This window comes from Podarcis pityusensis (assembly GCF_964106645.2).
Source record: "Podarcis pityusensis genome assembly, chromosome: 6".
Classification (NCBI taxonomy): Eukaryota; Metazoa; Chordata; class Lepidosauria; order Squamata; family Lacertidae; genus Podarcis; species Podarcis pityusensis.
Genome location: NC_138030.1, coordinates 21,707,907 through 21,816,797, shown reverse-complemented (window position 1 = coordinate 21,816,797; position 108,891 = coordinate 21,707,907). Strand labels below are relative to the sequence as shown.

The window sequence follows — 108,891 nt, the reverse complement described above, 5'->3', positions numbered from 1 at the left end:
ATGCCTTCAGATAAAGGGCTGTTATCTGACAGTTCCTCAAACAAAGGCATATCATCTGTAAAACAGAGGTGACGCCAACCGTAATACAGGACTTGTACGCTCTGCAACAGACTAATAAGGCTTCCCTTCTAGATCCACTCCCCCCCAGCAATTGTGACATCAACAAAAACAAAAATGCCAATGTGTTCAATACAAAATTGGATAAATGTGTGTATTTTTATAACTATTTTTGTTATTATTTATTATTAAAGCACTGACATCCTTGTGAGCCTGAAACACCATCCAAAACCATTAACGAAGGAAATAATTCAAAATACAGACTAGGCTAGATGAGAAATGTGTAACCAAATTTCTTTAGTTTTTGAACTTCTTGTTAAAATGGCAGATGCTAATTTTTATTCATTTAATTTTTTTAAAAAAAATGCTTAGTCTGTCCCTCAAAGCAAGGCTAGATACACTAACTCAATTTAAAAATAACACCAGTCAGCATTATAATATAAAACAATAGCAGATAAACGCAAAACAAAAATAACATCTTAAAACTATAGCTCTATTACTTCCTGCTACTCAATATCAAGTTAAAACCCTGCCCAAGTCTACACTGAGCTCTGTGCAAGGCTGCCTTTGAAAGAACTGGAAAATTTATGCTGGTACAAAATGCAGCAGCAAAAGTGCCGGCTAGAATCTGGTACAGCAATCACATAACACTAATGTTGCATCAGTTTCATTGGCTGGCTCCCTATTTGCTTTTGGGCCCAATTCAAATGGTAATGATTTTTTTAAAGCCTAGGACCAAACCACCATCTTCAATTGAAGCCAGCCTCCTATCTCAGATCTTCACAGTGGTAATCCTGTTATAAATTCTTAATGTTAGAGATCGAATGGGCAGGTATGCTTTTGACCCTTTCCCCCTCTCTTCTATCTCCCTGCTTTTACCCCTTATCCATGGCTTCCCCAAACAATTTTGTTTCCAAAGTACACACCTTTGCTCAGTGGGGTCACTTTGAAAAGGGGCCTCGAAATAAGTCAGATGTAAGTACTGTACAATCAGTAGCGTAGTGGGGGGGGGGGGAGGACAAGGGCAGTTGCCCTGGGTGCAAAATTGTTAGGGGCGCAAAGTTTCAACACCCGGTGCTGCCTCAATACAGCTGTGCACTTTCACCACTGCGTTCCGTTGAAAACCATTTCTCCATGTGAACCAGGAAATAACCTCTCCAGACAATAGAACTTTCCTTTTCTCATCTCTGCAGCTGCGATTCCCTGGGTGACACAGATGCCATTAGGCAGTTGAATGTGCATGCAGGCTCCAGGAATGGCTGTAGTTGCTGAGCAAGTCATAGTTGGTAAAAGACACTTATAGCCACTGAGGCTACCTGAGCCTCCAGTGACAGAGCTGGATTCAGAAGAATCCCCAAACTGCAAACCCGCTCCTTCACAGGGTGTGCAACCCCATCCAATTACACGAAACTCATCCTTAGATCTAACTGCTCTTTGCAATTCTGGTTTGTAAACTACCGGCATGCTCAATCCAAAGTTCCATCATTCAGAAACTGTAATTAAACTGTAGTTTAACAAATCTGAAAGTCTGAAGTTTATCTGAGTTTACAAGGGAAGAAAGGAAAGGAAACATAGGGAGTATACTGCATGTGATACATTCCTGATCATAATTTGCTGGACCAAGGATGCGATGTATGAACACGGTCTTTGTATTATTTGTCTAATTTGTATTCCTGACATTTGCGGGGAGTGGGGATCTCATCTTAATTCTTGAAAACGAGGAACAAATCTAGAAAATTGGATATTTACATTTAGCAGAGAAAACTCAGAAAAAGCTTTTAATAATTTGAACTAATCTGAAGTTTAGTTTTATTCAAATGCCCTATGTTAAACATCAGAAACAAACTACTATGTGGGTAATAATAATAATAATAATATTTTTTTTTATTTATACTCTGCCCTCCCCATCCAAGACTGGGCTCAGGGCAGCTAACACCGAATATAAATACAGTAAAAACATTAAAAACAAAACAAAAAATAAAACAGTTGATTAAAATATAAATTAGAATACAGTTTAAAATGCAGTCTCGTTTTAGTGGTAGCCCATAGATCAAAGCCGTAAGGGGAGAAAAAGTCAAATATTCACAGGGGCCAACTATCCATGCTGGTCCTACATGGGCCAGCAAGAAGAGCCAAGGAAAATTTTATATACAAAATCCCATTTAAGGGGTTCCATCAAAAAATAAATAAATCAAGAATTAATCAAGCTTGACATTTTTAGCGCTCACTTAAATTGTAACTACTACTTTTTGTGTTGTTGAATGTGCAGCATCAAACCTAAGTCAAATACCTCTTTGTACATTTGTGTACACAGATTAGTTCAAACCTGTTCATCTAGTATCATGGCAGGTGATATTTGTAGAATGTTGTCAGTGCCATCAGTATCTTACAGTCTTTTCTTCTATATGAACTCATGTAAAACTTGTTTTGGATCTAAGACAGTATTAACACAGTTATAGGAGTTCCGTTTTAAGCTTCCTTACCTATTGCAGAAAGGAATGCCACCTGTTTTTCAGACAGGGGTCATGTGGCTCATTTAAATTGGAACCATTGATGGTGATGAATGCCCTATGTAATTGTTTAGAGGTGACTGGAGGGTGGATGGCAGTTAATGGATTGAGGTTGAATCCTGACAAGACAGAAGTACTGTTTTGGGGGAAGAGGGCGGGCAGGTGGGGGGGACTCCCTGGTCTTGAATGGGGTAACTGTGCCCCTAAAGGGCCAGGTGCACAGCCTGGGGGTCATTTTGGACTCACAGCTGTCCATGGAGGTGCAGGTCAATTCTGTGTCCAGGGCAGCTGTCTACCAGCTCCATCTGGTACGCAGGCTGAGACCCTATCTGCCCGCGGACTGTCTCACCAGAGTGGTGCATGCTCTAGTTATCTCCTGCTTGGACTACTGCAATGTGCTCTGTGTGGGGCTACCTTTGAAGGTGACCCGGAAACTACAATTAATCCAGAAAGCAGCTGCTAGACTGGTGACTTGGAGTGGCAGCCGGGACAGCATAACACCAGTCCTGAAAGACCTACATTGACTCCTAGTAAATTTCCGAGCACAATTCAAAGTGCTGGTGCTGACCTTTAAAGCCCTAAACGGCTTCACCCTGTATACATTGTGGAGGAGCGTCTCCATGCCATTGTTCAGCCTAGACACTGAGGCCATTCTTCTGGCGGTTCCCTCACTGCAAGACGTTAGAGAACCAGGCAGAGGGCCTTCTAGCAGTACTTCCCAAGAGGTCAAAGAGATAGACTTATTATTATGAGTCTCTTGCTCTGCCAGCTGAGCTATCCCAATTTTACAAATTACAGTTGTAAATTTATTAGGGATAGTTTTAGCTTTTTTTGTAAACTTCTTTGGGGTTTTTTTTCCTGCAATCAAGCAATACAGTCATACCTTGGGTTTCAGGTTGTTTTTTCAGGTTACAGATGCACCAAAACCTGGAAGTACCGGAACGGGTTACTTCCATGTTACGGCAGATGCGCCAAATCGCAACGCGCACGTGCGCAGACGTGCCACTGCGGGTTGCGAACGTGCATCCCGCAAGGATCACGTTCGCAACCCGAGCATCCACTGTATATGTATAACAATCAATCAACCAATCAGTCAAGTCTGTTCCAGATGAGGCTAGGGGAGACCCCCGACCCCGACAAGCTACTGCTGCCAGTCAGTGCAGACAATCCTGAGCTAAGGCCTTAAAGCAGGCTTGTATGTTCCTAACTGAACTCCGCACATGCTCAAGGGTGGCGGGAGCATTAACCTGATTTTGTGCGCCTCTCTGGCAGGGCCTGCGCACTCTTGCAAAGGCAAGGTGAGGAGACCGCCTCAGGCGCCAGGACCTGCAGGGGCAGGAGATGCCTGATGTAGATCCTTAGACCCTCCTGGTCGCTGGTGTAGCTGTTCTTCATTCACCCTTTCTTGCCTGGTAGGATGGGGGCGCCATTTTGTGGCGCCAAAATGCCTTGGGCCGGCCCTGCTGTCTGGCATTCATAACCTGCACTGAACCCTAGAGGTGTGGTTGGTGAGGAAAAAACTCTGTATGTGAGTCAGAGATGAGCCGGCTTCGTAACCCTCGAAGCCCTGACAGCCCTGGCCGCGACCGGCAGCGTCTGTTACTGGCAGGGAAGGGTTGTTGTTTTTTCCCCGTCGCCTCAGCCGCCCTTCTCGCTGCCTCACACACCGGGCGGGCCGGTCCCAGAAGAGACCGCTGGGCGGAGCCAGCCCTGCAGGAGAGCAACAGGCCGGGCCGGCGGCCACTGAAGCCCGGACTGGCGGAGGAGCAGGAGGAGGCAGCAGCATGGAGAACAGCCCGCGGGTTTTCGACAAGCCCAAGGTGAGAGAGCTGGGCGTCCCAGAGCTCGCCGTCAGCTCAGACGGCTTTCCCGGGCCGCTGAGGGGGCGACCGACCGCCGCCGGGCTCGCCCTGCCTATGCACCTCTGCGGACCTGCCGGCTTCGCGCTTGCTCGGCAGGAAGCCCCGCGGTGCCTCCGCGGGACTTACTCCTAGGGAAGCGCGCCTGGCGGGAAGATCCCTCCGCTTGCTTCCCTCTCCTGCCCTTCTCGCTCTGCCCGAGCAACTCCTCCCCACCTTCATTTCCCCCTCAACGTTATTTCTGTTTTTCTTGCCTCTTTAACGCCTCAGGGAGGTGCCCACTTCACCTCTCCCTCAGACACCCGTTCCCAGAAACGGGGTCTCAGAAACAGATGACCCAACTCCCCCCCCCAAAAAAAAACAAACCCCGGTGGTATTTTGTTGTTTCGTTACTATTTGCTGCTTTATAAAGGTAGGTGGGCTTCCCCGCTCTGCCTTATATGGGGAAACCCCAGCCAGATGGGCGGGGTATAAATAATAAAATTATTATTATTATTATCATCATTATCATCATCATCATTATTATTATCTGCCCCCTTCGCTTACCTCTGTATAACCACCTCTTTTTATTTCGGCTTTCCCCACTTTATTTGCACCCCACTCCCAAGACCCCAGTTCCCTTTCAATTCCTGCCTCTCCCTCCCATCACCCTATTACCTTTAATGTTACCTGCCTTACTGCTCCTTCCTGATATACCTAGGCTCCCCTGGGAAAACGATGGAATAGAAGTTTAATACATATATATATATACATATATACATATATATATATATATATATATATATATATATATATATGTATGTATATACACACACACATACATACTCACACATACAGTATAGCAAACTGCCTATTCTCCCCCACTTTCTTCCTATCTCTTGCATTTTATCTACCGTTGCACATGTTCCTGCTGCACCTTGCCTGTTCCTGGCCTAAGTGTCCTCTTGCCTTATCCATCAAATGATAACATTAGCATTGCTACTCCTATGACCTTTAGCCCCGCTTTGGGCATCCTGTTTGTAGGTCTGCCCAGTTTCTATCACCGAGCGTTACACAGAAAACAAGATTTTGCTTATCGGTTACAGCATTTATTTTCCACCAAGGAGCTCAAGGATGCATGGGGTTGTCTTCCCTCCTCATTTTAACATTCCAACAACCCTGTGGGGTAGTTTAGAATGAGAGATAGTGACTGGCCCAATAACACCCAGTGAAACTTGTGGCTGAGTTACTCATCATTCAGAGCTTCCTGATACTGTACTTCTGTCTTGCTCATAGATAAGTGCTGTTTTGGCCACGTCAGGATACGCACTCAGATTTAAGTACTGATACAGAGAGTGAGCAAACAGTATCTGGTTCATCAAAGTGTTTTTATTGTGCGACTTCTGCTTTTGTCAGTAATTCAACGAATGCAATCTGAATCTGATTGCAAGCTAGACAAGTGCGACCTAACTCTTTTTTTTCTTTTTTCTTTACTACCCTTTGGGTAGTAACATGATCTGAATGTATGTTAAGACATTCATGAGTACTGTCTCCACGTGGATGCATACATCCACATTTTATAAAGGGAAGTCAATGGGTGAAAATTTTGCTAAATTGCAGTATGCTTTTTTTTGGTGTATTTTAGCAGCTCCTGCAACCTGAACTGCACACACCAACTTCAAGCATATAACTTTGCATGAACCATTTAGTAAAACAGCACTTTATTCTTTATTTACCGTATATCCCACCTTTTTTCTTCAAGAAGCTCAAGGTGGTAGACATGGTTCTCCCTCTCCTCATTTGATCACCACAACAACCCTCTGAGGTAGGTTAGATTGAGAGGCACTGACTGGCCCAAGATCACCCAGTGAGCGTCATGGCAGAGCAGGGATTTGAACCCTGGCCTCTGAGCTCGTAGTCCAACAGTCTTAACGACTAATAATATATAGATCTAATCCATTCAGCACTGATGAACTTGCATCCATTGCTGATGGCACTGATGGCTCTCAGGGCAGTTCACAAGATAAAAACACAGATTAAAAACAGAAATACAGGGTTAAAATAAAAACTTTTTGCTGGAACCATCTTATTTATCTTCAACAAGGCTCAGCAGAAACAAGTAGGAGTGTTTAACAAACAAAAAACCCTGGAAACTACTTCAGTCTATGCAGTAATCATATGGGTTGTATCTCTGACACTCGCCTTTGTTTAACATTCAGTGACAGCACATTCTGCTAGTCAGTAAAGTTCCAATCAGCAGGGAAGTTCCAAATGATGAGGAAGTTAAATATGCAATGCTGAATTGCAAGAATAAGACATGAAGTCAGTTTAAAAATAGCTTTTCTTTTATGATTCATTGCCGTTTTGGGACACAATATCTTCACATTTTTGCAGAAATCTGATAAAACAAGATTTTATGTATTTACGAAATAAGTGGTGCCATTAGTCATTACTCAGTGGGAGTAGTTAAACTTAGATCCCGATATTAGGGTTAAAATGACTTGGGGTAGTTCTGTGTTGTGCCAACTCATTTCATCCCTTTGTGGGTTTCTTCACTGCTCAAACTCAACTTAATTCATTAAATAATAAAGTTCACACAAATTCAGTGAAACACAACCTCTTAAAAAAATATATTGGTAGCAGCGATATTACTCCATCCCTAAAAACAACATTTATTTAATTTAATTTATTAGATTTATATACCGCCCTTCATCACAAGATCTCAGGGCAGTTCACAAGATAAAAACACAGGTTAAAAACAGAAATACAGGGTTAAAATAAAAACTACAAAACAATAACCCCCTCCCACAAACACATGTCAAATACTAGAATATTAATCAGCCAAAGGCCTGGTTGAGGAGAAAGGTTTTCGCCTGGTGCCTAAAGCTATATAATGAACGTGCCAGGTGAACATCCCACAAACGGAGCCACTACAGAAAAGGCCCATTTTTGTGTTGCCACCCTCCAGACCTCCTGTGAAGGAGGCACATGAACATCTGGCAATCTTTTGTAACACTTTTGAAATAAGCTGAAACGTTGGCAACCCTTAGGAAACTGACTTTTACTGCTATGGTGCAATTGTCTGGACTGCCTTTCTCTGATGCTTCAGACTCCAGATAATATAGTAATGATGACACACATGATTGATATTTACAAATTTCAGTAGGATATGTGGAAGAGGACAGTGCCATAGGTTTGTCAGCTCTGGTTATAAATCATAAGATAAACCTTATTGTATGAGATCAAAGGTCCATGTAGTTCAGCATCTTGGTTTATGTTAGCAACCAGCCAGATGCCTTTGGGAAATCCAGATGCAGGGACTACAGTATTCTCTAAGCAGTTTATTATAATAAAAATGTTGACCCTAGTTTCTTAAGAGCTCTTTGCCCTCCCTAAGTAGTCTCATTGACGTCACAGACTGAGGAGGAGTCATCTGCTTTTTTCTGATAAGTGGCATCAGCTGGAAGACTTTTGGTAGTTAAGTTCAGTATGCATACTGAAGAATTTGCAGTATCAGGCTTCAGCGCTCCTTGTTTTATTTATATATAACATCTAAGTGAGTTCTTGGTCTTTGGCTCTGAATTTGTTTATGAAAAGATAAACAACAGAGGCATAATAATCATATGGTGAGGCTTTCAGACTTGTACTGAAGATAGACAATTGTTTGGTTACAGCTAGGAGAATTTCAACAATACTGCTTTTGACCATCTTGATCCTTAACAATATTGCTCTTGATCCTATTCAGAATTGGATACGTTCAATGGAACACAGTTTGTGAAATTTTATTTCAGGAATGCATCATCTAGAAACAAGCAAAAGTTTATTCTTGCTTCAGGAGCATTGTTTTTACCCATAAATAAATTTAATTCGTGGATTAATTAACTACCCAGCTGCATTTCTAACCCCATTTACCAGCAGAATTCTGTATGACTTATTCTGAGTTGCCATGGTTAGGATTACACTGCAAGATTTCTTTAATTGGATGACAGCCATCTATCATGCTTACATTTTTATTGTTAGAAAATACAGCTTGTGATAGATTTGCAGTGCAATGAGCCAAATTTTATTAATGAAATAATTTTAAAAGCAAAGCAATGTAATTAGAATAATTCCACTAAATATGTTTAGTCTGAAAAAGTTATGAAACAACATTTTGGGATCAAACCTAAAATCATATGCATGTTTCCAAGTATCTGATAAGAATAATTTATTAAAATTTAATGTAGCAAATTAGATTGTAAATAATAAACATGTAATTAATAAATTAGATAAAATAATAAACTGAGCTGTACTGCATTTCTCTCCCAATTTTGAACCATCGATTTATTCCAGAGAGATATGTGGTAGCTGGGACAGGGCAGTTCATTTGCCATTTTCTCCCTGCTGAGATGTGTTAATAGTGGTTCCAGAAAGTAATGTCTGAACAGGCTCCATTTCATTGGGTGGAGGGCATTTTTTTTCAAGCTTTGCTGTGCTCCTTTATACCATTGAGACACCCAGTCATTGTATCAATGTAAGTATGTGGTACAATGAGTTAGTGAGCCTGGCTGTTAACCAGAAGATAGTTGGTTTGAGCCTGTACAGGGACAGCTGTGAGCAGGATTCCTGCATTGCAGGGTGTTGGAATAGATGACCCTCAGGGTCCCCTCCAGCTCTACAATTTTAAGATTCTACCAGGTCATTTACAATGCACTGCTCTTCCCAGTATAAAAGGTTTGAAAAGAAGTCTGTATGTATTTGTCAAGCTGTAATTAATGAAACTGGTTGAGTGGGAAGAAGTATTCTAGAGTAATGATAGTGTTGTGGACTTACTGTGAACTTATTCATCTACTAAAACCCTTGAGGCGTTGCAACAGCTTGTTGAACACTAGCATTGCTATGATTTCACTTGGTTGCATGAATGTGTCTTGAGATCACTTTGATCCTTTCCCAGGGAGTGTAGTACAATTTTATCCATGCCATATAAATACCATACCTCAGCTTGTACCAGTTTCTTTTGTTAGGAAGGGAAATGAGAGTAATGACTATGTTTACGTCTCATAAATTAGAGGCTTTCTTTGCTACTAATATGAAAATACACTTATTAGTGAGGGGCAATTCAGTACAATAGATGTCAAGGAATCAGAGTAGTCCCCCATTGGGCAGAAACATATTAGAGAAGTCAAGAATTGGTTTAACCTGCTTTATATAATTAGGTTTTAGTAATAAAGTTACTAGTAATAAAACAATTTAATAATATGAAATTGAAATGCATCTAAAATTTGTATAAATTTTTACAAGGAACTATAAGAAAATAAATTCTTAATGTAACATAGAGATCTTATGTACTGCGCAATCCTAATGGTTTGTCAGAACTCTCACAATGTGCAGCTTGGTTTGTATGAGGTTTGAGCAGTTTTCTTTTTCGTGTACAGCAGTTGAAACATTGCACTGTGGACTTATCAGATCTAGACCAGATCAGGCAGCCTGATAGATCTCTAGCAGCTTTTGCTATGTCAGAGGAAGGCATTGGAATTTTGAATACAGTATATCTTAATATGAGCCTTCTGCAGACTCACTGACTTACAGACAGGGTTATTGTCATGTACATAAGGAGCCACTCTGGGTTCTTTTGGGAGGAAGGGTGGGATAGAAATTTCAGAAATAATATGTTGGAAACAAAGTCTGCTACTTGTTGCTGAAGTGTACCACTATTCTTAAACTAGCTGAATACATTCTATTTTCAACTCACAACCCTGTGCTGCCTGGATTGGGCATATTATAGTGAATAGTGTTCTGTTCTCTCCACTTCTCTGAGTGGTGAGAAGTTCAGCATATACTAGGTTTAGTTTTCTTTGGAAAGGGGTCACTGGAAGTGTATGGTGTTCTGTAATATTTTGAGTGTATTTACAAATATATAGGTTGGGTGTAAGGGAAGGCAGGGCTTAAGCATTCCAAGATCAACTGCTCTCACATCAGATCTCCAGAGGGAGAATGTCAGCACTCCAAAATGCTGTTAGCTTGCAAAACCCAAAACTCACAGACATCTCTTTACCACAAAAGGAAATTACTAGTGCACTCATGATGAGCTATGCTGCTTTTTACAAACAGGTTCAAAAGAGCGTCCATAATAGGCGTTTTCATTGGGAGCAGGCAAATGAAGCAAATCTTGGAATCTGATATGTCTGTGGCTTCGTCCTTCATAAGAAGCTGCTACGCAACCATCAGCCAACTTACTATCCTCATTTTATTTGTTTAGATTGTGTTGTGTAAGCAGGCATTATGCAGAGATCAGAGAGTAAGACTATTTGGTTCTCTTTTTACATCTGAAATTTTGACACTGAGAAGTTGTCGTAATTGCAAAAGAAACCAGAGGCTTTGGCTAGTAAGTTTCTTTTACGAAAGCTTATCATTTCCCTATGCTGCTCTAGAAGCTGGTTTTAAATGCTACCAACTTTCAAGTTGCTTGTATTTTGCAGGATGGCGGGAGAGAGCTGCTGTGCTAAACTAAAAACTACGACTGCATGCACATATCTGTCAGAAATGTCATTTTCCACTCTTAGGTCACAAGGGCTTTAATGTATATTACTATTCACATTCTTTCAACTGTTTTGCAGGTAGAACTTCATGTCCACCTAGATGGAGCCATTAAACCAGAAACCATTTTATACTTTGGCAAGTGAGTGAGTGGGTTTGGGTGGTGTTTTTCCTTTTTATTTTTTCAGAAGCTCATGCTTAGTCTGAATTGTTTGCAAAATGTTCCTTGGTCATTAATGTCTCCAGGATAAAAGCAAATGAAATATCAAAATCTTTGATCAGGCTTCATTACTTGCATTTTGTTAGTTTAATGCAATTTTAGAGAGTAAGATTCCACCTAATTGTTATAGAACAACTAGTGTGCTTTGGTAAGGGAAATACATCAAAAGCACAGTTTTGTGCATGTGTATGTCCCACTGTGTTCAATGGAGCTTATCCCCAGGTAAGGGTGCATAGGATTTCCCCCTCAAAGTTTGCAAGCTGCAGTAGTGGCATGTTTCTCATCAACTATCCCTCTGCAACTATTTCAAAATCCATCCCCAGCCAGGAAGGTGGGGGAATCTGGGAGTCAGAGACAGAAAAGAATCAAGCAAGGTAAGAAGTGTGAAAGAGCCTGATTCTCTGCAGAGAACTAAAAGAGTCTATTCAGAATCAAGACTATCACTGATTGGTATTGTTGTTTTAAAACTTTTTCCAGATGTGAAAATCTATTTAAAAGTTCAAAGATTTTCGCAAATAATAAACTATTATAAATATACTTCAGCCCTAACTATTACAGCAAAATGGGAAGGTCATATAAGGTTACTGCGTTAGGAATTCAGATTTGCAAAGGGGACTGCTTAAGGCCGAAGTCAGATGCTTTTGTTTACAGAGATACCAGTTTCTATGAAAAAAGGAAATTTGACAGAAGAACCAGAAGTAAGAGCCATGAAACATCTGGAGTACAAGAATATAGCTTACCAGCAATTGTACTCCGAAAAGGGAATTTGCTATTTCATTCGCCAGCACTCAGTTTAGTTTGGCTTTTAGCTGGGGATGGAGATTCTACACAAACATTTCCTGATTTATTTAATCAGAAAGCCAAGATTCTACAAATGTGTGCTTCATTTACATTCTTTGTTCAATTGGTTTAAGAGAATTGTCCTCAGGCTGTCAACTTTGCCTCCTTCAACATAAGAACAAGAAATTTTATAATATAAAAATAAAGACATAATTCCATTAATCACATAGAGTCACTTTGTATGTTGTTACATATGTTACAATGTATATTTTTATAGTCTTCCAGAGCATAAGAGAGGAATTATAGACACAGAAAGTGCCATGAGATTAATCAGTGACTACATGAAAAATATCTAGGGCTTTCTGACCATCAGTTTTCTTCACTGATGTACTAAAAGAATTTAGTTCAGAACTTACCCAAGTAAGCCTACAGCAGTTGATACATGTATTTTGTTTAACATCTAGGAAAAGGGGAAAACATCTTCCTGCAGATACAGTAGAAGGCCTTCTACAATATGTTAGCTACAGCGAACCTATCAGTCTCACAGAGTTCCTAGAAAAATTTTCTGTCTACATGCCAGCAATTGCGTGAGTAAAGTAACTTGCTCCATCTTTACTGTTGTCAAACCTCCCTTCTATCCCTTTGAGTCGCTGTTGATGCATGTTGCATAGTATATGACCACCAAGCAAAACTTGCTTTGGTTTTGCCCTGATTATGTTTTCTTGCCATTAAAGCATTAGACCAAAATAGTACAAACCTTTAATTTGTGAGATTGCTTAGAGATCAGTGCCGTTATTCCCGCTGAGAAAGAAACAGCCTGGTGTATGTGACTTGCTGGTGCATGGTGACCCTGTACCCTATCAGTAGTTAATGAGTGGAACAGGTTCATAATCTATCTTCGTCCTTGAAGCCCTGTGTGGGCAGTTCTAAAACTGCTGTCAGCAGGATTGGATTCATTGGGACCAGCACAATATGCTTTCAGCATAGCAAAATGATCACCAGACTACTGAACTGGTTGCAGAGCTTACTGATTTTGACACATTGGAGAAATCTCTTCCAGTACATAGATTTTTTGCATTCTGATTCTTGGAATAAATTCTGGTCCACATTGACCATCTAGATCTTAACTGAACACTGGCTTAATCGTATTGCTGACAGGCCATATTTAGGAAAAGCACAACTACTGCTAACTTGAGAAATATGGCTTTTGGGGGATTTTGATTTGCTCTGTACTCTAATAGCAAAAAGGGGAGCCTTTACTTCCCTTCCAACTAGGATCCTAATTTGCAGGGTCGGGGGGAGGGAAATACAGGACCAAGGTCACAGATGACAACAAATATGACATTCCTTTTCCTCGAACCCTTTAAACTTTTAGTGGGTCACTTAGGGATGATTCAAAATAGAGAGCATACTACTTCCTGAAATCCAAATTAACATCCATTCAGTTGTGAAAGTAGCAACACTCTTAAATCCTTAAATAATCATTGATTAGTATGGCATTGGCAGATTTAGAGAAGCGCAACCCATTTGCCCACACTAGGTGCTGAGCAATGACAAACAGTGGAAGGCCAGAAATGGGAAGGCACCAAATTTTGGTGTTGCACAGGGTGCTGCTGAAATTTTAAAGTCTGCCACTGTTATGTGCCACGAGGTACACATTTTGGATGAAAAGGCAAACTGTGCTTTGCCAATAGTGGCGATTAAGAAATCAAGAGGAGACAGAGAGATAGTGTGTGAATTTGAATCTCATGCAACCTCAAACAGTAGTTTGTATTACATCTGAACTATCATGGTGTGTGAATGCTAGTAACTGTCTAGGCAAGCCACAGTGTCTAAAAACTGGGAAGAACTGGGATGTTTCTTTTGGAACCTACAGACTTCTTTGGCATCCTTGAAATTTGGCTGCTTAGGAAATGACAGTGTTGGCTCATATTGTTGTTTTTTCAGATTGTGTATTAGAACTGACTCATAGCTTATGGACACTACTTTTAAATTTAGGCACTCATAAATAACAGAAATGTCACATTTTGATGACTGGTAGGAGGACATTGGCAAGTAGAGAAAGTGCTGATTCCAAAACAGAATAAGTACACAGCCCATATCCAATCCAAAGTACACTTTGCTTTTTATCTGACTTGCACACTTAGAACTACAACCACTTTCTTCAGCTCCTTATCTGCAACTCTGTATGAGAGTTAAACTGAGTGCCTTGCCACTTGGATTGCAAAAAGGATCGAAAAGATTCATTGCTGCAGCTAATTGGCTACTTAAGTATCCTGAATTTTTCCATTAGCCTATGTAGCTCATGCTCAAATAGGAAAAATGTTTTTCCTGCATTAATGTGGCAAACATAGCTTAGCTGCTTCATAATATTTTGGGTTTAAGAATTGGATGAGACCATATAGGCTCCTTTTATTTGATTTTAATTATCGTGAGCCATTTTAAATTCCTTTGGGGAAACAGGATATAAATGTACCAAATAAAATTTTATTAATCTGTGGTCATATCAGTCTTGCAAATTCACAAGGGTTTGAACAGTGTGTTGCTGAGGTGTAGAATTTTGGTCTGCTGAGAAGCATTAACTCCCACAGCACCGCATATCCATGTTTTGTAGAGTTTAGATTGTTGATTGACTGCAGCAATTATAGAAATCAACATTTTTTACATTCACAGGGGGGACCGTGAGGCTGTGGAAAGAATTGCTTATGAATTTGTAGAAATGAAAGCAAAGGAAGGTGTAATCTATGTTGAAGCCCGGTACAGCCCTCACCTCCTAGCCAACTGCAAAGTGCATCCTATCCCTTGGAACCAAGAAGAGTGAGTACCTTCTTAAAGGTGTAAGATAACACAATATAAAGTAACCTTCTTAAGAGAGGTAAATAGCTGGTGGCATACTACTAACTGACAGCATGCAGTTCAAGAAAATATGTTGAAAATAAGTACATCTTCAAGGGCAATGTGAAATTCCTTCACATGGCTCACTGCACTCCACCCTACACCAGGGATCAGTGCAGTATGCCCAACCAGCATTCTAGAGTCTAAATAATAAAACGTACCAGTCTCTTTGTTTAAAGCAGCCTTTCTCAACCTGTGGGTCCCCAGATGTTGTTGAACTACAACACCCATCACCCCTAGCTAGCAAGGCCAGAGCTCAGGGATGATGGGAGTTGTAGTCCAACAACATCTGGGGACCCACAGGTTGAGAACCGCTGGCTTAAAGGATGCTGCCCATGCATTTCTGATAGATATGGTTCAACAATGGATATCTGATTGACTTTCTTTGCATATACTGTTGTTATATTTTCCCCAGAGAATGAGAGAAAAGTATGAAAGTGCACTGTTGTTAAAGTTAGCATTTTAGGCTATGTTCACTTTCCTGGGAGTAAAACCTGTTGAACTCAGTGTGGATTAGTTCCACGTAAGCATGCATAAGCTTGTAGCATTAAAGTCCAATTGGTGTCATAGACAGGGATTAGGAACTGTTTAACTTTCCCTTAGAAATCAGTGATACTCCAAAATTTCATTCCCTAGTTAAAATACTTCCATGTTTTTGGATCATCCTCACAAGCACTCACTCTCTTAATGGAGCAGCATATTTAGATTCTTTAAATTACATAAAACTCTTTACTGTGCACAATAGAAAAATAACTAAACTTTCAACTATAAAACAGAAAAGGGATATTTAGAAAATTAGCCGTTGCTTGAGGTAGACAGTGAACAGATAGTAAAATCCTGCACCTAAAATATGACATAACAGAGTTGAATATCAGGTTACTGTAATTAGTCAGGAGACAAAGATCTCTAGCTACCCTTATGTAGTTGCCATGATTTGCATGCCCCCACACACCCAAATTTAAAATAGGTTACAATAGGTCTATGTTACAACAGGTTGCAAATAAATGGCAGCAAATGTGTAGGATAAATAAAATAAGTATTTGTGATGTGCCCACAATTAACAGAATTGTTGAGGCTTGCCTTGTGTTTCTACTTTTTGACAAGAAAATAATCTTAGTTTTAGAATATGAAATCCACAGCTTTTGTATTTACAGAGCACATGAAGTCCATCTGCCTTTAGCTTTCCATTTTAGAAAGCAGAGCTGGTGATTTATCAAGCCTGTCATGTTTTTTCCTCCATCCCTCCTTTTCTCTGAGAATGCTGCCACGTTAGTGAGACCTCCTGCCCCGAGTACTTCATCCATCTTGCCTGTGTGAAGCAGCTGTAAGAGTTCTTGGCAGAAGTTACTCTTAGCTGAAGAAAAGAACCAGAGCTCAAACACAAGCATTTTTCTTCCCCAGCTCTTATTTAAGAATTAAAAAATCCTTGCAGTTTTGACTGTTACAGCTACTGGTTTGAAACCCTGCAGGTGATCTTTCTAGCTCTTAATTTGTTTAGAAGAAACCAGAGCTTTGTTTGACAATACATTGCTAATTTGTATAAGGGAGTTTCGGGAGTGAGAATAGAGAAGGGAGGAAAGTTTGCTGCTATTGCCTGCAATTCCTGCCAGGGAAGACTGAAGCTGTGCATGTTAATAAAGAACAGGGAGGATGCTATTCCAGCTGGAAAAACCCATTTCCTTATAGAAATACTCAATGATCTACCATGGACATTACCAATACAGATGTAAAATTCATTTGACTTAATACCAAGAATAGCACCTAGACCTTTTCTGGTATGTTTATAGTGCTTAGAAAATGTTTTGGGAACTGCTGGATCTGAATAGAGGAGACATCCTTAGCCTGATTTGGACCACTGATCCCTTGAGGACCAATATTGTCTGCTGTTGCCAACTCTGCTATCTGAGGGCTCATCCACACTTCCGCTTGCCCTGTCACTTTCTCCCTGGGAAAACCCACTCTTTACCACTGAATTGGAGCTGACATCAGTCAGGTTTTCTGTGAATTGATGTTTGTTCCAATTCAGCGCTAAAGAGCGGGTTTTCTCGGGGAAAGTGGCAGGGCAAATTGAAAACTGCTCAGACCAAACAGAAAACCTCTCATACTTTGCAAGTGTGGATGAGCCCTGAGATCCTTTCAAATGGAGATGCTGGGGACTGAACCTGGATCTTCTGCATTCCTGTCATCTGTTCTACCACTGAACTAGGTTTTATCTGGCAGACTTGTTTGCTGGTTGTACCCAGATGTTGGTTGTACTGAGTCCTTTGTAATTCAGCCTGAGATGCAAGCAGCTTGGTGATAGGATTATGAGCACTTCCTTGAGCACTGATAATTGGAAACAACGATGCCCTAACTGATCTCTTCGTATTTTGCTTTGTATAGGGGAGACCTAACTCCAGATGAAGTGGTTAGCCTTGTTAATCGAGGGTTAAAAGCTGGAGAGAAGGCTTTCAACATCAAAGCCAGGTCTATTCTATGCTGCATGCGTCACATGCCAAGTAATGTATTACAGGTCATCTGTGGCTCTGATTCTTACTTTATCAAATCTGTCTTGCTCACCTCTCTGCCTCCCCACCCCTTCCCCATACACTGAGGTCAAATCCTTTTGCAAATATATCAGTAAGTAATTCATTGTGTTTAGATGCTCAATCACAACATAACCTCGTTAACTATTCTCACTTAAGTGTAGGCCCAGGGATAGAAACAGAGGAACAAATAGAGGCAGGAGGAAGATAACTTCATATAACAATAGCCAAGAAAACTTGAACAGGTTGCTAACTATTCAGGCATGAGAGAGTGGGCTAATTTTGTAGTAATTAGTTGGGAACTTTTGACAAGTATGAATTAACAGTGCAATTGTTGTGGTTGGTGTTGGTAATCTTAGACTTCTTCCACAGTTGTTCTTTTCTCTCTATTTGCCATCCTTCATTCATTCACTTTCTGTGCATGGTTCTAATGACGCAATTAACAAATTATTACATCCTAGTATTTTCTACGTTGGCCTTCTATTTTTCCCCTCAGATATTAATTTCACCTATATGCTATTTATACAGCTACCTCTCTGCAATCTATTGACCCAGACCTACTGCTTATGTACATATGTTAACTTAACCTAGCCTACCCCACAGCGCTGTTGCAAAAATAAAAGGGGAGAGGGGAGGAAAACCTACACAATCTTGAGTTCCTGGGTAGAAAAGAAAGATACAAATGTATGCATAATTCAGCTATGGAATGCACTCCCATGGGAAGCGGTGATGACCTCCAACTTGGATGGCTTTAAAAAGAGGATTGGACAAATTCATGAAGGGTAAGGCTATCAGTGGCTACTAGTGACAATGGCTATGCTCTGCCTTCATGGTTAGAGGCAGTCTGTTTCTGAATACTAGTTGCTTGGAACAGGTCCACAGGTCCTGCCTGCTGGCATCTTCTCAGCCACTGAGAACAATATGCTGATCTAATTCTTAACAATATCCCTAAGGCAAATAATATGCAAGCCCCCCCCCCTTTTAACATTTATTTTATCCATGCAAGAAGTCTCAGTCATACTTTAATGCTTGTGTGTTCATTTGAGTAGACAGTCATTTTAATGATTGCTTTGTATTGCTTTTAAAAGTTGTCACCAGCCTGATGTTTTGCAAGATAGAATGTAAATACTTATATGTATTTATGTAAGTGCAGGCTGTAAATAAATAAATTTCTGAATAAACATCTAAAACTTCATCTTCTGGGGCTATTAAATTGTGGGCATATGGACGTATAATACAGAAATGCTTCTGCGCTATTTTAGGCAGATGTGGTTCTTCGAGTTCGTAAAAAGGTAAAGGGACCACTGACCAATAGGTCCAGTCGTGACCGACTCTGGGGTTGCGGCGCTCATCTCACTTTATTGGCCATGGGAGCCGGCGTACAGCTTCCGGGTCATGTGGCCAGCATGACTAAGCCGCTTCTGGCGAACCAGAGCAGCGCACGGAAACGCCGTTTGCCTTCCCACCGGAGTGGTACCTATTTATCTACTTGCACTTTGATATGCTTTCGAACTGCTAGGTTGGCAGGAGCGGGGACCGAGCAACGGGAGCTCACCACGTCGCGGGGATTCAAACCGCCGACCTGATCGGCAAGTCCTAGGCTCTGTGGTTTAACCCACAGCGCCACCCGCGTTAATTTCAAATAGAGTTTATAGTTCACAAGCTAGCAGCAGTGGAACATGTGGCATGTAGAGTGGCAGCTGTGCCCTCCCAGTGATGGCAGAGCTGTGTTCACCAGGAAGGGCCAGGTGAGGCAGTGCTGGATCATAGAGTTGTAGAGTTGGAAGAGACCTCAGTGTCATCTGGTCCAACCACCTGCAATACAGGAATCTTGCCCACAACTGTCCCTGGGTGGACTGGGCTCATGTTCTGCTTTCTGGACTAAAAATATTTTGATCTTAGAAGATGTTTGTTGCCAGAATTTTTGGAGAAAATGGCAGGTTGGATATTAATGTCTGCTAAATGTAGCTGAAGTGTCTGAAATGATTACAGTGAGGTTTGATCTTTATTAAATGACAAAACAAATTGCCTTAATGTGTCGGAGCACTACACAGTAGGTAGTTAATTGTTAACAACATGCTAACTTATCTCTGCTCTTTGCTGAAGTATGGTTATGTAATAAATTAAGAGTCCACATACCATCTTAATCACAGATTGCCAAGCTAATGAGAATTTTCTGTCTTGAGTTTTGTGAAAGCAGCAGTCAGTTAAAGTTAGTGTCAGTGAAGCTTTGTCTATGCCTTGAAACTTTGGCAGGTATTAAAGATCTTGCTGAGCTAATTTCAAAATATTGCCTGGAACTTAGAACAGCCTTTTTACAGCCCAGTCTTATATATTTAGGTGCACCTAAGTCCATTTATTTGAGTGGACTATGGCATACCTTACTTTGCATTGAACTGGATTGCAAGTTGAAAGGAAGCTGCAAACAGGCAGAAGTTCAGATCGGTCAAGCCTCTTGGTATAAGCTGTTGTTTGTACTATCATCTTTAGCAAACACCTGTTTTATAAAATAATATTGCAATTGGAACACCTAAAAACAGGTGCTTTGCTGTGTGCAGTACAAACAGCTGTTCTTAATAAAGAGCGGTCATTATATCTTTTTAGGCACCAGGCAAAAACATTCCTCTATAACCAAGCCTTTGGGCTTTAACTACCTGTGGCTTTTTAGAAGTGGGTGGGATGTTTTTAAAGTCTTTCTCTTTCTTCTTGGTTTCAATGTATCTATGTGGAGTTACTGTCTGTCTGGTTGTAAGATGCTTTGGGCAAGATAAAGTGACTGCAACTTTAATAAATTAATAAAAAATGTGAAGTGCCATATTTTTCCATGTATAAGACGCCCCCATGTATAAGGCAACCCCTATTTTTCAGCCCAAAATTAAGAAATAAATTTATTTATATATTTAGTTGCAACATTCTGTGTATAAGATGACCCCCAATTTTAAACTTAAAAAAATTGGGGGGAAATATAGTCTTATACACAGAAAAATACAGTAAGTGGAGTGTACCTTAGTACCCACTCTGTTTCAGTTTTCTACAACCTGGTCCCCTCCTAATGTTACGCTACAGCTCCCATTATCCTTGAAACACTGGCCCTGTTGGCTGGTGCTGATGGGAGTTGTAGTCTAACAACATCAGGAGGGCGCAAGAATGGGTAGGGCTGCCCTATTTCTCCCTTTCATTTGAACCAGGTGCAACCTCCGTAATGGGTGATGGATGGCTGTGGATGAATAAATAGGAAGCTCAGTTTAGACAAGGCAAATATGACGATGGAAGATTCCGTTGATGAGATATTTGTGGAATTGGCTGTTCCTGATAGCAGGATTGTTTTACATGGCAGAGCCAGCCAGAAACCCAGGTAACCTCCTCAGGATCACTGGCAGGGCTGGATCTGCTGGAGGGTGATCATCCCTCTGCTCTTCCACATCTGAACCTCAGGTATGGGCAGGATTGAACCCTGAAGTGCTTTGGCTGCTTCTTCTTTGGTGATCACTTGCAGCCAAGTAGGATAGTCTTCCATGAATATGGTCTTAACAGTGTGTCCATAAGCGACTGTTGAGGCCAATTCTGGATCCGCACATCCTTCCATAGTCAGGACATAGGTTTCCAGTGAGGATTTGCCAAACGTGCCTTCCTCTTAGCTCACAGCTGGAAGTCACAGAATTGACTGCTATGGTTATTGTTTAAGTGATTTCCATATTAAGCTTCTGAAAATGTATTGGCATTTATACTGAGACTTGTCAAGACAGAGTTAATCCACTGCTTTATAAGGAAAGGGTCACACTTTCCTGTTAGTGTGTGGAAATCTGACAGCTCTGATATTATGAATGGCATTGTGGTTGGAATGACTCAAGTTCAGGGCCAAGATAATCTGCAATACTGATATAGTCACTTGCATAACTAACTCCATTGTGACTTCTGTGCTAACCCTGTGCTTACTCAGAACTGTAGTTGAGCAATGAGCAATAATACAGCTTTCAAACCAGCTATGGAATTATGTAGTAACAAGCATGTCTAGAGGAAATTGACTAACAAATGTAAAAATAATAATAATAGGAAACAGTTGTGAGTATCTCCTGAAAATATCTTCTTGAGGAGGTCTTCTCCAATAAAGTCTAACCTAAATAGTCAAATCTGAATTATAAGTTAACTATTGCCTGAAGAAAATATTTGAACTCACTGCTCCTTTATTTTCCTTGCGGTTGGCCCAGGGCAATAATGAAAAGAACCTTTGCAATTACAGATTAGATAATGAGATATCCTTCCCCTTGTTCTTTCAAACACTCTGATATACATGACCTTAATGCAGGGATAGCGCTTCAGCGTAAGAAAGCATGGAAGCTGTTTAGATTAGACAACAGCAGACATATTTCGCTGTATGGACCTTTGAAGTTGATGTTTAAGATAGAAGACCAACTGTCCTCTATGCCTACGTTAAATAACATGCAAAGAGGTGTTCTTGTTGGGTTAAAAGGCTGTAAACCTCCCGTTGCCTTAAAGTCTGTCTAAGCGTGAACGATTCAATACCTACCTGTTTCAGCTGGTATTCAATAACCAAATAATAAAGGCGGAAAAGATCTAGAGTGACTGTATACTGTTTTTTTAATTAGCTGATTAGTTTTGATGGTTTGCTTTCCTTGAACAGTTGCCTACCCAGAGCACTTAGGAAGTGGTACAATAAACTACATTTGATTCACTAATATAGCAATTACTTGGACGTCTTCAGTTGTAAAAAAGAAAGAAAGAAAGTTTGTTGGTGTTGCTTTTGAAGTTGGGTGTGTGCGTGAGAGAGAGAATGCAGTACTGTATACCTGTAAACAGTGCTTGAAAACAGCTTCTGTCAGAACACTTCCCATTAATTGGCTTTTAGGGAAACCAGTTATATTTTTATTTCTTAAAAATTGTCTGCGTTGCATTCAAACAAACTCAGCTAACACCCTGGGTGCACCCTGTTTATTGTATTTCAGTTTGAATTCCATAGAATAATACAAGAAAATACAATATATAAGAAATAAAAGACACAATAAATATAGAGCTAAAAATCAGTGTGAAATTTTAATGTGATGGGTGTGCCATCTCCCATCTTCAACTGTCTTCAACCACAAATCCAGACATGTCATGGACTATCTGAATGAAGTTTGGACTACTGGTGGTCCACAGACCACAGTTTGGGAACCCTTGGCTTGGATCAATGAAATACAGTGTGTCATTTTTCTCCGACTTGTAACCATGCATAAATTATAGTGGTCCATGCACGAAGGAGTGAGTAGAGTAATGCAATAATTGATGGGATTCTAGATTTTTTAAAAAATCATGGTGCATCCAGAGTGTTTGCTGAGTTTGGTTGCATGCCAAACTTACAGTTTTCTATGAAATCATAACTAGAGTTGCTGAAAACCAAGAAATGGAAAGGGTTCTGGCAGAAACTGCTTTCCAGCAATGTTTGCAATTATAACGCAAATCTTCCTCCCCATCCTCTCATACACACACTATTAAGATGTCCTCAGTATTTTAGAAGAGGCTTATATTTATCTTCCCATCTGCTTTCTATTTTGTCTGGCAGCTGACCCAATTAAATCACACCTAACAAGATGCTTGGCATTCTCTGAACTCCTGACCTCTGGACTTCACAGCTTTTGTAAAAATAGCTATTGTTGCAAGTTTACTTTTTTCACAGGAGACCATTTTAGGATTTGTATTTTTCTCTGATTCTGGATAGCTTAGTGGCCTGCATAATGTGCTTTCTATAGAACCATGGTGTGTGTTTTTTTAATTGTTCTCTATCAAAGCAAGGTGGGCATTTCCATGCGCTCTGGCTTCCATCACGGTGTTCCATTGTGCCAAAAGCGGTTTAGTCATGCTGGTCACATGACCTGGAAAGCTGTCTGTGGACAAATGCCGGCTCCCTTGGCCTGAAAGCAAGATGAGCGCTGCAACCCCATAGTCACCTTTGACTGGACTTAACCGTCCAGGGGTCCTTTACCTTTTTACCTTACCAAAAATTGCCTGATCTTCTCAGAAGGCCTTGTCAAAGGAGGGAAACTCTAGAAAACAAAGTGATGTTTTTGTATGACAAATATTTTCCTATACATGGTGTGTGTGTGTGTGTGTGTGTGTGTGTGTGTGTGTGTGTGTTTGTATGTATATGTCATTGGCAGCTGCAGAAACTCAGCTGCATCCTTACAATATTGTTGTGCTTTTCTTTCCAGGCTGGTCACTGGAAGTGGTGGAACTGTGTAAGAAGTATAAGAATGATACAGTGGTTGCTATAGACTTAGCTGGCGATGAGTTGATAAATGCTGAGACCTACCCAGATCATCGGAAGGCTTATGAGGTTTGTTCAGATGATATGAGTAAGGAGCCAAAAGAACAGGGTTGGGGGGAGCTGGGTAGTTCAAAACCCTCAGTGCCTGCCTTACATGCAATCTGAGAAGAACAACATATAAGACTCCCATTCCAGGGTTTTATTATCATGCACTCATGTAAAACTTGCTACATCTTTTTATTAAAACGGGACTGGTCTACAGGTACGAGAACCTAATCCCAACTGCTAGCAAACCTTCAGTCACAGACTGAGACTAGAGATAAGAAATGTTTGGCTAAAGCTTTCCAAACAGAAGATTGGTGTAGTTACTCCTCTCTGTAAATTCACTCAGGTATAAATCAATATGCTTTTGCTGGATTTTTTTAATCAACCATGTGAACAGTTATACATAGGGTTAGAGGGTATACAGGTGCTCCACCAGTTTTAGCCAAGGACTCTTGGGTGCCACCGACTGATGCTAGGCTCTTCTGTGAAAGACTTAAGACTCTTGGGGGTGCGAGAAATACATTTTCCTCCAGACTAAAAGCTTGTCCACGCTTACCTTTTGCCCTAGTCTTTCTAGGCACAGATCCAAGCTTAAAACCTCTTTGTCTGAGCATTTCCCACTGCCCTGCAACCTGCACAGCTTCCTCTGTTTTCCATGTTTTGCCGTTTCCTCCCATTAAGATTTAAAGAGTGGGTTTCTGCAGGGAAAACTCGGAGGGTGTGCGTGTGCTCAGACACGAAGATTTAAAGCACAGACCATGCCTGGAAAGAGTGGAGGAATGGTGCCATAACATGTAAAAGTGGGAAGGAGATAGGGAAGGAAATGTACTTCTGCTAGGCTTATTGAAAAATCTTGGTATCATTGTTACCTTCGGTTACAATAAAGTTATTCCACCAGCATTTGAAGACGTGCCCAAGAACTTTCAAGCAGTCTCCTGTTTTAATCTCCAAGGAGCTTTTTTGCATAGTTTAATTCCACATGTTTATGTTTTAATGGAATGGTTTTATTGTGTATTTTAACAATGCTGTAATTGTGTTTTTTATTGTGTTTTTTATATTTTGTAAACCACTTTGAGCCTATTTTGGCATTAAGTGGTATTTTGCTACACATTTTATCATGATTGTTGTGAAGCAAAAAGTGACAATCTTTAGTTTTACATGTATTTTAATAAAATAACAAATTTTCCTCTTCGGGAGAAATACCAATTTTAAGCAGATTTTTCTATTGTGCATATTCCAGTTTTTAGCAGCTCTGCTTAGACTACAGCCAAAGAAAGATAAGGTAGCAAATGCTACCTTGAGAAATTCTATGGATCTCTAGCATTTGCCAGTCAGTTTTTATTCTCTTCCTTGTGTTTCCTTTTATTCAGGAAGCTGAAAGATATGGCATTCATCGAACTGTTCATGCTGGTGAGGTTGGGCCACCCAAGGTTGTCAAGGAGGTAAGAAGTTGTACTGCAGAACAAACAAACAAAAAAAGGATGTTGTGTCATTGGAAAAGCTGACAATTGACACTGAATATACAGCAAACTGTAGAATGTACAATCTGAACAATGGGGGAGAGGGAGAAAGGAGAGCTCTGCTGTGACTGATAGGTCAAGTTTGTAATCAGAGGGAAAAATTTTACCTAGACTCTCCATTTCCAGCGTCTTGAGGGTGGAAAGTGAATCCTATTTAGTTCTTTCTCCCTTCCATTCAACTTTAAAGGTGCCTGGTTCAAAAATTGCTAGACCGATTTGTGTGCAATTTTGAGCCACCTCTCATATCTGCAATTTTCAGACCACAGGATGCTAAGGGAGACTAAATGATTCCTCTCTTTTTTGTTACACACACCCCAAACTGTAAGAGCTGCCCTTGCAAGAAGACTTCTGCAGCTACCCTTCTGAGATTTGGTGGGATTCGTCTCCTCACAAGGGGCAAACATGCATGTATGTTTCATCTAATTCTTACAAAAAATCAAAACAGTTATAAACTGTTCCTTTTTTTAAAAAAAAGCCACCATTGTGTGGTGTAATTTCACAGGAGTAATCCACTCAGGAGAGGCAAACAGAGCTGCACCCACTTCTGTAAAAAGACAAAAAAAGTTATACCAGGTGTTTAATTTCTGTCTTCCACCCATCTCTCGAATTTGATTGTGATTTGAGTGCAAGCTACATAGCTTAATCTTTCAGGTAAGAAAACTATTGCTATTTGCAAAAGACAGTGCATTGGAGATCATAAAGAGAGGAAGGAATGTGTGAGCCCAATGCTTGTTCATGTAATGACAAACTAAACCATACTCTCCCACTTTTTTTAAATATTACAATCCAAGGATTTTGGGGGGTCTCCAGAAGGCCTGTGCCATACATAGTATGGCTGTGTTTCTAAATAAGCTTTTAGCAGATTGTGATAAGTATACCTTATATAATAGGAGTAATAGCTCAAGACAATTTATAGAGCTGCTCTCACTTTAATGCTGTGGGCTGTATAGTTATCGTGAACTGTGCAATCGAGAGTAACCTAATTAGCAAAAAGTTGATTCTACATTCCCACCACCCCCTGTCTTTCATTATAGGCAGTCAACATCCTAAAGGCAGAGCGAATTGGCCATGGCTACCATGTCTTGGAAGATGAAAGTCTATATAAACGGCTGTTGAAAGAAAATATGCATTTCGAGGTAATGGAATGTCTTTCAAGTCTCCAACTCTGTTACGTGAACCAGATAATAGCTGCAGTTGATATTAACAGAGGAAGCTGCCTTGTATCAAGGCAGACCATTAGTCCATCCAGCTCAGTATATTCTCCCTTCACTGGCAGCCACTGCCCAGCATTTCTGAGTTATGAACATAGGCATTTTAAAGGGGATGTGTACTGATTCTGTTTTGTTTTTTATATAAATATACAGATCTGCCCTTGGTCTAGTCACCTCACTAGTGCATGCCCAACCAGCTTCAATAAGCATCCATTAGTAAGGTAAGGATTTGGGTTGGGGTTTTTTTTTTATTTAATTATTCTGACATTGCTTCTCACTTATTGGATCAAAATCACTACCCAGTTATCAGCTCAAATCCTAATACTGAGGCGAGCCATGAGGTTTAAGCCTCCCAGTTTACTATCTAATAATAATAATAATTTTATTATTTATACACTGCCCATCTGGCTGGGTTTTCCCAGCTGCTCTGGGTGGCTTACAGCATATATAGCAACATAATAAAACATCAAGCATTTAAAACTTCCTGATACAGGGCTACTTTCAGAAGTCTTCTAAAAGTTGTGTAGTTCTTTATCTCCTTGGCATCTGAAGGAAGGCTGTTCCACAGGGAGGGTGCCACTTCTGAGAAAGCCGTCTGCCTGCTAGAGCATTCAGTTAGCACTTTATCTAATTTGTCTTTTCTATAACAAAGAAAAGTAACACAGTATGGCAAGAAAATATACATTGGATCTTATATTATTCTTAAGATCTGAGAAAACTTAATATGATTTGATGTATGATAAAACATTTATTAGTGATTTCTCCCCCTGTGATATTTTCTGCGGATTACTTGAAATGTGTTGTATCATGTCACATTATTGTACAGTGGACGCTCGGGTTGCGAATGTGATCTGTGCGGAAAGCACGTTCACAACCCGCAGCACCGCATCTGTGCATGCGCAGGTCGCGATTTAGCACTTCTGCGCAAGCGCCGAAACCCGGAAGTAACCCGTTCCGGTACTTCTGGGTTCGGTGCGATGCGCAACCTGAAATCGCGCAACCCAATGCGTCTGTAACCCAAGGTATGACTGTACAGTGAAAAATAAATAAAAAGTATATTTGGTGTTTGGACTGTAGTTTAATGGAAATTGTCTAGGAGGTTCAATACAAGTGGGATAGAAAACAGGCTTCACTATATTTTTCCCCATGAGGAAAATGCAAATTATACTCTTAAAAAAAACCTGATGTTCTTTCAATTCTGCTTTTTTCAGGTTTATGAAAGATGAAGCAAATTATTCCTTGAACACGGATGATCCACTCATTTTCAACTCCACAGTTAACACGGATTACAAAATAGCTCGTGATTGCATGGGCTTCACTGAGGAAGAATTCAAGAGGCTGGTAAATTGGTTTCGGTTTTTTGCATTGGTTGTGCTTGATCCTAAACATCTTTGCTTTGAAAGAATAGCTTACTTCCAAGTAAGCTGTGCTTCGATCTGCAGCCAAAGTACCGTATTTTTCGCCCTATAGGATGCACCGTCCCCATAAGGCGCACCTAGCTTTTTTGGGGGGAAATAAAGGGGGGAAAATTATTTTCCCCCCCAGGTGCGGGGCTGGGGCGGGGGAAGCCCGAGCTTCCCCTGACCCCAGCCCCCAAACAGGCAGCTCTCTGCAAGCCGTGGGAGCCCAGCATGCAGCTTCAGCATGCAGGCAACTCTCTGCAAGCAGCGGGAGCGCTCCCGCTGCTTGCGGAGAGGTCCGCGAAGCCTGGACGCGCTGAGCTCAGCGCGTGTGGGCTTCAGCATGCAGGCAACTCTCCGCAAGCAGCGGGAGCGCTCCCGCTGCTTGCGGAGAGGTCCGCGAAGCCTGCATTCGCCCCATAGGACGCACACACATTTCCCCTTCATTTTTGGAGGGGGAAAAGTGTGTCCTATAGGGCGAAAAATACGGTAAATCTTCTCAAAGTTACTTCTCCAAAACAGAAATGGCCTTATAGGAGCTCACCATAACGGGCATAGAGCCACATCTGCAGCCTGTCCATTTCCGTGAATTGTACCCCACACCTGCACCAAATCACAACTCTAGATTGTAGAGGTATGGTGAGATTCTTAACGCCATATAGACAGGCGCAGTAGTCAGTCAGCTCACCACATAATCATAAGACCATTGCAGAAAGGTTACTGCTTTGTAAATGGACATCTTAATTCACAATCTGTATCTGCATATGTTCATAAACTTTGTCATTGTGTAAAGCACTGATGCACTTCAACCCATGCTCTGACTGATAGATTTAGCTCCTTACTTCAGATAATAAAATAACCAGGAAATGGAGTGCTTCTTAGCTCATTAAGGAGTTGTTGAGAAGAGTAATTCTATATAAACTCATTCAAGTGCTTATTACAGGACACAGTGTCCTTTATTGCAGCCATTGTCCTCCTCCCCACTTCATAGCTGGAGTGTTTCCTCACCCATTCTTGAAACAATTTTTAGCTGAATTTCTACTTACCCACCCATTCAGCCCTTCTTCCTTCTTTTCCAGAACTGTCAGTTCTTTGCTTAGTCATTTTTTAAAAAATGGGCACATATCTGCCCATTCACCCCAAGAGCCTTGTTGACTTGGTATGTGGGAGCCTGGATATAATTGTTTATTTTAAATACATTGCCCATAAAAAGGAAAAACCAAGTAGGAAGAAACCATGTGGGTATGCAGAAAATATATTAGGGTTTGACTTATGAAAACAAAGGCACAAGGCATACAAATGGAGACAAGTGCTCAGTTTCACTACAAGCCAGGAAAAACAATCTCCATTTACAATCTCTCTGGAGAAATGTTGACTCATCTTGGCAGGCACATTACATGTCAGGAGGAAAGAGAGTGCTGAGTCACCACACCGTTTAGCCAACAAGCCAGCATATGACATATTATTTATGTAGCAGCACTACCAACATATCTGGCACTTTACAAAAAATGAGGTGATAGGTTCTTGCTTCCAGAGATCAGCAGTTAAACTGCTTCTGGAAGTCAAAACACGGAACCATCTATTGCTTGCATTGCTGCGCTCTCAGAGCAGTATTTTAGTTTTGAACAATAAGCCCACAAGGCTCCAACTTTTGTGCATCACCATGGTTTGCTGCCAGTGGTTCACACCAGCCTGGCAGGTAAGGAGTTTGGGGGGAAGAAGGCCACTAACATAGGGCAGCTCATAGTCTGCTTCTCTCACCTACGGAGACTAACCAGGAGATGTGGCAGGTACCACCCAGCCGTTTAAAGAGGTTGAAATGTGAGCCCTTACCGCTAAGGGTCACCCCATGAGGACAGGTTGGGAGTCCACTTGTTCCTGTCTATGATCCCTGCATAATGCCCCAGACCTGAAGTCATTTTGACACAGACAGTAATATGAGAACAAAAGAGAAGTATAAACCTTTGTACAGTGGTACCTCGGGTTACATATGCTTCAGGTTACATACTCTTCAGGTTACAGACTCCGCTAACCCAGAAATATTTCCTTGGGTTAAGAACTTTGCTTCAGGATGAGAACAGAAATCGTGCTCCAGCGGCAGCAGGAGGCCCCATTAGCTAAAGTGGTGCTTCAGGTTAAGAACAGTTTCAGGTTAAGTACGGACCTCCGGAACGAATTAAGTACGTAACCAGAGGTACCACTGTAGCTGTAATGAGGAAGGTATTAAAAACTCAGAACCCTAACACTGGCAACTTGGACATGTCCCATAGCATAGGAATGACCAGCAAAGGCATAAAATTGGTCAGGCAAGGAAAACATTTGTTTGACTTTTAATGGGTCCTTAATTTATAAGCCAATGCATATCCCCCATCCCATCAGAGAGCAGGGCTGTACTGCTTTGTCGCACAGCTTTCCCCTGCTGCAGCCCCGACATCTGTATATTAGGCATGGACAACTGAAAGGAGAGAACCATGTGCATTTCTGCACACTTAGGTTTCCCTGGGAGCTGGTGGCAGTGATGGTGGGCCGCTGGAATGAGAAGTGGGCCAAGTGATTGAAACTTTGATTTTCCCAGCAGGAACCTCTCTGATTTCTAATACTCCATTCCTTGAGTGTGATCGTGATTACAGAAGCTTTGTAGTAGTGGTAGAAAAATCTGGTAATACTAATTTGCATGCTGGAGGTCCCAGCTTTAATCCCTGGAATCTCTACTTAAAAGTTCTGTGGTAGGAGCAGCGCTGGGGAAATGCTACCTTTGATTCCATAGAGCCCTCACTAGTCCTGATAGATAGATGGATCATTGCTCTCACTTGGCATAACACAGTGTTGCATCAACTGATTACTAGATCTCTGGAATATGACTGTGTGTGCTTCTTAAAGTGCTCCACTTTGCATGTCTAATCAGGAGTAGCGGGACTTAATCCCAGCTAAGTGATCAAAGCCTAAAGACTGTTTTTAAAAGGCTGTCATTTTCCCACTTAACGAAAAGCTGAAAATGTAGGGTTGGAAACTGCATCCATTACTTTCACTTAGACTTGGCTAGTAATGCATACTAAGACACAAGCAGAATATTCTACTTGCTGAGCTTCACTTCTGTGTTTGTTCCAATTTTCGCAGAACATAAATGCTGCCAAGTCTAGCTTCTTGCCAGAGAAAGAAAAAAAGGAGCTTCTCTACAAGCTGTATGAAGCCTATGGGATGGTACAAAGCACAGAGTTCTGATCCATATGATGCCATCTACTCGTGACCTCTTTTCCTGACAACTTCATGGTAGTCAGAGACCTCCATTTTGTTTCTTTGAAGACAACGCACAAACTTAGTACTGTGTTACTATCTTGTTTACTATTACCATCCACAGAGTGGGGCATACAGTATATATAAAGAACAGTATTCCTACAATGTTTGTGTTATATTTGCCTAGAGCACCCAGATCCCATAAATAAGATGGGTGCTATGAGTTTACATGTTTGGTTTTTTTTAGGCTAAAGACAATAATCTTTTCAGAGACTGGAAAGTTTGGAGGAGGGGTTGCTTCTTGTAATGGCTGAATTTACCTCTGTTTGCCAAAGTAGAAGCAGGTTTTAGAGACTGGATTATTTCAAGAACCTAGTTGACCAGAAGCGACAGAGAGACAAAAGAATGTGTATATACAGCGGGGAAGCAAAGCATCTCTCAAACCATTTCCCTCTCTCTCTTGAAAGCTATAACTTATCTCTGGCCTTACTGAGATTTCTCTGTAATTTGTCTTCTGTATGCCCATACACTTGAAACAGAGAGAATCACAACTGAGTTTTTTCAGATGTTTAACATCTTTTAGTGGGGAATCTCTGATAGAAATGAGTATTTCACTTTATCCCTGGTTGTCTGATTGTTTGACACAGTCATAGGCTGGGTTTATTCCTTCCTTGATTCTGCTTGGCCTTAATACCAACTAAAACTTATTTAAATGTCATCAAATTCTTTGGAGCTAATACTTAAAGAATAGTGGTTCTGATCCAAGGATTGTTGAGTGCACCTGGAAGATAACAGTTCCTACCTGTATTTCAAGAATGCTGGGAGCGTGCATCACTATCCAGAAGAGAGTGTCAATGGTGATCACCTTGAATGACTCTTCTGAGTCACATGCATCTGATCTGTTCATATAGGTCCCAATATAGCAAGGGATCGCTGCCGAATTGGGGCAAATTACTGTAGTCCAGATTCAGCATCTTGCCTTTCCCCAAATCAGATTTGTCCAAGATGTCTTAAGCTGTGTATGTTCAAAGAACAACACAGCACTTTAAAATTGATTGATTTGCAAAAGAAGCAAGCTCCTTTATTCCAGTACACTTGCTTTGTCTGCTGCCTACGCTATTGGAACTGCTGCCCTTTTTAACTAGCATTTTTGACTAAGCTCTGTTTTATATAGCATAATGTTTTTTTCTTGTCTGTTACCAACAGTATGGTAAATTTAGCTAATGGTGCTAAGTTATCTGGTAGGTTTTCAACTGCCTGGTACACAAACCAGTTAGGCCGAATTTCTGGAATTGAACTTCATGGTCTTTTGATGCACACTCCCCCCCCCCCCCCGATCCATGGAACTGATTTGACTTATGCAAATACTTTGGTTTAACCAAGTTATGGTCAGTCTGTAAGTAAATACCTTAAAAACCACATGTCAGTGGTCTTTTGCAGAAATATAAAATATAGTATCCAAATCAAAGTAATACTTCATCACTATGCCAGGAGGCCTCATCTCGCATACATTTGTGGGATTTCTTCTAGTGATTATAATATTCTATTTTGCATCTTTTAGAAATACGTACTCATTTGTTGGAGAATCTTTTAAAAATATCCACAAAGTCTCCATGTATCTGAGCAGATCCTTTTGTCCTTGTATTTCATTATAAGGAACCTGGAAGTCCTGTACTTGCAAGGATAAGACGAATGTACTACAGAATTTGTCTCCTAGACTCACGGAAATCTTCCACTCTGGAACTTGAAACTCCCAAATACATGTGCTTTGATCTGAACTTCAATTCTTTCCGTGAACAGAACAGAGTTGATAGAACAGGGATTTCTTGATTCTCCCTTCCCTTTGCATATCTGCTTCTAGGGACTGGGGAGCCTTGGATGTGTTGTGAGATACGTTGTGGGGCTGCAGATGGAGGAAGGAGTTGGCAATATTTGCTCCCCTCTTACATGAACAGAGCAGCATTTAAAGTGGATCTTTTAAATTATGTAATTTTATCAGATTTCTAGAAAAGTGAACAGCATTTGTGCACCTCTAAAGATGCCTCAAGGTGCTTTCAGTAGTAGAGCATGAATAGTTTGTGCAGTGGCTCAGCATATGTTAAAATACCCAGGTTTTATTTATTTTACCTTTGTGCTTCATTCATAAGGAATAGTTGTTGAGGGCACAAACAGATAATCTAGCAAAAGTGCATCTGCTGCAACCACATGTTTAGCTCCCCTTCCATAATGTTTAATAGAACTTACTGATTTGATCACAACACACCGTTTCTGCCCACTTCCAAGTGGCAGCCAACAACATGAAGTGGCGTTGTGACATCAGAATGCAGTTGAGTTCTTCTAGATGTCATGGACAGGAGGGTGGTGCCTAAAACCTCAGTTACCATTTTCAGTAACAGCTGTGCACTTGATATAAATCTGGCTTGGTCCAGAGACACATGTCTTCAGCCACACAAAAGTGAATTCACACAATTGTGTGTTTTTTCTATCGACAGAGCAGGATTTCTTATCTTAGTTTAACATTTCTGGACTGACGTACTTGTGAACATGGCTGGCGCACAATCTGAATGTGTATTAAACTGTTCACAACAAATGGAGGCTTATTGTAGGCTTCTACCCTGAGCTGAAAATGAGACTGAGGCCCTTTATAAAACGAACATATCTTTATGCTTTTTTAAAAAATGAAAAGCATCTATATCAAGGAGCTGGACTTGCTTTAAACACTGTTTTTTTGTGAAAGGAAAGCTCTTCACAGAGCCCTTTGTCTGTTCGAGCTTATCACCAAGTAGCTCTTGACATTGCTGGGACTAGTGGTCCCTTTTTTGTCTTAAGTGTGGCCATGAAGTGTTAGTTTTGTAGGACATAGGAATGACACACATCTTTGCTTTCATCACAATGCAAGCAGGGCTTATTGCTATCAGAGATAACAAGTGGTACATGCGAACCTAAGTCTGCATGACCCAGAGCCTGTCTATCACTGTATTTCTGATGCTGTACTACTAATTATTCTATATAATAGTGATATAGGCTTAGGTTTACAATGTTTTTAAAAGTTCATAAACGCAGCTGAGGAAATCATACAATGCCATATTTCGGTGGTTATATAGGCTGGTATTACAAAGCTTCAGACACCAAAAATATGCCTCTGATGAATGGCTTTGATGTCACTGGGTCGCATGTGAAAGAGAGACTGAGCCTTGCATAGTGCTTGTCTCCAAAAATAAGTTCTGAATGTAAACTATAATGTCTTATGTATAACCAAGAATATATATATAGGAATTATTTTGTTATTTTTATAATGTCAATGAAAAGTTATCCTTATAAATTTTTCTTATGTTGTTCACATCCTGAAGAACAAAGGAGAATTTTTATTTTGGTTTAATGAAATAAATTCCATTTTAACTATATGCATATGTCACTGTTGTTGTTGATTTCAAGCCCAAGTCTGCAAGATGTGATTCAATTAAAAAACAAAACTAGAAATGTTGTGATTTTATCTCAAAGGCAGGTACTGTCACTTGGTGGAACAAGGGGATGGAGGGATGTCCAGTTGGATTCCACCTGGACTGCAGTAGCTATGAAACCTGTTAAGGCAGTTGGATGGGCAAAATTAACTGTAATGAAGGAACTGTGGGCTAGACATCCACTTAAGAGTGCCAATGCGTGGCTACATAACACAGAAGAAACAAGAACTTGTGCTACTCTTCTTCATGCTTCTCAAGGCCAAATTACATGTGACACCCAATTGCATGCCTCTTCCCCAGCAGCTGGCTGTTGCAGCTGCTTCTTTTTAAAAAATAGAAATTAAAAGCTGTGAGTTTGAGTACAGGAAAGCAACTGGGGGAGGGAAGAAAGAAAAGGGTTAAACAGCGCTGCACACATTGTTTCCATGTCATTATTCCACAACTACAGACTCTCGGGGATTCTTTTTACTTAGAAAGAAGCCATAGGTGGATAGCCCTGGCATTTCCAGTGAAAAAGGGGGTAATGAGGAAGATCCTTCATTGCCTGAGGTCCTAATGAGAGCTGCCATTTCTCTCCCCACACCCCAAAAGAATGATCCTGGGAAGATGCTATATCATGATGTATCATTTCCCTGGGGCATAAACCCCCAACAGAAAGGCCAGACTGCTAAGCCACTGCTTGAAGCAACGGTGCAACTTTGCTTTTTGTTTCTTAAAAATAAATAAATGGGCCACCTCATCTTTAAAGTAAGCTCAGTCCTGCCTTAAGTTTTGTTTAGTTTTTTTGCCTGCCCCACTCCCCAATCACTTATACCATCTAACTTTCACCAGGGAACGAAGGGTCCTATGAAAGATGAGTGGGATATTTGGTCCAGCTGTCGTATAAGGCAACTTCCTTTGTTCTTATCTAGATTGGCCTGAAATAATCCAATCAGTTTTGGAATTTGCTTTGAATCTTTTGTCCAAAAAGGACATCAGTCAAAGGGAAACATCTTACAAGGGGGACCAAGTGGTTGTCAATAGATAGAGCAGATAAAACTTAGAAGAGTTTGAATGGTCACTGCATCACCAAATATTCCAGCAGGTAACATGGTGCTTTGGGAGGCCAATGTAAACCAACAGACAAGTTACAGGACTGCCTTGGAAGGTGGTGGATTCTCCACTGGAGGCTTTTAAGCAGAGGTTGGGTGGTCATCCTTCATGTATGCTTTAGTCGAGATTCCTGCATTGCAGGGAATTGGACTAGATAACCCTCGAGGACCCTTCCCGCTCTACAGTTGTATGATTCTATGAAGTCTGAAACTGAATATTCGCATCTTTATATACAGCTACATATGCAAGATCCATCAACTTTTGGTTGACAACTTATATAGTAAGGAACTAGGAAATACTATATAACCCGGATATAATAAATGGCTGCATGTCATTCAGTGCCTTTGGAAAACAGGATGTTACATGACTTAAAAGAGCATGATATTTCAGTACCATTGGCAAATGTTCTTCATATGTTAACTCCTCACTGAAACTTCATGCTGAAGTAGCTTGGAACCAGCTCACAGGGGATTTGGCTAAATATAATACTTAACCCAGGCATACTTAACAGGCTAGAAGCACTATGTTTAGCATGTCTCCTGTGATATCACAGTTACTAGTGAATGACCTACTGTCCCTCTTTTCCCTCAATGTGGGTTTGCATAGGAGACTGAAACAGGAAAACTCATTTTGCTGAACAGGGTAATTGCTGTTGGTTATGTCCCAGAAAGCTCTTCCTTATTGACACCACCCTCTAAATCTTCACCCCAATTAAAGGGCAAGGAGAAAGGGCAGAGGCTGGTTTCTTATTGAAAGAGGTAACACAAAGCCTCTTGGCTTTCTGGAAGGAGGAGTAGTGACTGGCATGTTACTGAGAGAGATTGGATTGAGTAGGCAGTTGTATTAGATGATCTAATAGTCCCACTCCAACTCTTGAGTCAGATTTAACCATGGAAGAATTGAGGTAGATCAGGTATAGGCAAACACGGCCCTCCAAATGCTTTGGGACTACAACTCCCATGATCCCTAGCTAACAGGACCAGTGGTCAGGGATGATGGGAACTGTAGTCCCAAAACATCTGGAGGGCCGAGTTTGCCTACACCTGAGGTAGATAGCCTGATCTGACTTCTTCAGGAAGTAGGTCTGAAGAGCTGACACAAATAGTGTTAGCAATAGATGAAGTTAAATGAATTACTGGTCAGTTAAAAATTAACACATCGCTGGTATCCACCCAAGTGTTTTAAAAGCATATGTGGATTGCTAATCTAACAGAAATGTGTCATTTGGCCTAATGTACTAGAGGACTGGACAGCTGCCAATGTAACACCAATTTTACAGTGGATCTGGAGGGTGGTGTGTGTGTGTGTGTGTGTGTGTGTGTGTGTGTGTAAAACATTACATACCCAGTAGCCTAATGTCTAAATTACTGGAAGATATGAAAGACAAAAATTATCAAGCATTTAGGAGAACGTGCCTTGCTGAAGAAGAATCAGCAAGGCTTCCGCAATGGTAAGTCCAGCCAGTCTCAGTAAACCTTTAGAATTATTTTGAGTGAGTTCATATGGATAGGAGTGAGCCAGTAGACTGTGTGTATTTGACACTGTGTACAGTTTGGGTCTTATCTCAAAATAATGTAGAAATAATTTCTTAAATTCATAACTGTAAACATCTCCTTTTATCCCATCCCATCCCTTAACAACAGCCATATTTGTCAGATTTTCTGTGTTTTCTTTTTTGTGAGAATGAATGTTGTCCTGTTGACCCCCCCTTTTCCATTTTTTCTCTTCTGCTCCCTTTCCTCCTTTTATCTTCACCCCAACCCTGTTCCTGTGTTACATATGGCAATGGTGTTTTCTTTGAGAACTGTAAATTTGAAAACTTAATATATATTTTTAGAAAGAAAGAATGTAGAACTGGAACAGAGCAGCCAAAATGATCAGCAACTCTCTTATGAGGAAATATTACAATGTCCAGAGCTGCTTAGTTTAGAAGTGTATGGACAGACATGACAGACAGTTGTATAAAATTAATGCATAGTATGGAAAAAATATAGAAATTTTTTGTATGCTCTCCCTGATAATAACCAGAATCCAGGATTATCCAGTGAAGCTGAATGGGGATAGATTCAGGACACACAAAGGGAAGAACTTCCTACAGCTCAGAGTTAATCTGTGGTATTCACTTCTATATGGACCATAAAGAAGGCTGATCGCCGAAGAATTGATGCTTTTGTATTATGGTGCTGGAGGAGACTCTTGAGAGTCCCATGGACTGCAAGAAGATCAAACCTATCCATTCTTAAGGAAATCAGCCCTGTGTGCTCACTGGAAGGACAGATCCTGAAGCTGAGGCTCCAATACTTTGGCCACCTCATGAGAAGAGAAGACTCCCTGGAAAAGACCCTGATGTTGGGAAAGATGGAGGGCACAAGGAGAAGGGGACGACAGAGGACAAGATGGTTGGACAGTGTTCTCGAAGCTACCAGCATGAGTTTGACCAAACTGTGGGAGGCAGTGGAAGACAGGAGTGCCTGGCGGACACGACTAAACAACAACATTCACTTCTATAGACTGTGGTGGAGATGGCCAACAATTTAAGATGGCTTTAAAATGAGATTAGACAAATGGATGGAGAACAAGATATTCAATGGCTAGTACTAGTATATAATCAAGGCAGTATGTCTCTGAATACCAGCAGCAGGAGAGGGCTATGGCTATCATGTGGTGCTCATTTTCTGCTGGGCAAAACAATGCTGGGCTATAGCCTTGGGTTTGATCCAACAAAGTTCTTTTGTTCTTAGATTGCCACACTCACACAGCTAAAATCCTCTTGCTGTGAGGGGGCAGCCAGCTGCCATTTCCACCCCACCCTGCTTGAGGTGTGCACACATAGACCAGTGCTTTAATGCCCCCCAGAGGCCAGTTTGAGAATCCTGCCATATTCCATGGATAGACATGGCTGTCTGTACTCCGATCCAAAGAATTGATGCTTTTGTATTATGGTGCTGGAGGAGACTCTTGAGAGTCCCATGGACTGCAAGAAAATCAAACCTATCCATTCTTAAGGAAATCAGCCCTGAGTGCTCACTGGAAGGACAGATCCTGAAGCTGAGGCTCCAATACTTTGGCCACCTCATGAGAAGAGAAGGCTCCCTGGAAAAGACCCTGATGCTGGGAAAGATGGGGGGCACAAGGAGAAGGGGAAGACAGAGGACGAGATGGTTGGATAGTGTTCTTGAGGCTACCAGCATGAGTTTGACCAAACTGCGGGAGGCAGTGGAAGACAGGAGTGCCTGGCGTGCTCTGGTCCATGGGGTCACGAAGAGTCGGACACAACTAAATGACTAAACAACAACAACTCCGATCGTAAATATCTGTCCCTGCAGCACTGCAGCAGTAACTTATACTGGCACAGGAATTGGGGTGCTCCAATTAACGCAAACGTTTTCTGGCACACTCATAGTTAAGACTGGGTTAAAAGCGGTGCTTTTTTCTGGGGGTATGCAGGGGGTACGCATGCCCCTAAACATTTTGTGATTCTAAGTTTGGCCTCATTGAGGGGCAGTATTTCAATATGAGTAGGAAAATGAGAGTACCCCTAAATATTTATTTAAGAAAAAAAGCACTGGTTATAAGACCAAATGAAAACCCTGCAATTCTGGGGCATAAAGTGCTAGAAAAGAGCAAAACACATGAACGAAGAACTCATTTAGTTTTAATTGCTGGGGTGGGGGGACAACAGGTTTATGGATCTGCATACAAGTTTCACCACAAGATACAACTCTTAACAGAGGATGCAACAATTTACCAGGGGCATTGGAACTCTAGAACTTGCTTATGAGTTAGCTTGAAGTAGTGCTGCCTTCTCTTTTTAGCACGCACAATTAAACCAATTTTTGAATCCACTGGTTTGTGCCTCTGAAATCCTATTTTCTGCATGCCAGAAAGAAGCAGCGACGTAAGCAGAAGTGGTATGTCACTGGTGCCTCTTTCATGGAGAACACTTCCTGGGGAATTGCCACTGAATTGAATTAGTGTTGTGCAAGGCTGCACCTGCCCTTATGCCACAAAAGAACCAAACTTCATTGGTTTCAATGGCGTTCATGTTGGAGAAGTGGCTGGCGGATTATGTCCCATACTTCTCTTCACCAATGTTCACAGCCCAAAAAATATCAGTGCTTCTGAGATGCAACATGTGCACAAGTGAGATAGATACCACAAGTCACCTAACAATCTACAGGGAGATAGGAATAAATAATAGTTTATTGTGTGAGCAAAATGTACCTTATACGATAAAATCTGAAGTCTATATATTATTACTGAAATTGTGTTTTTCCTATACAGGAAGATAGTTGCCAAAAGGCTCTCTGAGTGGCTCAAGTCACTAAACATCTCTTGGTGTGTAGTGTTGCAGAGTGAGAGAGAGACAGTTCTCTGAAGGTACCAGCGGCCACAGAAAGTGACTGTAAGAGCCAGATGGCCATGGCAGAAACCTTTAAGTGGGGACTCCTTATTGCAATTTGGTTTCTTAACAGATGGAAGAGCCGCAGTTGTTGTCGTCCAGCCTTCCGCAGCCTAAATCAGAGCTCTCACAAGGCCGGGCTGCCGTCTTCGCTCTTAGGAGTCAGTCCAGATTCCTTCTCGGGAGCATCGGCCGAATCTTGGTTTTCTGTAAAAATAAAGGATCAAACAGAGAGTTGTGTGAATTGGATCCGATGGAAATTGATTTATTTAGCAAATAAAGCTAGTGTGGCTATTGCCAATGGTTCAGTGGTACCAGCAGAATGCTAGCTCTTCAGCAACGTGTTAAGAAGTGTGAGAAGTTGGATGTTAGTAGCATATACCTATGTCCCATCTGCATTACATGATGCAACTGGTATACATTGTGCAGTGATTTAGATAAGCCCTGTGTATTTTGCAGAGAACATGTTCATCCGAGCTTCCTGATTAGATCAGCTGCCTGAGAAGCAGCTCAGGTTGGACTTGGGCAAAGAGGGACTCACCATCCCCTGCAATAGCGATATCCTCCATGGTGCTTGCCAGTTTCTCCAGTTTAAGAGCAGCTGCGTCTCCTTGAAGGTCGGGTATTGCGTTTCTCCGGCCGCTCCGGTCACAGCTGATGAAGTCAGAATAGGCAGGCTCGGTCTCCATCGTCTCATTCACATTGTATGAGGCAGGATCCCTGTGTAACGGAGATGTGTGCAGTTGAGAAAACGTCAAGGGGCACGAGGTCCGTTTTCACTGAACAATTCATAAGCATCATATGAAACCACTGTCACTAGCCAATGTAATCAAGGAGCCATTTTGAAATTATGCCTTTTCACTTTCTCCATATAGCTCAGGAGTTGCAAGGCAGACCCACTGCCTTAAGAGGAAATTCCTATTGGCAGACCACGTGTCCATCTAGCTCGGTAGGAAGGTGCCAGATACAATTTGGAAAACAGAAAGCCTCTTAGGATGCCAGTAGAGTAAATCCAGTTCTGTATATTGGGGCCAGGGGTTGGGCACTGCATTGCTATGATTCTTCCTCCTACCTTTTTTTCTTTTTTTCTTTTTTTTTTCTTTTTTTGTATGAAAAGTACCCACAGAAGGCTAAAAGCAGGGGTGGAGGGCTGGCAGGGGAAGAGATTACTTTCACTTCCATTTTCACAAAAATGGGAAGTAGGAATGGGTGACTCAATGTTGGTTTCTCGTTTTTCTATTCTTAAGCTGAGTTCTCCACATATCCACAACAGGTGGCAATTTTTAAAAGTCCTCATGAAACTTCTTCAATTTAGTACAAATCTCTCCTAATATGCACATTTCTTAAGAAATATGCAACTTTGCCTAATATACACATATTTGCAAAGCAATGTTCCCTAATGCAGTGCATTTTTGTATGCTGTTTTCACCAACACGTGCATATTCTTGGCTGGAGAACTGTACTGCAAAATTCAGAGAAGTGCGGCTTTCAAAAGACGGCAATGCTTTGCTTCATGTATTGTTTCAAAAGGCATAAATTAGGTAGATTCACCTTTAAAGGTGAACTGAACCAAATTTCTCTCCTAGTCCTGCACATCACCTGCTTTTGGGAAAGGAAGGTAACAATTTAAACAGCCCGTCTCTGCACTCCAGCCGGGCTGCCATTTCTGATTTCATTCTCCCATGGCTGAATTTTTAAAAGCAGAGAGAGGGAGAATCGTGAAAGTGCCTGGCTCTTTCGATGTACTTTGGTGCCCTGCTTCCAGCAGCCCCATAAATTAGGGCACAGGGCTGGGCTGGCACGGTGGCATCACCATCGTACCTCGCACCTATGAGAACATGTAACACCGAAACTAAAAAAGCTGGCCACCGTTGGGATGACTGTTCAGTACACAGGTTATCGGGAGGGGCCCCACCACCCTACTAAGCTTAGAAGGTTTGGTACCAAAATACTGCCAGGCATAACATCCTTTCTCCCCTGCCCTTCCGCCCTCCCAAGCTCAGCTGTAAAGTCCATGATTGATGAGGAGCTAAAGGAACACAGAGCTAAAAACTGATTACCCTTGAGAAATGTATTCACCTTCAGCATTACAAAGATGCCCTTTCTCCAACCGGGGCATTCTGCCACCTCAAGAAATATTATCTGTCTGAAGTCCAAAATGGAAAGACCTGAACTGAACTCCTGAAGTCCATAGAATTCACACTGTCTTTCCTCTTGTCCAGATCTGGATTTCTTTTTTCAGGATCTGAGAATACATGCCTACATTCTGAGTTGTGGTGTTGTCCTTTTGGAGCTATTTCCTGGAACAAGCATGCTATAAATTGTGGCAAACCAACTGATCAGGTTGCTACATTGGTATGAGAAGGTGACACAGAGTTGACCTAACAGCTGTATTCAAGAACAGCAATCAGGGACCAGTGAGATGGAAGCTTTCAGAAAAGGGCAGTGCACATGTACCTAGCATCAAAAGACACCCTCAGGACCCAAATTAAAAAGAAATAACTGTCAAAGCTGCAACAATCCCACATAAAGCCTACGATGAATTGCAAAAATGAGGGAAGTTGTGAGGAGAGGACTAAAGAGAACATGTGTTTCCTCTCTTATTTCACAGCAGCTACTATAGATACTAGTCATTTGCTGGTTATATTTCTGGCAACATATATTGAGAATGCCGAGTTGGTGCCAATAACTTAGAAATGCACCATGAAGCAGCTTTTCCCCATCATCATCATCATCATCATCATCATATATTATTTATACCCCGCCCATCTGGCTGGGCTTCCTCAGCCATTCTGGGCAGCTTCCAACAAAATATTAAAATACCACAATATATCAAACATTAAAAGCTTCCCTAAACAGGGCTGCCTTCAGATGTCTTCTAAAAGTCTGGTAGTTGTTGTTCTCTTTGACATCTGATGGGAGGGCGTTCCACAGGGCGGGTGCCACTACCGAGAAGGCCCTCTGCCTGGTTCCCTGTAACTATATGACAAGCTGCACTTTCTCTCTTCTTATGGTCATTTAAAGATGTCCTTTCTTTGCATCTAGACACCCTACTGCCTCAGTTCTCAAACTATTCTTTTATCAGAGCACTGGAAAAATGCTGGAGGTCTCAACAAACCACTTACTAAACTTTTGTTTTGTTTTGCACACCAACCACACACACTCTTCATATGACACTCTGGGTGCCTCCATACACAGCAGCTCACTGTGGTCTTGGTGCTGCTCATGCAAACATGTTTTGCACCATGTTTTGCACATGACAATGTCCTCATCAAAGTCAGGCCCCGTATTATTTTCCTGTTTAATCTGGATTCATCATATCCATGGTAAATACATGTGGATGTGGTAAGTCTGGGTTGTGGGGGGTATGGGTGTGTGTGTGGCATTTTGATGAGGACAACATTGTGTGCACAGTGTGAAAGACATGCAGCACTGGGCCCACAATAAACTGTGATAAGCTTCTCTGACTCCTTCCATTTTTAACTAGATTATCCTCTACCCACCGTGGCTTTCACAAAGAAGTAGCTAATGAAGCTATTCCGCCTCCCAGAATTCATGCACCATTTTCTATCATTGGTTTTTGTTTAGTATTTGATACATGTTAAATAACCTTGATTTTAATAAGAAAAAAGGCATGGTAAATAACTTATAAATAGATTTGTTGGAAAATGTAAAAGTCCTCTCAGGAGATTACTATTTTAAGTAGTTCCAGAGGAACAGAGCCCAATGGCACCTTATAGAATGATAAATTTCTTGTAAGACACACTTTTGTGGGCTGCATCCTATTTTGCTAGATAGATTTTGACAGGACTCATTGCTCATGGAATATCTTTGGGGTTGAAATATTAGAGTTATAGTTAGGAAATACTGGGGCTCCTGTTAAGACAGAGAAGAGACAAGTCTGGTGTGCTGGACTGAGTACATTGTATGGCCAGCAGATGGAGTCTTTGGGTTATGTTTAACTCCCATTACAGTAAAACATGGGATCTTGTCAAGGTTCACATGTTCTGCAGCAGGTTGTGATTGCTCTCAACAAGCAGCATGGCGATTGGCTCAGCTCTCTGGGAAGCTGCTTTAAACAAACAGGTTCTCACATGAAATGGTGCTTATTTGTTTTTGTTTTCAAGCAGCAAGACTGAAGTCCAAAGGCATGGTCCAAAGATACATGATGCATCCATCTTGCTGCAGCTAAGCCTGAGAGTGAGGCCATCAGAATCTGATGGAAGAAATGTAGGACACCAACTAGAAAGAAAAGGGGTTTTTTTGTAATGTGAGGAGGGAAAGTGGCAATGTATCCCACTCTAATTTATCTGATGTTTCAGTTGATGATCTCCAAAAGCTCTGGAGTGATAGCTATAACTGAGTTTTGCTTTGTTTTTCCCTGAGTCCAAAGGTGGTATTAGAATGGAGATCAAGGTGTGGGGGTTTCTTCCCAGGAAGGATTCACATGCTGGCAAATTAAAGTTGATTTGGAGCTCTTGGACAACAAACCTACTTCCTCAAGAGATCTAACTTTTTGTGATATGGAAAGTTAGGAGCAAATGCAATGGAAAGGGTAGGATAGCACTTGCTTCGATGCAACATCATCTAGCCTCCCTGTGAGCAAATCAGGATCAATGCACAATAAACATATCATCTGGAAGCACCCCTAATGCTAAGTTGGTCCTAGAGAATAAGAGGTGTGAAGCAAGCACAAGGAGGTCTTTCATTGGCTTCACTTCTGAAATTTCAAAATTTGTCAATAGAAGCAGGTGCATATAAGAAGAAAATTGCCCACACAGGTGTACTAGATCTGATCTGATCAGTTTTGCAATGTCATTTCACCTACTTGGTAGTATCTTGGTAACACGAGCCCAGAACTTTATCTGCAGGATATAAAGGTGTGATCAGTTCCTGCGTGCATATTTCACTGAGTGCAAAGTCACAGCCCCGGTCATTTGAAACTGAGGTGGCATTGAATATTTAAATTTTGAGCACTGGTGTTGGTATCTGCATCTAGAGATGTAGGTACACATGTGGCACTGTAGTCTAAACCACTGAGCCTCTTGGGCTTGCTGATAGGAAGGTCTGAAGTTTGAATCCGTGCGACGGAGTGAGCTCCTGTTGCTCTGTCCCAGCTCCTGCCAACCTAGTAGTTTGAAAGCACACCAGTGCAAGTAGATAAATAGGTACCGCTGCGGCGGGAAGGTAAACAGCATTTCCGTGCGCTCTGGCACTCATCACAGTGTCCCGTTGCACCAGAAGTGGTTTAGCCACATGACCCGGAAAGCTGTTTGCGGACAAACACCGGCTCCCTCGGCCTGAAAAGTGAGATGAGTGCTGCACACCATAGTCGCCTTTGACGGGACTTAACCGTCCAAGGTTTCTTTACCTTTTACCTTATATAGAGATGTGATGCATACTTGATCATAAATAGAAAATGATGTAAAACAATGCTACTGCTGCATTTTTTAAAATGAAAGTTAGAAATAAAATTCCAACCAAGCTTGATTTTTCTGTTTAAAAGTGAATTTTGCCAGCAGAATAGTGATCTTGGGATTTGGGTAAAGAAGCTAAGAGACTACAGCTTAGAATATGAAGGATCACAGCTTCAGAAGTAAGGGAGAGCAAATATGTTGGCTTCAGTTTCTCATTCCGTTGCGCTGAATGATCATTAAAATGGCAAGTATGATTCAATGTGCAAAGAGATAAGCCAGGTAAAAAGTGATGTGCATCCCAAAGCTTCCTAGATGTGCTACTGAGGTTCGAAGTGGTGATGATGAGTAAGACTATCTTGGAATAATAGTAGATAGCTTGGTGGTAACGGTGGCCTAGTATATGGCAGCTGTGAAGAAGGCAAATTCCATGTTCAGGATCGTTTGGAACAGGACTGAGGGCGGAGGGGTGGGGGAAGAGAGAGTGTTAGTATCACGTTATCATTATTCAACTCTCTGGTGAGGCTGCACTTGGAATACTGTGTTCAGGTTTGGTTGCCACACCTCAAAAAGGATACTACAGAGCTGGAAAGGGTTCCGGAAAGGGAAGCATTTGCAAGTTTGTTAGTTCAGACAAAAGACAAGTAAGGGAGGCCATGATGATGATGATGACGATAATGATAACAATAACAACAATAATTTATTATTATTATTATTATTATTATTATTATTATTATTATTACCCCGCCCATCTGGCTGGGTTTCCCCAGCCACTCTGGGCGGCTTCCAACAAAACACTAAAGTACAATAACCTATTAAACATTAAGAGCTTCCCTAAACAGGCCTCCCTTCAGATGTCTTCTAAAAGTTTAGTAATCGTTTTTCTCTTTGACATCTGATGGGAGGGCGTTCCACAGGGCAGGTGCCACTACCGAGAAGGCCCTCTGCCTGGTTCCCTGTAACTTGGCTTCTTGTAACGATGGAACCACCAGAAGGCCCTCGGCGCTGGACCTCAGTGTCTGGGCAGAACGATGGAGGTGCAGACGCTCCTTCAGGTATATTGGACCAAGGCCATTTAGGGCTTTAAAGGTGTGTAGAATTCTATGTGGTGTGGAGTTAGATGAGAGTTTTTCTCCTTCTCCCATAATACCCAAAGTCATCCAGGGAATCTGAATATTCAAAGATTCTGGACAGACAGAATGAAGTACTTCCTCACATAGCACACAAAGTATGGAATTCGTAACCATAAGATGTAGCAACCAACTTGGATGGCTTTAAGAACGCCTTGGGAGTTGAGGGTACCAATGACTACAAGCCATGATGGCTGAGTATTACTCTCAGGCGTGGAGTAATACTCCAGTTGCTGTGAAGCACAAGTGGGGAGAGGGCTGTTGTGCTCATGCCCTGCTTGTGGACTTCCCTTCGACATCTGGCTGGCCATTGGGAGAAGAGGGTGCTAGATGAAATGGGCCTTTGCTTTGACGCAGAAGTGCTCTTCTGATGCCCTTGCTAGCCAGCTAAGTCACAGGGTCTTTGAATGAATGCTCTAGCTTCCTCTTTTCTCTCTTAACCCCAACCCCAGCCAGACTTAACAAGAACCAAATCAGACCAAAGAGCCAGCCAGTCCAGCATTCTCTTCCCCATATTGGCCAACCAAGTTATTACAGGAAGTATATAACCAGAGCCTGCTTTTTCCCACCCCACTTCCCCTTCCCTACGGCCCTGAGCATGGAAGCTCTGTCTAGTTAACATAGCTATTGATGGATCCATTCTCCAATGGTACTTTTCTTTTTTAAGCCATCTACAGTGGACGCTTGGGTTGCGAATGTGATCCGTGCGGGAAGCACATTCGCAACCCACAGCGCCACATCTGCGCACGTGCGGGTTGCGGTTCGGCGCTTCTGTGCATGCACAAAGTGTGATTCAGCACTTCTGCACATGTGCCGAAGTAACCTTTTCCGGTACTTCCGGGTTCGGCACAGTGCGCAACCCAAAATCGTGCCACCTCAAGCGTCTGTAACCCGAGGTATGACTGTAGTTGGTGAGTTCCGTAAATTAATCCAAACCTTGCTGTTCTACCCTGCCTTACCTCTTGCCTTTCTGATTCTTTTGCTGCTCCTCAGCTTTGCAGTGAAGACATATACCCTGTGCATCTAACATGTCTCCATTCATGTCGATGAGGCATTTCTGGCATTGTTTGAGTAAGGCTACCTTTTTTTTCTCGGCCATTCCAAATGTTAAACTGGCAGGCTCAGCAGTCCTGGACTTACTGCAGCAAAGGTGAATTGGGAAAAGCATTAACAACGTAACAGTAGGTATGCAGCAACCCTGTAATTCAGCCTAACCACCTATTCTCCTTTTTAGAATCAGGAGCTACTGTCTAGCACAGCCCAGTGTGTTTATGCCCACTGAAATCCTGTTGATAGGGGCAACTGGAGTGTATGGAGATATACTTAGGGAACTTCTGTTTTCTTGATAAGCGCTCCTGCTCTCTTCAGCTCCTCACTGACTCCGACCACCTGTACTATCTACTCCTTGCTTGCTTTCTCCCTTCACTTCAGGTTCTGACTGGCTCAGTGGATGTGAGCCAGAGGCCCTACATCTTGTGCCACGACAGCCATTTGCCAGTGGCCATTTTTAGTTCCAGAGAAGGGTGGCAGCTTAAACTAGGCTTTAAACTCGGCCTATAGCTGGCCTAATGGGGAATGAATGTGTGAAGCTGCTCCCCTTTGTTCCCATGTGTACCCCTCACCCGTTATCTAATTCCAGCAACTTCCTTCCCCCATTACTCCTGCCACATACCCGCTTTTTAAATGACCTGGCAGTTAAAGATCCAACAGCCTCAACTGTGAAACAGACATGTGCAATTCTTTCCGCCCTGCAAGTTCTGAATGGAATCCTTCGCCCCACTCAGCCTTGTCAGAGCAGAGGACATGGTGGGATAGAGTGACAAGAATGGGATTATATTGCCCCCCCCCCCCCAAGCAAGAGAAGGGCTGCGGTGGTACAAGCTATTAAAAGTTATTCTCAACTCTCTCTTTTTTTACCTGTTTCCCCAAGGGAGGCACATGTGGACTGGCCTGCGTGCACACCAACCATTTAAAGCAGTGGTTCCCAATTAGCTAAGTACTGCGTACCCCTTGTTTTTCAAAAGCCAAGCCATGGACCCCCTGCTTTTGAAAATGTTATCCCTCTGGTAGTCTTGTGAATGGTGCCACCATACCCTCCAACATGCCCCTGGCACAAAACCGGGGTGCACATCTTCCGGGCCATGCTCCCTCCCACATGAGTCATGTGACCTGCATGAGAGCACAGCCCCCCAAAATGAGATGTCCCAGACAGTTGATGGGTATCTGCCACAGACCCCGTTGGTGGGTGACCCCCAATTGGGAGCCACTGGTTTAAAGCACTGAAGGGTTGGAAGGCTCACAAGAGAAAGGCTTAAGCACCCCCTTCTCTTCCAATATCTCCAGTCCTACCTGACTTTTCAGGTTTAAAAAGGATGCTGAAGAGGCGGAAGGTTTGCAGGCCATGAAGGACTTGCTCACAGATTTATTGACAGCTGCACGAATGATGGTAGCTAGGAATTGGAAGGGGCAAGAAGACTTTAAAATGGAAGAATGGTGTAAAGAGGTGTGGGATATAGCTATTAATGATAAATTAACATGTGCCATTAGGGTAAGACAGGGAATACACAGGAGAAATAATTTCGAGGCGATATGGACAGTGTTTGTAGAATTTGTACTGTTAAAACAGAAAGGGGCCAAAGCATTGCAAGAGGTGTTGAAATTTTGGGAGGTTGGATAGTTAACAATGGAATGGTCCTGGGGGTGGGGTGCACATTTTTATTCTTATTTATTTGTGATTATTACTTTGTAAAGAAAAAGAAAAAAAGGGGGAGAAAAGAGATATGCAAAATACAATAGTAAAAAAAGGGGGGGAATGCTGAACTGATGAAGTATACTACTTATCTGCATGTAATGCCCAATTTGGCCTTGAGTGGCCTGGGGAGGCCATTTATTTAATTTTTTCCATGCCTAGGTTTTTTTGGGATGTGGATTTCCAATAGATGCTGTTCACTTCACAAGATGCCAAGAAAAAATGGGACAGGCGGCATCCAGATTTTTTAAATATTTATTGTTGTTGTTGTATTTTTTAGGCTGCCTTTCAGGCTAAAACCCTCACAAGTGGGTCTACAAAATATATGAATTGTGTAATCCATTCATGATTTGACTGTGCATATATTATATCCTTGTCTCGGCTTTTTCAGGTGAAACAACAAACGTTTGTGAACTGCCCTCAACAGTCACAGGCATACTGAATCTCCGGTGAAGATACAGTTAGTTTATAAATTTGCACAACTATTTGAAAAGTTGCGAACAGCATTTAAAAATAGCTGCCCTCCTGCCCTTTCCAGCCAGTGTTCAAACTTTCCCCTGGAGCTCTTGAATGATTTAAGGTGTACAGATTACTTACTTCTAAGGTCTTATTTGATGCAAGTATTGGATATCAAGAAGACCTCTGGGCTTTTTCATTGTGGCTACTGTGACAGTATTATTCGAAAGAGAGGGGGAAATATTAGGGTTGTGGGCCTTTCCCCAAGATACCAAATTTCAAGATACCAAATTTGTAGAATCACTACAAATTTTCCTGTTAACATTTCACTAGCAATAGCAATTAAAGCTATATGGTTATCGTGTTCCCTGGAGATTTTATTAGTAGATGATTATCCAGGTATGGATGGAATTACTGCATGTCAATCAAGTGGGTAGCACCTGGTTTACATATATGTAAGTACCTGAATATCTGTAATGCAAACCGATGAATATTATTCACGTTAACATGAACCATAGAATAATATGACTAAGCTTATGGCGCATATAGACTGAATGCTTTATATCGTATGCCAGAGGCAGGCAGACCTCAGAATTGGGAGGGATCGTGTGTGTGTGTGTGTGTGCGCGCGCGCGTATGTGTTGGGTTTTTTACTAGAACCCAAGATCTGCCAACTTGAGACAAGCACAAACTAGCCTCTGAGCACATGCTCAGCCCAGGAATTTGCATACAGTTCCAAAACTGAACTCTCAGCCCTGCCACACAAAAACCCAGTACTGCAAATCATTCCGAGATCTACTGGTAGATCGCTCTGGAACTACCTTCTGCCTACCTCGGCACCCATGGGCTACTCATTGTTAGTGGGGGTTAGGGGCAGCCCATCCTGTTTCACCACCTGAGGCAGAATAGGAAGGTGAGGTCTGCCTTTGCCAAAGCCTTGCATACCCAATAAACACACAAGACGTAACTGGCTGTACGTTTGAAAAAATAATGTATACTATTCATTGTATTGTATTGAATTGTAGATTTCAACAGAAGAAGCTCATAAAGTTCAACGAAAAAAGTAGAAGACCCAGTGGATCAGTTCATTCTCTAATCAGTTTCTGCATCAGGTCCATATATGTGAAAGTGTCTATTCCACCTCTCTGTTCATAGAGTCCAACAATCCACACGAAAGGTTGTTGCAGTTCCACAGAATCCTTTCACAGAGTCTAAGCCTTGTTTCGCCGTCGACTCTATATTGGACTCTATGAACAGAGAGGTGGAATAGACACTTTCACATATATGGACCTGATGCATAAACTGATTAGAGAATGAACTGATGCTTTGCTGTGAGGTTAAATATTAACTTTTATATAGTGCTTTCAAGGTGCCGAAAGCACTTCAAATGCACAAGGAAGAGGATTGTTTCACCATTTTATATTCTGTTCTTTATCATAAAAACGGTTGGTTTATGTTTTTCGAGTTGCTCCGATCAGAAGGGGCAAAGGTTCGACCAAGATGTTTGACACTAAAGGGGAAAAGGAAACCTAAAGCCTTAAAGGGGAGTGAGGGAGTGGGAAGAAACCAAATAAATTATGATGACGATAAATGCAAATAAAACTCTACCGCTGCGCTTCTGATTAGCTGACAGGTTTGGCAAGCGCTGGAAACGAGGTGTGTAAGTAGAACTGACAAAGAAGAGAGCTAGCGCTATTTACCTGTGAGGAAGCCCCATTGAATTCAATAGGACTTGCAGCTGAGTAGACATCATTAGATTGTCTTGTTAGAGTGCTATTGAAGGAAAAGTACAGAAACCAGAAGGAAAAAGCCAGAGGACTGAAGCAGATTTTTCAGGATCAAAGTTAACACTGAAAAGCCTGGGAGTTGCTTTAACACTTAGTCTCAACTGGGTATCAGGATGTGTTTCCCTGTGTAGTTTGCATTTGTTCTAGTGGTTAAATGTTCATTTTTATTTTTATTTTACTAACAACTTCACAGCTGTTTAAATTGTTGCCTTATAGAAACCTTTAGTAAAAGCTAAATTTGGTTTGTTTGCAGATATTTTTGGGGGGGGGTGGTGTTGAACATATTGGAAGCATGCAGTACTATGAATAGTGTCTCTCTCCCACCCCCAAAAAGGAACAATTAGGCCCCTAATTGCCTTAACATACTATCCAGTTTAGAGAGCTGGTTGACCCAGGAAAGAAATTAGTCCGGCAGGAGCTAAAGATATCCACTGGGTGGCGGTAGTAAGGACCACAGGAGAAATGACACATACCGGTATTTCCCCTCCCTCTCGTGGTGCAGCCTGCAGCCTGCGCTTTTCACATCAGCCAGCATTATCCCCATATTATCATTATCCCCATATTACAAATATGGGCAGAGCTCTGACATGGAAGGTGAATGCAGGCATCAAATGTGCCCCCTGCAGTATGATCCTGGCTTTGCAACTTGGTTTGCGCAGGGAAATACCAACAAGTTATCAGCGTTAAATGTGTCTCTGGGAAAATGCATAATACCCGCGCAATTCACACATGAACCCAAAAATGTGAACATGAGAGAGATGAATCTTTTCACGTGAGTCAAAATGTGTGTGGTCCTGAAAATGTGCTTAAGGCCCAAAAAATCATATCCACAAGCAGAGAAAATTTCGAAAGGGACATTTTATTACAGCGGGGTAGGAAAAATAAGGTTTCAGTCACTACGATCTGATAAATGCAGTACAAATTATGGGTGAGTTTAACCTTAATATGCTAATACATTCATATCCCTTGTTGCTGTTGGCATCCATCTGTCTCAAGAGACAATGGAGGGCGTCTCCAGGGGTGAAGTCAAACCACAATGTTAGTAGCACCCAAGTGACCTCCCCAGGGCGCAAGCCTGGGCAACGTGTAGGGAGCTCAGTCTCAGTGATGTGGTCCAAAGGAAAGCAGAGTGTTATGTACTGAAGTTCTCACCCTGGGCCTGCAGGGGGATACTGTAAATAGTTTTCACTCAGGTCCACATATGCAAATAAGGGATTGAAAGTGACATTCAGTGATTGGATAGTTACAGAAAGTTGTTACAGTTGCGTTGTAGTGGAGCTCTCTATAAGCAGGCTGGCTGAACCCTTCAGTTCAGTTCTGTTCTGGCCTATGAATAAACAAGAGCTGTTTGAAGAATCACTGTGTCATCTGAGACATTCACTCACAACTTAACACAGAGCAATACGCCTGGCAACAGCTTGGCTTCAGGAGTTGCTGGAAGGAGATGCCCAAGGCACCATCCAACAGTCTTAGGGACTCCACTCCAAATCTGTGTAGGTGTTACTCCTTAGCCTTTTCTTCTCCAGAAGATATCCCGAATGGTCACGGAGGTTGAGGATCATAGTTTTCCTTCTCCTAGATGGGCTACCTCTCACTTCCTTCTACAGTACATGCACATGCAGAAACTTCCTTTTTGACCTTTGGACACACTATTGATCTAGTCCACTCAATCCGCTGCAGGGGAAATCCCTAACTCACCAAGGGTTTGAGATCTGTTAGCTATCCTCAGCTGGTTTAGCCAGCCAGTTGACCCAGGGTGTGGCTGCTGTTGCATGCTGACAGCTTCTAGGAGCTTTAGGTGAGACCCTAGTGCAAGGTGGGGACCAAAGGTGGACAAGCATCCTGGAGAATTGAATGCTGGCCAAGTCATCAGTGTTGCCCCTTCAACATAATGCAGCAGGCAGCCCGGCCATCTTTTAATTTAAAAAAATAAATTAAAAAATTAAAAATTTAATTCCACATGAATATTCTTGTGTTGCTGTTGGTTTGAAGCCTTATTCGGTTTTCTTCAAAAGGAAACTTTTTAAAGTTCATAAATATTCTGGGGATTGTGGAGAAGCTTGGGATAGCCTCCTTTTCCCTGTGTGATCTTCCTGAATTCTGCAGAATTTGCAACTTTCCAACAGCACATTTATTTTGCGTAGGAGATGAATTTTAAACCATTGGTAGGGAAATAATTTTAAAAAATTTTTTTTCAGCTTTTATAAATATTTTAACAAGAAAAACGAAATCTTTACAAATCTAATTTACCTTCCCGCTCAACTTCCCTCCCCTCCCTTTTGTGGATATTTATTTCATATCTTTTTATTAGTGTATATCCAATTCAAATATATTTATAATTTTCCCTTTATGTTCCCCTGAATTGTCTCTTACTGCACGTGTTTTTATCAGTCCCGCTAATGCTTTTAACTTGTTTCCAATGTGTCTTCCAATAGTCAATCAATTTCCTCCATTCTATTTTTAAAAGTCTCTCCTATTGATTTCTTATTCTTCCATTAATTGCCAGTCTTCCTTTGTCAGAATTGTTTATTGCTTCCATCTTTGGGCATAAATCATTCAAGCAGCTGCAGTAGTATACATAAACTTTTTTCCCCCCTGTTTGGTAGGTACTTCTCCACCAATTATTCCTAAAAGAAAAGCTTCTGGTTTTCCCCCACAAAAGAAATCTGAATCATCTGTAGAAAGCAGAAAACTTTGTTCTCTCTGCAGCTCTCAGTAAACAGAAATAAAGGAGGACCCAAGAGGGTGTCACTATGGAATGAAGTTATGCTGAATTGCAGCAGGGAGCATTCTCCTCTCCCAAGATGCTGTTGTTTGTCTTCCTCCATCTTCTTGGTTTTTTGTTTTTGTTTTAAAACAATGCTTTCATTTTGTCTGAGCTCCTTTGAAGGCGCTGGAAAATTCCTGATTTTCTCAGGGATGTACAGTAAATACTGCATGTCCAAAAAAGACTGTAGTGTTCCTCAACAAAGCAAGGATGGGTTAGGGTAAATTCCAGCAGTCTTGCCGTACTACACACAGTGGACTATTCATTAGGCAGAGAATTCAGGACTATATTTAGATCCCTTGCTTCAGTTCTAGTGCAGTGCTGCAAATGAGTGGGACAGATGATTTGACTTGGCAAGAACTGTTCGATGCAGCATATAGAACGAATAAGATATGCATGCTTTGTAGCACTCACCACATTGCTAGTGCTGGGTTTTTACTCCCATATCCAAAATGCATATGTCTCTTGTAAGGTAAAGGGACCCCTGACCATTAGGTCCAGTCATGGCCGACTCTGTGGTTGCGGCGCTCATCTCGCTTTATTGGCCGAGGGAGCCGGCGTATAGCTTCCAGGTCATGTGGCCAGCATGACTAATCCGCTTCTGGCGAACCAGAGCAGTGCACGGAAACGCTGTTTACCTTCCCGCCGGAGCGGTACCTATTTATCTACTTGCACTTTGACGTGCTTTCAAACTGCTAGGTTGGCAGGAGCAGGGACCGAGCAACGGGAGCTCACCCCATCGCGGGGATTCGAACCGCTGACCTTCTGATCAGCAAGTCCTAGGCTCTGTGGTTTAACCCACAAAATACTACAGTGGTACCTTGGGTTAAGAACTTAATTCGTTCTGGAGGTCTGTTCTTAATCTGAAACTGTTCTTAACCTGAAGCACCACTTTAGCTAATGAGGCCTCCTGGTGCCGCCACGCCACTGCTGCGCAATTTCTGTTCTCATCCTGAAGCAAAGTTCTTAACCCGAGGTACTATTTCTCGGTTAGCGGAGTCTGTAACCTGAAGCGTCTGTAACCCAAGGTACCACTGTACCGTTCAATGCAGTTTCTCAAACCAACTTAACACCAAGTGGAGTCCTTAAACCAGAGGTTTTCAACCTTTTTGAGTCCTCGGCTCTCTTGACCAGCTACATTCTTTCTGCAGCACCCCTGTGGGGCTCAGGAGCCCAGTTATGTCACCCCTTGCCTGCAGAGCTGGCAGCCTCTCACCCTTTTTCGAACACTCTCCCTTGTGGAATGTGCCCTCAGTCTCCTCTTCCCTCTCCTTAGGAGTCCTCCAGGCAGCAGCTGTCATTGCCCCTGATCTCTGAGCTGCTCCCCTGCCCTAAAGAGAGGTGCCTCTCCCCACACTGCCTCCTCTTAGGAGCACAGAGGATGCCCCCAGCCTTTGTGACCCAACGGAGAATGGCCAAAGGGATTTGGCTGGCCGGAAACAGTGTCCGGGCTTCATATTTTTTCTGTTTTTGCACAAAAAAAGCTCAACAGTTTTTGTGGATGTCACAGAGCAAGCACCTGGCAGCCTGTTGGCCCCCCTGGCCTCCCACTTGTTTATCTGTTTGCAATAGCAAGGGCTGGTGGACTGGTTGGCTGGGCTCCGCTTGCTTGCTTGCTTGCTCTGAGGCCACCATCATATGATGCTTTTGTTTTGTTTTAAAGACAGTTCTTTTGGGCCTTGACAGTGTTTCATTTCCAAAAAGGAGTCAGTTTTTATGCATCCAGTTGCTTCAAACTGCGAAATATGAATATCTGCAATAGTTTCCGAGCACAATTCAAAGTGTTGGTGCTGACCTTTAAAGCCCTAAACGGCCTCGGTCCAGTATACCTGAAGGAGCGTCTCCACCCCCATCATTCAGCCCAGACACTGAGATCCAGCACCGAGGGCCTCCTGGCAGTTCCCTCATTGCGAGAAGTGAGGTTACAGGGAACCAGACAGAGGGCCTTCTCGGTAGTGGCACCCGCCCTGTGGAAAGCCCTCCCATCAGATGTCAAGGAAATAAGCTGCTATCTTATTTTTAAATGACATCTGAAGGCGGCCCTGTTTAGGGAAGTTTTTAATATTTAATGCTGAATTGTTTTTAACACTCGATTGGAAGCCACCCAGAGTGGCTGGGGAAACTCAGTCAGGTGGGCAGAGTATAAATAATTATGATTATTATGATTATTACTATTATTATACTGTGCTTGCACATGCATACAGCCACCAACGTGTGTGTGTGTGTGTGTGTGTGTTGGGAACATACCTTACTTAATTCATTTTCCTTCTGCTGAGGACAGACATCTAGCTCCATGCACCAGAAGGCACCAAGTAGTTCTGGAGAGGAAGTAGAAAGGAAAGGAGGATAAACGTGGTCCTTAATCATTAGCAAACACTTATTCTGGACCCTTCTGAGGACCCTGTGACCACAAGTGTGAAGGGAAGGGAAGACTTGAAGGGGAAATGGAAGGGAAATGGAAAATTTAAAAGACACATTGTGGTTGTATCCAGCACTGCATAAGTTGACTTCCATCTGCACAACAGAATATCCCCTTCCTCTCCTCCCGCTTCTGCTTCCTAAAATCTGCTCTGGTTAGGATATTTAAGCATTGTTGCTGGGTCAGGGTGGATAAGATACTGTGCAATTGCTGCTACTAGGGCCATATCTGCTTTAGAAAGTTATACTGAGTTTATATCATCTTAGCATCCCCTAAGAAATCCCAGGAATAATAGTTTGGTGAGATACTGAGAACACATGACAATATGTACCCATCTTCCAATTCCAAAGAATCGCGGTTATACTGTATCAGGTAAGTCCATAATGTAGAGATTCTGTTATATTCTGTGGCAAGATGGTGTAGGAAAACTTTCCCACTAAAGTCTTCTCCTTATTTTTACTTCTGGCTTGGGAAAAAATGGGCTATATATTCACTGATTCGTTTTATTTTATTGCCCCCTGGGTTCCTTGCGAAGTATGCAAATAAGCCTGTATCCAGGTGAGCTTTCATTCTGGAATTTCCCTAGTAGTTGGACCGAGATCCGGAAATGTCTTTGGTAAGTTAGCTGAAAATCCATCCACACTGTGAAGTTCATAGAAAAATCCCCGCTCCCTCCACGGTTTTAATGATTTTGGCTTGTATTCAGCACTTTAAAACTTCTCTGGGTCTCTTTGTTTACAGCTGCTTGTTCCTAATGTTCAGTCAATATATTTTAGTACTAGTGTAGGGCAGTCTTCCGAGCTGAAAAACGTCACCAGCAAGAAAACATGAGCTGGTCTGCCTTCCAGAGCAAGGATGTGATCGTCGCCACTTTGTTTTCGTTTTTAATCAAAGTTTCATCTCCGGAATCGAAAGAAAGCAAATGATGTAGGTACTAAAAAGCTGGATATAATCCTTCACATTTCAAAATCTAACAAAGCTGTCCAAAAAAGGACAAACTGGTTTTAGGTCAGCAGGTATCAGAAGTACAACTATATCTGGTTGCAAAACAGTGCCAGTTCCATAGGTATAGATGGAGGATGTAACTGTTGTTATCTGAATTTCTACGATGGAACAAATGACCTCAGTACAGATGCTCCAAAAGTACAGCTGTCCAACAAATGCTACGTAGACTAGTTTTTGTTCTAAAGAGGAAATCCTTTAAAGATAAAAGTCATGGTGATGGCAAGATCTGAAGGTCATCATGACATCTCTTGTTTCGCGGAGTAAACATTGGAGGAGGTCCAGGCCAGGTCATTAATCTGTTTTGCTATTTCTTTCTCTAGTGGGCATCAATACTTGACACTTCAGAGAAAAGGTATACCTATACCAAATACTTTAATAGCCAGGCATACTCCCTAGGAAAGCACTGGAAACTGCAGTCCTATGATGGGGAATTGGGAGCTCTAACAAAGAATCCTCAGGTGCTTCATGGAACTACAATTCCCAGCATTCTTTGAGGGAAACCACAACAGTTAAAAGTGGGAGGAGATGTGGAAGGTGTCTGTAGAATTTGTACTGTTAAAACGGAAAGGGATCAAACCAACGCAGGAGGTGTTGAAATTTTGGGAGGTTGGATACTTACAATGGAATGGTCTTGGGGGTGGAGTGCACATTTTTATTCTTATTTATTTATTATTATTACTTTGCCCCCCCCCCAAAAAGGGGGACAGAAACAATACAGTCATACCTCAGGTTAAATATGCTTCAGGTTGAGCGCTTTCGGGTTGCGCTCTGCGGCAACCCAGAAGTAACGGAATGCATTACCTCCGGGTATTGCCACTCGCGCATGCGCAGACGGTCAAGGTGACGTCACGCGCATGCACAGGAGCGGCAAATCGCAACCTGTGCACGCGCAGATGCGCAGGCACAGGTTACGTTCGCTTCAGGATGCAAACGGGGATCCAGAACAGATCCCGTTTGTATCCAAAGGTACCACTGTACTGTATAAGTGTGGGTATTCCTAAACAGAGTATAAAAATCCTTCAGAGGTTCATGAAAGAATATTGATTGATTTTATATATTTATATCCCACCTGTCCTCCAGCTCAAGGTGGCATATATCATTCTCCTCCTCATTCTATCGTCACAACAGCCCCGTGAGGCGGGTTAGGCTGAAAAATGGAGACTGGCCCAAAATTATCTTGTGAGCTCCATGGCTGAGTGGATATTTGAATCTGGATCTCCCCACTTCTAGAGCTCCTCCCTATTTCCATCCATCACATGATCTCTAGACACAGGGTCTGAGAGGTCCCACCATTTCCCCGGGAAACCCCACTGTTTACTACTGAATAGGAACAAACATCAATTGGGTTTTCTGCAGATAGATTCAGCAGTAAATAGTGGGTTCCCCCGTGGAAAAGGCAGGACAAAATAAAAACCTCTAATAATAATAATAAATTTTATTTATATCCCGCCCTCCCCAGCCGAAGCCGGGCTCAGGGCAGCTAACAATAATAAAACAGTACAAAAGTACAGCACAAACAACACTCTAAAATCATTCATTATAAAATTAATTAATTCAAGCCACTGGCAACTATTGGGCCAGAACCCAATGGTCTTCGAAGGATTTAGCTTCAACCGGCTCCCACGTAACCATCCAGCCACAGCTTCCAAACATCTGGTCAGTGTGTCTGGGGCCGAGTCAGGATGGCCATCCATCAACAGATAGAGTTGGGTGTCATCAGCATACTGATGGCAACCCAGCCCAAAACTCCGGACAAGCTGGGCAAGGGGGCGCATAAAGATGTTGAAAAGCATCGGGGAGAGTATCGCACCCTGAGGTACTCCACACACCAAGGAGTGGCGCGATGACAATTCCCCCCCAAGCGCCACCCTCTGTCCCCGACCAGAGAGAAACGAGCGCAGCCATTGAAGGACTGTGCCCTGGATCCCCACGTCGGCAAGGCGGTGGTCCAGAAGTTCGTGATCAACCATGTCGAAAGCTGCTGACAGATCTAGAAGAATCAGCAGCCCCGACCCACCTCGATCCATTTGTCTACGAAGATCATCTGTTAGGGCAACCAGAGCCGTCTCGGTCCCATGACCAGCGCGGAAGCCGGACTGGAATGGATCCAGAGCCGATGTTTCATCCAGAAACCCACCAAGCTGTTCAGCAACCGCTCTCTCAATCACCTTACCCAGGAACGGAAGATTCGAAACTGGGCGGTAATTGGATAGATCTAAAAGATCTAATGATGTTTTCTTTAAGAGCGGGCGCACCACTGCCTCCTTCAGTTCCCCTGGGAATGTCCCCGTGCCAAGGGACAAATTGATGATATCCCCCAGGAGGGCCCACACCTCGTCTGGACATGCTCTAATCAGCCAAGACGGGCACGGGTTGAGAGGACAGGTGGTGGGCTTTCCAGCTCGGAGGAGTCTGTCCACATCGGCTGGGGATATCCGGTTGAAGTGGTCCAATACTGGACCCGAGGACAGTTGAGGGGCCTCCAGTTCCTTTATTGTATCCAAATTGGCAGGGAGGTCATGGCTGAGCAACAAGACCTTCTCCGCAAAAAAGCTCGCAAATGCCTCACAGCTGTGTGTCAAATTGTTATTTAAATTTGGCTGTCCCTCAAGGGACGTTAAAGACCTGATTATACTAAATAATTGCGCCGGGCGAGAGCTAGTGGATGCAATGGAGGCCGAGAAGTAAGACTTCTTAGCAGCCTTCACCGCCATCTCGTAGGTTTTCATAAAAGCCCTATAAGATGTTCTTGAGGCTCCGTCACGGGCACCCTGCCATACTCGCTCTAGCCGTCTGAGGTCCCGCTTCATTTTCCGGAGCTCCTCGGTAAACCAGGGAGCCCAGTTTCTGTGGGGTCGCAGAAGGCGCTTAGGTGCGATTTCATCGATGGCTGCCAGGAGCTGGATATTCCAGCCCTCAACAAGCTCAGTCAATGAGTCGCCAGGGGGAGCAAGGTCCTGCAAGGCTTGGCGGAATCTATCAGGGTCCATCAGCCTCTGCGGGCGAGCCCAAATCGGCTCGCCACCTAAGCAGGGTGGGGGTGGAAAGTCAATCCTGGCTTTCAGAGCGTAGTGATCAGACCATGGCACCTTCATCGAAGGAGACATGATCACAGCTATACCTACGCCAAAGATCAAATCCAGCGTGTGGCCTGCTTGATGTGTGGAGCCATGCCTGGAAACTAGGGCCGGATTTAGGTTTGAGGAGGCCCTAAGCTACTGAAGGTAATGGGTCCCTTCATATGTCCAGCTGTCCTTTGTCAGCAACAAATTGTAGCTGTTTTTTTGTGTGTTGAATATATGCTATATGGTAATTTTGGACCTAATAGGATTCTAAAGCCATTTGCACATGTTGCCTTGCAACCAGTCCATGCAGAATGTAGGCACCCTGTATATAGAAATGAGGAAACCAGTGATATTTTAGGGAGCAGGCTAGTAGACGGGGCCCATTACTTGCATCATAAGAGCCTACACAACACAAAACACTGTTGCTGTATGTCAGTTTTATTTTATTTGTTTTTTATCTTATATTTTGGAAATGTACATCTAGGTTGTTTTTTTCCTTTAGTTTTATTTGGGGGGCCCCAAGAGAGTGGGGCCCTAAGCTATAGCTTGTTTAGCTTATACGTAAATCCGGCACTGCTGGAAACCATGGGGCAAACAGAAAATATCATGGGGCAAACAGAAGTGTGGGTTAGCCCCTAGTCTAACACTAAGTTTCACGGTGAAGTTTATTCCAACCTTCTGTTAACCAGTAGCAGCAGTCAATAGACTTCTTTATGAAAATTCTCACCCAAGATTGAAGTCATCCAGTATGTGTCGTGTGGTGAGCTCCATGAACAAGTGGGAATTCAAACCCTGGTCTCCCAAGTCCCAGTCCAACACAGTAAATGTCAGCCCTCACGAGTGGGTCCCGACATTTTGAGAATTTTGAGCCTGATTTAAGAGTACTGGAGAACTCGAGCTTGCACACTATTTTGTGACATTCTGGTTGGCCCAATGTGGGTTTTGGAATTTCTCTCATAGGCCAACAAGGCTACCTTTACTTTTTGACTGTCATGTGTTTGCAATACCATCAACAGAGATCCAGAATAAAGGGTAAAGGTAAAGGGACCCCTGATCATTAGGTCCAGTCGTGGCCGACTCTGGGGGTGCGGCGCTCATCTTGCTTTATTGGCCGAGGGAGCCGGCGTACAGCTTCCAGGTCATGTGGCCAGCATGACAAAGCTGCTTCTGGCGAACCAGAGCAGCGCACGGAAACGCCGTTTACCTTCCTGCCGGAGGGATACCTATTTATCTACTTGCACTTTGATGTGCTTTCGAACTGCAAGGTTGGCAGCAGCAGGGACAGAGCAACGGGAGCTCACCCCGTCGTGGGGATTCGAACCGCCAACCTTCTTATCAGCAAGTCCTAGGCTCTGTGGTTTAACCCACAGCGCCATCCGCGTCCCCAGCATAAAGGATACTAAGGTGCTTTTCTAATCACAGGAATTATTGAGGCAGCCTAAACTTCAAGGCCAAAGGACCCATTACTTTTTCCTATAGACATTAAGATGGCTATAGAGAAGAGATAAAACTGTTGAAGAGGCTCAAATAGGTGAAACACTGGACTGGTCAGACCTGGGTCTAATTCGCACAGCCAACAGATCTCTGTAGGGAAGAGCCATGGTTCAGTGACTGAGCCCATGATCTGGTCTGTAGGAGGAGGGTTCCAAGTTCAGTATCTGGAAAGTCAGTTAAGAGCATCTCAGGTAACAGAGTTGGGGAAGGAGGACTTTTGCCTGAAATTTTGGAGAGCTACTGCAAGTCAGAGTTGGCACTACTGGGCTTGACAAAACAAATATCTAAGTAAGCAGCAATTTATATTCATACATAAGAACTGTATATAAGAACTTATAAGACCTGTAACTTGTTGAATTAATGCTTGAGCTTGCTTTCCTTGCGTGCCATGTCTTTTTAGATTGTGAACTTGGAAGGCAGGGACTGCCTCAGTACGGACTTTTGTAAGCCACTACTCTGAGAGTCTTTTTGGCAAAGAGGCAGGAATTGAATGCTATAAATAATAAATTCTGATATATAATACATCTTTGCTAGCTTGCTAGCTACCAGGATGAATTGAGTTTTTCAGTTTGGACCTCCACACCAACCATTCCTGCCTTTTAGGCCCAAATTTTTGCCTCCAATCCATTGTGAACATCACAATGTTCTTTCTCTTCTCAATCACTTATTAACTGGTGGTGACAGTTGTTAACATTCACAACAGGTGAAGGAGCTTGACAATCAATAGTTTCAATATTCTTAACCATAAAATTGAAAAATTCCTCATTGTCCAACTCCTTCATTGGCAGAATATGATGGTCATTCTGTACCATGTAAAGTACAATTATTTCCAGAGTCAAAAAAACTCTCATGCACAAACACAAATACATGTATGAAACTAGTAATTTTAATAATAGTTGAATTTCAGTTTTGTAAAAACTTCGCTTTATTTTCCCTCGACTGCGAAAGATTTCTCACCCTTCATTTCACTGTTGCTCCCTTCATTTAATCGTTGATAAATCACTAGAACATTGCTTTCCCCCCACAGCTGTTATACATTTCATGGTGAACACATTTCTGCCACACACCGAAAAGTTCATGAGGAAGAAAAGATCTTTTAAACAAATGTGTTCTAGGGAGGACCTCAGCCTACCACGCAACTCAGCCCTTCACTATACAACACCGTACATTTTGTGGCATAAAAGCGACGGTTTCAACGCAGCTGCTGTCTACCATTGTTCAGAATGCGAAGTTATACTTACAGAAGATGGCTCCAAGCTCCAACAGCTCTCAGTGTGGCGAGTTAGGAACCCCAACTGTTAAAACTCAAGGCTCAAGTGCGGCTCGGTCACCCACACATCCCCCCAAGCGTGAGTGTTCTCGGAATGTCAAAGGGCCAGAGCAGACAGCTTAGTCACAGTTTCAGACTTCCAGTTTCCTTGCGTTAATAGCTGCTAAATGCAGTCGCACTTCTAGGGCTCAGGAGGCGTTTCCTCACTCCCTTCCCTTGCCAAGTAAGTCCCTGTTTGTTGTAATCCAATGCTCGGCCTCCGTGATGTCAACCAAGCAGCTACTTGCTTGGCTCCCATCTCCCTGCACACAGGAGGGGATCTGTTTCCTTTGCTTTTGTTTAACTTCGCATTGTAACCTCATCTCCCAGCAGCTGTGCGCTGAAACATCCTTCCTTCTGTTTTCTGTTTGTCAAAAGAGGCTTCCTACTTTAATACACCCACTGGCTGTTGTTTAGGTGTAGGCAAACATTTATTCTCAAGGAAGCTATGGGCGAAATCAAGGCATATTGTGGGTGGAATGCTTCTCAGACATTTGCCAATTAAATAATTGCTCAGAGTCCTAGCAATGGGAAATGGGGTCCCAGTTCCCATATTACCTACCCATTTTACATTAAGACCCTTCAACTCATTTATACTTCGAAGCATAAATACCCACCATGCAATGGTCTGAGGGCCTCAGTGCCCTGGCTATATTTGAACATACTTCATATAAACATCAGTTTCATGCAAATACCTGATTGGACATCTGGAGAGCTTATATTAACTTATATGTTTACATTAAGATGCATGTACTGACGGTTACTATATTCATAATGTGAACTGATGGTGGGTGTTTTTGTTTTTGTTACTACAGTGGTACCTCGGGTTACATACGCTTCAGGTTACAGACTCCACTAACCCAGAAATATTACCTCGGGTTAAGAACTTTGCTTCAGGATGAGAACAGAAATCATGCTTTGGCCGCTTCGGCGGCGTGGCAGCAGCGGGAGGCCTCATTAGCTAAAGTGGTGCTTCAGGTTAAGAACAGTTTCAGGTTAAGAACAGACCTCCAGAACGAATTAAGTTCTTAACCCGAGGTACCACTGTATTAATATTATTCACATCATTTTCTTTTTCGTTACTAGTTCCTCCCTTCTGTTCCTTTGTTAAATTTGCAACTCAAATTTTTAAAAAAAAAAATCAATGCAGCAAATGTGATGATGACATCTGATGTCACCTGAATTAGTGGAAATTCTGTCCAGTATCTGCCTAATTTACACTTCCTGAAACAATATGTGAACTGAAGCACAGCCTTCCTTCAAAATTTTCACTTCTCCGAATATTGCAGTGCTATTCTCCAAGCAAAACAGGTGTGCAAGAATGCCTATTTTAGGGGGAAGTATGCATTGAAAGAGCATAAAAATATCATGCATGTTAGGGAAAATATCTTGCAAAAAGTGTACATATTAGGGGAGATAATTATCCATTTTTGCGAGGACTTTTTCAATGCAATATTTTACAAAATTGCAGACTGATGCAGAAATATGATGAACTGAATATTAAAATGAGAAACTGAAATGGCCTGATTTGTACATCCCTAGTTCTCAGACTAGCCTATTGCCCCATGGACAGAAAGCTCCCTGCTCTCCAGAGTCATCTGCTTTTCTTTCCGGAGAAGTGGCTGCTTTTCCAGAGAAGTGGCTGCTTGAAACCTGTCATGAAATGGAAACTAAACCCTGGATTGCTTTCCAAGCCTAGCAAAGAGGCTGTGTTAAGTGCTGGCTGCACTCCAGCTGTATAATTGGCTTCATACACAGCTAGGATCCAAAGGTAGTGAGATATCCTTTTACACTTAATTGCTCTCAGCTTTTGTGGAGTTAGCTGGTATATTGTAGTGATTATGCGTTACAAAGATGTCGGCTGGCAACATCAACTGTGCCGTTTGGGAATCCCTCGCGGACGACTGCGGTGCCTGGCAACAGTCAGGTCATGCATCCACAGCAGTGACCAGAGGAGAAATGACCACTGGGAGGAGCGCAGAGAGAAGAAAGGCCATGATGCAGCTGTATCGGCAAAACCAGACGCTTTCATCTGCCCCAGCTGCAGCAAAACATGTCTTTCCCTTATTGGTCTCTACAGCCACAGCAGGTGCTGTAACTCTCCAATGGTTTCACCCCCAAAAGGTGCAGTTCTCCATTGTCTCCCGAAACAGACAGATGCCAACTCAACTCAGTGTGAGCTGGGCGGTTGCTGTTTAAACTTTCCCCTGAGCAATAGGTGGCTTGAGGTAGGTTATCTATTACAGTGGTATCTCGGGTTAAGTACTTAATTCATTCCGGAGGTCCGTACTTAACCTGACACTGTTCTTAACCTGAAGCACCACTTTAGCTAATGGGGCTTCCTGCTGCCGCTGTGCCACCACTGCATGATTTCTGTTCTCATCCTGCAAAGTTCTTAACTCGAGGTACTATTTCTAGGTTAGTGGAGTCTGTAACCTGAAGCGTATGTAACCTGAGGTACCACTGTATCTCAGCTGTGGGGGATGATAGTAATACTGGCTGCTTTGCGGAGCTGTTCTGTGAAGATTGTTACTGCTAAGTTGTGGGCAAACCTATCAGACGACACAGCAATTCTTCAAACAGCTCTTCTTTATTCAGATGCCAGAACAGAACTAAGCTGAGGGGCTCAGTCAGCCTGCTTATATAGAGCTCCAGTACAACAGTTACTGTAGCAACTTTCTAAAACTATCCAATCACTGAATGTCACTTTTCGATCCTTCATTTGCATAACTATCTACAGTATCCCCCTGCAGGCCCAGGGTGAGAACTTCAGTACATAACAGTTACATTATTATATTGTTACACACATCCTAATTCCCTGAGTGGTGAGCAGTGCTTAATTGGAATCCATTTCCTTTGGAATGAGGGAACAGGAAGCTATTGCATTTGGTAATTTGGTAATAGGTGTATTTATTTATAAATACAGGCAGCCCACCCCCCCCCCCCGTTAACATGGGGATTATGTTCCAAAGCACCGCACACGTTGGTGAAATCATATTTTATTGAAACTCACTGAAAAATTCTGCAAACACCCCCTTCTGCCCCCACCCTGCTCCCATTCTGCCCTTTTAGTGACTTTTTCACTTGGGGAGTCATAAAGGTAAAGGGGACCCCTGACCATTTTATTTTTTTTAATTTCTTTTTTTTTTTAATGATATTTATTGAGAATTTAAAATTACAGGAAAAAAAAGAAGGAAGAAACAAGAGAAAAAGAAAAAGAAAGAAAAAGGTAGACAAAAATAGCAATTAAACAATACAAATCAATAAAAACCAAAGTCAAAGAGAGAAAACAAAACACACAATACATCAAATTCAAAAAGCAAAAATAAAGAAAAAGTTTAAAAACAAATCCAATATTCCCAAATCCTTAACTTTCATTAACTTATTTCATCGACCTCCTCACACCTCCCTTTTTTGTATTCTAGTTATTAATTATCTCAGCAAATCCTTTCCATCTTTCACAATATTCTGTCATTAAATTACCTTAATCTATTTTAACCTTATCTTACCATAAAAAACCCTAAAGCTTAAAACTTAAGTCTTATTTATACCTAATTCTTTTAACCATAACATATTCTTACATAATTCTTTTTAACATTTCTGCTAAAGCCAAATAATTTCATTCCAACATTTTTCTAATACTCATTAATTTTACTATAATTTTCTAAATAAATTTTTAAAACTTTCTTCCAATCTTCATCCATCGTCTCTTCTTCCTGGTCTCGGGTTTTGTCAGTCCTTTCTATCCCATCCATCTAGTCCATCAACCTGGTGACCTTCTATCCGAGGCTCTTAAGTCTTTTCCATGTCCCTTCCGCAGGTCTTCTTCATGTTTATACCTGTACTTTACTTTGTCTTCTGCTGATCTTATTCTTAATTTCCTTCCTTTCTCTCGGGGAGACTCCAACTTGACAATATCTTTGTCCCTTCTCGGCAAGTCAGCCCATTTTCCATAGTCAACACTGAAATCCATGTGATATTTAAAGACATGTTTCAAAGTCCCTCCAAAGTTAAGGGCCCCCACAACTCCCAACTCCCCCCGGCCCAAAGCCAGACTCGAAAAGTCAAAACATCCCTGCATAGGGGGATCCATCCAGCCCCCCATCTCCAAGCCAAACAGAACTCCATCTCTCCAAATCTGACTTTTTCCAGGTTCATTCGTCAAATCCAACAACTCATGTTCCTGCTGGGCCGCAGCTCTCTCCATTTCTGCTACTTGAGGTTCAACAACAACCTCCTCCTTTATCTGATCTGTCAAAGCACATTCCTGGATTAATTCCTGAGTGGGTTCTATAAAGGTATTCACTGTTTGTCCAAAGTTTCCGACTGCAACAGTCATCAAATCCATCTTCTCATGTAACTGTTCCAATAAAGCACTTGTCTTGCAAAAAGCAAGCACTAAAGCTTCTTCTAAACACATTCTTGTTCAAGGTCAAAGTCTGGTCCCACAATCTTTAATCTCTACAGCTGCAAAGCTCCCCAGTTCGACTCTAATAACAGTTTCACAAGCTCCCTCTAGGGGAAACAATTTCTATTTGTATCCGTCCTTTTGAAAGCAGATCTAGCAACAAAATTCCTTTCCTTTTTCGGATATTTTGTTCCTTTTAAATGCAAAAGGGAACAATGGAATCAATATGTTTTTATTTTTTTGACTATCTGTCAAAAACGTTTGTCCACAGTCAATGAACTTCCCAAAACGTCTGTCCTGACACCCCGCTCCCAGGTTCAAGACGGTGGAAATTTACCTTTCTTTACTCTCTCTTCTGCAGGTTTAGAGAGTCTAAAAAGGATTCCCCCCTCTTCTCCTGCTTCCAAGGGGGGTTCAGTAATTTTAAATGATGAAAATTTAATCCTTTACAAACGACTTTCCAGACTCTAGCTTGCCATGTCTTTGCTTCAATCTATTTACAAAAGCGGAAGGCAGACTTCCTGTTTAGACCTTCCCGCTTCGGTGCCAAATTAAGAAATTTCATAGTCCAATTTTCCGTTCTACTCACGGGCAGTTGTTTAAAATCCAATTGTCCACAGGAAAAAGTCAGCGCTCTCCGGCAACAGCAATGCGGCTTCACTCCGTGAAAAGAGCAGTCGATTCGAAGCACTGCGCCATTCACCCCACGTGAATGGATCCCCGAAACCGAGTTTCCCCGCGAGTAGGGGAGGCGCGAAAGGTGCCTGCCGAATCCCACGTCCACAGGCTTCTCCCGCCTGTGGTTTTTAGTGGGTCTCCGCCTCGCCGTGGCGGTCCAGACCCTAATTCTCACGGAGCGGATTCCTCCCAATCAGAGGAAATCCGCCATTGCCAGAGGCGCTAACCCGGAGGTCTTGGGGGACCCCTGACCATTAGGTCCAGGCGTGACCGACTCTGGGGTTGCAGCGCTCATCTTGCTTTATTGGCCGAGGGAGCCGGTGTACAGCTTCCGGGTCATGTGGCCAGCATGACTAAGCCGCTTCTGGCGAACCAGAGCAGCACATGGAAGCGCCGTTTACCTTCCCGCCGGAGCGGTACCTATTTATCTACTTGTACTTGGACGTGCTTTCAAACTGCTAGGTTGGCAGGAGCAGGGACCGAGCAACGGGAGCTCACCCCGTCGTGGGGATTCGAACCGCTGACCTTCTGATTGGCAAGTCCTAGGCTCTGTGGTTTAACCCACAGCACCACCCGCGTCCCTGGGGAGTCATAGTTGACCATGATAAATTGATTCAGGGGGCGCTGTTTATGGGTTACTATAGGGATATTTATTTTGACGGAGATAAATACAGTGGTACCTCTGGTTACGTACTTAATTCGTTCCGGAGTTCCATTCTTAACCTGAAACTGTTCTTAACCTGAAGCACCACTTTAGCTAAAGGGGCCTCCCGCTGCTGTCATGCTGCCACTGCACGATTTCTGTTCTCATCCTGAAGTAAAGTTCTTAACCTGAGGTACTATTTCTGGGTTAGCGGAGTCTGTAACCTGAAGCGTATGTAACCTGAAACGTATGTAACCCAAGGTACCACTGTATTAGTAAATATGAACTCATTAAAAGTGCAATGCTCCATTCTACATCATTGCTCTGACGTCCCCTGTCGCCCTTCCTCCAAAACCTCCTGTCACCAACTGGAGCGTCACGGATCTGTCTTCTTCTGGCAGAGAGCAGGGGCAGAGAAAACATTTGTTTCAGCTCAGTCTGTTCTGTTCTTCTGCTCTGCAGAAAGGAATGGACTGTGATAATCTAATACAGACCTCCGTTTAGCCATAGAAATTCTCAGCCAATGCAAGCAGGAAAAGATAATGTTAATCAGATTAGTAAGTAGAAACGTTGCCAGGAAAACTCCCAATGGAGAAACAGAATTTCCCCACAAGTGTGGTATTTCCACCCAAACCCAAGATACAGTAGTACCTCAGGTTACATACGCTTCAGGTTACAGACTCCGCTAACCCAGAAATAGTGCTTCAGGTTAAGAACTTTGCTTCAGGATGAGAACAGAAATTGCGCTCTGGCGGCGTGGCGGCAGCAGGAGGCCCCATTAACTAAAGTGGTCTTCAGGTTAAGAACAGTTTCAGGTTAAGAACGGACCTCCAGAACAAATTAAGTACTTAACCCAAGGTACCACTGTAATGATATTTTAAAATTAACAATACGGGAGATGACTCAAGTCATTTTTTGTGCCTGGGTCAAACAAATCTCAGTGTCACACCCACAATCTGTTCTGTCCTGTGCTAAGCCTGGCCCTACACAGTAGAACTATGGAACTATTGTCCTTTAAGATGTATTTATTTAAAAGACTTATGAGCCACACTTCAGGGAAAAGTGCACGAACTGAGCACCTGCAAGTATCATATGATGTTCACTCCACATCTGGTCAGAGTCAAAGCTTTGAGTGTGGCAGCACCTGTGATCTGGGACTATTTCAAACACCTGCTACCCAGACACGTAAGCAAGTTGTGTACACTGGTTTCAATTTTTGCTTATTTTATTTGTATATTGATAATTGTTTTGCAAGAATTCTGCACCCCGCTTTGATTAAGCAATGTGACCCAGAGGTTCCCAGGTGTCTAAGAAGGAAAGGAATTAATGGTACAAAAGATGAATGACACCTTGTTTAGAGATCAAGAAGTGACCAAGAAGGCCCAAAAAACCTTGAGAGACTACTTTGAGATAAATATGAACACTACCATCGAAAAAAGAGTAATCTGGGACGCAAGCAAAGCAGTTATGAGAGGGTTTCTAATTCAACAGAATGCAATAAAGAAGAGAACTCAAAATGAGAAAAAAGATAAAATTTTGGAAAAAATAAAAGAGGGGGAGAAGAAACTGAGAGCGAAACCAAAGTCACAAGAGATTCTGAGAGAAATAAAGTTATACCAAGTTCAATATATGAAGATGATGAATCAGGAAATAGAATGGAAAATTAAACAGATGAAACAAAGGACATTTGAATCAGCTAATAAATGTGGAAAACTGTTAGCTTGGCAAATGAAAAAAAGACAAAAAGTTAACACCATTACCAACTTGGAAGTGGAAGGAAAGAACATCCAGAATCCAGTGGAAATTAGAAAATGCTTCCAGAGGTACTTTAAACAGCTATATACACAAGGGCCACAGAAAGAGTGTGATTTAGACAAATTTTTAAAAACAAATGGACTTCAAAAAATCTCCCAAGAAAATAAGTTAATGTTGAACTACAAAATAACAGAACAGGATGTGGAAGGTGCCATTCAGAACATGCAGTTGGGCAAATCTCCAGGGCCAGATGGCTTAACCTCAAAATATTATAGTTCCTTGAAGGATTGGATAATTCAACCATTAAAGGAGGTTTGTAACGAAATTTTGGAGGGGAAAAAAGCGCCAGAGTCGTGGAACGGAGCTTATATTACACTAATACCGAAAAATGAGTCTGAAAAGACACAACTTAAGAACTACCGCCCCATATCCCTGCTTAATGTGGATTATAAAATTTTTGCAGATATTTTGGCTAAAAGGTTAAAAAAAGTATTAGTGGAGGAGATACATAAAGACCAAGCTGGCTTTCTCCCGGGTAGACACTTGTCTGCCAATACGAGGAATATAATCAACATTTTGGAGATGCTACAAGTGAATATTAATACTAAAGCTGTTTTAATTTTTGTAGATGCGGAGAAAGCCTTTGATAATATTTCTTGGAGTTTCATGAAGAAAAATCTTCAGGGGATGGGGGTTGGTCAAGGGTTTGAAAATGGTATAAGTGCAATTTACTCAGAACAAAGGCCAAACTAATAGTTAACAATGTGGTGACAGAGGAATTCAAGATAGAGAAAGGGACACGACAAGGCTGCCCAATTTCCCCATTGCTTTTTATTTCGGTCCTGGAGGTTCTGCTAAATATGATCAGAAGGGACCGTATGATTAAAGGTATACAGGTCGGAGCTAAACAGTACAAATTGAAAGCTTTTGCAGATGATTTAGTATTGACGTTACAGGAGCCAGAATCTAGTACTAAAAGAGTATTAGAATTGATTCAGGAATTTGGTCATGTGGCAGGATTTAAGTTGAACAAGTTAAAAACTAAGGTGCTTGAGAAAAATTTAACACCGATTGAGAAAGAGAGGTTTCAGAAGGAGACAGGTTTAACACTGGTTAAGAAAGTAAAATACTTGGGGGTTAATATGACCGCTAAGAATTTAAACCTATTTAAAGACAATTATGAGAAATGTTGGTCAGAAGTGAAAAAGGATCTAGAGATATGGTCAAACTTGAATCTTTCCTTGTTAGGTCGAATTGCTGTTATAAAGATGAATGTATTGCCAAGAATGTTATTTCTGTTTCAATCATTGCAAATCTTAGACAAAATGGACTGTTTCAAGAAGTGGCAGAGAGACATTTCTAGATTTGTCTGGCAGGGCAAGAAGCCCAGAATAAAATTTAAAATATTAACTGATGCAAAGGATAGAGGTGGATTTGCCCTGCCAGACCTTAAACTTTATTATGAATCAGCAGCATTCTGCTGGTTGAAAGAATGGCTGCTTCTTGAGAACACAGACATTTTGGATTTAGAAGGTTTTAATAATGTTTTTGGGTGGCATGCATATTTGTGGTATGACAAGGTTAAGGCACATAAAGCATTTAAAAACCACATTGTCAGGAAAGCATTGTTAAATGTCTGGATAAGATATAAGGACTTACTTGAAAATAAAACCCCAAGGTGGTTGTCACCGATGGAAGCAAAGGCTCAGAAAAGGCTCAGTATGGAGGCCAAATGGCCGAAATATTGGGAAATTTTGGAACAAGAAGGAGACAAATTGAAATTGCAGAGTTTTGAGAAATTAAAAGACAAAGTGCGAGACTGGCTTCATTATTATCAGATAATGGAGGCATATAATTTGGATAAGAAAATTGGCTTCCAGGTGGAAAAATCAAAAGTGGAAACAGAACTGTTAGAACCCAAAACTAAGATTTTGTCAAAAATGTATAACTTGCTGTTGAAATGGAATACTCAGGATGAAACGGTGAAATCTGCTATGATTAAATGGGCACAAGATCTTGGACATAATATTATGTTTGCTGACTGGGAACAGTTGTGGACCACAGGTATGAAATTTACGGCATGTAATGCCCTAAGAGAGAATATTATGAAAATGATATACAGGTGGTACATGACACCAGTCAAGCTTGCAAAAATCTACCATTTGCCCGATAATAAATGTTGGAAATGTAAAGAAAACGAAGGTACATTCTTTCACCTTTGGTGGACGTGCCCAAGGATTAAGGCTTTCTGGGAGATGATATATAATGAATTGAAAAAGGTATTTAAATATACCTTCTTGAAGAAACCAGAGGCCTTTCTCCTAGGCATAGTCGGCCAATTGGTGCCAAAGAAGGACAGAACTTTTTTTATGTATGCCACAACAGCAGCAAGAATTCTCATTGCAAAGTATTGGAAGACACAAGATCTACCCACCTTGGAAGAATGGCAGATGAAGGTGATGGACTATATGGAATTGGCGGAAATGACTGGCAGAATCCGAGACCAGGGAGAAGAGTCGATGGAAGAAGATTGGAAAAAGTTTAAAGATTATCTACAGAAATATTGCAAAATTAATGAATGTTAGAATGATGTTGGATAGAAACTAAGTGGTCTTTAGCTGAAATGTTATAAGGGAATATGAAAAAATGGTTTATTAATAGGTAAAAATCTAAAATTACAATATTTTATGATTAATGATTAGGATATATAAAGAGGGGAGGGATTTGTTGAACTAATAACTGAACTGGAATACAAAAAAGGGAGGTGTGAGGAGGTCCTGAAAATAAGCAAATGAAGGATAAGTAATGGAAGGAAGGAATTGTTTTTAACCATTTTTACTTTGTATTTTTTCTTTTTTCTTTTTTTTGTCTTGTAATATTCTGAAAATCCTAATAAATATCTTATATAAAAAAAAGGGGAATTAATGGTACAAAAGTGCCTTAAGAAACACATCCTATCCATCTTGGGTTTGTAAGTTTTTGTCACCAGGGAAGTGTGGACGTGCAAAGAGAAAAGATGGTCACTTTTGAAACTGCACTAAAGACGACTCCAAAGAGCTCCCCGTCCCCGCCCCAATGTTTACTCTGTCAAATAGCTATTTATAGCTCTAATAATCTGTGTGGAGATAAAACATTTGTGGGCCCAAATGCTTTCCATCTCTGGGGAATTTCATTCCACAACTATATCCCAGCTACTTCCCAAAGAAAACTCCCTCCCACACTGCTTAACCAGATTTTTTTAAAAAATGTGTGTCTAAGATTATTATTATCATTATTATTATTATTATTATTATTATTATTGTCACCTAATACAAGCAGTCTCTAGGCAACTTATTATTACCAATAGTATTATTAATTTGATTTTGAAGACTATAAAGGAGAGAACTTTTAAAATTTATCTGCCACAAAACATGTTTCTCAAATTTCAGTGTTCATCATTCGTATCTGGAAGATATGACACTGAATTGTGTTTGTTCTGAAAAAAATGTTCTACTTGATTTCACTTCACACTTTAAAATCAAAGACCCCACAAAGCATGTTGGTATAACATTTGCTGTAATAGCACAACTGTAAGGCGATATATTTTTTATGTGCTATTTTTATGTTTTGTCTTAATATCTCACCCAATAGTGTTGAGCACTGGGTAATATCCTTTTGCTTTTAAAATAAAACACAAAATAATAATTCCGAAATAGACACCATTCTGTATTGATAGAGTCACAGAACTGTGGGGTTGGAAGGGATCCAACCTTCTGCAATGCAGGCTCACTGCATATTTTACTAGCCAGGGCTTGTATTCAATGCTACTAGTGTTGAGATCAGCATCTTAAAAAGCAGAGACATCACCTTGCCAACAAAGGTCCGGGTAGTTAAAGCTATGGTTTTCCCAGTAGTAATGTATGGAAGTGACAGCTGGACCGTAAAGAAGCTAAATATAAATGGTTCACAGAAATATAGCAAGAGGGCAGTAGAAATTAGGCGGATCTAGGTAAAATACCGTATTTTTCGCTCTATAAGACGCACCAGACCACAAGACGCACCTAGTTTTTGGAGGAGGAAAACAAGAAAAAAAATATTCTGAATCTCAGAAGCCAGAACAGCAAGAGGGATCGCTGAAAGCAGCAATCCCTCTTGCTGTTCTGGCTTCTGGGATAGCTGCGCAGCCTGCATCCGCTCCATAAGACGCACACACATTTCCCCTTACTTTTTAGGAGGGAAAAAGTGAGTCTTATAGAGCAAAAAATATGGTAGATCTAGGTAAAATAGTTTGAAAAGCAATGACAAACTTAGACAGCATCTTAAAAAGTAGAGACATCACCTTGCCAACAAAGGTCCGTATAGTAAAAGCTATGGTTTTCCCAGTAGTGATGTATGGAAGTGAAAGCTGGACCATAAAGAAGGCTGATCGCCGAAGAATTGATGCTTTTGAATTATGGTGCTGGAGGAGACTCCTGAGAGTCCCATGGACTGCAAGAAGATCCAACCTATCCATTCTTAAGGAAATCAGCCCTGAGTGTTCACTGGAAGGACAGATCGTGAAGCTGAGGCTCCAATACTTTGGCCACCTCATGAGAAGAGAAGACTCCCTGGAAAAGACCCTGATGTTGGGAAAGATGGAGGGCACAAGGAGAAGGGGACGACAGAGGACGAGATGGTTAGACAGTGTTCTCGAAGCTACCAGCATGAGTTTGACCAAACTGCGGCAGGCAGTGGAAGACAGGAGTGCCTGGCGTGCTCTGGTCCATGGGGTCACGAAGAGTCGGACACGACTAAACGACTAAACAACAACAACAACTGAACTTATTTTAAAATCATGTGTAATGCTGATTACCGAGTGGAATAACTTACCTCTGGTATTTTTAAATCTTAATTAAATGACGTAAAACAGTGTTGGAACACTTTTACATTTCACGTACTTTTTTTGTTGGCCGTGCTAAAAACACACCTACTCTCGTCGAACACCAATGGCTAACCAGCAGGCGGTGCAGTCGCAACCGTTGTACTCACACATGTATAGACACATTTTAGGGATGTCGCAACATGAATAACATTTATCGATATTGAAATATTGTTGGTGTATCAATGTGCCCCGTGCATCAATGTGCCCCGCTTCCCCCCCTACCTCCAGTATCTGGTTCGGTCTCCTGTTCTTGCAGTGGCCAACCAGGTGTCTATGGGAAGCCCAGAAGAAGGCCCAGCAACACTCTCCCACGGTTGTTCCCCAATGACTGGTGTTCAGGGCATCCTGTCTATTCACTCAGTTTGGAAGAAGACGAAGAAGAGGAGTTTGGATTTGATATCCCGCCTTTCACTCCCTTTAAGAAGTCTCAAAGCGGCTAACATTCTCCTTTCCCTTCCTCCCCCACAACAAACACTCTGTGAGGTGAGCGGGGCTGAGAGACTTCAAAGAAGTGTAACTAGCCCAAGGTCATCCAGCAGCTGCACGTGGAGGAGCGGAGACGCGAACCCGGTTTCCCAGATTATGAGACTACCACTCTTAACCACTACACCACACTGGCTACACCACACTGGAGAGATCCTGCCAGAGTGCCTCGCAATCATTTTTTCTTTTCACTACCCTGAACAGTCTGGTGTTATCAGCAAACATGGGATTCAGCTATACAGCTGCAAATAAAACATTTTAAGTGCAATATACAATGTGACCCTAGATAGCAATGGTGAGCCTTGTGGAAAATTCAATCTCTTTTTTAAAAACGCTTTTTAAAAAGCATTTTCAGAATGGTTATTATATGTGTGTAGATTCCACCTATGTCATCTCATTATTCATTTCTAGCTCCAGTTCATTCAACATGAACAAGTTAAAAAGCACATGCCCAAATACAGAGCTTCGAGGCTGAGTGGGGATTTGAATCCTCTCACCAACCACTACGTGGAATTGGCAAGTAGTAACAGTGACAAGATACATAAAACAGATCCGCAAGCTGAAATGCAGACATGAGCCAGTCTGAATTTTTCTGCGGTGTACTTAGAAGCATTTCTGGAACTTTTGCCTTGGAACCAAGCCAGTTTTGGGTAAACAAGCCCAACCGCAAGAGAAATACTTCATGTTGATATTGTGGTCAGGAATGTTTGACTGCTAAATTGTTCTGGATTTAGGTTTTGATTTTAATCACTAAGTAAGAGGGATAAGAGAGTAGAGGGCGAGGAATGAGAGAGTCCCCAGATGTTGTTGAACTACAACTCCCATCACCCCTAACTAGCAATGCCAGAGCTCAGGGATGATGGGAGTTGTAGTCCGACAACATATGGGGACCCAAAGTTGAGAAACACCAAGTTAAATGATTCCCCCTCATCTTAACAAAATTAACAAATTTAGCAAAAATCATGGGAAGAGATGTGACTCCTAAGGAGAGCATGTGAAACTATTTCATGGGGGCGGGGGGAGAAGCATCCTCTTTGCAAAAATATAAACAACTCAAAGAAGTGCAACATATTAAGTGCTTCCAAACATTCCTTCAAAAATCTGGAATCTAAAATGTCAGTTGTGATGCCAAGGACAGCGTACATGATTAAATTATTTACAGGGGCAGGGTGACTATTAACTGTTTAATTGGTTCTGTTTGGAAAGATTAGAGCGATCTGAAAAGCAAATGAAAGACCAGCATTGTCAAAGATAAAATGGCCATTGTACTGTAGTTATTTAAAACCCGATGCTAGTTCTACGTTTGTTGTAAACTGGCATAAGTGCAGCCCATGTCATGTATTGCCTCTACACATACATATTACTTAAGTGGAGAATTGCATTGCAAAATTTGGAGAATTTTGAAAGATGGCTTTGTTTTAGTTCTTCTATTGTTTCACAAAGTATGAACTAGTTTTTAAATGTGAAATGAATTGAATTTCCCTTCCGTCGCTAATTAGGATTCTCATGAAAGAGTTTTGAATATACCGTGCTTTAATTAGGGTTGCTATATTTCTAGAAGGAAACACAAAAGTTGTTGAGCTTTTTGGCAGGAAATCACCTAAAACGTTGTTGAGATGGTTATTTTTAAAATATCCCCCGGATACTATTTTCACCATTTGAATCTCAGGACGTATGGCAACCCTATTTTAATGCAAAAACATATTATGAACGAATACAGATCTAAAAGCACTAACAGCAGAAATTTCAAAGCTTTAATTTTTGCATCTTCCCTTCATTCTACAATTGACTGTGGATTGGAGCTCAGTTCATTCTGTCAAATAGGAATTCCTGTCTGACAAGCTATTTATCACAGGCTTCATAGATTGGGATAACCTTCTGGCATATTCTGGTTCTTTTCCCACAACAGTCAGAAAGCTGATTTCACCCTTATCTCTTTTTAAACACGTGCAGCTGGAGATGATGCAGAACAGAAGCAGGATGCCTTGGGTTGCTGGGAAAGAGCCATTAGAAGGTTCTCTGATGATGTTATCTTTGGAGGCATTTCCTCCAAGCATTTGACAGACCAGCTCTTTCACCTTTCCAAGCATGCTGTTCATCACGACTAAGGTGGAAATCTTATGCACACTTCTCTGGAAGTAAGCTCCATTGAACACATTAATACTTACTGTAATTTGATAACCATAGTATCTACCATTTAGCTAGGACATGAGTGAACTTCATATCAAATCATATCTGATTGCATTTATTAAACCGTTTGGATTTTTTTCTTTTTCTTTTTGAATCCATGTCACTTTGTTATGAAAATCCCAGCCCATACTTCTTTTTTATATTTCATTTGGATTTTTTCCTCACTACAGAAAATGCAGTAAGTAAAAATAACCCATTTTCTATCAGTAGTCACTGCTGGGTGGAAGCTCTTTAGATGTCAAGGCAATAAACAACTATTTTGCTTTTAAAAGACAACTGTAGGCAGCCCTGTCTAGGGAAGTTTTTAATGTCTGGTGCTGTATTGTTTTTAATATTCAGTTGGAAGCCACCCAGAGTGGCTGGGGAAACCCAGCCAGATGGGCGGGGTATAAATAATAAATTGTTGTTGTTGTTGTTGTTGTTGTTGTTAGTGCTCTGTGAATGTGCGGTTTTTCACATGTCAGTGGGTGGCCTCTTAACACCATTCGTCTACTTCCCACTTTTTAAAAGAATAGGACTTTTTGTGGTTTGCAAAGTGATGGGAAAATGCACCGGAAAGCGTGGGATGAACAAATGGCTAATGGTAAGCGAATAATTGTTATATAGCTGCCTCACAAATGATTCAGAACGAATGTTCAATAGAGACTGGATATAATCTAACCTGCATAGGCTTTGTGCAAGCGAATCAGGATGAATGCTCAATAACCAGGTCATCTGGAGGGACCCTAAACACCAGTTGATGGGGAGCACAAATGGGAAACAGTGCTTTCGCACCCAGGTCCTGCTTTCTGGGCTTCCCAGAGGCATGTGGTTAGTCACTGTGGTAACAGGATGCTGAACTAGATGGGCCTTAATAGATAGATTATTCAAGGTGTTTCTTATGACTGCCAATAGTTTAACGAAAGCAACAATGAACACCCCCCTTTTCTAAAGCAGGTTGCATGATACGAAGGGTGTTTAAGGGAGAAAAGAAGAGTGGATTTTTGTCTTAAACGCCATTCTGGGGCTGAAAACTATTTTCTCAGCTTGAACATGTTCTTTAGAGGCACACTGTTCTTTAACTGGGTACCCCCCATACACCATGAGCCACTATTTAGCATCTGGCAGGGATGGTTGGATCTCAGGACTCTCAACATATTATGTACAAGCAATAACAGAAAGGAGATTGTAACTAAGGAGTGTAACCACACACAAAAAAGTGTTGACGTCCTTTTGGTCTAAGATCTTTAACAGTACTGGAGACCTACAGGACCAATTCTCCTGATATGTCCCACGGAGGACCTTACGTGCTTGCAAATAACATCCTGAAGATTCTGGACCCCAGGGAGATTAGACTGGCCTCGATCAGAGCCAGGGCCTTTTCGGCCGTGGCCCCAGCCTGGTGGAACGCTCTCTCACAAGAGACCAGGGCCCTGCGAAATTTGACATCCTTCCGCAGGGACTGCACGACGGAGCTGTTCCGCCAGGCCTTTGGTCAGGGTTCAGTCTGACTCATTTTCTCTTTGTATAAGAACAAGCACGAAGGAGGTTTCCCAGCCCGCTCACAGGTCCTTATAATATCAGTGGAAACAGTTGGTCCTGGCGAGTATTAATTGTTATGTATTGAAGTTCTGACCCTGGCCACCAGGAGTATCGTGCACATAGTTTTCACTCAAGTCCACGTCAGTTACTTTAGGTGGGAAACCCTGGGTTGTTGTTGCTACAATGTTGACAGCCAGCTGCCTATAAAAGCAGGCCGGCTGAGCTGTTTGCTGTTCAGTTCAGTTCTGTTCTGGCCTGTGAATAAACAAGAGCTGTTTGAAGAATCGCTGTGTCATCTGATATGTTCACCCACAACTTAACATTAATCACTTTCAATTTTAACCTGAGGATTGTCATTTGTCCCGTTTTAACTTTAACTTTAATTTATTTTAATTAATTTTGGGATGCATTTTAATCGACTGATTGCTTGTTTTTATGCATATTGTATTATTTATATGATGCTAGCCACTCTGAGCCCAGCTCCGGCTGAGGAGGGAAGGGTACAAATAAATTATTATTATTATTATTTACTGAGCTGCACATATTTCTGAATTACATTCCAGTCATATGGCAGTTCTCTGGTGAACAGCACAAATGGCTGCTGCAAGCTTATGGTGGCATAAAGGGTACTTACTGGCAAATGAATGTTTATTATGGAATCGCCACTGTTCCTGCATGCAAAGGTGTTTGTTTGTTTGTTTGTTTGTTGCAGCACCACCCACACATTTTGCTAGCCCAAACTTCTCCAACCAGATTTAATCCGGATTTACCATTTCTGTGGGAAATCCAAAAAGGAAAACTGTTGCCAGAGACCAGCATGAAATATCTTAACAAACTGCTTGCAAATTGAGGCCACTATTTTAGTGGCTTATGAAACATTTGACAACACAAACACACTTTTATATCATAAAAGTTGTTAACAAATTTTGGACACACTTTGGGCGGAGATCAGTTCAAAGGTTTCTGTACCTCCAGGGGAACAAGCCACCGGGCGTCGCATTGCAAGTGAGCAGAAATGTGAAAGCAACTTTTTATCTATCTATCTATTTTAAATTTTATTTATTTGGTTTTCCAGATTAAAATTTTACTTTGCTTTTGAGCAACACTGGCTGAAGCTAAGGAGCAACTGCAGAAATAACATTAAGCCTTGTTAACAGAGAAATCTGAGGGCTCCATTGGACAAAAAACAAGGCACCAGCCAGGAATACCAGACCAAAACAGCAGCCAGTAGGCTTGGTCTTTATTGAAGACTATCATGACAGGACTCCCACCTGCCACAAGGTGGAACAAGATGGAAGCCCCAAACAAAAGAGCACCCAAACTCTATTAGCTGCTAATCCCCATATTACATCCCCCCCAAACTACATCATGGTTACATCTTGAAAGGAGAGGTCTGGTGGCAGTAATCTGAGCATCCTGGACCCTGCCCCAGGGTTCTCCTTGCCCTCCACCAAGCACCCATCAAGTGTAACAAAAGAGATATTTACATTTCCCTGTTTCCCAGCCAAGTTAATCACACCCTTTTGTCTTCATCTGGGTTTGTTATTTCTGGAATGGCTACCTGTCTGGCACTCAAGTATCAGGATGCCAGGAATTATCCCTCAGGCAGAGGGGCTGCTGAGTAGCTGAGCTCACATGTCTATATGAATTTCTGAAGTTTTCCTAGTGAGCCAGTACATAGATATATTTATCAGTGAATTCTTACATTTAGTATTGTGCAGCAAAGGTCCTTTGAGTAGATAGGAAGAAACTGTGATGAAGTGTTTTGTGGGGACAAATCACAAGTCACAAAAGTGATTGTGCTGATTTTTGTAGCATGTGCATGATATCTGCTGGAGGGGCACCCCCCCATTCATAAATTCCTACAACAGTCTGCAGAGCAAGGCAGATGACCAAATAAGTGCCTGGTCCTGGGGGTAACGCCATCCTTCAGGCGCAGCCCATCCACCAAGCAAGCTCTAAAGAGGCTGTTGCCAAGGGAACCGTTCGCACCAACGACGGCTAGTCCCATTGAAGGTAGGCGAGGGGGAAGGACCCTTCTCCTCCGTCCCACCCCCTCGAAGAGACCAAGATCTCTAATAGGCCAACCGCTGACAATAAACGCTTGTCCTTTAAAAACCTTATAGCCAATCAGCGTCGCTCATGGTCACTGCGTCACCGCCAACCCTGCTGCACATCCCTCCTCTCTTGTTTTTTCTTTTCTGTTTTTGTTTTTTCCCCTTTTCCGGCCTCGCGACAGGCTGGGCCTCGCCTCTCCATTGGTCGGCTGCTCAGACCCCACCCCCGATGATCGGGCCTGCGGCGCCCGGCCAATCAGCGCGGCCCGGAAGGGTGGCGGCGGCGGCCACAGAGCCAACAACAACAACGGCGGCGGCAGAAGCGGCTGAGGCGGCACCAGGCCCGGGGAGGAAGGCGACGGAGTGAGGCGGAAGCGTCCACGCGGGGGAAAGCAGAGAGCGGAGGGGCTGCGTTGCCGCCATGGGGGCCGTGCTAGGGGTTTGTTCCTTGGCCAGCTGGGTAAGTACCTGAGGGGAGAAGGTCGGGTAGGCCCCGCCGGGAGGCGGCTTCCGGACTGAGGGAAGTAGGCCGCGTCGTTCCCCACCCCCTGTTTCCGACCTCCGGTGGGTGTCAGGGTTGCCGCCGTTTCCCACAGAGGCTGAGGGGGCGGCCTCGACAGACGTTCCCAGGTGCCTTTTGCGGCTCTGGGGTTCAAAGCGAAACCTCCATGTCTAGGAGCACTATATCTCTATAAATACCGCGACAAATAACTCGTTGTCCAGGTTTGGGGCCTCGCAAGAGCCCTTGCCTGATGGCTGCTGGACCTAAACGGACCTTGATGCCACATTCCGATGCCCGTTTTACTCGCGAGTAAGCCCACTCAAGCTCACCGAGGCTTGCTTCTGTGTAGATATGCTTTCGTTTCGCCCAAACCAGGCCGATCCAGTTTCGTTTGTATAATCGTGCCTTTCTTCGCTTCAGATTTATTTATTTGAATTTGTATACCACTCTTGCTTCAAAGGGATGCGGGTGGCGCTGTGGGTTAAACCACAGAGCCTAGGACTTGCCGACCTTTCGGCGGTTCGAATCCCCACGACGGGGTGAGCTCCCGTTGCTTGGTCCCTGCTCCTGCCAACCTAGCAGTTCGAAAGCACGTCAAGGTGCAAGTAGATAAATAGGTACCACTCCGGCGGGAAGGTGAACGGCGTTTCCGTGCGCTGCTCTGGTTCGCCAGAAGCGGCTTAGACATGCTGGCCACATGACCTGGAAGTTGTCTGTGGACAAACGCGGGCTCCCTCGGCCAGTAAAGCAAGATGAGCGCCGCAACCCCAGAGTCGTCCGTGACTGGACCTAATGGTCAGGGGTCCCTTTACCTTTAAGCCCCACTCAAGCTCACTGAGTCTTGCTTCTGTATAGATATGCTTTCGTTTCTCCCTGTTAGGCCGATCCAGTTTCGTTTGTATAATCGTTCCTTTCTTCACTTCAGGTTTATTTATTTATTTGGATTTGTATACCACTCTTCCTCCAAAGATGGTGGTTCGCAACATAAAGATACAAAGTTCAGCACACAAAATACATAATAATAAGAAAAACAAACCAGTAACACTTCCCCCTCCCACCAACACATTTATAAGGCCATGTAGAATGTTGGTCAGCCTAAAGATATTGTGAAGGCGCCAGGCAAGCCTCCCTTCAGAGAGTATTCCATAAAGGGAGGGGGGAGCCGTCCTATTCTTATATTGCCACGCTCCAGAACTCTTGTGGTAAAAAAGGTCTCAGATGATGATCACAGGATCCAGGGCGTTTTGCAATACTGGGCTTCCCCAGTATTACAAAAATGAATGAAAACTAGTAATGGCAGGTTAACATCAAATCGGAAACAGGATGGGGTATTTGGATCTTCACTCTTGTAATATGGCAGTGGTTCTCAAACTTCTTTTTTGTGGGATACTTTAGAATTGCTTTTTTGGCATATGTCTAATATTTCTTATCTATAGCTTTAAAAAGAATAATTCTGGAAGTGGTTGCTGTCCTAAACATCGGATTTTTTTGGGGGGGGGGCTGTGTTTTTTAAAATTATTTTTGCCTACTGTTTGTCTTTATGGCAAGGAAGGAGAGTTCATTTGGACTGTGGTTCTCTTTCCTCTCTTCGCCAAGACCTGTGATTTCATCTCTAGGAATGATGTTAGTTCCTAATCCAGGAAGTGCTGGCTGAGTCACAGCCTTCTCAGCACGTTGACAGCTAACATTTATCCATGAGCTTTTTCCTGTGTAAGCAGGTATTACAAATCCAGTATTAGGTGACTGTCCTTTTTTATCAACTTTCTTGGTCTGGCCCCATTTGGCTGTTTTGGATGGGTTTAGTAGATCAGCCTAAATTTTTATTAATTTTTTTTGGGGGGGGAACTAGGATCTCTACAAGCACAACTGTGGTGTGTTCAAATACAGAAGGTGTGTTCATCTGCAGTAGCACTGAGGCAATTAGAATAAGCAAGCTTAATTCAGATTAAGTGATGGTAAATAGGCAACATCTCTTTAAATAAGGGAGAGCTGTCATAGCCAATTGAACAAGGGATGATTTCATATTTTTTGTCATTAGAGAGGGCATGAAGCTTAACATTGCAGCTGTAACTCCCTCCAAAGTGCATCCAAATATTAAGACTTTTTATTACATAAAAGTAAGCTTTTTTGTGCTGCCAATTTATCAAACGTTTCATAATTCACTGAAATGATGGCATCCATTTGCAAAGCAGTTCCTTGCGCTTGAAAGAACAGAAAGTTGTACGGAGATATTCCTCAGCGTTTCCATGACCTCTCAGAGTAGTGTAGAAATGAGTTACCCTCGCCGCCACCAGTTTGAGTTGCCTATTTTTCTTTTTCCAGTAGTAGTTTGGAGTTAGTCCCTATCAAGAGAGAGTTATGTGCATAAATGCAAGGTATTGTGTTCCTTTGTTTTCAGGCATGAGTAAATGGAGTGTGCAGTGTGTGTGTGTGTGTGTGTGTGTGTGTGCGTGCATGAACCTGAGGCATGAGTCGTGGGCATGTGCAACTAACAATAAACATGCAGTACAATAGTTTTACAGCATCCACTTCATTGACTCTTAAAGTGGCTGCTAGGATATTCCAATGTACCTGTGAGAACTGATAACATGCCTCTAGAAATAAGTTTACCCAAAAGCTGCTGTAAGATGAAGGCACTCATCTGTTCAGGTGGCAACCCATAGTGTATCTGCATGGTTCACTGGTCTGCCTTTGCTTATTTCCAGCCAGCTTTCCACTAGGAGTAGAATTAGCAATAAAATATATGTTAAGCAGCACATTCAAGAATAAAACAAGATGGATAAACTATAATCAACAATTTAAATTGGAACTAGCTGTTGCTTTTTTCCTCTTAAATCAGCCAAAAAGGCTGCCAGACATTGACTGCTCTTTTTATGAAACATGAGGCTTAAAGTGCTTGTTTGTGGATGTACCAGTTTGAGTTTTCTTTATTTTCCTGTGACTGCACAGATATATAACTTGTTATAAAATATTTTAAAATATTTCAATTTTATTTTTGTATGACTCTAAGAGTTTTCTACAAATCATCTAGTTAAGGGGTGCTCCTTGATCCAGTGTGCAGATGGGGTCAGTAGCAAAGGGCACCATTTTTTAGCTCTGGCTGGTTCCCCAACTACAACGCTACCTGACAAAGCTACAGTTTGAAAAGCCATTTTAAATTTAGAGAATGGTTTATCCGTAGAGAAATAGCACAAACCATTCTGAAAATCTGTCAGCCATTAAGGAACATGTTGTGGTTTATGATTATTTTACGTACACAATTTGGACATAGTGCTAAACCATATACTCTTTCTCTTTCTAAAAACTAACTAGACTGGTTTATAAGGTGGTGATAGATTCATGGTGGTGATAGATTGATAGATTTAGTGGGACGCAGGTGGCTCTGTGGTCTAAACCACCAAACCTCTTGGACTTGCGGATCGGAAAGTCGGCAGTTCAAATCCCCATGACAGGGTGAGCTACCTTTGCTCTGTCCCAGCTCCTGCCAACCTAGCAGTTTGAAAGCACTCCAGTGCAAGTATATAAATAGGTACCACTGTGGTGGGAAGGTAAGTGGCATTTCCGTTGCGCCAGAAGCGGTTTCGTCATGCTAGCCACATGACCCGGAAAGCTGTCTGTGGTCAAACACCGGCTCCCTGGGCCTGAAAGTGAGATGAGGGCCACAACCACATAGTTGCCTTTAACTGGGCTTAACTGTCCAGGGGTCCTTTACCTTTTAGATTCATGTGACTCTATACACAGTATGTACTTTGTATGTAGGAGTTAACACTTAAGATAATATTTTCATTTTCATTCTACAGATACCATGTCTATGCAGCGGTGCATCATGTTTGCTGTGTCGCTGTTGTCCCAACAGCAAGAACTCCACGGTGACTCGACTTATTTATGCCTTCTTGCTTCTACTAAGTACTATTGTTGCTTGTATCATGCTGGCACCAGGAATGGAAATGCAGCTGAAAAAGGTACTGAGACTTTTTGCGACGTGTGTTTGTAACACAAGTCACGGTGCACAGATTCACCTACATATCATATGGCATGCAACAGAGACTGAAATAAGAGATGATAGTATTTTCATTAGACTCTTGCTGTAAGAAGGGAAGGGCAAGTGGATTGTTTGACTGGACTCATATTCCAGTGTCCTATCTCAGCTAATATCGGAAGAATGTTCCATGTATAAGCTGAAGATCTTTAGATTTATTTTGCTAAGCTTCAGTTAGCCGCCTTATGCAATCTCTCTTCAAATGCTATTTCACTAGGATTCTCTGGTTTGCTGCAATAGTAGTCTTTCCCTGCTTAGGTGTGTACCTCTTTTGCATGTTGGTGGTTGGGGCCCTGGGGCCTTCAGCTGATCCTACTTTATTCTGTTCAATTAAAGATGAGTTTGTGTTATGTCACTGCATTAAAATCATACGAGTTGGAATGGTCACCTAGTCCAACACCTTGCAATGCAGGAATCCCAACTAAAGCATCCATGACTGATGGACATCCAACCTCTGTTTTAAAACCTTCACTGAAGGAGAGTCCACAACCTCCTGAGGGGTTATGAAACTTGTAGTCTGTCTGCCATAACACAGGGTGATTTAAGTATAGTTTGTAGGCTTTATGAAGCCCCAAAATACTATAAAGTAGGCCACCCATTTGGTAATGCAAAGAGAACATCAGCTTTCATTTTTCATCAGCATTTCAAATCTTGTTGAGCAATGGAAGCATATGCCGAAAGTTCAGTAAAATGGTGTGTTGTTATTATTTTGTAAGGTGCCTTCAAGGTCTGCTTCAGCTGAGAAAAATCTTGGGATTTGTTGCTCTCTTCTTTCAGGTGCCTGGATTTTGTGATAAGGTGGTTCACTGTGAAGAATTGGTTGGATACAGAGCAGTCTACCGAGTCAGTTTTGCCATGGCGGTGTTTTTCTTTCTCTTCTCACTAATCATGATACAAGTGAAATCAAGTAAAGATCCAAGGGCTTCTGTACATAATGGGTAGGTTGGGAATGTGGACTGGTCTCTTCTTTCCTCTGCCCATAGCATTAAACTCATAAGCACAGAAAATGGCCAAGTGAATATGTTCATGTTTTACTGAGTGGGAGCTAGTGCCCCCGTGAGGCAAAATAGAGGTATAACCAGTAGCTTCTACTTTAAAAAAAGATACTCCTAGACTAACAGCAAAGTCCAGTTAAATATATTCTAGCATTTGTGGGGCAGGGTGGGCTTTATGTTCACTGGATACTAGGCATTAAGTGGGCAGCTTTGATGGGGCTTCCCTTTGAGATGTTAACCTAGCACTTCCATTTGGGGCTCATCAGTCCTTGGCTCCTGGGTGCTTCCCCATTCTCCTGAGATGGAGCAGGCAGGCCTTGGTGGAGATCTGGGACCATGTTCTCACCCCTAGGTTAGGGTCTCTAGGAAGGGATCACCAGGGGGTTATTTACCAGGAGCAGGTGAAACGTACAGTGTCTAAAAAGACAATATGTCATGAATATCTTGAAGTAGACATGGGGCTTCCTTTTAGCTAAGTGAGATTAAGATTGCAACCCAAGTAACTATGCAGGCATATACGTGACCACCTATCTTTATATTACTTTGGCACACCCCTTAAAGGTGCTTGACTTTGTTAGCTTAAGAGAAATTATTCTAATCAGTGTTCTGTTTTTTTTAAAAACAGGTTTTGGTTCTTCAAAATAGCTGCCATTGTTGGCATCATGGTTGGAGCATTTTACATTCCAGAAGGACCTTTCACAACAGGCAAGCATTGATGGATGAGGAAATAGAATTTCCCTTAGATGTTGCTATTAAGTGAAGCATTTGGTATTCAATAAAGTGTCTTATTAAGCGTTGATTCAGTTGTGCTCATGCCTCGGGGGGGTGACATATAAATTCCTTAGAGTAGTCGCAACTATGGCGACAGCTCGTATTTTACTGAACTGTTCTTTTTAAAAGAATTGGGTTCATGAAGAGCTGGAGCTTATTAAATGCAAAAGTTTTTAGGAGCATATACGTTTGCCCACTCACTTAGCAGATAAAGGGCTGGATTCACCTAATGAGCTCTGTAAGCTGAAGTTTACACAACAGGACTTTCCTCCTTTTGCCCTGTGTACCCCTGTTACCCAAAAGTGACTCGGAGGGCGGGGGGTCAGGAGAACACCAAGAATAGTGTACAGAGGACAGAAAGCGGGGATGGTTCTATCTGGTAAGCTGAAATGCTTGTGGGGAGGAAACATTCATCATAGCAAGATGCTGAATTCCACCCAAAGGCTCTATAACTTCCTTTAAATATATTTAGCCAGAGGTTGTCAAAAGTTAAGAGGTTGATTATAACATTCTCCTTTTCTTTCTAGCATTGTTTGCTATTGGCACTTGTGGCGCCTTCTGCTTCATTTTAATCCAGCTGGTACTGCTTGTTGATTTTGCGCACTCCTGGAATGAATCCTGGGTTGAACGAATGGAAGAAGGAAACTCAAAATGCTGGTATGCTGGTAAGTGCCGTTTAACTAGTGAGTAGCAAAAATCAGCAAGAGGCAAGAAGTTTAGTATGAAGCTCTGTGTTTATTGGCCAGTGTGTCAGCATTGTTGATAAAAGAAGTTCGGGCCCAGTGAAAGAAATGGGATCCACACAACATCTGCTAAACATTGTTGCTTAAATGCTATCACTGTAGCAAGGTGTGTGTTGGGTGTTGCATAAGAAGTTGTGACATTCGGAATGAAGGATATGTCATTTAAATCTTAACTTTGCCAACGTCTTGCCTGCCTCTGAGCAAACCAGGTAGCTGCTCTTCTTTCATTACGGAGGAAATACGTGAGATGTTGGTGTGATTGTATAGCACTTTTGAATACTAAATGTGTTTATTAGTAAAAAGTTGTGAAGGCAGCCATATAAGCTAAGAAAATGCTTTATAACTAATTTGTGGTATTATGCAAGCCCTACGGAATGTCAGTATTTCCCATGGAGGAGAGGGATAATATTTTCCTATTTGAAAAAGAGTCTTAATCGGTGTTCTGATAATCTTTTGAAAAACTGCATTGTAATTTAACAATTGAACGTTGAAATGTGCTTTTCCTTTAGCTCTGTTGGCATGTACTGGCCTTTTCTACACCCTGTCCTTTATTGCCGTTGTGCTCTTCTATGTCTTCTACACAAAACCTGATGCCTGTACTGAGAACAAGTTTTTCATCAGTTTTAATATGCTTGTCTGCATTGCTGTGTCAATCACATCAGTCCTTCCAAAAGTCCAGGTATGATGAATTCTGCATTGGATTATTCTGAGGGATATAGGTTAGGATGACTTATTTGGGCTTGTATAAATATCCTTAGTTAGATGTGGTTTTTATCTTGCAAACACTCAGGAGGAGTAGGTGAGTGTGTGGAGCAAAACAGACTATAAACCCTTTGGTAAAGCTGTATAACACTTGCTGATATTGCTGGAGGGAATGGTGGTCATGTAATGTACTGTTTTGGTGCCACTGAACTACAACTAGTTGAGGATCAGTATAATGTTTAGCTGATTGCATTGAGACGCAACATGACAGCAGACATTTTATTCGAGGGCTGGGGAACACAACTAGCAAGATTGCATAGTCATTCATAGAAGAGTTGCTTGCAAGAAACAGTTTTGGATATTGAAAGAATAGTTTGGAGGCTGTACTAAAATACATGAAATAATATATGTGGGTAGGGGTGGCATGAGAAAAGTAACTCTTGCCCATGGAAACTGAAATATTTCTCATCAGTTCCCCAAGTAGTTCTTGTGCCTCTACTCATGCTTCATATTCCCCTCTGTACAGAAGCCTTAAGTTGTAGTGAAAGTGAAATCTTTCCAGTCAAGGCTAACCAACATGGAGTTAAACAAAAAAGCGATCTACATGGTTCAGGTACAGTTATATAAAATTTGCTTGTCTCAAACAGGAACACCAGCCTCGTTCTGGCCTTCTCCAGTCTTCTATCATTACTCTCTACACGATGTACCTCACTTGGTCAGCCATGTCCAATGAGCCTGGTAAGCTTTCATAAGTGCCGATAATTGTGCCTTCAAAACAATAATGGTAGTGGAGACAGTTGCGAAGGAATAAAAATATACTGAATCTTTGAGTGTATTAGGAATTGGAACCCTGCAGGCTTCTAAGAGATGCAGTTTGGTTAAGTATGAAGGCAATAAATAATCTCTTGTCCGGCTACTTCACATCTGGAAATCATATATACTTTGCGAGTTCATGATGGGGGAAGAATTAGATCGAATTCCAAGTTTTTTGTAGAGCATTTTCACTATGACAGGCAAAGAGATTCTGGGTTTATTACTAGGCTATAAACTCTCCTGAGAGTGAGCACTATTTTATAAATCTGTGGAATTTATTTTCCAGAACGCATCTGTAACCCAAGTCTTCTGAACATCATCAGCCAGATAGCTGCTCCTACTTCCATCCCAGCAAATGTAACTGCTGTTGTACCTGTTGTTCCTACACCTGGACCACAAAAGCTGCAGTGGTGGGATGCACAGAGCGTTGTTGGACTTACAGTCTTCGTACTTTGTCTCTTGTATTCCAGGTAACATTTGATCTCTGTAGTTTCAAAACTTCAGGCAGATTCTTGAGAATCACATCTTAGGTTTAGGCGTAATGAACAGGTAGCTGCTGTGTTTTGAATCAAGGTAAACATTAACTAGACTTCAACTGTAACGGAATTCCATGAATTTTTATCTCTTCCCAGCATGGCTGGTGGTCAAGAAAGTTGGGAGTTGTAGTCCATCCATTTCTAAAGGGCCATAGTTTTCCCACCTGTTCTAAGGATTTTTAATGTATTTTTTACACTTGTAATTCATTCCTCCTCCCAGAGTTGAAAGCAGCGGTCTCGTTTCCAATCAGCTTACGTAGCCAGGTCTACTTAGCATCTGTGGTAGAATTGCATTACATACTTATAGACTCAGGTGTTCTTGGGCACTTTGAATAAGGCTAAACAATTTACTGGTAGATTTCAACTTTCTTATTCAATCTGAAACATTTAGCACCCTCTTCCTTGAACTGTTTTGCAGTATCCGATCTTCCAACAACAGTCAAGTGAACAAACTGACTCTGTCGACAAGTGACAGCGTCATTTTGGATGATACTACCGGAACTGGTAGCGATGTAGAAGATGGAGAAATTCGCCGGGTCCCGGATAATGAAAAGGATGGTGTCCAGTACAGTTATGCCTTCTTCCACTTCATGCTGTTCCTTGCCTCCCTGTATATCATGATGACTCTTACTAATTGGTACAGGTAAGAATAGCCTAGTGGAGATTTAATCAGATAGTATAATATTTTTGCTGACAAGTACAGTGAGATTATCATAATCTCAAATATTAACTACTATTTTTAAATTTACTTTCTTAAAAAATGGGAACCTAGGAATCTGCCTTATACCAAGTTGAACATTAGTCCATGTTGCTCAGTATTGTGCACACTGACTGGCAGCATCTTGCCAGGCTTTCAGTTTGTCTTTCCCAGCCTTGCCTAGAGATGCAAGGGAAACTCTCTGATCTTCCACAATTACTGAATAATAGTATTCTTTGACTGCTTTAATGCCAAGAGCTTTACATGCATTCTCTGTAATCTTGCGACAGCTTTATAATGAAAGTCAGTTACTTCCATGTGTGTGTGGCTTACCTAAAGTCACCCTGTGAGTAAAGCTAGAAGCTTCCAGCTCATAACGTGTGCTTTAATATGCTGCTTCTAGTTGTGTATCAAAATTGTAGGACTTGCATCTCTATAAAGTAGGATAGGTACTTCGTGTATCTGAGCCCTTTTTATTGTTCATAGTTAAAGATGGTTATCTGACTGTAATGAATTCTTAAGTATCTAATGAAGTATATTAGTAGTCTCGTTTCCCAGCCTTGCTGATTGTTGGAATTAAAAGAATTATCACTGTCTCTAGAATTCCGGAGTGTACAATAGGTATGTGCATAGCCAAATTAAGTTTGAAATCAAGGTAGTGGCATAGTAATAATAATAATAATAATAATAATAATTTATTATTTGTACCCCGCCCATCTGGCTGGGTTTCCCCAGCCACTCTGGGCGGCTTCCATAGAAACAAAAAATACAGTAAAATATCACAGATTAAAAGCTTCCCTGAACAGGGCTGCCTTAAGATGCCTTCTAAATGTCAGGTAGTTATTTATCGCTTTGACATCTGATGGGAGGGCGTTCCACAGGGCGGGCGCCACTACCGAGAAGGCCCTTTGCCTGGTTCCCTGTAGCTTTGCTTCTCGCAATGAGGGAACCGCCAGAAGGCCCTCGGCGCTGGACCTCAGCGTCCGGGCAGAATGATGGGGGTGGAGACGCTCCTTCAGGTATACTGGGCCGAGGCCGTTTAGGGCTTTAAAGGTCAACACCAACACTTTGAATTGTGCTTGGAAACGTACTGGGAGCCAAAGTAGGTCTTTCAAGACTGGTGTTATGTGGTCTCGGCGGCCGCCCCCAGTCGCCAGTCTAGCTGCCGCATTCTGGATTAATTGTAGTTTCCGGGTCACCTTCAAAGGTAGCCCAACGTAGAGCGCATTGCAGTAGTCCAAGCGGGAGATAACTAGAGCATGCACCACTCTGGCGAGACAGTCCGCGGGCAGGTAGGGTCTTAGCCTGCGTACCAGGTGGAGTTGGTAGACAGCTGCCCTGGATACAGAATTGACCTGCGCCTCCATGGACAGCTGTGAGTCCAAAATGACTCCCAGGCTGCGCACCTGGTCCTTCAGGGGCACAGTTACCCTATTCAGGACCAGGGAGTCCTCCACACCAGCCCGCCCCCTGTCCCCCAAAAACAATACTTCTGTCTTGTCAGGATTCAACCTCAATCCATTAGCCGCCATCCATCCTCCAACCGCCTCCAGGCACTCACACAGGACCTTCACCGCCTTCACATAGTACCTGCTTCAGTCTGTATGACATATCTTGTCATACAGCTGAATCTCTTTTTGTTTTTCCTGTTAAGCCACTGTAATATTCCAGCTCTGACTATTAACTCATTAAGCTAGATAGTTCTCTTATGCTTCAAACTGCATGACATCTTGTCAACTGCTAGCCCGCTCGGGCACTGGCAGGAAGAAACAGTTGCTTTCATGGGACTTACTTCTGAGTAGACCTGGTTACAATGCTCCTGTTAGTCACCCTAACCCCTAGTTTCTTGCATGAATAAATTAGGCTTTAAGTTATGGCTTAATTCATTTTTACCATTTATTCATTCCACAGCCCTGATGCCGAATTCAAAACTCTGACAAGCAAGTGGCCAGCTGTCTGGGTGAAGATCTCCTCCAGCTGGGTTTGTCTCCTCCTCTATCTCTGGACCTTAGTGGCACCTCTTGTCCTTCCTAATCGGGACTTCAATTAAACGATAATTTCTCTGAAAGCATAGAAACATGAAGTTCCTCTCTGCTGAAAGCCAAATGGTCTGTATCGCTTCTTGGAGCCAAGGCTCCAGCCATCTCTCCTGCAACATATACAAATGAATAGAAAGCTGCTAACTTGTATAATGCTTGATGCAAAAATCTAAGCTCTGTACATTTTGATATGTTTAAATGAAAGCTAGCTTTACCATTAGTCTACTACAGCTGTGCTGTTTGATACCGTAAAAAAGCCAGTAGTATAAACAACCGAGTTGAAAGAAAAATGGCTTGAGCTTAAAGTAATATATTTTAAAGTTATTCTAATGCGTCAGTATATGGAAGTGAAAGCCATACTGCAGGTGTACATTCCACTTCAAGAAAACATGTTTAATGGCGTTTTAACATACAGAATCTGTTTTTCTCAATGGAGCAGCATGCTATGTAGTATGGGAAGTTCAAATGAGCAATTTTTGGATCACTGTAGAAAACCAATTTTATAGAAAAGTTCTACTGAACTTTAGTATTTGTCAGTTAATTCCAAATGAAGTATCTACTATGCTTTAATTAAATTATATTAAAATAATTTGAAGTGCTTTTTTGTCTAATATTTGCGATGTGAGTAAAAGCCAGTGCATCGTTTTGTCAATCTTGGCATTTGCACTATAAACATGTTTGATTAAAATTACCTGTTCAGTGTCTCTTTATTTTGGGCAGAGGTATGAAAAATCCTGTATATCTTTTCAAACCACAGTTCAGAGAAATCAGTTCATGTCTGGAAATTGGGGTAATGAGCACCACAGAATGGAAGATCAGTTGTTCTCTCTCTGAGCTGCTTTTAAAAAAATTAATCCAATCCCCTCCCCCCCCACTTCACATACCTTGATGGCTTTAGAAGGCAGTCAAATCCCACTGAGTTACTGATACACTTGGAATTTAAAATGGACTTAACAAGGAAGCAAATACTGTCTTGAAATAATGATGAAAATAATGAAATATTGTCTTAAGGTAGATGGTTTAATATCCACTCATGCATAAAGTTACAATTAAACTATTCCTTTTATAAAATGCAATATAAAAATAAATTCTCACAGGTGTATACTGTAACCAAACACCTGACTTCTACATACAGCAAAAGGCAAAACAAATACTGAAACAATTTACTTAGCAAAATGCCAAAACTGACTGACGGAACAGTAGAAATAAAGCACCTCAACTACTATTCTGGAAAAAACCTCAAAAATTTTAATAGTGCCTGTCAAGCCCACTGTATAAATTCAAGTATCTTTCATTTTCTGTTAGACTTAAAGGCAATTTGACAGTTGTGGTAGGTTACCAATGTCTCTTTCTTAAGGCCTGGTACTGTTTCAATACGACCAAATAATTTCTTAAATAATGGTCGAGGATACATTAGATATATTAGCTGCTAATATCTCTACTTGAAAAATTAGTGCATTAGTATAAACATAATACCTGAACTTTCTGTAACACTATACTAGCTGTTTAATTTGCCCCAAACTTAGAGGGACAGTTTAAATTAAAAGATGAGTTTAGATCTTTTCCTGCACAATAATGAACTTCATCATTCAGTATCACGTGTTTTCACACTTCTTACATGCACAGGAGCTACCTGTGACTGCCAGAAGAAATATTTACACCTAGTATATCCATTTCAGAACACTTGTAAAAAGCTTTGAGTAATAATAATAAAACCTGTTTCAAATGCCTATGATGGCCTATTTTGATAACATACCACATAGTATAATCAATGGGGCCTCTAGTTCAAGCACACAAAATTGCTTCATCTTTTGGCAATACAGAGGCAGATGGTTATGCTTTTTTTTTTTTTTTTTTAATGTGAGGGGAAATACAAGTTTGGCACTGACAATACAAAAAGTCCACCAGCTGAAAACCTTATATTTACAATCAGCACCAGTTTCTGGTCTGTAGTTGGCACTAAGTAAAAGCCTCCGCAAATAGCTACAACCATCTAGTTGAAAGTGCTAAAAGATGAGGTGGTAATAAGTGTTGACCTGCCTCCCTCTAAACATGAAACAGCAGTCAATTCAATCTCCACAAAGGTTTCAGGCTGAAGTGCTGGATGTCACAAATATATCTAAGTTAATCTACAACTCAAGACTATGAAAGAAGAGGAAGTTGCGTACATAACTAAGACCAAACACACATGAGATAAGCCACGAATAAAAGGAAGACATAAAGCACTAATGCACATTAACAAGGACAACCATGAAGGACGGCGGAAAGTGACCTTTGTAAAAGGAAGCCAATTTAGCACTGAGGTCCAACTGATAACATCCCCCCCCCCTCCACACACACACTGAACGGAAAATAGTTACATTTACAAAACAGAAATTGTGCTTGTAAAATACCCTGTCCATTTGGTTTACAGAGACTCAGAAATAAACACGTCTAAACTAGCATCCTTGTTTTGCTGGACAGACATCTACAACTATGACAGTTTCTGTATTACACCCCCAAGACCTATGGTAATAGAATTCTATAACTAAGGCAGGGTATTAACTGGCAGCTAAGCTAATAAGCAGAATTACCTGTCCCTTTCAGTTGGTCCTGGTACAAATTCAAGTATGGGCATAAAAACGGTGTACAGATTCTTTAATGCTCTCTATTAGGCAGAGTGAACATGTGCTTTCATTGATTTCAGTGGTTTTAATGATACCCACTGCATTTGCAAACCTTGTCTGCAAGATTCAAGTCTAAGGTTTGCATCTCAGTGGCAACACACTCCCTACAAGAGAAGAGAATATGCTTATATGTGGAAATAACTGAATAATGATAGCGATAATCAGAGCATGTCAAACCAAAGTGTATCAGAATGGCAGCCCAACATTTACTCCTAGAAACTAGCCTGCCGTAAAACAGCTACCATTATATCACACAACCAATATTATTTCTTACTTCTCTAGGGAAAGTCAGTACTGTATAATGCATTATGACACTTCCGCTTTGTCAAAACTGTTGGCCATTTTAGCTCTTTTCAGCCTGAGAAAATCTAGCACTTTGACCCTAAACTTGCTCATTTGGAAGCAGGTCTCATTCATTTCAGAGCAACTTACTTCCAAATAACTGTGCTTAAAACCTTGGCGTTTGCAACGTTCCTTAAGTCACGTGACACATTTAATCTTAGGAGATGCTGCTGTTTGCAAAGGGTCAAGAAACCGCAACGTTTACGGTGCCTCAAAACTGCACCCTTCTCCTGGATTGCGGTAGAACTTCACCTTTCTCCATGGCTTCCCCTTTTTAATTTGCTTTGGTTCCAATGTAAAGTGCCTCCCTCAGCTGTCTTTCTCCCTAGGCTACAGTCTACCTAAGAACAAGGCAGAGTTCATAATCCCTTTGTAAACAGGAAGGTGACCTTTTGGAAGCTTTAACTGCTATGTTAATAGCAGGAATAGAGTTGCGTTTTCAAGCTTCGCAAAGAGTCATCACATTGCTTCTCATCAATCTCCCCAGTCAATAGTGGGTCAAGAGGAGAAGAGTTATTGGAGGGAGCCAGAAGAGAAGCATCGTACAGGAAGTCATCCTCTGAGGCCAGCAGCAGCTCATTCCAGGCAGAGATATCCAGTTTCCCCGCAGTGCCCCCATATTCTTCAGGTAGGATCCATGGTGGAAGGTTGTGGTGCAGAGAGCTCAAGTCTGACCCATGAAGAAAAAACTGAAAAAGAAAAACCCAGAAGTTTCAACAACACGGGTTCAGTATTCTTGAAATAATAATGTAACACTCTGATATAGTATTCTTGAAATAATAATGTGATACCTCAATTTCAAGAAATTCAGAGTATAATTCACATTGTGTATCCAAACAACTGTGGCAACAAGAGACCAGGCTGATCCTAATATTAAATTGTGACCCACCCTGGGGCCTGCTGGTGAATGGCAGGAAACAAATTTACCACATTGAGCTCCCGTTGTTTGGTCCCTGTTCCTGCCCACCTAGCAGTTCGAAAGCCCGTCAAAGTGCAAGTAGATAAATAGGTACTGCTCCGGTGAGAAGGTAAATTTTGTTTCCGTGCGCTGCTCTGTTTTGCCAGAAGTGGCTTAGTCATGCTGGCCACATGACCTGGAAGCTGTCTGTGGATAAACGCCGGTTCCCTTAGCCTATAGAGCAAGATGAGCGCGTAACCCCAGAGTCGTCCACGACTGGACCTAACAGTCAGGGGTACCTTTACCTTTACCCACCTGGTTGCAACAGCCACTACTCCTCTGCCATTGTAAGCTGTGCAAGGTGGGAGAAGAAAAGAGGAGGCCCCTTCCAGCTATGCCAAGTAGAATTTCATTGGTCACAATTACACTACAGATATATGCAACTTGCTAGTCTGACCTCTATGAATGAACAACAGCCTGTCTGCAACATTAGCCACTTTCGTTGCGTCTTTTGGACTGTAAGCCTTTGGGGCAAGGGTTGTCTTGTGTTTACTGATGTTATGTAAGCTGCTCTGGCAGCATTTTCAGCTGACAAGCAAGATTAAAATGCTTTAAATGAATGAATAAATAAAAATAGCCACTTACCCGATTTGCTATTTTCTCTTTCAGAAAGGGTTTGATGATGGCAAAAATGCCCTTGAATATTCGAGGTTCATTTATAATATTGACAGCTTTTATTCTAATAGGAAAGCCATCCTAAAAAAACAACAACACAATACCAGTCAGGTTTATAAATACTGGTTACTTTATGAATAGCTTTTACCAGTTTTCAAAAACACACATTTAATTTACTGATGTATGAACTCACAATGGAACAAAAATAGCTCCTTACAAAAGATCTGTAGGCAGCAGGCACATTTGTGAAGATTCAATTTTTTAATTTTTATATGTTTGTGAAGATTATAGAACAAATATGTGCTGTTCATTCTTCCCACCACAAGGTAACACTTTAAAGTACACACACGTCTTATCCAAGGTGAAATATAATATTTTAAGAGAAGATACCAATTACACAAACCTTCATAAGGATCTCTTATAATTAAAATCCAGGTTTCTTTCAACTGAAAATGAAGACTGTTTCAAAGATAAACTATGCTCACAAAAATATTCCACTCCTTTGTTGAAACCCACCCAATTCCATAAGCAGCTGTGTCAAGTGAAATGGCTTTTAATATTTGTTGGTTATATAATTATTTTTCCCCTTTATAAATTCAGATCTTACCTGAAGAATTCCAATCACTTTTTTGCCTATAAAGGGACCAAAATGAGATGCCTTAGACAAGCTGACTCCTTTGTAGTCTGCAAGGATAACAATTCCATTCACCTGGGTCTCTTCAGACTGAATGAGTTTTTCTAATGTTAAGTATATGGCACGAATATTTTCAGTAATTGGGTAGTTACTTGGGATCCATCTGTCTACGGTCATAAGACAGAGATGATAAGTTGCAAAGCTGAATAAACCAACAGTACATTTCAAAACTGAATTTTCTATTTGTCTTATAATGGTTAGTCATCCTTTAACAGTCTCTGTACTAATTCACATTAGTTCTTCATTAAATAAAACCCGCAGATGCTTCAAGAAGCTGATCTTTTTGTATGCTTTGTGCTTGGACTTCTGGAGCAAAATAGGGCGTATATTTAAGGACAGGTGATGTTCATTTTCCTTGGGGGAAAATGATGTATTATTCAGTATGGGAAAAGGTAGAACAGTATGGGTAGAACAAAATATCAAGGATGTATAACAATAAAGATTTTAATGCTCCAACCTATTTCAAAATACAGTTTTTGATTATTCAGTAGGTTATACAGCAGCCTCAAGAACAAAAATGTGCACTTTTTTAACTGCCTCTCTTAAAGAAATGTTTCAAAACACCATGTGTTAAAATATTTATGTTTGTGTATCCTCATGATTTCATCTCTCTCCCACCCACTCCATTACCATTAATGGTATTTTTTGATTTCTCAAATTCCATGCAAACAATTTTAAAATAAAAATGTAATACTGAGTGACTAGAGATACTAGAGCGAGTAATAAGACAAACTTAATATCTACATGCCCACTGCTGACTTTTGTGGATATCGACTTATATCCCTCTCAATATTAAAGGAGAAAAGTGAGTTTGAGCCATGGGGCAAGGGGGTAGGACATTTTATTATTTATATCATTTGTTTTTTGCATAAAGTTTATACACAGCTTGTGTGTAAAAAAACCAAAAAACCTCAAAACAGCTTACAAAAAGATAAAACAATAAAATCAAGAACAATTCACAACTATAATTTAAAACACACAAAAGTTAAAATACTTAAACAGATTAAAATTATTTCGACTAGGTTTATCTAAACAAGAATGTTTTTTGTAGGTACCCAAAAGAGCACAGTGAAGGCGCCTGCTTGATCTCAACAGGCAGGGAGTTCTAAAATTGCTTGCCTGGTTTTCTCTCTCTGGGCTGTCACCATGCATGGTGTTGGCCAAAGGTCAGGACAAGATGACTGGAGGTTTAAATTACTAAGAGGCCAAATTGTCAGCCTCGATCCATAAAACTGTCGTCACCACATCTTTTCTCCTATGTCAATGAATTGGACCCAAAACATAACAGCAGTAGATTAACCAATCAGGGACAAATAAATCCCAGCTACTTTCTTCAGCAGTACACTGTCCAAACCATTCCATTAGAGATCAAAAATATCATACTCCTTTATGGTCTGTTTAAGGCAGGCCTACTCAAAATCGAGTTTCTTTCAAAGATATGTCTGCACCAGTGTTTTAGCTCACAACTGTAATTTGAAATATTTTTGGTGATTTCCTCAATGATAATATATGCCTGAAAATACTGTATGTATGTACTGAGGATGTTTGTTTTTGTTAGCTCATATATTATGTTACAACATAACATATTAGCATTGAAAACATATTCTGTCTCCTATGTACAATTCAGATTTAAGTAACAATTTAAAGTGTTACTTTAAAAGACTGGTGTAACAAGAAGAAAAAGTAAATAATTATGGAAAGCCAGGAAGGAACAAAAGCAAATGTAGGATTTTAGGCCTCTAGAAATTATATAAGTACAACAAATAATAACAACAACATCCCATCTCCTCATACAGAAATTACAGATAAAAAAATGTGTTCTGAAAACTGAACTCCCTGAAGTACGTGAATTAATGATACAGTTCTCAAGTCATTAACTGCATTTCACTGGATTATGCAGTAATATTAGTAATAGGGGAAAGAAAGCATAAGCATCAAATGAAATATTTGTATCTTTTTTAAAAATACGAATTTGGTAGCAAGTCACAAGAAGCAATCCTAAACAGTTAACCAAAGGCAGGAGGGAGAAGTATTAAAAAAAATACCTGGGCGAATGCAAACAACATGGCGTCCTTCAGTATCTAAGTGAGAAAGCACAGTGACAAAACCAGACTCTAAGGCAGGCTTTATAGCAGACGGTTTCAGGTTAGTAAAAACCTCAGGCCAACTCCTCCTACAGCAGTGATAGTTCACAAGGAGCTGAAGTGCCCGATCATAATCAAACTTCCGGGCTCTAAGGAACCTGAGCAAGAAAGCGTCGTCTAAACATGTTCCCAGGTTAGGATAGTCTTTGCACACCATGTCTCTGAGGGCTTGAACATCTCGAAGCCGCCACTCGGGTTTTTCCTGCAGCTCTTCACGTGCCTTGGCGACAAGCTCAGCGGACAATGAGCACACATACTTTGGCTGATCTGGCAGGACCTCAATCTCTGACAGAGATCCCACAGAGGGACTTGGAATGGTGCCATCACCATTTCCTGACATTGGTTAGTGGGAAAATCTGCAAGGAAGATAAAAAACAACAACACAATACGATGAACAAACAGCATCTAGGAAAAGTGGTCAGAAGCATCTACCTAGTCTTCCATATAAGTCTTAAGAATTCCAAAATAAAACACCCATTTATTGGTTCTATTTGGGCTTAAGAATCACTCTTGAAAGATTCTTTAGTCAGCTCTGATTTAGAGCAATGTTTGTACAGGAATTGCTCCACCTACCCCATTGCTTATGACAAGATACTGTTATATATCACCTACCACTTAAATTTGCATATAAGATTTCATTTCAACTTCAAGGGGAAGGGTGCTTTTCCACTAAGAGCTGCAATATTCTGAAAGCGATGCAGAACTAAGTTTGCACGAATGGTAAGCCAAACTATTGCTTAATGCAAACACATGAGCATGTGAACTCTTGGAGAGGAGACTGTGGCCTCAAGTCTCTTCCTCAAGAGTGTTATAGGAACCTAAGCTCATAGTTTGTCTCATTCAGACAAAGGATGAGCTGTAATCTTGTTCTTGGTTTGCAATTCATAAGAACACAAGAAGAGCCTGCTGGATGAGGCCATCTAGTCCTGTTTTCACAGTAACCGACCAGATGCCTATGGGAAGCCCACAAGAAAGACCTGAGCGCAGCACAACATATTCTTCTCATGGTTCATCTGGAGCGAGACAAAATATGAGCCTGGGTTCGGACAACACATTAAACCAAACATCCCTGATGCAAGAGAGAAAGGGAAAGCATGTGCTATTTAAGAGCAGTATCCAACTATTAGTATCATGCCAAAATTTATAGGCAAATCTATTGTTATCGTTCTGGGGATCAAAGCTGTAACTATTCCTTGATAATGTAAAGTGTTAAAACTTGTCAAATCTAAGGTTATGAGCTGACAGGGGGAAAGACAGGTGAGGACAAAGGCAGAATTACAACTGCATGTTACAACAGTCGGTCATAAAAACACAAGACAAGCCCTGCCGGAAGAAACCAAAGGTACATCTAGTCCATTATCCTGTTTTTCATAGTAGCCAACCAGGCATTTCCTAGAAGCCCATAAGCAAGGGCATGCAGGCAGCAACCCTCCCACACTGAATCCCAGAATCCAGGAGTCAAACAGAGCTATGCTTCCACCAAGCATTTAGGTGCCATATACCCACCATAACTCACAGCGAATGACAGGTGTTTTCCCGCCCATTAATCTGATTAGCTGCATATATCTAAAGCAGTTGCACCTTAAAGAATCTGGGAACTGTAGCTCTCTGAGGGGTAAAAAACTACAGCCCCTGATGTTCTTTTTCTTGGGGTGGGTAGGTGTTGCTGCTTTAGACCGCCACTTTCTTTGAAAGCACATGACTCCTCCCAATTTCGTACACATCAGGTTAGATCCAGACCAGGGCTGGATTTAGGATTGATGAGGCCCTAAGCTACTGAAGGTAATGGGGCCCTTTATATGTCCAGCTGTCCTTTGTCAACAACAAATTGTCACTGTTTTTGTGTGTTGAATATATGCTATATGGTAATTTATGGACCTAATAGGTCCATACATAACACAAAACACTGTTGCTGTATGTAGGTTTTATTTTATTTGTTTTTTATCTTCTATTTTGGAAATGTACATGCAGGTTTTCCCCCCTTTAATTTTTTTGGGGGCCCCCAAGAGAGTGGGGCCCTAAGCTATAGCTTGTTTAGCTTGTACGTAAATCTGGCACTAGATGTATGGCGTGCCCACCGCCACCTTCTCTGAAAGCACATCTCTCCTCGCAATTTCATACAAATCAGGCTGGATCCAGGCCACGCCAGCCGCACTTCCGATCCCACCGAAGGCAAAATGAAGCGAAGAGAGACTCCCAAGCCCCATATGCATAGCTGTGAACGTTTCCCTTTTTTAAAGGGAAAATCCCTTATTCCGTTCCCCCCCCCCATACTTTTTATTGCTTTTTTTGTAACAACCACCAATAAAATAAATACTCTTACATTCAAAAATTTGTATGTCTTCTTATTTACCCTGCGCCTTATTGCGCCCGGACATCCTTCCATCCCTTCAACGGTTTTCATGTCTCAAATCTTCTCTTATTTACACTCCATTCACATCACAAGATTTACATTAACCCTGCTACAGTTTTTAAATTCTTACAATTACTCCGTATACATTCAACAAATTTACTCCAATCCTTTCCGAACTTTGCTTCTTTTTGGCTCCGAATCTTATAAAATCAATTTCGCCAATTCTATGTATTCAAACATTTTTGTCTGCCACTCCATTAAAGTTGGGATTTCTTGGAAAATCCCTTATTCCGAATAGGATTCCTCGCAAGAAAAGGGAAAAGTTGGCAGCTATGCCCATATGTTTCAATGGAACTAACGAACGTGACCCAGGTCATTGGCTGGATCCGGGCTAGTTACTCGTCTTGAATCGCCTGCCAGTTTCGCAGGGCGGCCTTTCCCCCGCCCCTTGAGCCCCATAAGGGAAGAAAAATTCTCCCTCCTCACGAGTAACCTTAGGAAGCCTCCAGTTCCCTGGGAAACAGCGCGCGGCTTTTGCCGAAGCGACGTCCAGGAGGCAGCCCAAGTCCTCGGCTGGAGCCCCGCCACCGCCCGCCAGGCCTCCCCGGGCTCCCACCTCAGGAGGGGCAGCCGGAAAGCAGACGCCGACACCTCCCGCCCTCCGGCCTCCCCGTCCCCTCACCGCAGCTCCAGCTCCACTGGAAACTGAAGGGACACTTTCCAGGAAGAAAACCCGCTCGCGACCCGGAAGCACTCCCGTGACATCACAAACCTCGGCCCGCCTTGAATGAACCTAAGAACGCGCGGGTGGGCGGAGGGTAAATTAGGTGTGTGACTGCGCATGCGCGGAATTCCTGGAAGGCGGCGCAGTTGCGGAGCAAAGGGCCGCAGTCTGTTGGTTCGGAGCCGTAATTCCGGTTCCCGATGTATGTCAGGGCTTAGAATCCACCTTGCGCGGGGTCAGGGAGGGTAGAGGAAAGGACGGGAATCCAAGCTCTAATAAGGTAGAGTTAAAGAAGAGGTAGGGTTTTGTCTTTTTTTAAAAAAAAAAAAAGGATCGCAATTGCTTTGAAATGACCCTGCTTTCTATCTATTTATCATTTTATTTTATTTATTTTTATTTTATTTATTCTTTTTTATTTTTATTTTAATTTTTAAAAAAGCAGAAAAAGAAACTGGCCAAAGGGCAATTCAGGAAAGACTCCTCCAGGGCACTTTTAGTGTGTTTGCTCGTCTTTGTACTTCGCACCTTTAAAAAGTTAATTTAAGGGCAGGGTTAGATATGTTGTCCGGATTCTGTGGCAGGGCTTTGAAACATGACCTAAGGCTTTTAATGTAATCGTGCAATATGCTTGGACTCATAGGTGTTAGGCAAAAGGAAGCTTCTCTTCTTACATTAAGGCTCAGTGCTTGTTTTCATTACCCCTTAAAGCATTCTTCTCCAACCCAGTTGTTTTGGACCACAACCCCAGAACATCTGGCCCATCAGATTGTGGTGTGAAACATCTGAAGACCTACAATTTTGGGTCCCTGAAGCATGGGCGTAGCCAGGATTTATGTTGGGGTGGGGGCAGAACCTCAATTAATTAAGTATTTTTATTTATTTATTTACTTGACCCCCTTGGGGTCCAGTTGGCCCATGCCCTGAAGCTTGAACTGTTATAGGGGGGCCTTCGCAACCAGCAGCAAGGTCTGAGCAGCCACTGTTATCTTCAATGGGGCTGTCCCATATCGTGTCACCACAATTTATTTCTTTTTTAAATTAACTACTACATTTCAGATTGTATTGGATTACCTCATATTACATGAAGCACATTTTACAAAATACTCTTTTTCTGGTTTTTCCTAGCAACATATTCAAGTACAGTTTCATCATATGAGAGCTTTCCTGCGATGTCATTTTCTAGAGACAATATACATAAAGAATTTAAGCACTCTTTAGCAGAACAGCCAACTTACCGTGACATCCCACCTTTGCAACATCTGTGCTACTGACTCTCAAACATCGGGGTTGTTGAATTATATACAACCAAAAAATAATCAATTTGATTTTGTTAAGTGATGTGGACAGTGGATTAAGGGCCTTGAAGCTTAAGCTTCCTTAGATAGGGCTGCCATGCACCCGGAATTTCCCGGACATAGACGTTATTTGGCTGCCGGAAACAGTGTCTGGGTGGAAACTGCAGAAAATGTCTGGGAAAATCTGGACCTGTTGTAAGTGTAGATTTTGCCCTCCCCCCCCCTCCTAAAGGAAGCAGCAGCTCAACAATTTTCTCCTCCAAAAAAGGGGGAAAAAATCTCAACAACTTTTGTGTCCAGATTTTCACTTTTTGAAACATGGCAATCCTACCTTAGTTCCATACAGTCATACCTCGGGTTGCGAACGTGATCCGTGTGGGAGGCAACCTGCGGCACTGCATCTGTGCATGCACGTGATGCAATTCGGCACTTCTGCGCATGCGTGTGACGTCATTTTGTGTTTCTGCGCATGTGCGAGCGCCGAAACCCAGAAGTAATCTGTTCCGGTACTTCCAGGTCCGCAACCCAAAAATGCGCAACCTGCAGCATTTGCAGCCCGAGGTATGATGGTAGCAGATTCAGCCCTGTCTGGAGAGCATCATGGGTGGCAACGCCAGCTGTAATCTGTTCCAGTTAGTTCACTTAAAACATTTGACCAGCAGAGGGTGCCAAATGCACGTCACAAATTGAAGCAGGGCTGCAAATGCGTACAATTCTCATACAGTATACAGTGGTACCTTGGGTTAAGTACTTAATTCGTTCCGGAGGTCCGTTCTTAACCTAAAACTGTTCTTAACCTGAAGCACCACTTTAGCTAATGGGACCTCCTGCTGCCGGAGCACGATTTCTGTTCTCATCCTGAAGCAAAGTTCTTAACCCAAGGTACTATTTCTGGGTTAGCGGAGTCTGTAACCTGAAGCATATGCAACCTGAAGCGTATGTAACCCGAGGTACCACTGTAGACTTACTTCTTCCTGTAGGATAGATTTAAATTTGCTTTTAGGCTCATCCCAAAATACTGAATGAATGACACCATAATGGCAGGCCTAGAAGTAACCCAGAGGCCTGAAGAGCATAACGTAAAAATGGTGTTTAGTAGAGCTGGCCGATCCTCCGTTTCATTGTCTGTAACCGGTATGGCGTTCACATCACGATAACCGGTTTCAGACTTTTTGAGCTGCCGATACACTGCGGTTCCCCAGCTGCTGCCAGCTCAGCGCACTTCCTTCTCCCTGCCTGCCTGCACTGTGATGGCGGCAGCCAGGGAGCTGCAATGTATCGGCAGCTCAATTCACCTTCGTCCAAGCAGGCAGGCTGCATCTTTCCTCTTGGGGCGGTCGGCCACTGCAGGAGGAAAGAAGCAGCCCACCAAACAGATGCATGGAGAACATGCTTTTCAGGCTCTGTGGCTTGACTGTCGCCTGCTTGCCTTCACCCGGGAGGAAAGACTGCATCTTTCCGCCCAGAGCACCTGACCGCCCCAGAAGGAAAGTTGAAGCCTGCCTGCTTAGGCAAAGGCAGACACCTTTGAGGGAGGCCTGATGCATTTCCGGCTGGACGGGTGTCAAAGCATCCTTGAAACGCTCAGCTGAGGAGAGGGAAGCCTCTCACCCCCCAGCTGAGCGAAGTTCTGGTGCTGTGCTCCCCTGCATTCACTGTGGCAGAGAATCGTAGAATGGCAGAACTGGAAAGGACCACGAGGGCAATTTAGTCCAACAATGCAGGAATATTTTTTTGCTCAGTGTGGGGCTCGAACCCAGAACCATGAGAATAAGAGCCCTGTGCTCTACCAGCTGAGCTATAGAAGATATTTGATGGGAGGGGAAAAACTGGCGAGATCCAGATTGATTGTTGTGGGGGTACTTTGTGATTTTTAAAAGGAGGACTCTCATACACACAAACACACACATGCACTTTGCAAGGCATGCTTACATGAGAGGGGTCTTAACTGTGTTTGATGAATGCAGTGGTTACGGAATACAGCAGTACCTCAGGTTACAGATGCTTAAGGTAACAGACTCCGCTAACCCAGAAATAGTGCTTCAGGTTAAGAACTTTGCTTCAGGAGGAGAACAGAAATTGTGCTCCGGTGGCGCGGCGACAGCAGGAGGCCCCATTAGCTAAAGTGGTGCTTCAGGTTAAGAACAATTTCAGGTTAAGTACGGACCTCCAGAACGAATTAAGTACTTAACCTGAGGTACCACTATATAGAGGGCAGAAATGCGATTGTGTGTATGTGATGGCAAACTTTTTTTTGTGGCAGCAGGTCAGCAGCACTGAGCGCTGGGGGAGAGAGTCCTTTTTGGGAGTCCTCCTGATGTTCCCCGAAGGAGCATGATGGTCGTCTGCTAATCACACATTGACTTGTGAACCTTCTGAGTCAGCAGCCAGCAGCTCTGCTTAGTGTGGTGTGGCAAATGGTGTCCTTGAGGTCTTCTGATGCTGCCATGGAAAACAGACAGGATCCTAAACGTTTCCAAAACATGGCAGCAGCACTCTGCAGTTTCAGACTCCTTCACTGACCGCAAAAAAGTAATCATAAACACCAGGACAGAACTGAAGCCTGACTCCGCAGAAGCGCCACCGCCTCCTCTTAAATAAACAGGAGCATTAATGGGGTTTGGCTGAGTTGCTTTGATTAATTTTTGAACTCAGGCAGACAATTTGGACTTTTTCCTTGGGTGAAATTTTATCACCAAGGTCAGCTTTCTTATATATAAAAAACCCCCTCAAAATATACTTGTAAATACATTCAAATGATCTTCTGTCTGGTCCCAAAGTAATCACATTTCATTCCATCAGTAAAGACATCCTGTTAAAACATCCATAAAACGTTCAGTTACTTTAAACAGATTTGTTTTCTTTTTCCCTGCCACCAAGGTAAATTCAAGCATCTGAACACAATCCGTTTTAATCCATGGGGCTTGAAAACCTGGGTGTGCACATTTTAGGAGAGGCAAGCCAGTCGTTGGTGTGTTCAGCATCATAATTTGCATACCTGATACCCACAAATCACATACAGAATGTGCCAGTCCCCTTGCCAGTTCCCATTTATTGATTATTAA

At 42.0% G+C, this 108,891-nt stretch overlaps 4 protein-coding genes across 11 annotated transcripts; 2 read left to right on the top strand and 2 right to left on the bottom strand.

Moving 5' to 3' along the window:
• Window positions 1-3,554: 3,554 nt before the first annotated feature.
• On the top strand, window positions 3,555-34,417 carry ADA (adenosine deaminase). Of its 2 annotated transcripts, XM_081011493.1 has the most exons (12): window positions 3,555-4,387; window positions 6,171-6,234; window positions 11,006-11,063; window positions 12,386-12,508; window positions 14,595-14,738; window positions 17,199-17,314; window positions 23,548-23,672; window positions 25,019-25,090; window positions 26,203-26,304; window positions 26,533-26,600; window positions 27,591-27,720; window positions 30,897-34,417. In XM_081011493.1, the coding sequence occupies exons 4-12, from the start codon at window positions 12,495-12,497 to the stop codon at window positions 30,999-31,001; spliced, it is 876 nt and encodes a 291-aa protein (XP_080867619.1). In that variant the 5' UTR covers window positions 3,555-4,387; window positions 6,171-6,234; window positions 11,006-11,063; window positions 12,386-12,494; the 3' UTR covers window positions 31,002-34,417. The 2 variants fall into 2 exon arrangements, with proteins under 2 accessions (XP_080867619.1, XP_080867618.1); XM_081011492.1 differs by lacking the exon at window positions 6,171-6,234 and having other exon boundaries at window positions 11,002-11,063.
• A 4,784-nt stretch (window positions 34,418-39,201) lies between these two features.
• On the bottom strand, window positions 39,202-63,810 carry PKIG (cAMP-dependent protein kinase inhibitor gamma). Of its 4 annotated transcripts, XM_081009644.1 has the most exons (5): window positions 63,496-63,810; window positions 56,519-56,589; window positions 47,472-47,651; window positions 40,510-40,688; window positions 39,202-40,175 (listed from the first exon to the last, which is right to left on the bottom strand). In XM_081009644.1, the coding sequence occupies exons 3-5, from the start codon at window positions 47,609-47,611 to the stop codon at window positions 40,096-40,098; spliced, it is 399 nt and encodes a 132-aa protein (XP_080865770.1). In that variant the 5' UTR covers window positions 47,612-47,651; window positions 56,519-56,589; window positions 63,496-63,810; the 3' UTR covers window positions 39,202-40,095. The 4 variants fall into 4 exon arrangements, with proteins under 4 accessions (XP_080865770.1, XP_080865769.1, XP_080865771.1 ...); XM_081009643.1 differs by lacking the exons at window positions 56,519-56,589; window positions 63,496-63,810 and adding an exon at window positions 48,430-48,467; XM_081009645.1 differs by lacking the exons at window positions 56,519-56,589; window positions 63,496-63,810 and adding an exon at window positions 48,185-48,302.
• An 18,654-nt stretch (window positions 63,811-82,464) lies between these two features.
• SERINC3 (serine incorporator 3) lies at window positions 82,465-94,723 on the top strand. Of its 2 annotated transcripts, XM_081011384.1 has the most exons (11): window positions 82,470-82,658; window positions 85,023-85,075; window positions 86,501-86,662; window positions 87,517-87,677; window positions 88,360-88,439; window positions 89,033-89,170; window positions 89,758-89,927; window positions 90,598-90,688; window positions 91,050-91,233; window positions 91,718-91,942; window positions 93,908-94,723. In XM_081011384.1, exons 3-11 carry the CDS (start codon window positions 86,627-86,629, stop codon window positions 94,044-94,046), a joined length of 1,224 nt encoding a protein of 407 aa, XP_080867510.1. In that variant the 5' UTR covers window positions 82,470-82,658; window positions 85,023-85,075; window positions 86,501-86,626; the 3' UTR covers window positions 94,047-94,723. The 2 variants fall into 2 exon arrangements, with proteins under 2 accessions (XP_080867509.1, XP_080867510.1); XM_081011383.1 differs by lacking the exon at window positions 85,023-85,075 and having other exon boundaries at window positions 82,465-82,658.
• A 311-nt stretch (window positions 94,724-95,034) lies between these two features.
• Window positions 95,035-104,590, bottom strand: TTPAL (alpha tocopherol transfer protein like). 3 transcript variants are annotated; one of them, XM_081011503.1, is made up of 5 exons: window positions 104,490-104,590; window positions 101,356-101,810; window positions 99,224-99,417; window positions 98,587-98,697; window positions 95,035-97,732 (listed from the first exon to the last, which is right to left on the bottom strand). In XM_081011503.1, exons 2-5 carry the CDS (start codon window positions 101,792-101,794, stop codon window positions 97,457-97,459), a joined length of 1,020 nt encoding a protein of 339 aa, XP_080867629.1. In that variant the 5' UTR covers window positions 101,795-101,810; window positions 104,490-104,590; the 3' UTR covers window positions 95,035-97,456. The 3 variants fall into 3 exon arrangements, with proteins under 3 accessions (XP_080867629.1, XP_080867631.1, XP_080867630.1); XM_081011505.1 differs by lacking the exon at window positions 104,490-104,590 and adding an exon at window positions 104,301-104,374; XM_081011504.1 differs by lacking the exon at window positions 104,490-104,590 and adding an exon at window positions 103,778-104,250.
• Between the last annotated feature and the right edge of the window lie 4,301 nt (window positions 104,591-108,891).

Coding starts and splice junctions, on each gene's coding strand:
- TTPAL (XM_081011503.1), bottom strand. CDS start 101,794: ATGTCAGGAAATGGTGATGGCACCATTCCAAGTCCCTCTGTGGGATCT. Junction 98,698..99,223: donor AAGTGATTGGAATTCTTCAG/GTAAGATCTGAA, acceptor TTGTTTTTTTAG/GATGGCTTTCCTATTAGAAT. Junction 97,733..98,586: donor AAGAGAAAATAGCAAATCGG/GTAAGTGGCTAT, acceptor TTTCTTTTTCAG/TTTTTTCTTCATGGGTCAGA.
- PKIG (XM_081009643.1), bottom strand. CDS start 48,452: ATGTGCCTCCCTTGGGGAAACAG. Junction 47,652..48,429: donor TGCCTCCCTTGGGGAAACAG/GTAAAAAAAGAG, acceptor CCTTTGCTGCAG/TAAGTCCAGGACTGCTGAGC. Junction 40,176..40,509: donor TATCGCTATTGCAGGGGATG/GTGAGTCCCTCT, acceptor TTATTTTTACAG/AAAACCAAGATTCGGCCGAT.
- ADA (XM_081011492.1), top strand. CDS start 4,352: ATGGAGAACAGCCCGCGGGTTTTCGACAAGCCCAAG. Junction 17,315..23,547: donor CTGCATGCGTCACATGCCAA/GTAATGTATTAC, acceptor TTTTCTTTCCAG/GCTGGTCACTGGAAGTGGTG. Junction 23,673..25,018: donor ATCATCGGAAGGCTTATGAG/GTTTGTTCAGAT, acceptor CCTTTTATTCAG/GAAGCTGAAAGATATGGCAT.
- SERINC3 (XM_081011383.1), top strand. CDS start 82,620: ATGGGGGCCGTGCTAGGGGTTTGTTCCTTGGCCAGCTGG. Junction 82,659..86,500: donor TTTGTTCCTTGGCCAGCTGG/GTAAGTACCTGA, acceptor TTCATTCTACAG/ATACCATGTCTATGCAGCGG. Junction 90,689..91,049: donor AGCCATGTCCAATGAGCCTG/GTAAGCTTTCAT, acceptor TTTATTTTCCAG/AACGCATCTGTAACCCAAGT.